This window comes from Solanum dulcamara, chromosome 2 (assembly GCF_947179165.1).
Source record: "Solanum dulcamara chromosome 2, daSolDulc1.2, whole genome shotgun sequence".
NCBI classification, from domain to species: domain Eukaryota; kingdom Viridiplantae; phylum Streptophyta; class Magnoliopsida; order Solanales; family Solanaceae; genus Solanum; species Solanum dulcamara.
The window spans coordinates 8,216,615-8,317,687 of NC_077238.1; the positions used below are offsets into that span (position 1 = coordinate 8,216,615).

At 33.6% G+C, this 101,073-nt stretch overlaps 7 protein-coding genes and 1 pseudogene across 7 annotated transcripts in view; 3 read left to right on the top strand and 5 right to left on the bottom strand.

Moving 5' to 3' along the window:
• The window catches only part of LOC129880207 (protein IQ-DOMAIN 31-like), a 6,796-nt gene extending 781 nt beyond the window's left edge, over positions 1 to 6,015 (bottom strand). The window contains exons 1-7 of the mRNA XM_055954144.1: positions 5,892 to 6,015; positions 5,673 to 5,717; positions 4,318 to 4,439; positions 3,503 to 3,784; positions 2,085 to 2,285; positions 1,496 to 1,576; positions 169 to 1,159 (exon numbers count right to left, since the gene is read on the bottom strand). Of these exons, the coding sequence (XP_055810119.1) occupies positions 169 to 1,159; positions 1,496 to 1,576; positions 2,085 to 2,285; positions 3,503 to 3,784; positions 4,318 to 4,392 (1,630 nt within the window). The 5' untranslated portion in view covers positions 4,393 to 4,439; positions 5,673 to 5,717; positions 5,892 to 6,015. The remainder of the gene's footprint in view (positions 1 to 168; positions 1,160 to 1,495; positions 1,577 to 2,084; positions 2,286 to 3,502; positions 3,785 to 4,317; positions 4,440 to 5,672; positions 5,718 to 5,891) is intronic.
• A 13,894-nt stretch (positions 6,016 to 19,909) lies between these two features.
• Positions 19,910 to 23,880, top strand: LOC129880208 (probable LRR receptor-like serine/threonine-protein kinase At1g14390). Its single transcript, XM_055954145.1, has 7 exons — positions 19,910 to 21,265; positions 21,496 to 21,629; positions 22,115 to 22,358; positions 22,563 to 22,747; positions 22,816 to 22,859; positions 22,947 to 23,058; positions 23,379 to 23,880. Exons 1-7 carry the CDS (start codon positions 20,047 to 20,049, stop codon positions 23,661 to 23,663), a joined length of 2,223 nt encoding a protein of 740 aa, XP_055810120.1. The 5' UTR covers positions 19,910 to 20,046; the 3' UTR covers positions 23,664 to 23,880.
• An 8,244-nt stretch (positions 23,881 to 32,124) lies between these two features.
• Positions 32,125 to 36,495, bottom strand: LOC129875064 (WRKY transcription factor 72A-like; annotated as a pseudogene).
• An 8,533-nt stretch (positions 36,496 to 45,028) lies between these two features.
• LOC129875073 (single-stranded DNA-binding protein WHY1, chloroplastic) lies at positions 45,029 to 49,275 on the bottom strand. Its single transcript, XM_055950506.1, has 7 exons — positions 48,862 to 49,275; positions 47,295 to 47,392; positions 47,095 to 47,187; positions 46,747 to 46,841; positions 46,362 to 46,435; positions 46,184 to 46,272; positions 45,029 to 45,427 (listed from the first exon to the last, which is right to left on the bottom strand). The coding sequence occupies exons 1-7, from the start codon at positions 49,130 to 49,132 to the stop codon at positions 45,308 to 45,310; spliced, it is 840 nt and encodes a 279-aa protein (XP_055806481.1). The 5' UTR covers positions 49,133 to 49,275; the 3' UTR covers positions 45,029 to 45,307.
• A 6,869-nt stretch (positions 49,276 to 56,144) lies between these two features.
• Positions 56,145 to 60,106, top strand: LOC129880209 (uncharacterized). The gene is made up of 8 exons (XM_055954146.1): positions 56,145 to 56,424; positions 56,789 to 56,844; positions 57,239 to 57,401; positions 57,507 to 57,595; positions 57,936 to 58,068; positions 58,299 to 58,391; positions 58,752 to 58,854; positions 59,652 to 60,106. Exons 1-8 carry the CDS (start codon positions 56,254 to 56,256, stop codon positions 60,017 to 60,019), a joined length of 1,176 nt encoding a protein of 391 aa, XP_055810121.1. The 5' UTR covers positions 56,145 to 56,253; the 3' UTR covers positions 60,020 to 60,106.
• A 433-nt stretch (positions 60,107 to 60,539) lies between these two features.
• Positions 60,540 to 63,527, bottom strand: LOC129875082 (pectate lyase-like). The gene is made up of 4 exons (XM_055950514.1): positions 63,113 to 63,527; positions 61,890 to 62,592; positions 61,532 to 61,774; positions 60,540 to 61,086 (listed from the first exon to the last, which is right to left on the bottom strand). Exons 1-4 carry the CDS (start codon positions 63,322 to 63,324, stop codon positions 60,862 to 60,864), a joined length of 1,383 nt encoding a protein of 460 aa, XP_055806489.1. The 5' UTR covers positions 63,325 to 63,527; the 3' UTR covers positions 60,540 to 60,861.
• Positions 63,528 to 64,588: 1,061 nt separating this feature from the next.
• LOC129880211 (alpha-amylase 3, chloroplastic) lies at positions 64,589 to 81,458 on the bottom strand. Its single transcript, XM_055954147.1, has 13 exons — positions 80,955 to 81,458; positions 80,078 to 80,208; positions 79,766 to 79,820; positions 79,507 to 79,608; positions 79,227 to 79,347; positions 78,436 to 78,785; positions 74,781 to 75,430; positions 70,391 to 70,580; positions 68,543 to 68,649; positions 67,186 to 67,435; positions 66,933 to 67,055; positions 65,832 to 65,999; positions 64,589 to 65,254 (listed from the first exon to the last, which is right to left on the bottom strand). Exons 1-13 carry the CDS (start codon positions 81,219 to 81,221, stop codon positions 65,096 to 65,098), a joined length of 2,673 nt encoding a protein of 890 aa, XP_055810122.1. The 5' UTR covers positions 81,222 to 81,458; the 3' UTR covers positions 64,589 to 65,095.
• Positions 81,459 to 95,494: 14,036 nt separating this feature from the next.
• On the top strand, positions 95,495 to 100,600 carry LOC129880212 (uncharacterized). The gene is made up of 7 exons (XM_055954148.1): positions 95,495 to 95,775; positions 96,598 to 96,747; positions 96,856 to 97,071; positions 98,056 to 98,177; positions 98,452 to 98,615; positions 99,444 to 99,598; positions 100,167 to 100,600. Exons 1-7 carry the CDS (start codon positions 95,554 to 95,556, stop codon positions 100,263 to 100,265), a joined length of 1,128 nt encoding a protein of 375 aa, XP_055810123.1. The 5' UTR covers positions 95,495 to 95,553; the 3' UTR covers positions 100,266 to 100,600.
• Positions 100,601 to 101,073: the final 473 nt, after the last annotated feature.

Genomic DNA, 101,073 nt, shown 5'->3' on the forward strand with positions numbered 1-101,073 from the left:
ATACATATATTTAGTTTAAGACCACAAGATTCACAAAGTTTCTTTACTTTGTTAAACTCAATGTCTGTAACTCTAATCAAACTAAGACAAACATATTGAAACAGAGGGAGTAATTAATAGAGAATTCAACCTTTATCGAAGAGAATTAGTTGGCAATTAAATACTCACCAGTACCATCCCTTGAAGATGATAAAGATCTATCGATCTTGATTCCTTCTTTTGCACTAGCTTGGACCAGCCTGTGTACCCGTGGTGATGGCGATGAACTCAGCTTTCCATTCATAGGGGACGGCAAAGAATGGCGTCTGGTTACGGCATTCTTCTCAGCTACATCTTGCCCAAACCTTGGTGAGGCTTGCTCTTTCAGCTTAGCCTTAGCAGACTTGGTTGGAGCCATGTAGCTGGGCACCTTTCTTGTCGTTGGTGTACTTGCATCGACATCATGCTTTGTAGGTAAAGAAACTCTTCTGTTAACCTTGTTGCTCTCATTTCCTTCATTATTATCATGGTTAGTACAAGAATCCTCATTTGCAACAGGAGTATCATCCTCTCTGTTATCAGTGATCGATTTCTGATCCACAGCATCAGTAGTTGATTTGTGATGAGTACCAGATACAGAAAGGATATCCAAATGAGTGATAGTATCATCCACCGCTAGGGTTTCTTGAGGTGGGGCCACATAAGTAGGATTATCAACTATCCCTTCTGAATTTTTCAATGGTTCATCAGATGTCATGCTTGATGATTTGTCATGACTTTGCCTTTTTCGCTCAGTATCAACCTCAGACTGAACTGGTTTTTCCAATATAGGGCTGGATATTTTCTTTAAACTATGTTTTACCATCTTAATCTCACTTCCTGGATTCTGAAGAACAGGGTTTACCAAATGACTTGATTTCTTCTTTTCTGACCCCGAAGAAGTGGAATGATTTGAACAGTTCTGCATTTTTCTAGAATGTACTTTCTTTCCATTGTGCTTTGACTTAGCCATTTCTGCTTCAACATTTTGATGCTTTCTTCTCGAAAGTGTTTCCGGTTTAGATCGTGGTTGCCAAATCCGTGATATAGTCCAACGGACTAGCCATTCCTGACTAGAATTTGGTTCCTCTGGACCATAATGGAGGTGTAGAGGCATTACAGTAGGTGATGAAGCAAGTAGCTGAAATATATCATACGAAAATATTGTTCAATCAATGGATCAATCAACTATAGTAACAATAAATACGTAAAAACGAGAAAAGTTGGTTCTTTCGAATTTGAATGAGAATTCTTTTGCACTTAATGCTTCAAAACCTAAAAAAAAAAATAGCAGTAAGGGGAGTTTTCATGTCTGGTTCATGTATGCAAAACTTCAATATCTGGGTAGAACTGCTTTTGGTTATTTAGGGATAACCACTTGTTCTATGGGCATATTCTTCCCTCTAGGTCCAAACAATGCAGGAACAGTATGGAAAAAAAAAACGTAAGAAAAAATGGTGAGAAGTCAACTGTGTACCTTTGTAGTAAATTCATTCTTGGATAGCTCCCTTGCTAGTTTGGATGCATTAGTTCTCTGATTATCCAATTGTTTAGCATCCTAATGATGAAAGGTATCATAAGAAACTATAAACCATTGACTAAGTCACAGCATAACAGTCACAAAATGGTACATTGAACGCTGTTGGCAGCATATAATCTAAGAGACTTGGATTCCTAGACGTTGTAATTTCAACTCACAATAAGCCTTGATAACATTACCTTAATTTGGCAGTGTTGGCTCATCCTTCACCATGTCGCGAGGGATCAAACCCCACTTATGTAATATCCCCTTTCCATCCCCCCTCCCCCTAGATAGTACTTCCTTTGTCCTAATTTATGCGACACACCTTCCTTTTACGTCAGTCTCAAAAAGAATGGCATATTTCTATATTTAGTAACAATTTAATTCTGAACTTCCCATTTCACCCTTGATGAAATGATTTATAAGCTGCAGAAATTTCTCAGGCTCGTTTAGACACGAATCTCAAAAGTCTTTCTTTCAAACATTTTCACATAATTGGGACATAGGGAGTAATAAATTTTATAAAGTCAATTTCGTAGATTACCTGTTGTCCAAGTCCTTGTTTGGATATCACTTCACAGCCAATACTGGAATGTCTAATAATCTGGCCACGGACATGTGCTTGAAGCTTGACAATGCCATGTATACAGTATAATGTAGTAACAGCCTGCCGTCTGACCAGATGGCCACGTACTGCAGCTTGTAGCCTTATGGTGCTCTTGAGCCTAAGAAATGCTCGGCGAGCCTTCAGAGAGACCATATTGCCATTAGTACAGGTTAAATGTTCAAGTTAAATTAGAATTTAGCCAATTGCCATAGAAATCAAGTCCTTCGTAACACTCAAATCATTTGCAAAACCAAAGGAAATGCATGGACAGAGAAAAGGTTAAGCTATCAGTCACTTAAAGTCTAAAATGCATCTCATCCGAAAAGCACTATTCAGAGCCAATTCATTGAACATAATGAAGAAAACCATTAAGACCTTCTAGGGGTTGCAAGAAAACAAGTGTTACCGGAGATTCAAAGTGACTTTGGAGCCACTGTTGAACCCATTTTGTTGGTAGTATAAGTGCTTGTTGATGATAGTCATTTTCCAAGATTCATGACTCAGAAGAGATCGTTTTCTAGCAATTCCAATGTAGCATAACTTTCCTTCTAAGGAAGTTGTTTACATCTTTACAATATAGTCTTGAATTATTGTCCCCCACCCCGCTCCCCGCAAACAAGACAAGGATTAGGGAACTAAATCAAATTCACGAATAGCACACAAACATAAATATTTAGTCTCCTTATATTATATGATATCCATGGAAACAATTATGGCTGCCAAGATGCATTAGAAAATAAGTATGAGAGGGACAGAAAATTTCCCATAATAAATGTGTGCCAAGCAGGATCTAGCAACAATCCGGTAAACTACTAGGGGCTCATGTAGCCCATGCTGGATTAATCGTATTCTGCTGCGGACCAACAATCCAGCAAAAGGGCTGAAAAGCTCCTCTCCTTAGAGTCAAGTGGTGGCATTCTGCACCCTTGTGCAAAAGAATAGTTTATATATAAACCCTGCTAGACAAACATGGACAATTGCATGTCTTGATTCGGTTAAACTATGAGAAAACTAGCACATGCTACAACTTCCAGTCACTTAACATCAAACACTTGTCTCGAACCATTTTAACAGAAAATCAAAACCTATTCATACATGTTGCTGAAAGAACAATGTAAATGAAATCAGCACGCACATTCATTAACCACAAGAAACGAGCATAGTAGAGTTAAAAGCTGTGAAACTAACTCGCTGCCACAATATTGAAATGGAAGGAGAAAGACATCAAAATGTAGAAGACAAAGCTTGCCGGAAAAAAACAAACATAATTCAGTATCGTAATTGTAATAAAGAGCACAGAAAAAAACCAAAAATATTATAAGACACCGGTAAATCTATATGGGTAGAGTAATTACCAGATAACCCCTAAAAATAGCTTGTGTCTTTGTAGCAGCTTGCTCAAGCCTCATTTTCTCAGTATCCTCGGGTAAGGTAAGACATGTATTTTGTTCATCTCCATCTCTCTCCATAGAAGAGAGAACCACCTCATCAGTGACCCCTCCTTTCTCAAAGTTTGAGTCTACTTTTATTCCACCAGCATTACCAACAACTGGTTCAGATATCAATGGCAAATGGACAGACGAACCGGACAATGCCGCGTTGGTGGAAATTACAGATGCTTTCTCATTTGAAGATTTCTTTAAAGAAAGAAACAGAGAGTACAATAACTTATTAGAAATAATATGAAAAAAATAAAACCCACATGGGAAAGAGGGATAAGCTGCATGAACAAATAATGCTTGTGGAAAATTGTTCTCAAAGAAACATATCCTTTACAAGTTGTCCTGTTCAAGTTTATTCATGAATGTTACTCACCAAATTAATTAGAGAGCTCACCTAATGGCTTGCCTCAAAAGAATGTCCACTTCCCCAAAAAGTACTACCATGGGTTATGCCATGCAAAGTTTCTAAGGGCAATAATTTTTATTTTTATGTTTATTGCTTTGGATAGGATGAGGTAAATTCTAATGGCAACAATTTTACATTTCTCAGGCAAAAAGTTAGCTAGTAACTTGTGGATACTTTCGCACTAACAAACTAGTTTTCAACTCTTGACAATTCAAAAGGATATATGGATAAATCCACTTTACTATAAAGCAAGCAGATATAAGCAAAAGGCAGAACCAGAGGGATAATTCAATTCGAAACAAAATTGAATCATATCTCCTACCTTTGATGAGCCAGATTTGGAAGACTTTTTCCCTGGCAGCAATGACCTGAGCCACTTTGCAGGAGACTTTCCCATTATAATAAGTTTGACGCCCACAATGTAAGAACCTTGTGATAATAAACCTGGAAGGTTCAAAAGAACTGTATATCAGGTAAGCACATGCAAATTTGCAGCAGTAAGAAGCCATTGATGTAATATAATATTTAAGAGTTATTTTTCCATAACCAGAGCACAACAGTGATTCTGTGTATATAAAAATGAAGTAGCAGAGGTACGCCTAAGGGGTAGTGGCTCTGGCTCATTAGGTGCCTCGGCATCTCGTGAAAACAGAACATTACACTTCCCTTCCCCAAAGAAGAGTTTGTGAGCTGCCAGTCAAATAAGAGATGATTCTGCCGGAAGCATCTATCAATTTCTGGAGGGCTTCCGCATTTCGCTCCAATCAGATTATATTAAGATACACACAAGGTCTAAGCTTCGTCTGCTGTTCATACTCAAGAATCAAGATCCTTCTAGCTAGTTGAAAAATTATCATTCAAATAAAAAACCTATTTCCAGCATTCACAAAAAACATACTTCCATATTCCCTTTGTTACTTCATTAATATATCTCTTCAATTCAGCTGATAATGTAAAGTCTATGATTATCTTATACTCCCTTCGTTTCAAAATAAGTGGTGTTTTTACCTTTTCATTTTATTTTCAAAACAAGTGTTGTTTTACGTAATCAAGAAGAATCAATTTCTCTTCTTCCAAAATTACCCTTGTTTTGATACATGGAGTTTTACACCATTAAAGAGACACTTTTTTCTTCAAGGCATTTAATTAAAGGTAAGATAGTAAAACACTACTTATTTTTTTACGAGTAAGTAGTTTTCTTAAGGACCGTGACCCAGCTAAAAACACCACTTGTTTTGAAACAGAGGGACTATATTCCTAAAATTTAGCAAGTGTAGCCATATATGAAGAAATGCAATGCCCTTCAGTAAAAAAAAAAACTACCACCAAAGCATTCCCGCTATATCTTTCAGTCTATCCAATTTCCAATTAAATCAGAGCCCCAAATGCAACAGTATGGAAACAGTTAGGTCGACACAGATTAACCCTTGCATATATAAGAAAACAAGCATTACTGGTGAGGGAATCTTGGTAGCTCAGTTGGTTGGCTACCTGAAACTCCCACCTCATTGTTGAGGGTTCGATTCCCCCCTTATAATCCCCTCCCCCAAACCCAAATTTTGAAAGAAGTTAAAAAAAAAAAAAACATTACTAGTAACATCTAACATCAAAATGCAGTCAGCTCAAGAATCAAACATTATAAAGGAAAATCTCAAGTACATTGGATCTACAACTTACCTCAACAGAGAAAAGATTGTAACTTTAACAAAAACCCTTCTTTATCTGCAACAAATAAAAATAAATTTAGCAAAAAGAAGTGCAGAAATGAAAAAGGATCAAGAAAACAGTGCATAAAACCAAAAAAAAAAAACAGCTAAAGAATCCAACTTTATTTACTGAAAGATCTGAAAAAAGAGTTAATAGATAAGTATGAAGTTATGAAGAGAGAAGATTCACCATTTTTTCATCTCCAAAAAGGAAGAGTTAGAGAGCCAAACGGCACTTCACAACAAGCAGGGTAAAGTTTTTTTTTTTTTTTGAAAACATCTGGAAAATTGGTACTGCCACTGTAGTCTCTGTGTATTTTATTTTTTTTTGTTTGCTTCAGTTTTCAAGATATTTGAAATTATCCAAAATGCCAAAAAAGTAAATATTGTTGTGGGCTCTATGGCATTGGGCTCAGCTAGGAGTTCTCTTTAGGGAAATTTTGTTAATGGACCTTCGAGCAAACGCATGGCATGTATTTATTATCGGGATTAGGGTGTACATGGATTGAGTTGATTTGAATTTTTTATAAATTAAATTAAATTATTTGTGTTGGGTTATTAAATCTATAAACCAAATCAAATCAATAAATGATAATTATGCTTCAAACTTAGTTGTTTATGAAATTTCTATAGTATTATTTATTACCTAATAGCTAATTATGATGATATTGTTGATTTTTCAAAATATAGCAATATTTTTTTTTTCAGTCGTGCATACAAATATACAACTAGCCAACGTTGTATATACATATAGTAAAAATTTGCTATAAAAATATAGCTTGTGTAATAATTTAAAATTATTACTAAAATGGATAAATTAGTGGACTTAAGACGTTATAATTTATAGAGAAAGGACATAAAGTGACAACTGTTTTGGAGGTGTATTTTTACTTCTTCACGCGTTTATCAAACATGAAAACAAAGTTGAGGCACGTGGAGTAGTAAAAAGAATATTGAAAACTAATGTTTTATTTGAAAACAAAGTTAGAAGTTTTTTGAATGATAACTCGAAGTGTTCATTGAGTCAAAATTTCTTATTCAAAATAATTCAATTATTTCTTATTACGTCAACTTTGTTTTCAAATAAAACATTAGTTTTCAATAATCCTTGATGGGTCAAAAGTGGTTATTTATTGTGATTTGAAATGGTTTAATGGGGTAATAGAACCCCCGCAAACCTTAGGTGTCTTTTTGAAAATTCAAAACAACTTAATTTAGCAAATTCTTTCACCATATTTTTTCAACTCCCCCTCTTTCTTCTCTTTCTTTCTTTTTTTTGCTCAAAATCAAAGGTGTCCAATATATGCTTATATCTACATTTAATATGTGATGAACGTTGAAATAAGTATGTATTCAAATGAATACATTTGATCAAGTATACGTTTAATCAAGGATACATTTGCATTATAATGTAGACATTATTTATATTTTGTTTGTATATATTATTAGTAGACATAAGTATATTTTTGCATCTATTGATGTGTACAGATATATTAAAATATTTTGATACATAATCAGATTTGTATACATACTTTCAACTGCGTATACATAATATCTATGTGTATACATTCAATTTAAAGACGTACACATAGATTGTTATAGAGTTTTGTCTCAATGTATACAAATATATTCATGTTTCACATTAAAGAAGAATCAAACTTTTATTCGACTTGAATACCGAAGTCGGTTTACATGTGTTTAAATCGAGGTTATAGGTGAAAAAATTTCAAATTAAAATAATTATCCATACTCATAATTGACTATTTTCAAACTCATCGTCGTCTCAGTTCACCATTTCCTCCAGGAATTTCATAATGTCATTGCAATCTTCATCACTTTGTATATATTTTCTCTTTTGAGAATAGATTTATGGGTAGAGAAAATTTAGAACAAAAATCACGAAATCTTACAATTTTTGGGAGAAGAAAACGCTGCAAAATTATAATAGAAAACATGAAAAATTGTTAAAAAAAAAAATAAAAAACATTGCATCCAACTACAAGATAAAGAATGTAGAAATCCTCAACTTTTTAAAAATAGCGCAGACAATCAATATAAAAAAAGATTTGATGTGATTTGAGTTACTTATTATGAAGAGTTACTGTTGTGATTGATCTCTAATGAAAATATTTTTGAGAAAAAGATAGAAATCTAAAATTTTGAAAGAAGGAGAAAAAAAAAAAGCTGAAAAATAATGTGAATATTTTTTTATATAAAATAACATTTGCCCTATTTTTGTGCAAATAGTTTGGGTTATAATGGCAAATATGGTTGACAAATTATAAGGAGAAAAAAAGAAGAAGTAAACGTGGTAGGAAATAGAGAGAAAAAAGAATTTGTTTTCAAGAAAAAGAAATGTGGCTATTTAATGCCAAATAACTATTAAAAAATCTTTTTTTGCTAAAATATTTAAAATGGGCTATTTATTGCCATTAAGTCCATATATTGTCATGCTATTCCAATTTTTTTACGTAAAATGGTTATTCGGCCCATGTTATTGCACGTGAAGTGCATTTTGATGCCTTCTTTTCTTCTTCTCTTCCTTCTTTTTCTTCCCTATTTGGTCTTTTTTCAGCTATTAATGGTTGATTTCCTTCTTCTTCCTTCCTTCCTTCTTTCTTTTTCTTCTTCTTCCATGTTCAAAGCTTGTTCAAACCTCGACTTTAAATATTGACATATCGCAAACATAAATCATTTTTAGTGCATGATATATCAAAAGACTCAAAGCATTGAGAGGATCTCATATATAAATTTTTGGACTGTTGAAAGAGATTTGAGTTGATTGGAATTGGGGAAAAAAAGGTATGCAATGTAACTTTATTGTTTAAACACTGTATATAGATAAATATATACATTTTTAATACATAGTTATACATCATTTATACACAATTATATATTATTTATACAATATTAGTATGTTTTTTTGTCAAACTTATGAAGATTAAAAGTTATCCAAGTTGAGGGAGCAGATCGTCAATCTTCATAGTTTTTGGGTACAGCTTGGATAACTTTTAATGAAATTGAATACGGGGAAAAAAGTTGCTTTATTCTAATAAGAAAAACAGAAAGGAATTTACACTTTTTTTTGATATTTATTCGATTTATATATGGCTTTTTTAACTTGTATGTCCTAAAAAAAGCTAATGTTGTTTTATTCCTTCTTGGATCATTATGACCAAGACGTATGAAATAAATAAATTATTATTCAATCACAACTTGAATATGATTTCCAAAAATTATTAAGAATATGTCATACATCTAAGAGATTCGTTATCTATTTCAAAATTGAAATTGTATGAGAATGTAAATATTACTTATGTAATTTAAGGAATTAATCAGGTGCTAATATGTTCAGCTAAGCGAATTTTTTATTCTTTAATTATAATCATTTAAGTTGATTTAACGTAAGTTCTCCTTCATCATTAACAAAAAGTTTCGGATTTGAATCTTAGGTATAAAATCGACAAAGTATGATTTTCTGATGCGAATTCAGATTAATCGAATTCCAAAATAAATACCGTGCATCAAATGAGAAATCCAAAACGCTGATTCAAGACTATTTCGATCTTGAATCAATCCCCTAGCTCTTCTTTAGCCGAAGAAAGACTTGGTTCTATCAAAAAGCTATCACCTTTTACATCGTTTTGCATGAATTATCTAATCAAATTTTCTTTTTTCTATTATAAAATACTGACAATCATTTAATTTCAATTTTCAATGATTCCCTTTTGCTTCCTTGATCCGCAATGTGTTTTTTTTAAAACTTTAATTAAGCTTGTCTTTTTGTTTTTATCCAGTTGAGAAGTAGCATTTTGACTTGTAAGAAACAGCTAATACTAATTTTATTCTTCTTGTGATCGTAATAACCAAATAATATAGGAACAAATAAACAATCCATAGTTCAACTAACCAAAGATTCCCATGATTTATTTACAATAAACAATATACATACATATGCAAAAGTGACTTAACTAAGTTACTAGCTAATATAAACAAATATTTTCTCTAATCGAAGGAATCTATGGGTGATTAGAGATAAATACTAACAAAATTAGTAACACCTCCTAATTTACTAATCTTCCTTCAATTATCGTAAAATCTAGAAATAGCTACGTTTTAGTTCTTATAATTGAAAATAATGCTATCACAAAATTTCCAATTTTACGTATGACGATTTCATGTCCTCACCATCATACATCTCAATCAATTCAGCGAAAATAACAAATCGTTCTCAAGTCCAACTTTTTATGTTTTGGAAAATAAGTAATTAATGTTGAAGACAAAATAGGAAAAAAATAAATATCTTTTCTTAATATATCAAAAGTGAAAAATCTATTTTTAGAATAGTTGACAGTGAACAAAGGGAATGTAGACATTCAAATTTTGTGAAACTCTAACAAGGCGAGTCCTATTTCAGTTATGATTCTTGAAGACTATTCTAAATCCTATAAAACGGTAATATAAATATATTTCCTTAAAGAAACATCTCAAATACATATAGATGCATTAAAAGAATATCAACCTATTCTTCGTTCTCAGCTTTCTGAGTAGATTCAACCATATTAAAATATTTCTAATTTTTTTATATTTTATTTGTAATTTAATTTAATTTTTCATATATTAAAATTTATTGCAAATAGAAGATATATATAAAGTATAAATAGGAAACATATGAAAAGCTATAATCATATTAAAATACTAAAGTGAAGAAAAACAACAACAAAAAAAATAGATGTAGATGCATTAAAAGAATGGCAATACTACAGTGAGTACAGTACTTGTTTTTTGTTTTTTGTTTTGTTGTTGGAGATAATATATATATTCCGTCTTAATTATTCAACAAAAAGAAAATTGTTATTTTGCTAAAATGCCATAAACAAGATGAGATGATTAGGTAGGACTAAAACGTCAAACTACACCGACACAAATACCCAAACATCCAATATTTAACGTGACTTATCTTTTCTTTTTTTAATTTAAAAAAAGTTTCTAAAGTCACATTGGATTTTATTTTACTTTTTTCTTTACAAAAATTAGAATCTAATTGATAACTCTTACTTGCTGGCGGTGTTTTAAAAGGCGTGAGTATTAAATAAGATATTTAATCTAAGAAAAATAGTGATTTTGCATAGGAATGAAGAATTTTCGGGAAAAAAAAAGTTCTGCAAGACTCTGATAAGTATGGAATTGTCTGATTCCTTCCAATCCTGTGACATTATTAGTAATGAAATCTGCTAATTGATTTCCTTCTATCAGAGTGTATTTGACCCTAGCTTTGAGCTGGGGATTGGCTGAGACGGGAAGCTTGGGCCCTCGAGAATTCGCGTACCATCATAGGAGAGCCTTTCTTGATGGTAACTATCTTGTACGGTTCGGGGGTAATCGGCGTACTCCGATTAGTAGAGGGGAATCTTTAGCCTTTGGGAATACCACCTTGAACTAATTTAGGCGGTATTCAGGCCGGTATAGGATTCAAGAACAGGTCCAGAATTCGAGTCAAATCGACCTACCCTCTCTCATTTACTTGAAAATTAGTATAAAAATTGCTAATTCGAATCGGATAGCTCCCTCCAGTCGTCAATTACAAACTTCGGTACTAAGCTCACTGCTCCGGGTAAAGAAAAACTTTTTTTGGAGGAAAATTCTGAATCTTTATAAATTGAAGGTTCTCTTTTTCGTACGAAAAACACAATAAATTATAATTATAATTTTTAAAGGAATTTTATTTATGGGAGAATTTTTCTCACAATCGATTTCATACTTTTTGATATTAGCTTTCACAATAGGTAGGTAAGGTCACTTATAAGTGTGTCGAAGATAGCTTTTTTGGTAGGACTGTTTAAAATTTTATTATATATTTTTAAAATATTTTTTTAATTTATATATATAATATTATTTTTTATACACAATATTATTTTTCGATAAAAAATGCTTAATTGACCATCATTAGAGTAATATAGATATACCACTGAATTACTTAACCAAATTATACTAAATATTCTACTTATTTAATATATTTTTCTTTGTTACGTAATTATCATTACCAAATTTGTAATTATTTGACCTAATTACGTCGACCCCAACATTCTTCCTATACGAATTTGCATTTTATAAGACATTATTGATATGTGATGGAATGGATGAAAATTTTATCATATTTTATGATTAATAAGTATTTAATTATTTTTCGAACGTGGAATTACTATATGACCAGGTGATTACGAAATTATTCATTATGAAGATATGATTTTTGGAATTGAAGTTTATTATCAAATGATTATTTAGTTTTGTCCTTTGTCGTATTTTTCCTAAATTTAATGATTAAAAAACAATTTTTTGTGGTGTCCCATAAATATCCTAATGGACTACAGTTGTGTTCCTTCCTTTATCTTTCAAGAGATTTGATTTGATTATTATTTTTTTTGAATTTTCATGGGTTGTTCGACCATTATATCGAAGCTAGATTAAATTCGAATTCATAAAAAAAATTGATTTAAATTTCGCAATATTTTTTATGAAAGGGGTTAAGGGTTCTCTTACTTAGGTTATAGAGTGGGTGCCCGCACGATCCAGTGGGTTGGATCGTGACATATAAACATTTATGACTTGTTTTAGACTATAAATTTTAAAATTCTTTCTTTCTTTCTTAATTCTTAAACTTCATGTCAAGTCAAATAACATTATATAAATTGAGACGGAAGGAGTTATTCAGAACATTATAATTTCAGTCCTTGCTAACTATAAGACTCCCAACTTAAATATAACTTCAAGTATAGACAAACTTGAAAGAAGGGACATAAAAATTAAAATTTTCATGAACTTTAGGGACAAAACTTTTTATGAATTCGAATTTAATTGACTGAATCCCCTCCCTCCGGATGCATTGGTTGGGTGAGGGAGTTCTATGCTATACTCCCCACAGTACGCTAGGACGACACTAACCCCACCATTCGCATCAAAAGGATGGACGTCCCACTGAGTTCTCATTTCATCAATGTTGTCTTAGAGGTCCCTAATGTCTCCAATGTTGACTATAAGGCTAAATTGAGGAAGATGAATTTGGAGTGGCTACGGGACACTCTAGTGGCCCCAGAGTACCGGAACAGGGTGTATTGGCCCATCATAGAGTATATTACTAGCACAGAGTGGTCAGACAAGGCCAAGAGGTGGCTACACTTGGTGGCCAGGAGGATCTGCCCATCAGGCAACCGCACCGACGTGACCTTTCCGCGAGCTCTTGTGGTGGCCTGTACTATTCAGGGGATAATCCTGAATGTGGGGGCTCAAATTGAATCAGAGTGGAAGATGTTCTACCGTGGAAATAAGAAGGCATTCTTTTTGCCAGGCCTGATCCGCTATGTACAAAGTGGCCGGGGTGCTACTCCTGGACTCTGATGAGGTACTCACCATAAATCCCTTTTTTCATTCCTTGCTTATCAGGCGGCCTCCTCTCAGGGATAAAAGAAGCGGAGGACTGACGGGGCTGAGAGCAGCCAGGCAGCAGCAACAGAGGGAAAAGACGAGGATGAGGATGATGCTTCTCCCATTCAGTCACAGCCATCAGTCGACCCTCGCTTAGAGGAGGATTTAACTGCGGTTCGAAGGCGTCTAGGAAGACACTATGCCTAGACCCCTACTCAGTGCCACCAGCTACTGTTATGAAGGTGGATATGCTTCGTCGTCAACTACAGTGGGAGAAGAAGAAGAGCATAGAAAGAAACTGCCTCATGATGAAGATGTGGAAGAAGAGTAAGGTCATCTTCTCATGTGTTTCTCCCCAGAGGGAGCTTCCTACCCAGGAGCCTGGGGACTTTTGTGAGTTCAACTTCTTAAATGAGGCCTGAGCTGGAGAGTACCCTCCTGAGAGGCTAGATTCGGATGAAAACACCTCCTCCTTCCCGTTAAACTTTATTATTTGATTGGTTTGCCCCGTTTGGGCAACAAGCAAACCATTTACCGCTTTCCTTACTGATTTCCTCTATTTTTATAAGCTCCATATGCTTTTTAATGACTTCACATCACCGTACATATAAATATTATCATTTTTATGGCTATTCAGTTTTTGTTAGGCACTATATTGACCCTAGAGTTAGCCAATTATGCTTAGGAGATCATTGCAAAAGCAGAGGAAAACAGGGGACCTCTTTCTAAGGTTTCTGTCTCGCGAAATCCCGCTCTGGCTGGATAACTCCTGCTTTGGCTGGATAACTCCCGCTCTGGCAAAATATTCTCGCTGGTGCGGGAATCGCTAAAATAGTAGCCTCAGTGACTTTCTTTGGTGCATTTTTCTTGGTCCATATACCCCTTAGGACTTTCAGAGTTAAACTTAACCCATTTGACTCCTTTTTCACAAGAATATTAACGTGGACTGTCCCAGAGTCAAACCCAACACATAGGAGATTACCTCTCCCCATTATCTTAGCACAACGACTAGGCACACCACCAGGTCCATCCATTACCCCTATTAGACCACTGATACCAAGATAAATAAAGCACAATTTAGTACAACTTTCAACATCAAGATCTTATTAACTTAAGCTAAAAGTTCAACCCATCATAACAGATAGACACAATTTAACAATACACTGTTTTAACCTAATTATGAAATATGTTAAGAAAATCTTTATAACTATCCTTACGCTAATGTAAACCGATAGCGCCTTTTCTCACCGGGTTCCCAACCAAATTTCAACGGTCCTGAAATCTGAATTTCTCTACAGTCCCAACTTGTTCTTTTCCTTTACCAATTTTATCAATGGTAAGTCCATGCACCATTTACATGCCGCATTCCCTCACATGAGTATATCATTTACCACATCAGAACCCATTCCTTAAAAGACTAATGCACATAATCCAATTATGACTCTTTTCTGACATCCAGCTCACAAAATTACTAGCAAACATATATCACATAATTTCAACACGCAGGCAAGGGTATTTTACATATCAAATCAGTAATTACTATACACATCATCATAAATTCGGCTACATAACTCAAGCAAGTTCAAAACTACTAATTAAGTCCGCTTTATGAATGATCATTAATTGATCATCTACGCATTCTTTCCGCCTCTAAGGCAAGATACTAATTGGAACCTTCTTGGTTCCAATTTTCTTTACTTGTGTCCCTTCACCCGTGACAACAGCATTTAGCTTACTTCGCTGATATACTAATTGAAATTCAAAGATACTAATTAGACTCAACCCATATCATAAGTGATAGACTACACGAATAAGAGAGAAAGAATGAAACTACTTTCTAAAATACTCTATAGTTTTCCGAAGATTAGATGTGGACGTCAACACACCAATCCACAAGAGACTATTCCATATTAGCTCTTGTACTAGGAGACCGATAACCTGGGATCTGATACCAAACTATCACGATCCAATACACCGGACCATGCGGGCACCCACTCTATGATTTAAGTAGGAGAACCCTTAACCCCTTTCATAAAAAGAATTGCAGAATTTAAATCAAAACTTGAGTAATTTAAACCAGATGTTCTAAAGTAAGCTATACTAAATCTAGCTCATACAATTTATACAAAACCCCCAAGGATGCTAGTCTAAACAGGTACAAGAACTTCTAAAAATACAAGTATAAATAAAGGAACAATGACCCAGTTTCCACCATAAGGAAGGAAAAATAAAAGCTGCTAGAGGATTGCCTTCGTATTCACCAAACCAGACTATGCCAAGTGGCATAGCAAAAATAGTATTAGTACAAACAACACGTACTGGTAGGCATCATCATTCAATTTGATACCCACTGCGTAGTATATGAACAGAAAAATAAGAGAGATCATAATAATTGAACTTTATAAACTGTCCATCCCAATCAAATAAGTACACTCCTACACTCCTTACTCTCACCCCTAAGGTCTTCACCACTCTACTCTCTAGAGTTCCACTAACCACTCTAGTTACAACATAAAATCTGTGGGTTATGAACCCACCATACTACTGTCCATTCACTCTAACATTCTCAACCTGACAACCTTAACTGCCTGATGATTTCACCCCGTCACCACTGGTCTTATTACAATTGTCTCACAACATAGGGGCCTAGCCATCTCATAATCACACTTTCTAACTAAATCCGATTTTAGATAACCACTACTACCACCATATTTACTCGTGGAAACTTTAATGTTAACACTTTCGGTCAATAAGCAACCTCTACCTCTAAGCCTATGAATATAAACTACTTCATATAACACATATGTCACCTTAAGGCCTAATACGACCTATCCTCTTACCAACAAATAAGTTTATTCATGCTCACAATTCTTTATAACTAATAACTGAAGGTTTTCTTTATAGGTCCTTAATTCATGACTCATTTACTACTAACCTTATTATTACATGTAAATACAGATACCATTAGGTCCTCTCATGGAACCATCCACAACACATACTTAGCCCTCTCAGGTGACCCAATCTAGTTATATTTGTGTCAAAATGTGACACCCGATCCAAGTATGTGTTGAAATATGACATCCGATTTAAGTATGTGTCGGAATATAACACCCGATTCAAATATGTGTCAGAACGTGACACCGAATCCAATTTATGCAACCAACCATAAACTATCAACACTGGATCACATTATATCACCAAGAACAAGTTCATCACAAAATAAGCCAGCGAGGGATCATTTGCATAAGGTCTAACATGTTTCCCCTAATCATGCACACCTATGCATATCATAAGTAACTCAAACAAGTACATAAGACATTTCCGGGAAACAAGCCCACGCCTACACTACCAAACCTTTAAGGTTTATCATCAATAACTACTAGTGTTATATTCCTGTACACAATACTATGCCCGTGATAAATTAACCGTCTATATGCAATAGTATTCCAATCAATAAACTTCTCAATTCATTAACACAACCAAATTTCTGCCTATGACCCATAACCCACAGCTTAGTTATATAATTTCTCATTAAATTTTCTTTTATACTACACAATAGGTATAGATTTACTACTCAGAAAAGAGAAACTCATCCTACCTGAGCGCCAAACAACTGTGGAGAGATATTGCGGCTGAAATCCTTGGCTCCAGATGTTCTACGGGCAAGACCGGACTGAATTCCACCGGTTGAAAGCCTTCTAATGCTGAGATCCCCCCTGTCCTTCCCAAGTCAAGAGCAGCCTTTTGGAGAGTTTTTGCAGTAACTCTCACCTCCAACTTACACTTGGAAGAAGTGGAGAAAATAAGAAAATCGCAACTTAAGTTGTGTCCCACGTCTTTCTGCTCTGGCGGCCACATTCCCGCTTTGGTGGCGTCGCTAAGGTGGGACCATCCAGCTCTGGCGGGATGGTGGAACCCAGTTGAGTTTACTTTCCTTGTGATTTCTTCAACTCTAAATTAACGACAAGTCGAGTCGTTACATTATGTAGTTATAAATCATCTTAAATAAAATAAGTATTTTAAAATTAAATTATTATTAAATAAAAAATATATCTATTAAAAAAAACTGAATAGAAAACTAAAAATTTTCCTAAGGAAAAATTGTAAATACATGTACATGGTCAAAATATGGTTTAGTATTAGTACCTCACATTCCTTATAAGTTAAAAATTAAACTCACTAAGCCATCATTATTGTCATTTTCATCAATTCTTATATTATTTTATATGCACTCTAGCTGTGATTTTGCATTAAAATATGGTTTAGTATTAGTACCTCACATTCCTTATAAGTTAAAAATTAAATTCACTAAGCCATCATAATTGTCATTTTCATCAATTCTTATATTATTTTATATGCACTCTAGCTGTGATTTTGTATAAACATGCTTATTATTGTGTTAAATTCTTAAATGTTAATCCAAATTTCAATATAAATCAACTAGTATAATATGTAGGGTATGATGAATTTTCTCTCTATTCAACTCATGTTCTCGACAATTGCAAAATTCATCGCGATTTAATTAAGTATTAATTGTCAACCTAACGTAATAATAATTTCGAGTTTGAAACTAAATTAAAGAATTTTTAAAAGGAGCATTTATTCAAGCTTCAATTAAATCCACATTTAATTCTGTCATTAAAAGGAATATTTTCATATCATAATGATGTGTTTAGGCAAAGAGGGTGTTTGGATCAATTGGTTTCAATTAATGGTAGCTACCATTCTGCAACTCTTTTTCAAAGAATTATTGGTTGTACTAGCTACAAGGACCCTTGGGCAGTGACAACAAACAATTGACTAAGTCTTGTTTTTCTTCTTCTTTTTATATCGAAATGTCTAATATTTGTATTGAAGTTTTCAAGAAAAAAAATGCTCATAAGAAAATTTTCTAGAAAAAAATTGAAAGTTCATTTATTTTTGTGCCGTTAATAGGCCTGTGTATCTCAGCTAATCTTACAAGTTTTGACATCAGGTGCTCGTGATTGATTTTTTTAACTCAATTTTTGAACAAAAATTTTATATAATAATATGAGTGTCAATAGATTCGTATACTCACGTATAATATGATTTTGATTAATCTCATTCTAACTGTTTTAGTAGGAGATAAGTATTTGTCTAAAAAAATTATTGTCATCTTATCTGTTCGACTTGTCTTGATTGCCTAGCTAATACTATCGTCGCAAACAACCTCTCAAAGAATAAGAATAGAGAGTGAAAAATCTTTAATCTGATGTTAGACTTTTCAATTAATCCTTTGCATCCTTCTCCAGGGAAAAGGGGAATACTTTTTAAAATATGACATCAACCAAAAGCTTTTTATACTCAAATCATCTAATTAAGAATGAAGAAATTTTATAATCACGCCACGACTCTCCCTTATCGATCAAGATAGACTAAGTCATAGTCAAAAAACTTTAATGCTAAAGTATAAACAAGACAAACAAGTAGAATACTAGTAGTAAGTAGCAAGTAATACATTAATATATGAAGTGTATTTTGATTTCAGAGCCCACTTTGACTTTTAGCATGATCACTTACTAACATCCATGCAAAAATGTAATATAAGATTCAATAATAATAGTAATATGTTATGTTATACTACTACAATACAAATTATAAAACAAGTTGGAATTTAATAATTTAACCACAGGACCAGGAATATAGTTTGGCTTTATTGTTTTGTGCATAAGCACCGACTGACAGATCCAACCACACCATGTTACCTTAATGTCACATTTGACACTTCACTTTCTTTCCTCTCACCCCTCATTTAATTCTTTTCTAATTTCTAAAAGCCCTTTCTCCACACGTATTTTGATTAATTTTATGTAATTATTTTTTAATTATATATGTATTGAATATTTCTATCCTTTAAGGTTTGAATAAATAAAAAAACGAATTAAAATTTTTGCTTTTATTACAATTTAAATTTGAAATCTTACGTTGACTTTATTTGGTACCAGATCATATTTTTAGGTGTTCTTTGGAATATTTTTACTAGAAGTATGCTTTTGACAAAATTCATTAAAAATGTGTTTGTTAAAACACGATAGAATTCATCCGAAATGTGTTATATTCTCTTGTTTTCAGTTAGTTCATAAAAGAATGACATTTTTCTCTATTTAAATACGATAAAATTAATCCGAAAGTGTTGTATTCTCTCATTTTCAGTTAGTTCAAAAAAATTGACATCTTTCTCTATTTAATACTTATAGCCTATTTGAATTAATTGCTTATATGCCAAAAGTTATAAGTCCATTCAAACATGCTAGTAATTCAACTTCAAATTTTTCATTTTATTTTTCGTAAGATGAATTATATCACGAAATTTCTATGGCTTTTCAAAAGTTTTCAATTTTCTATAGAATTAACTTTGTTTCAATCAAACACTATCATATAATTGTGACAAAAAGGATATTATCTTTTAGCTAATGTGATAAAAAAAGTAATTTGTTCATTATTAAGACTCTTTTAGTTAAGGAACAAGTTATTTCATAATATATTTTATGATATTGTTTCAATCAAACATGAGATAAACTCATTTTAAAATTGATTCTCAAATTAACTATCCTTCATTCCTGATACTAAATATAGTTCATGAAAATTATACTCTTTTCACTTCTCTGTATCTCACTCTCTGCACATTCTTTTCTACCAATATTACTTAAGTGTGATGAAATGTTATGGAATCCTTGTCACAAAAATTGTACAACTAGACTAGCTACAGACAAACACATCTGTACTCCATTATTTAATCTCATCATTTAAAACCATTTTCTCTATATTCTATAATAATTGCTCACTCTATTGTGGATTCTTGAATTATTTCATTTCAGAGCTCTTTCTAAACAGTTCAACAAAAGTGGTCACTCTTTTGTGAGCTTAAAAGATTGTTGGGATTTTAAGTTTTTTAGCTAAAAATGATGAGGGGTTTCTTGTTTCTTGGTTTGGTTTTGTTTTTTCTAGTTTCATTTTCCTCTGCTCAGTTAGTTCCTGCAGAAAGTAGAATCCTTTTTCAAGTTCAACAGCTTCTTGAAAATCCACCTGTTCTTCAAGAATGGAATAATTGGACAAATTTTTGTTTTCTTCCACAATCTCCTTCTCTTGTAATCACTTGTTCTGGTAATCATATAACTGAGTTAACTATTGTTGGTAACAAAAAATCCCCTTTTGAGTCTTTAAAATCCTCTTCTCCACAAGCCCTTTCTGGGAAATTTTCAATTGATTCATTTTTCACTGTTGTTACTAAGCTTTCTAGTTTAAAGAAATTGTCTTTGGTTTCTCTTGGATTGTGGGGTTCATTGCCTGCCAAGATTAGTAGGCTACACTCACTTGAGGTACTTAACATTAGTTCAAATTTCATTCTTGGTGAAATACCATCATCAATAGTCAATTTCAAGAACCTGAAATCTCTTGTTTTGGCTAGAAATTTGTTTAATGGAAGTGTACCAGATCTGAAAGGGTTAAAAACACTTGAAGAATTGGATTTGAGTGGCAATAACTTAGGACCAAAGTTCCCATCTTTAGGTAACAACAACCTTGTGTCCCTCAATTTGAGTAACAATTTCTTTAGATCAGAAATAGCTAATGGACTCAACAAGTTTACTCATTTGCAAATTCTTGATTTGTCTTCCAATAAACTTGTTGGTCCAATGCCTTCATTTCTGTTTTCACTTCCAGCAATTAAGTCTATTAGTATTGCCAATAATCAGCTTAGTGGTTCTCTTCCAGCAAGTGTGTCTTGCAGTAACAACCTCAAATTTGTCAATTTTTCGAGTAATCTATTGATGGGAAAGTTGCCAGCTTGTCTTGGATCAAGTTCAAGAAACAGGACAGTGATTAATGTTTGGAATTGTCTGTCAAGTACAAGCACAAAGTCTCAGCATCCACATACATTTTGTGAAAAACAAGCAATAGCTGTTAAGCCCCCTCCAAGAACTAATGATGAGAAGGAACAAGGAACAATCAAGCTTGGTGTTGTCTTGGGACTCATTGCTGGAATTGTTGTAGTTGTGAGTGCAATTGGTTTGCTGATCTTTTTCATTGTCAAGAAAGTTGTAAGAAATAGAGTTCAAGGATATAAAAATGACACCTTAGCTTTTGAGAAGAATTCAACCCTTTCCAAAACTGCTGATGGAGGTAAATTTCCTTAATGAATCTTGAATAATGACAGACGTTTATAGGAAACAGCCTCCCTGCTTTCCAAGTTAGAGGTAATGACTGTGTACGTTCTATCCTCGTGTATGTTGTTGTTGAATCTTGAACAGTGATTGGGTCTATCGAAAACAACCTCCCTAACTCCCCTAGAAATTTCTTCTGCATTTTTAGATTGTGATCAACTAATATTATGATCAACTTGATTTGATCAGGGAATGCAAGGAGAACAATGAGGATGGTATCATTAGGACTTCCACCATATCATGTTTTCACTTTAGAGGAAATGGAAGAGGCAACAAACAATTTTGATCCAACTAATCTGGTTGGAGAAGGTTCACAGGGTCAGGTAAAAATGTTGATTCATTATAAATAGCCCCAAAAAAGGATGTTTATTAGTATATCCTGTCCATATTATTCGTCGTTTTGGACTCCTAACAGTTCCAATTTGGTCAAATACATAATCTACATGAGTATACGAGTCCGTAGACAATCATATTGTTATACTTCTAGTCCGGACCCTAAAAGTCAACCCAGACAAAACTTGACATTTTAGAAAAACTAAAGCATTTATTAGCTTCTTTCCAAATTCGTCCTTAAGTGAGATGCTTAAGAGAGAGATAAAGGGTAGTTTAGACAAATACTCTAATAATTGAGGCTATTAAAATGTCTGTATCAAGGGGTGCACAAAAATCTTAAACGATACCGACAGATAATATCGACCGAAAATAGTAATATGGATTTGCTTGTCATAAATCTTGATGATTACAAAACTTTTGTTTTCAACATGTTTTTTTGGAGATATGGGAATTGATATTTATTTATTAATGACAGCTATATAGAGGTTGGCTTAGAGATGGATCAGTGGTCCTAGTGAAATGTCTGAAATTGAAGCAGAAGCATTCACCTCAAATTCTGCAGCAGCACATGGAGATGATATCAAAGCTAAGGCATCGACATTTAGTCAGTGTACTTGGACACTGTGTTGTTACTTACCAAGATCACCCAAATACAGCTAGCACTGTATTTATTGTGCTCGAAAACGTTGTCAATGGATCACTAAAAGATCATCTTAGTGGTAAGCTATTACGAGTTGATTTCTCCTATAGTCGCTCAACTAATAGTTATTATCTCAGAACGTGAACACTTTTTTTTTGAAAAAAAAATGGAATCACTTTCTGAGATAATGACTGTTAGTTGAGTTACCATCTAATAGTCATTACTTTCTTCAGTCGGAACGATGAAGGGCTGAATTTATTTTCCGGGATTCGTTCTTTGTCAGATTGGAGAAAAAGGGATGTATTGAAATGGCCACAAAGAATGGGAATAACGATGGGCATTGCAAAAGGAATTCAGTATTTGCACACTGGAGGAGTCACTGGAAATGATATAAAGCTTGAGAATGTTTTGTTGGATGAGACTCTTACTGCTAGAATAAGCAGCTATAATATATCTTTGCCACCTAAGGTAATGCTAGTGAATCACTACATGTAAATCTTGCAGAAAACGCGTTTTGACCATCCAAAATTTTGCAGGTTGGTTCGGAAAGTCCTCTTGCTGGACCAGACCAATTCACCAGGTACTATTCTGCAGCTGCATTCACCCTACTTTCTCTGTTTCCTGCTCTCATTTCTGAATTGTCTGCTAATATAAACTTCATATTCAGCGCGAAAGAAGCCGAAAAGGAAGACATCTATCAGTTGGGAATTATTCTACTAGAGGTTATTATTGGTAGACCAATCAACTCTCAAAGCGAAGCAGAAGACCTTAAGCTTCAGGTATCTATCAATATCCTAATGACTATCAAACCAAAGAAATATATCAAATGATTATTTCAGAAAGTCACCTTTCTTCTTGATTCGAATTTTCTTTAACAAAGGAAGTGACTTTCTGAAATAACAACGATGCGTTGAGTGACCATCTGAAAAATTAACTCGAGAAATAAGACATACACGACAAAGAATTAGAAGAATCACGAAATACAAATGTCTTACGTGATATGAAACAACACACATTTTTTACATAATGCATATGAGCCTAGTCTATTTACACAATCTATCTAACAACCTTAAACCAAATTGCTTTTTATGTCATTCAGGTGGAGACTGCCTTAGCGGAATCACCATCAAAGCTACGAGATTTAACAGATCCTTGTATTCGGGGTACATTTGCATATGACTCATTGAAAACGACGGTCCAGATAGCAATAAACTGCCTTGAAAACGAACCAAGTAGGCGACCATCAGTAGAAGATGTTCTCTGGCATATGCAATACTCAATTCAGGTTCAAGAAGGAGCAACCAACAGTGGAAACCTCAGTGGGAACCAAAGTGGGAAACTTAGTGGAAAAATAAGTGGAAATCTTAATAATAAGTTTTACTGATAAAAGAGATCTGTCATTATATTGTAATATCTTGTTGTTTAGTCATTTGTATGCATCATGTATAGCTCAGTTCAGTAGCTTAATGAATATTGTTTTTGCTTTCTACATCACAAATGTACCCAAGTTCACCATACAAAGAAATTTTTCATGGAAGTTTAGAATCCCGATTGGGATCTTGCGAAAAAATTATCAACATCCAGTGTTTACGCCAACTCAATGAAGACGTAAAATGTATCTTCATGTCCTTTGTTATCACCAAGTCCCTTTGAAAATTTTACTTTTGCTTATTTTCTTAGTAATAAAATTGAGATACATGAGACTTAAGCTCCGTAGATCCATGGTACTTATTCCTGTGTTTCGGGCATACACCTCATCTCGTGCTGCATAAAAATGTCTCTTCTTACGTCTCCGTCTTTTAAAACATTGTCGAAAATGCCTCTCCTCGCTTGTAGTGACATAAAGGAAAAATCTTGTGCATGTTAAACTAATAAGATTTGCATCTACTTACACACCTCATACTTATTCAACAGCAGAGTTTGCATCATCCTCCAAACATTTCTTGTGCAGAAAATCCATAGTAGTTATCAATGGTCACATGGTTCAAAATTGTACCAGAGCAGGCAAAAATCCCCGGTTGATGTTGTTAGGTTTTAAATGTGTGAATAGAAAATGAAAGGTTGTGACTTTTTCAAAAAGTTGTGACTTTTTAAAAAGAGTTGCGACTTTTCTGAAAGATTGTGTCTTTTGAGAATGTTGTATCTGTTCCGATAAACCACAATAAGCACATGTTCACACTATCCTTTGTTGTCTATAAATAGAGGTTTTTTCTCTCATTTTTAAAAATCAAATTTCTCCTTCTTCTGCATATATATTTTCTTTCAAACAAAGTTGAGTCTTTGTGTGATTTTGTTGCTGGCTTTTGAGTTCGCTGAAATTATTGAAGTTTGAGGTATATCTACTTCTTTAATAGTTTATCCATTTTATCTTGGGAGGAAATAATCCATAACTTCGGATACAGTGAGGGGATTAAATTCCTTAAGGACACAATGAATTTTGTGGACACGGATACTATTCTTTATTTTTATCTTTATTGTTTCTGGTTTGCTAATCTAAATACACGAGGTTACACCCACAAAATTGTTGGAGTATATATTTTGGTCGTTGAGTTTCTCTTTTACTAGTATATGGTATGATATTACTAGTATGAAACTATCAAATTAAATATATATATATATATATATATATATATACTTATTTAAATGAGTTGTGTTCTCTTATGAAAAAGTGTCACTTAAAATGTTGTGATCTTTCATGAAAATACATGTCTATTAAAATACATTCGGTTCATATGCTCTTATTGAACCCGATGAGACTGTGTTTATGGGTAATTCTGCAACAATCAAAATTGAAGGTTATGGAAAGGTCCTCTTGGAAAGAACAACTATCAAGGTATTGACTTTAAACAATGATTGTATTTGATAAAGTTGTAATAAATAAGAACAAAATATTTGTAGGAAAATATTAATCTCACGGAGAGTCTTTTCAAACTCAATATTTCTAATCATTCTTACTTGCTTGAGTCAAATTGTTTATGACATGAACGTTTGGGAAATGTCAATTACAAAACCTTGTGAGAACTAATCAACTTAGAAGTTTTACCTAATTTTGAGTGCAATAAATCAAAATGTCAAGTTTGTGTTGAATCTAAATATACTAAGCATCCTTGTAAATCTATTGAAAGGAATGATCCCTTAGAATTGATTCACACTAAAATTTGTGATATGAAGTCAACACCATCTCGTGGTGGAAAAAAGTATTTCATAACTTTTATTGACAATTGCACTATTGTTATGTCTATTTGCTGAGTGGTAATGATGAAGCAATAGAAGTATTTAGGTAATACAAAACTGAAGTTGAAAATCAGTTAAGTTAAAAGATAAAAATGATAAGAAGTGATACAGATGGAGAGTATGAATCTCATTTTGCAGAAATATGTTTGGAAAATGGAATCATCCATCAAACTACGATCCCTTACTCACCTCAATCAAATAGAATTGGAGAAAGGAAAAATCGAACTTTAAAGGAAATGATGAATGCCTTACTTATAAGGTCATGTTTACCACAAAACTTGTGGGGGGAAGCCATCCTTACAGAAAATCGAATACTCAATAGAGTTTCCCACAGCAAAACACAGTCTATTTCATATGAGAAATGAAAAGGAAGAAAATCAAACTTGAAATATTTCAAAGTGTGGGGGTGTTTAGCCAAAGTCCAAGTTCCTAAACCTAAGAGGGTCACAATAGGACCTAAGACTGTGGGCTGTGTTTTCATTGGATATGCTACAAATAGTAAAGCATATCGATTTTTGATTCATAAGTCTGAACATTCAGATATTCATGATAATACGGTAATAGAATCAGACATAGCTTGTGCTATAAGTAAATTGAGTCGATACACAAGTAATCCCAATCAAAATCATTGGATGGCAATGAAACCAGTTTTAGGTATTTAGAACATACTCAAAACTTTGCTTCACATTATAATAAGTATCCAGCAGTTGTTGAAGGACAGCTGTTGACACCCAATTTTATCTCGACTTTGTAAAATTAATACTTTTAATTTTTATTTTGTAAAATAGTTCAAAAGTGTATTTTTATAGTTTTAAATCAATTTTATCGATAATTATCCTTAGATGAGGATTAAATCAGTTTATTTTTTAAAATTTTTAGTTATAGCTATTTTTTATCATAGTTCGTTAATTTGCATTTTTACATGTCATTTGTTATATTTGTTCATATTCATTTTAGTATTTTTAGCATAGTCTAGGAATACATTAAAATACATATACATATTAAATTTTTCCCACAATTATACATACCCCACTAATCACACAAATTTTCCACACAATTTTACCTACCTCACTAATCACACAAATTTTCCCATAATTTTACATACCCCACTAATCACACACAATTTTGTACACCTATATAACTATTTTCAAACTCTCTCTCTCTCTCTCTCTCTCCTCTCTCTCTTTCTCTCTCCTCTCTTATTCTTTCTAAAAAATCACACTCATCAACAACTACAATAAAAGTCCAACACTTATACACTACAATTTTCTATACCTATATAATCATTTTCAAACTATCACTCTCTCCTCTCTTATTCTTCCTAAAAAACCACACCCATCAACAACTACAACAAAAGTCCAACACTTATACACTATAATTTTCTACACCTATATAATTATTTTCAAACTATCACTCTCTCCTTTCTTATTCTTCTTAAAAAACCACACCCATCAAAATCTACAAAAAAAGTTCAACATCTATACACTACAATTTCCTACACTTATACAATCATTTTCAAACTCTTTCTCTCTCATCTCTAATTCTTTCTAAAAAAAAATGCACCCATAATATTTATTCTTCTTGTCCACCCTCTCCCTCACCCTCACTATAAATAACACCAATTTTAACTCTTCTCCACTACTTTTACCCCTCTCCTTCACATTTCTCCTTTAAAACCAACCAACAACCACCAAAATCCTCTTCTTCTCCAGCCAAACACACTTCATTTTTGGTGAGGTTTGAACTTTCACTCTCAAATCTAACTAGACATAAATGTTGCTTCACTTTGTTTTATGATTTTGCTATTTTTGTTGCTATCTTTTGTTGTATTTTCACGTATATTTTGTTCCATTTTAGATCTGGACGGAGGAGTTCAAACTTCAGACATTGTTTTCTGTGTTTTCATGTTCTTCGGTCATTATTCATAATTCTCCATTAAGTTTTTATTTATTATTCTTGTTTGAGTCATTTTTAGTTAATTTGGACGTCTTTAGTGTTATTCTTTTACCTAAATTTTATTTGTTTTCTTTTTAAACTGTTTGCAGATCCCATGACCAATGAAAAAATCTCTCCGTCAATTTTTGAGGCCTCCTCATTTTAAAAGACGAAAATTTAGTTTAAGTTTATGTATGTTATATTGTTTGAACGGATTAATTTATGTTTTAATTTAGTTATAACTTTTGCTAATAGACTGATTTTAGATTTTCTTCTTTTTCTAATGAATTGTCTAGTTATAGAACATTAGTTTTATTTTATTTTATGTAAAATGATATATGTAGTGGGTAAAATTATTAATCAATTCATAATCTCACATATATGATATTTTTATTGATACGCATTTATTGTATCATTGTTTGTTCTTGTATTTTTTATAGTTACTATTATTACTTTCCATATTGTAAGATTATTTATTAAAGGATTTTAAATTATTATTATTTTTGTTGTCCTACCATTAATGATATATGTATATTTTATTGCTATGATTAATTTTGGGTTGACCCACTTTGGTTATTGCTTTGTATTTATGGAATTGTTTACCCTTTGGAATTTTTATTTAAATCAACCGTGAATATATAATATATTTTTGTAAGTTAAAATTGACCAATGAAAAAATTTCTCCGTCGATTTTCGAGGTCTCTCTATTTTAAAAGACGAAAATTTTAGTTTAAGTTTACATTACATATTATATATTACAAATTGAAATTGGCTGATGAAGAAATTACTGTCGATTTCCAAGGCCTCCCATGTTCATAAGACGAGTTTTATTTTTGTATTATTATTATTATTATTATTATTATTATTATTTATTCATTATTAATATGTTTACTAAGTGTCTTTACAGGTATTGGAGCACAAACCGACTAATATATTATCCATGTATATCTGATAGACAAGAAAACTGGTGGTTATATACGCTGATATACAGTGTATATACAACTGTGACATACAACAAAATTGGGCCAAAAGCTCAAAACGCAGGTAGCCCAACAACTTAGTCCAGTCGTACAAAAACTAAGTATCAGGCAATATTTTTATGTGTTATTTATTGTTTATTTATATTGATTCGGGTTGTAATATTTTATTTACTTATGTTATTTATGCCTGCTTAAATATTAATATTAATTTGTTTTAACTTAATTAGATTCTCCTAAAGATAAATCAATTCATGTTAATTTACTCTTTAAATGATTTTCTACCTTTACTTAGTCATTTGATAAACTTTTTACTTTTTTTTTATACACATGTATATTATTTTCAAATGTTTAAGTTTGATCATTTTTCTAAAAAAAATAATTTTAAAGTCTTCGTGTCCTTTTAAATTAATATTTTTCAAAAGTTAGTCAAATAATTTTTTAAATCGTCGGATAACCGTGCGTTAGCGATAACTTTGAATGCTTAACACCTTCTCAAAGTGAAAATAAGAACCTCGTACATTTTTCTCTGAATTTTTAAGACTTAAATCTATTAGGATCTTTTAATTTAAGTTTTCTTAATTTCTTTAAAAAAATTAAGTAGCGACTCTTTTTTTTTTTCTAAAATTAATTTTTTTCTCTAAAAAGTTGAAATTAATTTTAAATCGTCTTTTTCCAACATAACAGATATAGTGATGCAAATTGGATTACTGGGTCAACTGAAACTAAGTCCACAAGTGGATACGTTTTGACCATTGGTGGAGGAGTGATATCTTGGAAATCATCCAAACAAACATGTATAGCTCGCTCTACAATGGAGTCTGAGTTTATAGCCTTAGACAAGGCCGGTGAAGTAGCAGAATGGCTTCGAAATTTCTTAGAAGATATTCCATTTTGGCCCAAACCAATGACTCCTATATGCATAAATTGTGATAGTCAAGGTGCAATAGGAAGAGCTGAGAGCGTTATGTACAACGGTAAGTCTCATCACATACGATGAAGACATAATACCGTTAGGCAACTACTCTCTAGTGGAATTATCACAATTGACTATGTAAATTCAAAGGATAATGTGTCGTATCCACTTACAAAAGCCTAACTAGAGAGGGAGTTGAGCGATCATCAAAGGGAATGAGACTATGACCGAGGACAAATCATCGTGGTGGTAACTCTACCTAGAAGACTAGAGATCCCAAGATCTAGGTTCAAGGAGATCAAACAAAGTCATTGATGACGGTTCAACATTGTCAAAATAATTTTTATGATCCATTCTCATGATGCGACAATGTTCAGTAACAAGGATAAGACATTAGGACCTTTTAATGATATCTAAGTTTGATACAGGGTATATCAAATGGTGTTTCTATAGGATAACACATTTAGATATCACCTATGTAAGTGTGAAGTGTAAGCCGCTTCAAGGAGAATCCTGTAAGGTCAGTTCTCTACGCACTTATGTACCAAGAAGTGTTCATGGCTGAAACGAACAAAACAATGAGAACCAAAAACAGTTAAAGGGTTGATTGTGTGACTTATGTTGTCTAGGTATATACCAAAGCTTGACGTTTCAAAGATATCAAATCTACCGATTGACCGAGTATATCCGATAAATGTTCACTACAGAAATTTCAAAGGGAAACCTACTTATCCAGATGTAATTAGTTCTTACTTACAAATCACACAGTTTTTTATGCATATGTTTTAACAATAGTCATTTCTCCATTCATATGGGGGATTGTTGGGTTTTAAAGGTGTGAATGGAAAATGAAAGGTTGTGACCTTTTTCGAAAAGTTGTGACTTTTCGAAAGGTTGTGCCTTTTTCAAAAAATTGTGACTTTTTAAAAAGAGTTGCGACTTTTCTGAAAGATTGTGTCTTTTGAGAAGGGTTGTGTCAGTTTCGATAAGCCACAATAAGCACATGTTCACACTACCCTTTGTTGTCTATAAATAGAGAATTTTCCTCTAATTTTTAAAAATTAAATTTCTCCTTCTTCTGCATATATATATTTTCTTTCAAACAAAGTTGAGTCTTTGTGTGATTTTGTTACTGACTTTTGAGTTCGCTGAAATTATTGAAGTTTGAGGTACCTCGACTTCTTTAATAGTTTATCCATTTTATCTTAGGAGGAAATAATTAATAACCTCGGGTACAACGAGGGGATTAAATTCCTTAAGGACACAATGAATTCTGTGGACTCGGATACTATTCTTTATTTTTATCTTTATTGTTTCTGGTATGCTAACCTTAATACAGAAGGAGTAATACATGTCTCATAGCCTGAAATTTCCACGTGCTCGGCCCATTATGCTTGGAGGTAAGGGGTCGTATTGAGGATATAATTAAGTAAATACTAAAAGTATAGTCTCTCCAACAATCTAAGCTTCTAAATGAAATGCTCACAAATTCAATATACTATCAAACAAAATTCTAAACTCTTAAGGGAATTCTTTTTGCAAGAACAACTTTCCTTTGTTGACTTAAAAGGGTGCTTCAAGAAGTATAACTTTGTAAAAATCCTGGCCTAACTTATCCGCTGCAGTTGGTGCATTGATCCTTGCTGTACCATTTTCAGCAGTCACGTCACCTGCCATGGCTGCTGCACCAACTGCAGCAATAGTTAGGCCAGCAGCAACAAATTCATCGTCAGTGCTCCAAGAGCACCGACACCAGTTATATCAGTTCCAGCCTCAACGACTGAATTGGCTGAAAAGGCTGCTGCTTCTACCTCTGCATTCTCCAGCACCCAAAGAACAATAGCAGAGTAATCAAGTATTCATAAATATCTTTCTATCCGATCATTGCTATCTTGAGTGCACTACGAAAAAATCACAATTTTCTTGGTGAAATTTCCCATTGAGAAATGTTCAGTGGCTATTATCGAAGATTATTTTAGTGAGAATCTGTTTCTCACCAAGCATTTTTTCAGTGAACTGGTTTGATGGAAAATGAGTGAAAAAATCATGTTGTATAGCACAAATTTCTCACTAATTCGCGATGGAAAAAACCTTTGTTTCTAATAGCGTGAACAGCTGAATTGCCAACCGAGTTGTTTGCATCTATTTCAATCACTGTAATGAGGTTGCAAGAAGTCTTTCAGGGTGTTAGAAACTAAAAAGAACCTATTACTACTACTCATCGTTAGCACTTTAATTCATCCATTTCATCTCAAACCTATTTGATTAGGCACGAAGTTTATAAAAGAGTCTTTTGGTAGTCTTAAAAATGTTGCACGCGCTAAGCGCAACATGTTAAGTTTTAAAATTCAATTTTTTTCAAATATAGATAAGTGTCATTTTCTATATATACATTCATAAAGTTCTACCACCTATATATCATTAAATGGAAATTAATATTTTTACGGCAATAAACATTTAACACAGTTAAATAGCAACTACCTTCATTCAAAGTCAACAAGAAGAAAACAAGAGTTCTCTGACTTCTCTCCATAAATATCACTTTCTCGAAACACAAATCATTGCAAACTATTAAAATAAATTGAAGCAAAAAGACCAATCCATCCAATCGGGGCCTTAGAAAAGATCATGATTGATGCAGAAATCTCTTTCACTGAAAAATTATACTGTACAAATAAGGTAAAGACAAATAGTCTTATATATGTATAAAATTGTTGATCTCCCTTTATATAAAAGAAGATTCTACTTTAATGAACAAAAAGTAGCCCAAAGTATGTTTTAGGTCACATAATCAAATCCTAAGTGCGAGACCTTTACATTTTTTTGAATCAACTCGTTAGAATTTCTGACTCCACCACTGTACTCAATGTTGGTATTCTGATTGTTCTTGGAAGTGATCAAAGGGTGATTAGAAAAATATGAACCCCCAACATATGAAGAAGCTCCAATTTGGCTTTTGAAATTATTGCACAATGTAGTGTAGGAATTGAAGGGTGATGATGAAGAAGAAGAATTAGTATGATGAGTATATGATGATGAGTAGTTTGTAGTGAAATCAAGAGTAATTGTGGGATGTGATTGTGAATTGGAAATTGAAGTTTTTGGTGAGTAAAAAGTTGGTGCATTATTATGTGTAGCTATTAAGTTATTACTATTTGAAGTATTATTGGTAAAGTTGAATTTTCCATGAAGATTTTGATCAATATTTGGTAAAATTTGTTGTGATGTTGATGATGAGGATGTGCATCTTAACATAGAGGCAGCTGCATTGGTGGTAGAAGCCATGGCAGTTGCTGAAAATGGAAGGGGGTGATTATGTGTTCCTTCGTATGTGGTGATCAAGATGGACATGTCTTCGAAGCATCTTTGAACCTATAGTGGATCACAAAAGAAAGGGTCAGAAATAAGCATTTCATATGTTTGGACGTGAATTTCACTTGAAAAAAATAATCGAAATTTTGTGAGTAGAAACTTGAAATAGAGAAATTATAGTTTTGAAAAGGTAATCCTTAATTCAAACATCAAATTAAATTCTTTATTTCAAGCTGGAAGTTTAAAATATGAACCAATTTAATAACCAAAAACTCAAAAAAAAAATATTATATGGACAAATTCATCAGTATACACATAAATAATGGAAGATTATATATACTGACGGTATAAAAAAATAAATTATTAATTAAAAATTTATTTTATTTGAAAATTCATAATACATAAAAAGAAACAAGTATTTAATTTTATAACTACCTGTTTTCTGACTGGGCATGATGGGGAGACAGTGCAACGGTAGTAAGCCCTAGGACATGGATTCCCTTTAGCTATTTTTTGTCCATATTTTCTCCATTGACATCCATCATTCATCTGCATTTACGAAAACATGTCAAACGCCCATTAAATTTACATATTTGAAAACTTCATAAGAAGTACTATGAGTCACAATAATTAACAATTCAAATATTTAAAACACATATGAAGAAATCACGATCAGAGAAAAAACTCATTTGACTCTCAAAATTCGACATGTGCTACATAAAATTGCGACGGAGGGAGTATATGGTAGAAGAACATAATAAAATAGTTATCGCAAATGAATTAGTTTAATAGAAGATCCAATTTTAAGTGAACTAAAATTGTTAAATAGAATAAAACGATCAATTGAAACAGTATAAACATTTTAAAACGTTCTAAAATGCAAAGAATATCATATAAATAAATTAGATACAAATTTATAAAGTCAAGATAGTCTTAATCTTTTGATCATTAAATGGTTAATCAAGTTTTAGCTAGTAGTAGACAATTAAAATCATCAAGCATATACTTTGGGAACGTTAAAAATTACCTACTATTATTATATTTTCAATTTAATAACATAAATATACTATAAATAACTTAGTAAAATCGGCTATTACCTCACCAATATGTATAAATTAAGGAAAAATTATTTAAATACACATTTTATTTTACCATGATCTCTTAAATTTCCTACCGTTTAAAAAAATCAAAAATCTCTTCTCCAATACGTCACTCTTCTTGCTCATACATCCCTATCCCCTCTCGGATACATCCCTCTCCTCTCTGATACATCATTTCCCTATGTATCCGGATGTCCTATCTCCTCTTTAATACATCTATATCCCCTCTCTGATTCATCCCCTACGTATCGAAATGTCTGCTGATGTAATCGAAAGTCCACTGATGTATCCAAAATCCATAAATTTTATGAGATTTTTGTAATTTGGAAAAAAGTAGGGAAATAATGCAATTAACTCTTAACACTATGAAATTTATGTAAATTACACATTAAAAAAATCCTATATATGCAAATTGAATGCAACAACAGCATATCAGTGTAATCTCTCATGTGGTATGGAGTCTGGAGAGAATGATCGACTCAAAAGAGGAGTATTCGAAGCAGAGTTATGAGAAAATATATGCAAATTGAATGCAACAACAACATACCAATGTAATCTCACAATTGTGGCGGGGTTTAAGGAGGATGATCGGCTCATAAAAAAGAGTATTCGAAGCAGAGTTGCGAGAAAATACATACAAATACAAATTATTGAATAATGTACGAATTGAACTTACCGTAGTAGTGCCACACACAGCTCTTATAGATACTCTAGCCTTCTTTTGAGGGTTTTGCTGCAAAAAATCTTCATCATAATTATAATCCATTTTTGAAGGAGGGTAATTTTGTACAAATATTGGTTGCTCATTATTTATATTCTCCTTTTTTGACTCCTCAAAGCTATTTTCTTGAGTGAATTTACAGTCTAATCCCAGCTCAAGCCCATCAAATAATAATTTTTTGTTACTTTTATTTTGATCATTTAATTCCTTCTTGATCAACTCTCTTGAAGTATTACTTCTCCCTAAGCTCAAAGAAACAAGTTCCACTTCTTCTTCATGAATATTACTTGTTGCAATAATATTCTTTGAATTTTTTATGCCTTGAAAATGCATTTGCAAGGATTTGTAATCCTTCATGATTTTAGATAGCATCCACTTTAGCCTTTCATTTTCTTCTTTGGCTTCATATATCTCACATTTTTTTGAATTTAGTTCATCTTCATCCTGATCATAAAACAACACAATTAATAATTAGCAATAAGTTAGTCAATCCTTAAGTTAATTATATACACACAATGTAAATCTTTTTCACAAATTAGACATTTTTTAACCTATGATATATACCAGGTTAGTTATGCTACAACAACAAAAAAAACATTTAGTGATAACAGATTTTTCTTTTAGCGACAATTGAGTTAAATTTCATTTTAGATTTGCTAAAGTGTTGATTATAAATACTCATATTATATTATTACCGCAAAATGTTTTATTTATTGTAGTGTTATATATAAACCTTTATTCCAAATCATCAATTAATGATTATTATAGAAATTTACTTGTAGTTACGTTAAAAGCGACCGAATTTTGTAAATATTTTTATATTGATTAGTGCATAAAACTTAATTCATTAGTTAAAATGATATTCAACATAGCAATTTATATATATATGCCAATAAAGATTGTGATGAAATGGATAAAACAAAAATTATTTGTAGGTTAATGGTAAATAATTCCATAACTATTGGATGCAAATAAAATGGGCAAGCTAATATAAATATTATTAAATACTTATTTTTAAACCAAAAAACAAAGTTATTATATATATCTAGTTGTTTTCTTTTCTAGAACTGGTGACAAGTCCAAGTTTGACTTAGTATAGATGTCAAGAATAATACAAAGTAGAAACTACCACATGCTGTAATCTCAATAATATATATATATATATATATATATATATATATATATATATATATATATATATATATTGAGCGTAGTTTGGTTTTTTTTAACAACTTTTTTAACGAATCGGATCAACAAAGAACTAAATCTCAATGAATTATAGCAACAAAGCCCTACTCTATCACATATTTAAGTCGTCTCCCTCCATTAAATCTTAATTAAGATGAATTATTGATCAAGGATCTTTAAAAAAAACATAAATTAACTGCAATTTATTTGATCCTTTTTTTGGACCATATGTGGTTGATTTACATATTTTGTATCTAAATTCGAAGAGAAAATTTGTAATGAAAGCCTTCAACTTATGCATATCAACAAATAAATTAAATAATGTGTAAAGATGAAACACGCGCGCGCGCATATATATATATATATATATATATATATATATATGGTGTTGACATCAGCAAAAAATCGATTGCATATATAAAGATCATTCATATATGATATAACAAGAACTACAACACGAAGAAATTTATGAAAAATACAACAACAATAATATATGCATATTTAGTGTAACCCCACAATTCGAGTATAGAGAAGGTGGTGTGTACATAGTTGTTGCCCCTAACATATGAAGATAGAGAAATTATTTTCGACAAACGTCCTCGACTCAAGTAAAACATTTCAAAACAAATATGAAAGGAGAGCATTTACAAAAAATAAAACTCTTTATAATTAAATTTCAATTTTTACCTTCTTGGTAGAAGCTAATAACTCTTCTTCTTTGTCATAATTAATAGTAGTAGTAGTTGAATCCATTGCTCTATGTTTCCTTGGCATGGTTTGATCTGCTTTTCTTTTTTAGCATATGCAAGATTTTCTTCTCTTTGGACAAGTCTTCTTATAGGAGTGCCACTATAATTTCTTTTTATTCTTAAAAAAACAAATGTAGATGAAAATATAATAAAGTCTAAATTAGAGTTGTTAAATTAATAAATTGACATGCATGCACTCATGACCCTCTAAAATCTAAATAATATGTCAACTAACCAAGTTTTTCAACTCTCTTCTTTATCATCCATGCAAATTGATTTTCTTATTCTAATTTCAACTCTTTGGATAGAGACAAGACAAATATTTATTTACCACCATTCACGAGCGGAGTTACAATGTTATTTACGGTTCGACCGAATTTATATATATATTTGTATAAGAAATTTACTAAATATTTACGAAACATAAATCTTAAATTGGGAAGTCTTCATGTTGCATTTCTCTTTTGGAAGAAGAGTCTTGGAACAATCATCACGAATTTGAATCGTAGAAATAATGCTTGTATTAGAGTAGGTTGTCACCATTGAAAGTTCAAATTTTGAGTCCGACTGCCTCTATCCAGGGGTTGATTTGAACAACCATTCTTAGTGGAAATATTCACACACAAAAGGACGTCACTCCAACGACCTCTTATTAATTTCCGTCAAAATCAATTAGCCCCTCTTCTTGACTACATGCATGGCGTCTCTTAAAAGTCTTTTTTTTCATAAATAATATATCAATTATTTGATTTGACATAAAATTTAAAATAAAAGGACGATTTTTAAAATTAGTGATATATAAACACTTCTTAATCAGTTGTGTGACTAATTTATTTCATTAAGGTAAAAGAGAAATTTTAAAATTACATTATTTTCAATTCCTAGAATGACCTTTTCGGCGACTCTGAACAATACATAATAGGCAGACCAAAAATTTAAATAGTTATTGCGTGCTCGTTTTACACATTGATATAGCAAAATTCGAATTTGTTAGCTCAGATGAGTCGTTAATTCTCTACTTCATAAACATATACATAGTAAATATTTTTCGGATATTAGCAAATCGAATAGTATTTTGATAAAATATTTTCCATAAATATAGCATTTTTGCATAATCAAATATCAGAAAATGACTTTATCATGAAAAATATACTCCTAAAAGAAGTACTATTATCATTATTATTCATACTAAACACAACTTTAGCTGACAGATTGAGATATTCTTAAAGTTTTGGTTTGATTGGATGTTGGTAAAAAGAATTCGATCGTGATTGGTTTAGTTTGATTTTTGTTGAAAGAAAAAAAAGTTCAATTAAGTCTAAATCAATCCGACATTATATGTATATAATTTTATTAATATTTTTATAATTTTTTTAATCTTTTGAGTAACATATTATTAATTTGAACATAAAATTTTGAATGATTCAATATAGCCCATAGGTGCATATCATTAACTTAAATAAATATTAATGTTGACAAAAGAAATAATTTCAAACCTAGGAAGGACAATAATATTAGATATATATTCTTTAATTTTACATTGATTAATTTACACGGAAAAACACTAAGTTTATTTTTTCTTCTTCTTTAATATTTAGTTATGCAACTAATAATTATTACCGTACTTAATTTAACATGACTTAAGTATTTTTAGATTATGATCATTTTTATTATGATTTATTAATTGATATTTGTTTCATGCGATTTCATCTTTTTTATTGTTGAATATTTTAGTACAATGCCATGACTTCTTTAGTATCGACTCCCCCACCTGCCCTATTTCTCCTCTATATTTCATTCAGTCTCTGTCTCAGGTATCGACTGTCTCAATCTCATTCTTCAGACTCTCCGACTTCTTTAGTTTCATGCTCAATCAACTGAACACCCATTGTTGTTCTCATTCATTCACCATTGATTTGGAAGAAGAAGCTCAAATCAGTTCATATGAATCTTCAAATTATCGCCTTGCACACAAAGTGTTTGATGAAAATCCTCAGAGAGTTTTTTTGTACAATCACTTGCTATTTGAGTATTTCCGTAACGTTTATTTTTCACTTCCAGTGTTTTCGGCGGCAACCAGGTTCATTTCAACTGGAGTTGGTACCTCCGGTTTCCATATCTTTCCATATCTATTCTTTGCTCATACAGTTGTAATTACATTTTGCTGACTTTAGACCTTTGAATAATTTATTAGTTCATACGTATTTTCGTGGCTTTGGATAGTGATGGTAGACTAGGGTCATGTTCTCGCTCAGGAATGGGGACGGGGATAAGGACGAGGGTAAAGAGGGGTAAGTGGGTTAAAGGAGCGTCTAGACTGAAAGTAGGTTCTTGGAACATTGGGACGTTAACGAAAAAATCCATAGAGCTAGTTAAGATTCTAAAGAAGAGGAAGATTAACATAGCTTGTGTCCAAGAGACCAAATGGGTAGGTTCTAAAGCTAGGGAGGTAGACGGGTATAAGCTTTGGTTTTCAGGTAGATCAAAATATAGGAATGGGGTAGGCATTTTAGTAGACAATGAACTAAGGGATCAGGTAGTGGAGGTTAGGAGAGTCAACGATAGGATGATGTCGATTAAGGTGGTCGTTGAAGGGAGCACATTCAACATTATTAGTGCTTATGCGCCACAAGCGGGCTTAAGAGAGGAGGATAAGAGGCGCTTTTGGGAGGATTTGGACGAGTTAGTGGGAGGTATACCACCTACTGAGAAGCTTTTCGTGGGAGGGGATTTCAATGGGCACATCGGGTCTATTTCAGGAGGGTATGATGATGTGCATGGAGGCTTTGGCTACGGGGTCAGAAATGTAGGAGGCCTTTCACTTTTGGAATTCGCAAGAGCTTTTGGGTTGGTCATAGCCAATTCGAGTTTCCCAAAGAAGGAAGACCACTTGGTAACATTCCATAGTTCGGTGGCTAAGACTCAGATAGACTTTTTACTCCTGAGGAAGGTCGATAGAGGTCTGTGCAAAGACTGTAAGGTCATTTCGATAGACAACCTTACAACCCGACATAAGCTTTTGGTGATGGATTTAGGGATCAAGATGACGAGGAAGAAGATGGTCGGGGATGACCAACCTAGGATCAGATGGAGGAGTTTGACCACGGATAGTTCCCTAGAGATGGGAGAGAAATTGAAGGATATAGGGTCCTGAGATAGTAGTGGGGATGCAAACAGTATGTGGAATAGGACGGCTAGTTGTATTAGGGTTATATCAATGGAAGTGTTGGAAGTCTCAATAGGTATCCGTGGTCGGCATTGCGGGGACTGGTGGTGGAATGGAGAAGTGCAAGGAAAGGTGGAAGCAAAGAAGATGGTGTATGTGAAGTTGTTAGAAAGTAAGGATGAGGTGGAGAAGTGGACAAATAGGGAATTTTATAAGATAGTGAGGAAAGAGGCAAAGTCGGCGGTTTCGATGGTAAAAACTACAGCTTTTGAACGCCTCTATGATGAACTGAAAGAGAAAGACGGGGATATGAAATTGTTCAGGCTATCCAGGGTGCGGGAGAGAAGGGAAAGCGATGTGGATCAAGTAAAGTGCATTAAGGACGAGCATGGAAACGTATTGGTTGAGGAGACCCTCATTAAACAGAGATGGCAGTCATACTTCCATAAAATCTTGAATGAAGATGAGGATAGAGAGATTGTGTTGGGAGATTTGAAACATACAGGGAGGTGTCACAATTTTGGGTGTTGCAAGAGTATTACAGTCAAAGAGGTTAAGGGTGTTGTGCGTATGATGCGTTGGGGAAGAGCGTCCGAACCTGACGAGATTCCTAGGAAATTTTGGAAGAGCGCGAGCTCGGTAGGTTTGGAGTGGCTAACTAGGTTATTTAATGTCATTTTTAAGATGGAAACGATGCCCGAAGAATGGAGATCGAGCGTAATGATCCCTCTATACAAAAAACAAAAAGGATATCTAGAGTTGCAACAACTATAGAGGTATCAAGCTTCTAAGTCATACTATGAAAGTGTGGGAAAGAGTGGTGGAGATGAGGGTAAGGAGAGGCGTGTCTATTTCAGAGAACCAGTTCGGATTTATATCAGGACGCTCAACTACAGAAGCCATCCATCTTATGAGGAGACTAGTGGAGCAGTATAGGGAGAGGAAGAGGGACTTGCATATGGTATTCATCGACCTAGAAAAGGCTTATGATAAAGTTCCACGAGAGATACTATGGAGATATTTGGAGGCTAAAGGTGTACCTGTGACGTACAATAGGGTGATCAAGGACATGTCTGAGGGTGTCAAAACCAGGGTAAGAACAGTAGGAGAGGACTCAGAGCACTTCCCAGTTGTGATGGGGTTGCATCAAGGATCAACTTTTAGTCCATTTTTATTTGCCTTGGTGATGGATGAATTGACGCGACAAATTCAAGGTGAGGTGCCATGGTGTATTCTTTTCGCGGGCGACATAGTCCTGATCGATGAGACTCGTAGCGGAGTTAATGCTAAGTTGGAGGATTAGAGATATACCTTGGAGTCTAAAGGGTTTAAGCTGAGTAGGACCAAGATAGAGTACTTATAGTACAAGTTCAGTGAGACACCTCAGGGGTTGGCGTGGAAGTTAGGCTTGGTAACCAGGCCATCCAAAAGAAAAGTAGTTTTAAGTACCTTGGGTCTATCATGCAAGGCAGCGGGGAGATTGACGATGATGTCACACACCATATTGGGGCAGGATGGATGAAATGGAGGCTCGCTTTCGATGTGCTATATGACAAGAAGGTGCCACCACAACTTAAGGGCAAGTTCTACAAAGTGGTGGTTAGACCGGCTATGTTATATGGGACAGAATATTAGCCAGTTAAGGTCTCTCACATTCAAAAGATGAAAGTTGCTGAGATGAGAATATTGAGATGGATGTGTGGTCATACCAGGAGCGACAGGATTAGAAATGAGGTTATTTGGGACAAGGTTGAAGTGGCTTCGGTAGAAGACAAGATGCGGGAAATACGACTGAGATGTTTTGGGCATGTGAAGAGGAGAGACACAGATGCCCCAGTGCGGAGGTGTAAGAGGTTGGCCATGGATGGTTTCAGAAGAGGTAGGGTAAATCGAAGAAATATTGGGGAGAGGTGATTAGACAGGACATGGCGCAGTTACAGCTTACCGAGGACATGACCTTAGATAGGAGGGTGTAGAGGACTCATATTAGGGTAGAAGGCTAGTACATAGTCTCGTTATTCTTCCATATTAGTAGGTGCATTAGTGTAGTGTAATTTCTTGTGCTTTGGTTTCTATTATTATTTATTACTTTCTGTACTTTGATTTATTCTATTTTATTTGTGTCGCTTTCGTTATTTGCTTTCACATATCGCTTTGAACTTCTTAGCCTTATCTGACCTCTTTTTATGCTTCTATTGAGCCGAGGGTCTCTCGGAAACAGCCGTCCTACCTTGATAAAAGTAAGGTCTGCGTACACTTTACCCTCCCCAGACTCCACGTTGTGGGATTTCACTGGGTTGTTGTTGTTGTTGTAATGTCATCACTTCATCTCATATTTTGTATTATTTTCTTAATTAAGAAATACTTTAGATAGTTATGTTAATTACTAGGATTAAAGAAATATTTTAGGTACAAGTTAAATATTTTTATGAAGACTTTATCGGAGAAAAAATTCAAAAAAAATTGAAAAATCCGAGGTTGAAAAATCCAACTTTTATTAATTTGATTTGATTATAGATTTTAAAATCGATCTGACACAATTAATTTGATTTACTATTTAAAAAATTTAAACCAACTCAGACTATGTACACCCCTACACGTCTTCTAGTTCAAGGAGTCTTCCAAGGAATAACGTGTATTTAAACATTTTGATAATTCCATCACTTCTAAAGTATTTATCTGATATAAATTTAGTGTGATCATGTTGTTATTATTGATGGGTACGAAAAACGACACAATTCGTTCAAATATAATCATATTCATCAAAATTATATCATATAATTTTATAGATATGTTATGAAACAACTATTCAAATAGAGACTGGAAAATCATTAAAATATGTAGATTAGGTAGAATTTGCTTGGAATAGTACTAAAATAAATCACTGATCGTTCAATATCAGAGTGGTTAACAGATGCTGATTTAGTAAAAACAACATTGTTATGTTTAATTAACACTTTTTTCTAAATTATATTATTGACCTAATCATGTTTACTTAAGAACTTATTCAAAGATTTTTTCAATTTAATATTAATCCCCTACTTCTGTTGCATTTAGTTACGTAGATTCTTTGTATATATTAAATTTAATTTATTAGTCTACTTTATTGTAAGTCACAACTAATTATGACTAAAAGAGTGTTATAAAACATGAAACAATTATATATTTTACACTTGACCATTAATTAGTAAAGGTAAAAGGGTAAACAACTTTTTGAACCATTAAAAAGTATTATTATTTTTGGCTTCTAGATTCTTCAAAAGAGTATGATAATTATATAAAATATTTGAGTATAATATACATAATCTAAAGCTCAAAATTGTTAAAATTACCCTCCTCATTCTAAAAAGGATGCTATGCATTACATTACGAGGTTAAACCCTTCTAATTTTTTTATTTTTAGTTTTATTTTTTTTATCCATGTCTGATATCTGCATTAGGGGTATAAATTTGTGCCAAAAAAAATTTCATTGGAAAATAAAACACTCTGTAACAAAAAGGACTGACTCTATACACAAAACTCGAACCTAAACTCTAAAACCTTTGAATTTTCTGTTTGATCTGTTATATATATGTTTTCTGAAATATATATATTTACAAGAAGAATTTGATTCATGAAGATTTTCATCAATAATCAATTGAGGGTTCGGTGTAAATTGCAATGACAATTTGCACATAAAATTAAATACCAAATTGCAATTTGCACTTATCTTATTCGTTCTCATGGATCCAACAATTAATAATAGTAAAAGTTGCTTCATATTTTTATTTACTTAGGTGGGCAAGTAAACCTAAATGATTAATTTTAATCCGTTATACTATAACGTCTTAACTTTTTCCTCATTGAAAAAAAGACAAAAATTATACATGTGACGACTTGGTGTGATGGTCAATGAGTTGGTAGATCCTACACAATATTTCAACTAACTGTAGTATTATAACTTAGCTGTTTGTATAATTAATTAATCTTTCAACTAAATCACACTTCAATTTTTTTAAAAAAAAAATTACATCTAACAAATACTATGATGCTTGAGTGAGACAATAACATATTTCAGTGTAATTTTATAAGTGAGATCTGAGAAGAAGGATGTGTACACAAATTTTATTCATGCCTTATGCAGACAAAGACATTTTTTTCAATAGGTCTTCGGCTGAAATAAAGCAAATCAAAAGAAGTAAGGAAATAGTAAGTATTACTTCATCCTTAATTAGTGATCTCGAATTAAAACCTCTTTTGTGTACAAAATCATTTTTGTTAAAAATTGTTTTACCTTCGATATGGTAAACTGAATAATACACTACCTTCTTCTTTTTTTGGGGGGGGTGGGGGGTGGGGGGGCTCTAATCTTTGACTTATGGTTGAAAGAGAGAAGTAAAATGAATTAGAGAAACAAAACACAAAATTCCAAAACGCAAGTTATGCCTTACACGGCATAAACTCAGTTTCAGAACATTATATTTTATGTTCATAATTCACAATTTATGTCTTACAAGACAAAAAAATATGCAAGGGAAAATTCACGCAAGGAAAAAGTTATGCTTTACAAGGCGTAAGTTTAGTTTCAAAATCCGTAAAATTATGTCTCTTAGTTCTCTAAACCTTTGCCGGACAAGGCAAAAGTTCTCTAACTTATGTCTTGCGAATTAGTTACTACACAACTTATGTCAGATAAGGCAAAAAATTTCTAAACTTTAGCCCAAAAAATTTTATTAAATGAGAAACATATACAAAACCATCAATTCAAAGGACAAAAATTAAAGATCACCACCAAAATGGAGCAAACCGTGAGAAAACTTGGAAGTAAATTCTTGATATTCACAATATTAGTGTGTGGGCTTTACATTTTGTAGTCTCAGATCCATAACATTTCAAAGGCTTATGTAATGGGCTTCAAGTTTTAGCATATGGCTAAAGGCTGTAACTATCCATATTATTTGGGTGATTTAATGAGCAAGGTGAGCTAACCCCAAAAGTCTGTCCTCAATTCGGATGGTAGGCTGCAACTCATCTACATGAAGCCAGATTCACTAATCATAGCCGGTCAGCCATACGGCGTGATATTGAGAGTGGGTGATCTAAAAAATTTGACCTCGCACATTGGGTAAAATTTCAAGTTTTGTCCCATTGGCAAACTTGACTTTTGACTCTTAGGCAACCACTGGTCGAGAGTTCAAGATCACTCATTTCCAAAGTCATCAAGTTTAATTTTGCCTATTGCTCGAGAGAAATACATAAATGCTCTATTTTCGAAATCGCTATTTAAGCTATAGCCAAAGCTTTTTTTTTTTTTTTTTGCAAATATCTCCACCTTGAAACCACTCAAAACTTATAATACTAAAGTTATCCACTTTGGACACTTTCTTTTACTGAAGTTGTAGCCTTGACAAGGGAAACAAAGTGGACAATATGCACATAAGAGGATCATGTGCTATTCATAGAGAACCAAATACATTAACAACAACTAGACTGATTTCACATTCAACAAGATAATCAGTTAATGAGTTTCTACTGCAATATGGGCTACATAATAAACACAACACAACTTACATCAAATCAGAATTTACCAGAAGAGAGTTAATACTACTATCGCCGATTAGAACTCCTTGTCAAATCACTGGAGGGTGCAAGTCAAAGAGGGTTCATACAAAATGTCGATCCAGGGGTCAAAAGAACCATCTTGCCCCCCACAAGCATAGTACGGGCAACGTGCTCTAGCTTCACCATAACTACCGATTCCATTCAAGTTCAGTACCTGATCTTGGATTAGCATTGTTTGAGCGACTGGCATCTTCAGGCTTGAAGGAATTGACGGCGGTGTGCCAACCAAGAAGGTACGGCATAACAAACTGCACAAATTCAGTAGAAAACATGTTAGAAGAGGTAACACTGAGTAGAAAGCAAGATGAGAATAAGCACCAACCAGAAAGAAGCACTGTGAAATGACGACATCAACAATGGTCACAAAGGGATGTTGTTGGCAAAGATATATATGGCTTGATTTATACTTGACGCCTTGTAGATAGGTTTGCTTTAAGATGGTTTAACTTGTAGTATAACACGAGGCACTTTTCAAAAAACAAGATTCACCTTCCACCACATTTTTATTTCAAAATGCAAGAAAGTAATAGGAGAAACCTCATCGCCTAAATTCCCAGGTTTTCACAACAAAGCATAAGGTACACTGCGATGGATTCTAGCCACTGGCAAGGTCCAGGGGTGGCTAAAAAAGCAAGCAATTTCCTAAATTAGGAAGATTCTAAGAGACTCAACTAGGAAAGCCAAGTTTTAAGCTTTCACAAGTTGCCTCTAATGTCTAATCTCATTTCGTTATCCTTTCTTAACCATGTCAACAGCAAACTATGGGGCTATCAATACTTATGGTCTCAGCTTGAGGTCCACTCTGATTAGGGAATTTGAGCAAATATCAAAGCGACTGGACCTATACACCACATAAACAGCAAGTTATATGTGTGCATGAACTTTGGCAAAATTCAATCTTTAGCACCAAGTGGCTTACTAACTTAATGGTATACAACATGGGCGAGAAAACAAAACAAAGACTATATATCAAGAAAGAAAATGGGAGACCAGCTTCATCTTACATTGAATGCTGAGACAAGAACTGCAAACTCTGCCTTTGTAACAGGGATGTAAATGTTCTCATCCAAATTAATAAGCTTGTTTTGAACACCTGCATTCATTTAGGATAAGTCATGTTCTATAGTTTAAAACTAAATGTCCAATTTTCACTGTAATAGAATGAAGGAAGAAGGCAATTACTGAGGTTAAAGAAGTGACCAGAGCCATCTGGAAGTGGCTCAACCTTCAGCACTTTCCTGACTCTACCTTCATCACTGTAAAACACACATAAAACGCCATCTAAGAACTCAAACTGATGATAATACATATTAATTCCCAACTGATAGGATCCCTATCAATAAAATATATTGATCTCAAAGAAAGTAAGCTATAAAATAGTGTATGTTTATGCCTATAAATACATTAAGATCACCAAATATATCCAGGACAGTCGATAGATGTAACTGGAGCTAAAATACATTAAGATCACCAAATATATCCAGGACAGTCGATAGATATAACTGGAGCTAATTTCCAAACAGTGGGTACTAGGTTTTATGACCTCGCAAAAAGATGTAGGTTTTACCTTCTTCCTTTGTTTGGATCATGGAAAAACTCACATGAATCTTTTGCCCCAAGGCTGATAATAGATCCAATTTCAGTCACTGACAGCGAGAAGACCTGAAAACACACAAATACTAAGAAAGGCACTTCAAAATCAACACAAGGAGAGCAGAAATCATGGCCTGACTACATGGCACACTCACCATGTTAGCTAAAAGTACCACGGATACGTCTACCACAAATTACTACTACATATCTACTATCTAATTATTTTTAACAAAGCTTATTCTCACCTCAATCCATGGATAAGAGAAGCATATAGGAAACGTATTCGGCAGCAGGCAAATAGAGGAACTAAGGTAATGATTACCTGTTTTCTACTCCAATCATATTGACGAACACCAGCAGCGGGTGCAAATTGAAGCATCACCATACCCTCTCTTGAGAGCTTGAAGGCCCCTGACTGCTCCATGATTTAGAAGCACCAAAGTAGCATTAAATTACAATTCCCTCAATGACTAATACAGATTAAACAGAAGAGCAAAAACCAACACATATGAGGAATCATACATCTAAAGGTGAGAACTCTGGCGACCGAGGCTCGACAGTGAGAGCTGCCTTCCCTTTGTATATTGAGTATCCAACAAAAACCTTAGGCATAGATGCCCCTAAAAAACCAAGAACATTTTTAGTTCTTCCATAACATGAAATGGCTCAAAATAATGTAAATTGACAACACAAAGTAATTATTTAGATCAAATATACCAAGACTGTGCTCTTATTTGTGTTCTAAGAACAATATACTAGAAACTAGAAAGACTAAAACACAAGGTAGTAGGAAGGCAAAAACTTCAATTTTTTCTTTTCAGACAAAACATTAAAAAGTGGGAAAATTTTCCGATATATTTGTCAATAACTAGAATTGGAAGAAACTAAAAAGTACTCCTTTCCTTCCATCTCAAACACTTAATAAAAACAAATCTACAGGACCTCACAGGCAGAGCATATCAAGACATTCACAGTGGGTTCAACTAGGGATTGTGCAAAAACCGAACCGAAAAAAGTGTTATTGGTTTATTGCTATTGGATTAACGGTTATTTAATGGTTTTATAAAAAATAATTATTGGGTTATCAGCCGTCCTACCTTGGTAGGAGTAAGGTCTGCATACACTCTACCCTCCCCAGACCCCACGTTGTGGGATTTCACTGGGTGGTTGTTGTTGTTGTTGTTGTTGTTGTTGTTGGGTTATCAGTTCGGTATTGGTTTTATAATATTGGGTTCCCATTAAGACTATAATAATTTACTAATTTAATTTTTCGTTTTTTACTCATACACAAATATCAAACAAAAAAATATTAATATAAATATATAATCAGTTAATCACTGTATAATACTATTTAGAATTTAGTATTTTGAGTATTTACCCTTTAGTCTTTGTCACTTTAGTTTCAGCGGCAAGGGTTTGCAAGTTGCTACGACGACAGCTCCAGGATTTGTATTTTTGTTTTAAAAATTTTTCTTATTGGTTAAATCGAAAATCAAACCGTTAAAGAACAAATACCGATAAATCGAAAATCGATAACAAATATCTTATTGGTGTGGTTATCGGTTTAGCGTATTTAGAAATCAAAAACCGATAAACCGAACTGATATTACCTAAAACCGAACCGAACCGACCCGACCGATACACATCCCTAGGTTCAACCAGAGCAACTTATCTCCATTTGGATTATGTATACAGATGACCAAAATAAGTGTACATATTGTAAAGACATGACACCTGGCCTAACTCAAACCTAAAAGCTAGCTCGTGAGGGGAGAATTGCCCAAATCCATATAAGCAAACCATTAGTCCATTCCCCAACCAATGTGGAACTTTAACACTACTGCACCCATAACTAATCACTATAAATCGAGCAAAAAAATGCTATTTTGAGTTGAACATATAAACCAATTAGGGAAAATTTATCAACACTAATTCACATTTCAGGAAAAGCCATTTAAACCTCTAGCACCCAAAACCAATCCACAGTAATAGCAACAATTTTAGCCTAATTAATTCATAAAATAGGAAATACTAAGAATATGCAAAGGCATTAACAAGAAAACCATGCCCTAAACTAAATAAAGTTTACACTGTGGCTGTTGTTGTTGCTGTTGCTGTTGGGGTTCAAAATAATCTGAATGGCGGCATGTTAAAGAAAGATTTCTAGACAAAACTGCTTTGTGGGTCAAAGCAGAAAACCTTTTTGTTGTGTTGGAACTTAACGGAGCAAAAATGGTATTAATGGAAGATGAAAAAGAGAGATGATGATAATGATAGTGAAAAGGGGAGGTTTTAGTAGGGTTTTGGAGGTTAAGGCTAAAACCTGCAGTAGGGAAAGGAGAAAGAGAGAAGTTGGACATGACTTCAAAAGTTTTTGGCAAAGAGGTAACAAAGATTCAATCTTTTTTGCTGCAATCAAGAATGGAAAGTGGAATTTGGAAAGCCCTCTTCTGGGAGCAAGCTCTCAAGAGTTTTCTATCACCTACTGGTGTTTAAACAGACATTTTGAGGCAATGTAATATTTAATTTGGGTGTTTTACTTAAATCTCATAGTAATAAAGCCTAATTATAATTTTTCTCGATTTTTTTAATAATTACTCGAATTCTCTTTTTTTTCTAGATTTCTAATACATACGAATGACGCTGATACATCGAAATTTTATACATAAGTCTTTTTTATGATACATCGCAAGTTAATACAAACCAAACATTGTAATATCAATAAAACTTATGAATCAGCTTATAACACCTAATATATCATGAATACAACAAAAATAGTAGTAAAACTTATGTTTTACTGATACATTTTGTGTTTGGTTTGTATCAACTAGCGATGTATCATGAAAAGGACTTATGTATCAAATCGCGATGTATCAGCATCATTCCTAAGTATCAGAAGAGGGATTTTTGAATTTTTTACAAATGGTAGGAAATAATTGAAAATATAGAAATATAAGGTGTGTAATTTGGTAATTTTTCCATTTAATAATACTAATTGAATTTACTTATATAAGTTAGGGGCGGCGGTTCGGTTCTTCGGTTCCTAAAATTTTATTCGGTTTTTTAGTGCTCGATTTTAAAAAAGTGTGCATCATATTTTAAATCAAATTAGATCGGTTCGATTCGATTTATTTCGATGTTTTTAAAATAATTTTTCGATACAAAAAGTCTTGCATGAAAATATAATAGAATTTCAGTAATTGCCAGTAACTTTTATAAATTATTGTTCATACCACTAATTGCCAGTAGCTTTTACAAATTATTGAGCATAGGTTATGTGTACATGAAAATAGAATTTCTGACAATGTATGTAAATATTTGAATAACTTGAGATCATATCTCAAGAGAGCAACAGAGAGTAGTCAGTAGAGGGAGTGAATTGTGAAGAGAAGACTGAATAGTGAATACGCTGCCTAAGTTTAATTTAGGGCTCTTAAATTTGGGCTCCAAAATTTGGGCCAAAATTTAAAATGGATCATTAGGTTGGATAAAAATTAGGAAAAATTACCTATCTTCTTCTAAACTTAATGTGGAAAAACACCCTAAAAAAAGAGGTAGAAAAGCTAGATCTGTAATTTTATGGAAAAGCTCTTCTTTACCAAAGGTTTGATTTCTAATCTATCTAGTGGTTTTTTACTTTTTAAATCATGTATAATCTGTACTTTTCAGCGTTATGATACATTACAACTTATAATGTAATGTATCGTGTTTAGATATTATTTTTGATACGTAACCTTAAGTTTTTGAATAATAAATTTTCATGTATCATGTGTATGGTTCTATATTAGATAAATACTTCTTCAAATTTAACTAAAATTTGGTACTAGATACATTCAACTAGTGTTATTCACAAACTTAAGGTTATTTTTTATACATAACCCTAAATCTATCAATCATGAAACTCTATGTATCATGTGTATGATTCTGTATTAGATACATAAATGCTAAGTACAAGTTAGTAACATATACATTTAACTAGTTTCATTCACAAACAATTCTTAATACACAATCATAAGTTTGTCAATCATAAAATTATATGTATTAGTTTTATGATTTTGTACTTGATACATAATTATTTCAAATATAAGTAAAAGTTTGTAACAGATACATTCATTTAGTATCATTCACAAACTTATGGTTATTTTTGATACATAATCCTAAATCCATGAATCATAAAATTTTATATATCATGTGTATGATTCTGTAATTGATACATAACTGATGCAAATTTAAGTACAATTTAGTAACATATACATTTATCTAATATCATTCACAAACCTAGGGTTATTCTTGATACATAACCCTAGGTCTGTGAATCATAAAATTATATGTATCATTTGTATGATTCTGTACTTGATACATAACTGTTGCAAATTTAAGTACAAGTTTCGTTATTGCAGAATACGAAGAATGTGATAAAAAAATTCATCTTTTGGGATAGATTGAGAGAAAAGAAATTAGGAAAACTGAAAAAAGAAAAAAATGGATGAAGAAGAAAATTTGTTACGATTTGAGATAGATTGGAAAAAAGAAAATTTGAAATTTGAATTGTTTGAAGTTCCTAAAGTTTTGGGAGAAATTGATATCAATTTTTTTGCATGGTTTATGGAACTGACATTTAATTTTACCTTTAATTTCTTTTTTAAATGTAACAGTCAAGTTATCTAATGTATCACAACTAATATATCCGGATGGCTCCTATGTATTCGGATATGGAAAATTTGAAGGAATTTTTGTAAATTAAAAAAGGATAGGAATAGGATGTAATTTTCTCATTACACTATGAGATTTATATAAGTTATACTATAAATTATGATGGTATGAGTCAAAAATATATAAGTAATATAATTTAAAATATTTAAGTAATATATAAGCAATTTATTTAATAAAACTTCGGTTCTTCGGTGCACCATGGTTTCGTGACCCTTACACTGAATACCGAACCGAAGAACCTAAGTTCCGAAAAAAAAAACCGATACTGAACCAAAAAATTGAAGAACCGACACCGAAAAATCGAATTAGTTTGGTTAGGTTCTATTTTTATGTATTTATGCCCACCCCTATATGTAACAGATGACTTAGGGATAGTTTGGTAGTTGATTAGAGTTATGCAAGTATTAGTTATGAGTGAATCTATGTATTATTTTATATAGATATTAGTTATGTACCAATCAAAATTATTCATGTATTATAGTTATACATATGAAAATTAGTTATTCCAACTTATATCATGTATAAAATAACAAATAGGTTACTCATAACTTATGTATTAGTTATGAATAACTTATTTTTTTATCTACATACCAAACGTAGTATAAGTTAAACGGAAATTAAGTACATGAATAACTTGGATCTTATCCAGCTATCAAACACCCCTTAGGAGTCGCTTGGTGTGAAAGATAACATCAAATAGTCATAGATTAAATTATGGTGTCACTTATAATTTGTTGTTTGATTGGTAAGTCCGGAATAACGTATCTCGAAATTACTAATTAGCACCGCGATAAGTTATCATTTTTCTTGGGTAGTATAGTAATTTCATGATAACTTATCCTGCGATAAAATAGGTTAAATGAAAAAGATATTTCTATAAACCATTTTTATATATCACTTTTTCACATTCATGTATATTCACATTATTTCTAATACCATGTACATAACATTAATAACATTCACGACTCCTTATTTTTATAATAATTCTTCATATTTTTCTATTAAAAATTTACAATATATAAATATAATTTTTATTTATGAATTTATTTGACTAATTCTTATGTTTATTTATATTTTGATTTCTATACTATTGAATTACATATATTTTAATGAAATATTCTTTTAGTCATTTGAAAACTTGTATTTTGTATATCAATTAAAATAAAAATAACTTTACTATTGTACAATTTAAGAGTGATATTGTAACGACCCGAATCCGTCGTTAACTAAGAGCGGAAAAAATCGTGGAGAAATTTTGTCTCCTGGGCCCGATGATCCCGCCAGAGAGGGATAGTCCTGTCACAGCGATGCCGCTCCAGTGGAAATCCTGCCGCCAGAGCGGGAGGTCATGGGACAGAACTTAAGTCACGATTTTCTTATTTCCCCACTTCACTTTGGTGTAAGTTATGGGTGAGGGTTATTGCAAAAACCCTTAAAACGGCTACTTAAGATTTGGGAAGGAGGGAGGAAGGAATCGTAGCCCTGAAGGAATTCCCACTGGCAGAATTCTATCCTATCTTGCTCGTTCGGCATCTGGAATCTAGGATTGCAGTCGAGATATCTCTCCACAGCTGCTTGGCGCCCAGGTAGACTAGGTTTTTCTTATCTAAGTAGTAAATTTGTACCCATTTCTTAGTATAAAGAAAATTAGCCAGAGGTTTCATGGGTAGGCCCTCAGACACGGGTTATGGGCAAAAATATAGGTATCTTTAGTGGTCAAATCGACGTGACATGGGTAAGGAAGAATTGTGTAATAATTAAAGGCGAGTAGTAGTCTTGTCTTCTTGTATTTTGTTAAATATACTCGTAGATGCCTCAATCGAATGTAAATTGATAGAGAGATGAGAAAACATGAAGTAAACCATATGTACTGACCATTTAATATAATTGTGTGCAAAGAATCTGTGTATGTATATGTACTGTCCATGTCTGCTTATTGTACTATGATTGCAGATTTGTTGTGATTATTGGGATCAGATGTTACGTTCTGACACATTCTTGGATTGAGTGTCATATTTCAACACATCATTGGTTGAGTTTGGATCCCATGAGAGGGGCAAGTGTGTGTGTGGATAGTTCCATGAGAGAACTCGTTGTTATATGTCATTCTGTGGAAAAAGTGAGTTTAATTGTTTAAAGGCTGGAAGGTAAGACTTCCGTAAATAACCCCACCGATTTGGATAGTTCTAGGTGAGGGCTTAAAGCTAACTTAGGCTTATTTGGGTATAAGATCGTGAAAAACTTGTGAGTCCATGTTGTGATGTCTGTGATATTCTAGATCTTGGGGCTTAGGAGTGGAGGGTGTATTATTTAGTGGGGAGTTGATTACCTACAGTTCGATCAGATAATAGTAGCCGATCCAAAATAGTTGGTACGGTTTGGCTTACTAGCGAGAACCGATTAGGGGCCGAGTGTTGTCATATGGCCTTGTGAAGCTGTGAGGCTAGTGGTTGTAGACTTAGTGGGGAGGTAGTTTCGTAAGACTTCCTTAGATTATGGCGAACGTATTTAGATTATGGCGAACGTATTTGGGGTTTATACACATCTATTGAAACGGACCAGTAGCTAATAGGGGAGTGAGTTACCAACCAGGATTGTGGAATGAGGTGCTGTGAATTAGGGATAGTCAGTAGTGTAATTCCTTATTGCTTATGTTTCCTCCTATTATTTTTTTATATTATGCGATGGGTATCGAGTTGACTGATGGTACCTACCAGTACGTGTTGTTTGTAGTGATACTACTCTTGTTATGCCACTTGGCATAATCTGGTTGCAGGATTAGTGTTGTTTCTTAGGTGAAGATGAAGATGATTCTCCAACAACTTTTACTCTCCCTTCCTTATGGTTGGAGTTGTGTCATTACTTTATTTATACTCTGTATCTTTAGAAGCTCTTGTACCTGTTTAGACTAATATCCTTGGGGGTGTTAGATTGTTCCTTATAATAACTTTGGAGTTTTCAAGTTAATATAAAGTGATTTCATAATTTTTTTAGTCTATTACTTGTATTTTGTTAAACTTCCACATGTTAATTCTGTTTATGGGATTGAGGGTTCTCCTACTTAAGTGTTAGAGTAGGTGTCCGCACGGTCCGGTGGGTTGCGCGGTAACAGATATGTGGTTAAATGAAATGATATGAATAATATATATCCTCTTTTACTTTAACAAACTTAAATATGAAAGTTTTATTTTTAAGTTAAATAAGATAAAAGTTTTATTTTTAAATACATATGGTACCATCATGAAAATGCATACACAAAAATATTTAAGCTAAATAAGATGAAAGTTTTATTGTTAAGGGTGAATAATTAAAGCTTGCAAATAAAATATAAAAAGAAAAACTTACATAGATATACTATATTAAAAAAATATTTACCATTTATAACAATAACATTTTTATTTTTGCTAAACACTTATAATACAATTTTAATACATATTACAAAAAACAATTTATAAAACACTTATAATACAAATTTTATTAATAGGTAATACATTTATCATACACTTTAATACAATTATAATACACTGTGTCAATTTTTTTACGAAACAAACATAATATACTTTAAAAATATTTATAATACATTATATTACATGCATAATTCACTTTTAATACATAGTGCAGATTTATCATAATATTTCTATGTATTGCTATAAGTGGTAATAAAAAAATTGTTAAAATCAGTAATTATTTATTAAAAAATATTCTTCTAAGTAATTTTTACATATAAGAAACTAAGTGAAGTGTATTTTTGTGAACAAACAATTTGTTCATCAAATTTATGTAATGCATATTATTTTAAATACAACAAATCAAACAGTCAATAAAAAATAATCACAACAGAACTTATCTCATCATAACTAATTTCAGCACAATTTATTTCATTATAACTAATCTCGTCATAATTTGTATTCAAACTAAACTAGCGTTGCTATATAAAATTTAGCTTTATAGAGGGAAAATTAATAACGGTTCTCATAACTATAAAATTTATACTCAATTCTGTCAAATCCCCCAAACTGCAACACCAAAAACTACAGAATTACACCTCAAATTAAAGTTGCACAAACGACACAACATAAATCGCAAACGCTACACCATTAAATGCGAGTTCATGTTAAATCTAGTCTATGAAATATTTTATCACTAACTCAACAACTAGAATTTATTAAATACAGACATAATATATAAATGTGTATTTTAACTTAGATTCAACTGACATCTATTTTCTTTAACTTTAGATGTGCATTAATAGATACTTAAACTTGTATAATATTGATTAAATAGACACATTTATCCTACGTGATGTCTTACATGACAATTTTGTGTTATATGCAGTGTCCTACAGATATTATGCCACGTCGGATGCGTGTGTCTATTTGTTTCATGTTTACGTGCCTATTTGTGCACATTCAAAATTGAATGGCATAAAAGTCAGTTAAAATCAAGTTAAAGGGACGTATTAAATATTTGACTTTGACCAAAAAAGGCTACTTGAGCGAATTTAAAGGATCAGAACTGCATAAAAATATATTTAATGGATTACTTTGAACTTATCTCAAATATAAGGGGTCCATTTTTGTAATTTCCCCCCATTATCCACAAAAAAAATAAAAATGAGACCAATAACAGAGGATAAAAAAAATGAAATCTTGTTGTCTGCTCTTCATCCACATAACTCCTTAAAACATCAACCAAAAAAAATAATCTCCATTTTAAGTTTCTCCTTTGCTCTTTCAATTTCAAGAAAATCTTTGTTCATCCATGTACAATGTCATCATCAGCACTATGTTCATCAATATTGCCACAATGGAGATACTCTAACAAGAATTTGCACTATTGGATATTGCCACCTTCAAAGACTAAACTTAGCTTCTTTTATGTACCTATTTTATCTTCTTTCACTAATCATGATTCTCTCTCACCCATCAAACAAAATCAGGTAATGGGGTTCCTCTTCTTCTTCTTTTTGAAATGTTTTTACCTGGATACCTAGAAATTCGCCTAACTAATGCAGGTATAAGTTATGAGGAAATTTGTGTGTTACTTTATGCAGGGTAAAAGATAGAATAACTAATATCTGCATTATTAATACTTGCATAATTCTAACCAGCTACCAAACGAGCCTTTCGTGTTAGCGCTAATGTTTAGCTGTTATATTGAATAAAGTTAAATTATTTTAATTTGACATTTGTGACTTTAACTTTATAGTAGAATATATTTAAATGAGCTAAGTGAAATTAACTTATTGTTTGTTGGAACACATTATTATAAGAGGGCTTACATTTAACATGTTCTATTGATAGGCTATGTATGACCCTTCAGAGGAGCTCTTTGGACTTGCTGCTGATTTGCAGCCAAGGTTTTGGTTTTCTTCTTCTGTTTCTGTTTAATTGCTTGTATTAAATCATGGACTATGTTTGGTTGCTGCTGTAGAGTTTCTATTTGAGTTCTCTGTTAAGTTTTTAGAGTTTGTCTATGACCTTATGTTTTCTTTCTTTTTGTTGTAGTATATTTTCCTTAAATCTATACTGGTTGTTGTAGTATTTTTCATGTAGTTTCTTGTCCTTCGATTTCTTTTACTATCTATTGTCTCTTGTACTTCGACTTTTACTATCTATTGTCTCTTGTACTTCGATTGTTGCACTATATACCCCATCCTCATGATAAGAAGCCCTTTTTTACGTATTTCCTTGTAATTATCTCCTGGGCAAGTTAACTGTCCGTCTTTGACCTGTATTTTAATCATTTTCCAGGAAGGTCATTTCTAGTGCATCGAGTCCGAGATCATGGTTTGGCCCAAATGGCCAGTATATAAGAGAATTACCTTGTCCAAGCTGCAGAGGAAGAGGCTACACTCCATGTACTGAATGTGGAATAGAGAGATCCAACTTAGACTGTTCATTGTGTAACGGAAAGGTAACTATTTTTGTAGATCATACACGATGTGTAAGTTGGAGTATCTATGTGATGCTCATTTTGTATAAGAGTTGTGTCCTTAATAGAATATTTCATGTACGGCAGGGTATGATAACTTGTCATCAGTGCGCTGGAGATTGTGTCATTTGGGAAGAGTCTATCGATGAAAGGCCTTGGGAGAAAGCTCGATCGAGGTAATATTCTTGCCTCAAGTTTCAATCAGATTCCATTTTGTCAAAGCCATGTGTTCTAACTGTGTTATTATTACATCTGGCACGTATTTTTGCTCTATAATCAAGTTTTCATCATTGAGCTACTCTCAATATGTACCACCATGTTTGCATCGCCACATTTGGCTTAAGTATGGCATTCTGTTTTATGTAGTCGAAGGAGTTAAATAACCTTTGTCTTATATTCTGCACTAGACATCTTGTGTTATAATCATTCTTTCTTCCTAATTATATTATAGAAGCAATATTTCTCTGCAAATTTAGGTGACTTTGCTATATAAGAAATCTACGTGATCTTTTTCAGTTCCCCTTTAAAAGTAAAGGAAGACGACGAAGTGGACAACTTAGACATAAAGCTCGATGCGAAGAGAAAAACCAAGCGTGTCTACCAATCTCCCAACACAGAAGTTAATTTGAAGATCAGCAGATCACTAAAAGTTAGTATTCATTTTTCTGTCAGCGCCCCAATTGTTCTCTCCGCTAGGCATAATTCTTCTTCAATCAAAGTTTTTTCCTTTGGTTTTCTTATTTTGATGTTTCTATTTTACTATTATTGCATGGTCACTGTAGTGAACCTCTCATTTGGATCCCTATGCAAAATCTTAAACTTTTGACGGATTTTCCAATTCTTGAATATAATCTTTTTTGTTTAGTTGGATGATTGCAGAGCCTAAATGCCAAGACTGGATTATTTAGTAAGAGGATGAAGATTATCCATGGTGATCCCATGCTTCATGCACAAAGAGTAGCTGCTATTAAGGTTTGATTTGTCAACTTCATAGCTGAATGATTGAGAAAGCTATGTGTAACTTTTAGCTTAATATATATCGCTCTAATCCATAAGCTCATATTACATCCACCTTCTTGCCCGTGTACCGTTCCAAGTTATGCTAACTCATTATTAGTCACTTCAGAGGATGTTAGTCTGATTTTTCCTACAAGAGAAGTATGCAGATCTTAAAAAATCATATTTTAAATTATCAATCATGAAGTAAATCAAATCTATATCACCGATCTCCATAATGATTGGAATAGATGACATAGAAAGGGGAGAGTATTTTCTCAACGTTGCTTCAGCCAAATCTGGAAGTTTTAATTTGGCATGATACTTGTTATGCAGAAAGCAAAGGGGACACCTGCTGCTAGGAAACATGCATCAGAATCCATGAAAAATTACTTCCGCGACCCAGATAACCGTCGCAAGAGAAGCATATCCATGAAAGGTCTATAAAATTTTGCTCATGTCACACTAAAATCAATGGTGTTTTTGCTTTCTTCTTTGGATATATCATAGTTGTAATGAAAATGTCAAGTGCCACTCCTTGGATGCTTCTTTAAGGGTCTTGAACTGTTATACTCCCTCTGTTTCAATTTGTTTGTCTTACTTTCCCTTTAAGTCTATTTATAAAAGAATGTCTCTTTCCTTTTTTGGCAACTCTTTAATTCTAACTTTTTACATGGCATGTTTAAAACCATAAAATTAAAGGGCATTTTGGTACATTCTACATATATTTAGTTTAAGACCACAAGATTCAAAAGTCTTCCTTACTTTCTTAAACTCCATACCAAGTCAAAACCAAACAAACAAATTGAAACGGAGGGAGTACATCATAGTTGTGATGAAGATGCCAAGTGCCACTCCTTGAATGCTTCTTTAAGGGTCTTGAACTGTTACACTATAGAAAATGATTGGTGTAAACAGTTTTATAATGACTCCATACAATTGGGCTTCCTGACTAGCATCATTAGTACAAATGTACAACACAACAAACTATACGTGCAAGCTAGATTGCGTTCTTCTTGAGCTGCATCATGGTCTCTATGCTCGTCTTTATACAGGACGTAAAACAGGAAGGTATAGAGAAAAAGAAGGAAAAAACAATGGAAAGATTTTATTCTTGTTTCCTTTCATTTACTTGTCACAATAAGTGTAGTTCACTATTTGGCATTTGTAGCATAAATACTGCACATAATTTTTGATATTCTGGCACTACATCTTACTGGCATTATCTAATTGCAGGGGTGAAATTTTACTGTAGAAATTGTGGACAGGAAGGACATAGGAGTAACTACTGTCCAGAAATTCGAGGCAATACGGATAGACATTATAGATGTGGATTATGTGGAACAAAGGGTCATAATAGAAGAACCTGCTTAAAGTTGAGCTTAATTGTACCAAAAAAGACGGTTAAGGTTAATCATCATTGCAGCAAGTGTCAAAGAAGTGGCCATAATAGAAGGACATGCCACCTAAAGAATGAATTCGACACAAAAGTTGTTGCAACAATCAAGACTCAAGTAAAGAGAACTTATAGCTGCAGTGTGTGCTTAGGAAAAGGGCACAATGCCAGGACATGTCTTCATAAAAACAACTCGAAAAGCAGATAGTTCTTTGTAAGGAAATCCCTGATGTTTCGACTTTGTTCACATATCTCGTTTAATCCAATTTTCTGGTTCTTTTCTTCTGTGCTTGTACATGTTTTAGATCTCCCATTCAATTCTGATAGTTCTTCATTTTAAATGTTTGTTCGATTGAAAACTTTGGTTCAATTTGCTCTAAGGTTATGGAAAAATCTGTCTGGAATATAAAACTGTGACAAATATCACGAGTATTTGTTGCATGAAAACATATACTCCCTCCGTTTTAAATCTGTTTGTCTTACTTTCCTTTTTAGTCCATTTAAAAAAAAAGAATGTCTTTTTCCTCCTTCGTCTACTCTTTAATTCCAACTTTCCACATGACATGTTTAAGACTACAAGATTCAAAATTTTACTTCCTTAAACTCCGTACTAAATCAAAACCAGATAAACAAATTGAAACGGAGGGAGTACTAAGTAATAGAATAGATTGTATTACAATAAATTTCATTATTGGGGACACATGAAGCCTATATTAAAATTCAAACAGGGAAACTTACATTTATTAGAAATAATAAATCAAAACTTCTGTTACAAAAAAATAAATAAACTTGAGCTCTACAGAACCCACTTTTTTTCCTGTTCTCCCCCCTCCTCACTGTTTCCCCTATAGAGTAAACCAGCCAGGAAAAAGAAAGAAAGCAAAACAAGTAGGAAAAAAACAGAGAAAACAGATGTCTCAGCCTTTTCTTCTTCTCTTACTGTAAAAGTACCCCACAAAAAAATGTTCGGCTTCATGTCAACCCCAAAAATGAAATGTACAGTATGTTTTATGTATTATAATTGTTAATTATTATGTACATATAAATTGGCTAGCATGCTTTTCCAATCTTGCACTTGATTACACCAGCTTTGCGAGTGAGTCTGCCTACAAATTTAGCAGGCTCAAACTGGATGGTGGTATGTTCTGTGAATGGAGTGCGCTTGATTTCTGGTCCAGACTCCCTAAAGAAGGCTCCGTTCTTGAACAAATCACCCTCGGATCTCCATTGCCAATTTCTCCACAAAGCTTCTGGGGCGCCATTCCGGTTTGTCACCTTCATTTTAGCATACTTTATATTAGCAATTGACAATGCAATAAGGCCCCAAAAGGGGGGATGATGTTTTAAGTGTGTTTATGTTGGCCTTGTGGTATAATCTAATATGAAACACATCAAAAAATGTGATTGAACAATAAAGTAGGTGATCTCGTCACATATATCTGGTATCTGTGCTGATTGGAAGTAGCAGGTATTTGATGAAATAGTCCTGGTGGGTGCAAGTTGACCCACGGACACCACTTTATAAAAGAAAATGTGATTGAACAAGAATGTTAGGTGATCTTGTCACATATGCTTGAAGACTTGGTAGGCATATATATACTATCTGGTATATGTGCTGATTGGAGTTAGCAGGCATTTTGTGAAATAGTCTAGGTGGGTGCAAGCTGACCAACGGACACCACTTTTATAAAAGAAAATGGTTTTGGAATGTTAAACATACCTCTTTGGTGTTGGGATTGTCGGCAGCCTTGAAGCGGTTACCCTGGCTAATAATGGTGGGATTAGCGGTGCCACCAATAGCATACATTTCCCATTTGGCGTAGTCATTATTGACAACATGGAAGAATCCCCACCTGCACCTTGGCATCCTCTGGATACATCCCTTTCCAAATCGATTGAATGCAACAGTAACTTGCATGATTTTATCTTGGGGGAAGGCATCGTTAGCTCCCAAAAGCATAACCTGAATAGTCATTTATTGTTATTAGCCCAAATACATCGAACAACCCCCTTAACGTTATGCTTATGAACATAGTTGGAAATGTGGCTTCTAAGAGTAGGAGAAGAGAAAAACTTACGTCGTTATGATGGTTGAATTTGCAGTTAGAAATAGTGATAGCAGTGGAAGCCATGATTGCATCAATGAGTCCATCAGCACCCTTGGTTAAAGTACAATGATCTATCCAGATACGGCTGGCGCCAAAAAGGGAAATAGCATCACCATCACTCGCTGTTCTAAGACCAATATGGTCAACAGAATCTCTAATCATACCACCAGACAGAGAAAGGATGTGATGAACTCTAATGTTGTGGATAATCACATTGTGCACAAACTGTAAGGTTAGTCCAGCTCCATATGCAACATGAATAGAGACTCCCCTGCCATCAATTGTCTTATCATTATTGATCATCAGTTCTTGTTTCAACGTGATAATCATTGACTTCTCAAAGATGATCCACAATGGCTCCTCTTGGATGACAGCGTGACGTAGGGTCCCAGGAACAGGTTCCTCCACGTTGTTATCCGAGGGATCGGTGACAACATAGAATCTACCATCTTTACCACCAGTTGTACCATGACCAAATCCCCTAGCACAATCTGCCAATGCCTTCCTGTTATTAGCCCAGTTTTTGTCACATCTCCAACATTTGTCAATTGGATTGTATGCCTTGCAACCATCAACACTTTCATCACCTTCCTTATCATCCTTTTCAGCCTTATCATTCCTATCATCTTTATCTTCTTCCTTTAGATGCCTCCTTGTACCATTGAGAATTGTTCTGCAATATTTAGACAATAACTAATGTTAAAAATAGGACCTTCTGATCTAATCTACCTTAGGCCCCTACAAACTAATAAATGTAAACAAAAAACGGAACGCATGTATGCCTAATCTATGCAGAGTATACGATCTATTCAACAGCAGCAATAGTGAAATCCCACAAGTGGTGTTTGGGAAGGGTAGAGTGAACGCTCTATTAAACAATTCAAAATGTCCCAACATAATTGGAATATACTTGATGTTTTTTTATTCTCCCACATAGGTGGTGGATGAGTGTTTAGTCTCCTTATATAATCTTGAACAATCCTCCCGTTATTAGCTAGTTCTTGGGATTGAATTAGGCACAAAATTTATTTCTTTACAATATTCTAACCTCGTGTATACATATGCATGATTTGAACCAAATCTACCGATTAACTAACACTACATCTATCAAAATAATTTCAAATAAAGAATTTTAATTTCTAAGTCTATTTTTTTTCCTTTCAAGAAAAATAAAATTTTTAAAAAACACTTACTCTCCAACTTCTTTGTTGAAATTTTCAGTGACGTCTTCAGGATTTTCATTATAAGCAGCAAGAGAAGATTGAAGGGCTTCTTCAGCTCTTTTTTCCAAATAAGGGTCAAAATCAGCAATATTGGCATATAATTTTGGGATTATAGAAGCAAAACATAAAAGGGAAAACAGAAAAATAGCTGAATTATTATTATAACTTACAGACGCCATCATTTGTGGTGGTTTAATTTTCTCCTTTTTTTTTTTTTTAATTTTTTGTTTGCTTCTTTTTTCTGCTACCACCTGCAGCTTGGGGGGGAATCCCAAGATTTGGTAGTTTTTATTTTATTCACTGCAGGTGATTTCCCAGAGCTTGGGAACAAAATGATAGTAAATAAACACATATATATAACACTTGCAATGGACATAATTTTAGCGGGAAAAATGGATAACCAAATAATAATTTGAGGTTGTCTTTAACTGTTTTTCCTAACTAACTTTTGAATGTTTTTTTTTTGTGTGTGGAAAAAAATAAAAAACAAGTCAAAGGATATTAATAAAATGGGAAACAACAAAAGCGGATCTAGGTTATTTTTCTAATAACTGAACAATAAAAGAAATTTATAATTATATTAAACATATGTTTTTCGATAATTTTTTATTTTTATAAATGTACTGGTTTCATTCACTTTTACTATACAGTCAAATTTACTTTTTTTGCTGTGCAAAAAGTGTCAATTTCATCCTCCGTTATATTATCAGTACAAAAAAGCTCCCGAGGTTACTCAATTGGCTCAAACATCACCCTCCTCCGTTAGAGTTGTCCAAGGTTGACACCCAATCCTTCGTAGCGCTACATTTTTGTGAGATGGAGACATGTATGAGTAGCCTAGCACCTGCTAACACCCTCTGAATCTTAAACTTCTCTTCAAAGTTGGTTCCTACCACATGGTGTTTACTTCATAAAAATGTAGTGTCACGTGGAATTGAGTATCTACCTTGGACAACTCTAACAGAAAAGGTTATGTTTGAACCACTTGAGTAATGTCATGGTATTTTTTGTACTGAGTACAATGGAATATGATAAAGTTGATCAGTTTCATATATTAGAGGGGTAAATGCGACCGGATAGTTTAACAATAGGGATAAATTTGATCCGATGGTATAACAGAGAATAAATGTAGACGATATTCAAAAGTAAAGGGGTAAATTTGACCCTTTTCCCTAGTTTCTTTATCTAACTTTTGGACTCTCACAGGGAAATTTTACATGACTTAAGATCTTGAATTCGCATCTATATTTCCTCAGTTTCTTGGACAACATCAAGAAATCCTTTAAAATCAAACATATTCATTTATCAATCATGACTGTGATGTCTATACTAATCTCATCAAGTGAACTCAAAAATCTTTACAAATTCTGTCCAAATAAGGTGGGAGCTTTTTATTCAGTAGCTGAACCAGTAACTCAAATTATTTTTATAACTGTAACACTACTATTCTGAGCAAGAAATGCTTTGTTTAGTAATACAAATATAATACATCAATAGGTACATTCTAGTACTTATACAACAACAAAAAGTGTCCATCGCCAATATGGCAAATAAGTTGTACAGAAGTCTTACATCATACAGTTTCTACAGTGCCTCTTTTATCTTCTGAGAAGGCAATACAATGTAAGTGGCATCTATCATATACAATTTTTACCAGACTATGTATAGTGTACATGGTGATTTCTCCAAATACAATAATATTAACAGCAACAGTGGCGTAAATATCAATAATTCTGCTCACTTCCAGTTCCAGGTGACTTTTCATACTTGCTATTTTTACTCCAACGACTTAAATTTGTGCTGCAGCAAAACTAGATATGTCCACTGCAGTACAGCATTTTTTACGATATTAAGTCCTCCCATCTCCAGTAACTAGGCAAATAAATTTGCAATGCTAACCCCAAACATTTCTGAATAGTAGTCCATTAGTTCAGGAAAAGAGAATGATTGTTTTCATGACAATTCCCAAACCTTGTAATTGTTACCCTCAGCAGCCATTTTCCATCTCTGATGTCCATTTGGAGGCTCATAGTGGCCTGGTCCTATTTTAACAGCCAGCTTATCATCAATAACTGCTGCATAAACATCCCTTTCAGCCTTTGTTATTTCCACCTGATCAGACATAAAGCTTAGCATATTAGGAATAGTATTGGTTCTGCATCCATAATATGAAAAGATATCTTAATAATGGCCATAAGAACAGAAGTTTACAACATAACTGGGTACAGAAAGGGAAATGATTGCAGCAGAACTGAAAAATACCAGTTCTACTGTTGTTAACATTTTGAATATACATGTCGAATTCATCAACATTAATATCATCCTACATACTTTCTTCAAGAAATATAATTCTTCACCTTATGACAATCTTATAACCTGATACTTCCCCAAAAATGCATCCGAGGTTCCGTGTATTGTATGCATGTAGTATGCATTTATTAGTTTTTCAAGAGGCCCTTTTTCTGTATCATCATAAAGCCATTCTAAAGGAGTTGGTCATGTTGACTGATTAGAACAGAATTAAGGGAAAGGAGTATGTTAACTGAAGAAATATGAAGAATGTTTGTTCTCCTCTTCTCACCTTCCTATTTATTCAAAATCAATCAAGCACTTAAATTTTCAGATTAAGCTGAAATTAATCTCTGGGGTCAAAAAGAACCTGCAGCTCAACATGGTTTTTGACACTTACCATACTCCGACAGTTGATCTTGTTCCGCTTTCTGAGTGATATAAGAGTTCCTATTTCAGATCGGTAACCAGAGAAAATGTGATCAAAGAAGACTGACGGGGTTCCAGGGTGAGTCAGGATATAGGCATAACCTTGCATCTCCTTCCCACCAGGAAATCTCCAATGACCCTTCAAGGAAAAGCCCAAGATACAGAAAAAATAAACAAGGATGAAAAACAAGTCAGATCTTATGCTTAATATTATTCCATGATATCAGTTATTACAACAATCAATTATAAGTCCATTGAGGAGATCATATGACAAGCCCTAAAAGACGTGACTAGAGGTTCAGCATGAGAAAGAAGAATATGGAACTAAGCTAAGGTTATGTAACCCAAAAAAATAAAGAGAAGGGTTCCATTTTTATTTGATTGCACCGGCTGGGGATTTCTAAATTTGCAACTACAAACTCTATATACTTGTGAAAATGTAAAGAACGATTTGAAAAACATCAATGGAAGAGTTTGGAATGCTACCTAAATTGGGAGACAAAATCCATTTCAAAATTTACAATTATCCCATTAATTCATATTGGAATCACTTTTTCAGCTCAAATGCATGGATTTTAAGTCAATTAGTCCAGATGGAACCTAAGAGAGATGTTCTGTACCATAAAAAGAAAATGCTGAAGAATTTTACAGCCTTGTGTTTGCTAGAACTTTTGCCAATTTAGATATCGACAAGCAAATTATGGAACATCAAGAGCAAAGAGACCACAGAAATTCAAAGTTGACGACTAGGCTGGATTAGGATTTTAGTTTCCTCATTGATTTCCAAGAAGAACTTTTCTTCCTAATGGGCTACAGAGGTTAAATTTCATCATGATATCTAACTGTAAATAGCATTTGTAGGTAGTTCCCAGGATTCAAGAGTACATTTAGCTCTCATGCTTGAGGGATCCAACCACACTAAGAAGGAAAAAGGTAATACATTAACTGAATAATCAAGAAAGGCATATAATTCGTTCAGGCCAGTGGATATGCTGAACTATCTGCCTCCTCATAAAAGCCCTTTTTATCATTTTTCAATTCAGTCCTCTGATAACTAAAGAGCATATTTTACCTGTGTAGAACCTGTATCATGATTCTCTATAAAGGTAACAGCACGAGATGGCCACCATCCAACAACGCCGGGAGGTTTTCCCTTCTGATCCGATAGTCGCCAGTATTCACATCTCTCAATTGCCTAATCACATATAATTTGAAAGAGAATGCTGTTAACACTGGAAAAACTGATTTCCCAATCCTTCTTTTTATAAGTACTGTCGGTCAAGTATTGCATCCACTGTGCCAGGAGTAAAGTTTGAAACACTTACAGAATGAAGAATTCCCTTTGTTGTCACATCAAATGCTCCTGCAGTTCCATTAGTAGCATTAATCCAGTCAATAATTCTCTGCCGATGCGCATCTTGATTGTGATCCATCTCTCCGTAAGTATAAACGAGGGAATCCCAGAACTCGCCCACAGCAAAGTAAGGTTCAGTTGCTTCCAAGTAATCCTTCACATAACCACCCCAAAACCCACGAACAAAATCAAGCCTCCATCCATCATAACCAATCTCCTCCCTGCCAAACCAGCATAATCATAAAAATTTGTTACAAAATGACCTTTGAATTTGGGACCTTCTTGAGTAACACATGGGAATTAAAAAAAAAACACAAGACACTTTAATTGTATTGTATAGCAAGAAAACAGCATCTTAATACAATGAGAAAAAAATAACCATGAAACAGATGGAGAAATACCACTTTCTAAGCAGTTTAACAGTGGTGCAACTTCACTGTCTTCTTTATGAGGTGGTGCAATGCAATTATGCAAAGACAGTTAATTCCACAGGAATGGATGGGATAAAACAAGAACATCTGGTGGACATGGATGAGATTCTATTTCACTTCTATATGCAAGTGACTCAAGTAAGACCTGCTGATACTGTTTTTCTGTTACAAAAGAAATAGATAGTGCAGCAAAGAAAGCAGTTATTAAATCTTCAACTATCAATCAAGTACTTATTTAAATGTTCATAAAGGATATTTATTGAACCTCGTTTAATTTTCACATTTTGAATCAAAGCATTAGTGTGGCATAAGTAATCCAGTCTCTTTGCCAACTGCAATCTCAATTTTAACTGCCTTCAATTACCAACTTTTTCCCTTGAGATCACGATGAAATTCTTTAGAAAAATGACATCTGATGTCTTCCAGAGTGACAGCAGTATATTTCGAGTCTTCTCTTTAAACAGCATCAAATTTCCATCTGCCATTCTCTTTCCTATTCTTGCCACAGAATGCATGAATTCCCCAAAAATCATAAGTCCTGTCTGAATCACCTGATATCTGTATCCTGTTGGCTTCCTGTTCTATGTGCTTGACATAGACACAGTAGAGAACCTCCTCACTTTTGCTCAAATGCTTTGCATTTTAATATGTAGTGCTAAATATGCTTGGCCAATTAAAATTTAACCCTGGATTGACAGACATCGAATGATATTTATTTTGATAACGCCTATGTAATTATTGCTAAAGAACTTAGGTCGCTAAAAGCTCAGGCATAAAAAGTACAAGGATGACATTCTCTTGATTTAACCATCAAAGGTATTTCAAATGAGAATAAACAGAAAAAAAAATAAAGGGTAAAAAAGAAAACCAATATAGATCAAGCAAAGAGAATTGAACCTCAGCCAGAGTAACCATTCCCTGATATCCTTTCTCACGAATTCCTGGGAATGATCAATGTTAGGAGCAGCATGGAAATTATCTCCACTACTTTTGTTGCCCCTTCCCTGTAGAAAAAAAAAGGTAGTTCAGACATCTGGTTCAACAGATCTTGTAAAGCCAGTCCGTATCTCATTAAGGGAACGGGAAGTAAAAATGTCATGCTAGCCACAATGTCCGAATTATTCTAGCTAAACCATTGTAAAGGAGTTGCAGAACATTGCTTTGGTGATTAATAAATATATATTTCAGAGTAAGCCAGCCAATTTAAAAGCACAAATGAAAATCAAACAAGTATAGAAAAGTGTACCTCCTCACTTACGCCATCTACTTTTGGAAGTAAACAAATAGAAATCAGATAATGCACTCTGGAAGGAAGATAAGAGCAACAGCCTATGGGTAAAAGATGATGATTCTTGTCTGCCTCACCCAACCCCCAAGGAGTTTAAACCATATTTATGGGTTTTTCCATAGTAGGCTTTTGCATTGTCTCAATTTTTTCAATTCTCAAATTTTCCCTTTAAGTTACCTTTGCCATTAAATCATTTTAGGGTTATTTTTGTATGTTTGAGCTAAACAATCTCCAACTTATTTCCCCTTAGTGTTCTTTTTTTCTCGTTCCTCTTTCCCCTTAGTTACTCTCTACTTCTTTTCAGATTTCTCTCTCATTTGATAATTTTGAGCATCAATGATCCAATGATAGCAACTTCAACATCAATTATGAGAATAGCAACCACATTCGTCATTCTTCTGTCTTGGACCATTTCCAATTGCACATATTTGTGATTATTTCAAGGACTACAGCAAGCAATGAATGTTAAAAAATGTATAAAGCAAAAGGTTCAGCCATGGGCTCCCATTACTATTCCGAAATTGAAGCTGGTGTTGGTGGTACTAATGGAGTTCCGCCGTACGACGGTAGTATATTAAATGGATAGCACCACAGATCTGATGATGAAGTTATACCCAAAAGAAAAGGGAAAAGAAAAAGAAAAAGAAATGGCAGAGGAAACAAGAAGCAGATGCCGGAAACCAAATGGGGAAAGAGAATTCGAAAGAGCTTGACAGGAAGGCTTTTCTGAAGAATGAGATTGAGAGGAATGCAAAAAGAGGAAAGACAGAGAGGGACCATGAGAAGCAAGGATCTGTTTGATATTAGCGTAAAAAGGCAAAGATATCCTTATTATGAAAGAGATAGTAATGTAACTAAGATGAAATATTTGAGAATAAAAAATGGGAACAATGCTAACCTACTACAGCCATGTACATATATACACACACATATAGTGTTCTTAGTGCTTCATTCAGTTTTCAAGATCTGAATGTCTTTTAAATAACATATCGAGCACATGGATTCTAGGCTATCAGCATATTAGAAGGCTAAAGAACCATAATGTTAGTTTGATCAAGAATCTCAATTACTCCTACCAGTAATTTCCAACTGATACAGCAAAATCACTAGTGCCACATACGATGAGCAATACATAGAAACAATTGACCTTTCACCTTTTCCAACTTCAACAGCCCTTTGAAAAAACCTTACTTGTTTTGACATATTAAAAATATTTTAATGTAACTTTTTTATCTGGATTAATATCTCACTGTAATTGATTTCAAATAACAACGTGAAGAAGGGGTATACTATTCATCTGGTGGGGGACAAGCAAATTCTCAAATATTCCAGTTAGCTACTTTGCATCCTCTCTAAATTTGTGATTATTTCTAATCTTCTGGTGAAGGACAAGCATCACCGAAAAAGTTTCCTTTGCTAGTACAACAGCAAGGAAAAATCAAGAGACAAATACACACCTGGAAATGTGGATCATCTGCAACAACTGCACGCTCATCCCAATTTAACCGACCACCAAAGATATTCCATATACCATTTGGATTCCGTTCACTTGCACATCTATGATTTAAGACAACATCACCAAGAACCCTGATGCCCACTTCATGGAATTTCTTTACTGTAACTTTCAATTCATCAAAATTACCATATCTGACAAAGATACAGAAAACGACACAAAAATGAGATACACTAAACAAGTACAGATAGAAAAGCACAAATCAAGAGAGCAACAAATTTGCTTCATGAAAGTCTCATTTTACCTAGTAGGAACTATCTAATCATTGTTCAAAATGAAGGATAAAATAAGATGCTAAATTATGTACTACGTAACAGTCTACTTGAAACCAGAAAAAGACAGAAAGCAGCTTCAGTAAAATCAAAATAACAAAACAGAAGTTCTTGTTGCAATTAATTTTCCTCTTTTTTCTTTGCTCACACTTTAGAACTTCTTTCTCACATTAATTCTTCATATATTTTTTTTCTTATCATATATTTAAAAAATAGTAAGGAGTTCTATACAGAAATTTCGGTCTCCTTACGTGAAACACTGAAGTCTGTAAAAGATATTCCCTGCATTCTCAAGAACTTTCAGATCCGGATCCAGAACTACTTCTTCTTCTTCTTTCTTTTTCTTTTTCTTTCCTTTTGCTTGTTTTCCAACGAATACCTCCAGATCTGTTCATATTTGGCCTAGATCTATTGATTTTCGGCGTCGTCTCACGTTTTTCCATTTTCCGGAGTGAACAGTGTTTCCGGCGTGAACAGTGTAAAGGAGCGTCTAGACTGAGAGTTGGTTCTTGGAACATTGGAACGTTAACGGGCAAATCCATAGAGCTAGTTAAAATTCTAAAGAAGAGAAAGATTAATATAGCTTGTGTCCAAGAGACCAAATGGGTAGGTTCTAAAGCTAGGGAGGTAGACGGGTATAAGCTTTGGTTTTCAGGTAGATCAAAATATAGGAATGGGGTAGGCATTTTAGTAGACAATGAACTAAGGGATCAGGTAGTGGAGGTTAGGAGAGTCAACGATAGGATGATGTCGATTAAGGTGGTCGTTGAAGGGAGCACATTCAACATTATTAGTGCTTATGCGCCACAAGCGGGCTTAAGAGAGGAGGATAAGAGGCGCTTTTGGGAGGATTTGGACGAGTTAGTGGGAGGTATACCACCTACTGAGAAGCTTTTCGTGGGAGGGGATTTCAATGGGCACATCGGGTCTATTTCAGGAGGGTATGATGATGTGCATGGAGGCTTTGGCTACGGGGTCAGAAATGTAGGAGGCCTTTCACTTTTGGAATTCGCAAGAGCTTTTGGGTTGGTCATAGCCAATTCGAGTTTCCCAAAGAAGGAAGACCACTTGGTAACATTCCATAATTCGGTGGCTAAGACTCAGATAGACTTTTTACTCCTGAGGAAGGTCGATAGAGGTCTGTGCAAAGACTGTAAGGTCATTTCGATAGACAACCTTACAACCCGACATAAGCTTTTGGTGATGGATTTAGGGATCAAGATGATGAGGAATAAGAGGGTCGGGGATGATTGATCTAGGATCAGATGGAGGAGTTTGACCACTGCAAATGCCCTGGAGATGGGAGAGAAGTTGAAGGCCATGGGGGCCTGGGATAGTAATGGGGATGCGACCAATATGTGGGATAGGACGGCTAGTTGTATTAGGACTGTGGCAAGGGAAGTGTTGGGAGTCTCGACTGGTAGTCGTAGTCGGCATCGAGGAGACTGGTGGTGGAATGAAGAAGTGCAAGAAAAGGTGGAAGCAAAGAAGATGGCATACGCAAAGTTGATAGAAAGCACAGATGAGGTGGAGAAGTGGACGAATAGGGAACTTTATAAGACAACAGCTGTTGAACGCCTTTATGCTGAACTAGAAGAGAAAGGTGGGGATAGAAAATTGTTCAAGCTAGCCAGGGCGGGGGAGAGAAGGGCACGCGATGTGGACCAAGTGAAGTGCATTAAGGACGAGCATGGAAAAGTATTGGTAGACGAGACCCTCATTAAACAGAGATGGCAGTCTTATTTCCATAAACTCTTGAATGAGGAAGGGGACAGAGACTTTGTGTTGGGAGATTTAGAACATACAGGGAGGCGTTGCGATTTTGGGTATTGCGGGAGTATTAAGGTCGAGGAGGTTAAGAGTGTCGTTCGTAGGATGCGCTGGGGAAGAGCAACCGGACCTGACGAGATTCCTGGGGAATTTTGGAAGAGCACGAGCTCGGTAGGTTTGGAGTGATTGACTAGGTTATTTAATGTCATCTTTAAAACGGCAACGATGCCCGAAGAATGGAGGTCGAGCATAATGATCCCTCTATACAAAAACAAAGGGGATATCCAGAGTTGCAACAACTATAGAGGTATTAAGCTACTAAGCCATACTATGAAACTGTGGGAAAGAGTGGTAGAGATGAGGGTGAGGAGAGACGTGTCTATTTCAGAGAACCAGTTTGGATTTATGCCGGGACGCTCAACTACAGAAGCCATCCATCTTATGAGGAGACTGGTGAAGTAGCATAGGGAGAGGAAGAGGGACTTGCATATGGTATTCATCGACCTAGAAAAGGCTTATGATAAAGTCTCAAGAGAAATACTATGGACATGTTTGGAGGCTAAAGGTGTACCTATGGCATACATTAGGGTGATCAAGGACATGTACAAGGGAGCCAAAACCAGGGTAAGGACAGTAGGAGGGGACTCAGAGCACTTCCCAGTGGTGATGGGGTTGCATCAAGGATCAGCTCTTAGTCCTTTTTTATTTGCCTTGGTGATAGATGGATTGACGCGACAAATTCAAAGTGCGGTGCCATGGTGTATGCTTTTCGCGGATGACATAGTCCTGATCGATGAGACTCGCCGCGGAGTTAATGCTAAGCTGGAGGATTGGAGACATACCTTGGAGTCTAAAGGGTTTAAGTTGAGTAGGACAAAGACAGAGTACTTAGAGTGCAAGTTCAGTGAGACACCTCAGGAGGTTGGCGTTGAAGTTAGGCTTGGTGCTCAGGCCATCCAAAAGAGAAGTAGTTGCAAGTATCTTGGGTCTATCATGCAAGGCAGCGGGTAGATTGACGATGATGTCACACATCGTATTGGGGTAGGGTGGATGAAATGGAGGCTCGCTTCCGGAGTGCTATGTGACAAGAATGTGCCACCAAAACTTAAGGGCAAGTTCTACAAAGTGGTGGTTAGACCGGCTATGCTGTATGGGGCGGAGTGTTGGCCAGTTAAGACTTCTCACATTCAAAAGATGAAAATTGCTGAGATGAGAATGCTGAGATGGATGTGTGGGCACACCAGGAGCGACAGGATTAGAAATGAGGCTATTCGGGACAAGGTAGGAGTGGCCTCGGTGGAAGACAAGATGCAGGAAATGCGACTGAAATGGTATGGACATGTGAAGAGGAGAGACACAGATGCCCCAGTGCGGAGGTGTGAGAGGCTGGCCATGGATGGTTACAGAAGAGGTAGGGGTAGGCCGAAGAAGTATTGGGGAGAGGTGATTAGACAGGACATGGCGCAGTACAGCTTACGGAGGACATGACCTTAGATAGGAGGGTGTGGAGGACCCACATTAGGGTAGAAGGCTAGTTCATAATCTCGTTATTCTTCTCTATTCATAGGCGTAGTAGTGCATGACGATCTCTTGCGCTTTGACTTCTGATTTCTGTTATTTCTGTTATTATTTATTACTTTCTATGCTTTGATTACTCAATTTTACCTGTGACGCTTTCATTATTTATTTAATCGTTATTTATTATTTGTATTTATTTGTTATCTATTCGTTATTTGTTTGTTGTTTTTCTCATAAAGCTTTTAATTTTCTATTCTTATCTAACATTTTTTTATGCATTTATGCTTTTACTGAGCCGAGGGTCTCCAGGAAACAGTCGTCCTACCTTGGTAGGAGTAAGGTCTGCGTACATTCTACCCTCCCCAGACCCCATGTTGTGGGATTTCACTGGGTTGTTGTTGTTGTTGTTGTTGTAATCATGACGAAGGAGTAGAAAATGAAGAGATTGGGAAAGAGAAATGATGAAGTACTACCAACGTTGCCCTTCTTAATTGTTGGCATATCCCCTATTTTAACTCCAAATAAAGAAGCTAATAGCCAAGAGACATTGAATTCTCATCAGTAAAAAACTTAAAATGACACTGCCCTTCCTGATATTTGGTATATCTCCTATTTTAAATTATAATGAAAAAAATAATTAGAATTGTATGAGATACTTAGAACTTCATCTCATAAATCCAGATTGGATATCCATGACTTACGCTATAAATTAGACCAAAAATGCATGATTTACGCTAACAAAAATGAAAACAGAGAGAATTTTGATTATAATACCTGGAATTTAAGTTATACAAATCCCTAGGCATGTATCCCTCTGGTGACACTGAGTCAGTTGGTGGAGGTAACCAGATCACACTGAATCCAAGTGAAGATAACTCTGCAGCCTTTTCCTGTAGCTCCTTGTACCATCTTCCAGATTTATGAGACTCCCAATTAAAACCCTGGCACAAAATCTCAAATCCTGTACCAGTTCCTGAAGTTACTTTCACGTCAGGTTGTACAACCTCAGATTCAGAAACAGCAATTTCAGGTATTGTTGGGATTGAACTTCTGAATATACTATAAGCTTCTGCAGCAAGCTTCTCAATTTCTTGAAGAATAGTTTCCTGTGTGTCCTTGTTTTTTGTCTTCCAGCTCTTTTCAGAGGAAATGTCACTGACCAAATTCCTTATCTCTTTTATTATTTCATCAGTATACACAGAGCCTGCTTGGCTCTCCTCAGGCGAACGGTTGACTGTCTGGGAAGAATTTGAGTTTTGTTTTCTCTCCTCCAAATGTAATGGGCCACTTGGTAGAGGTACATAAAAGTCGTCTCCCTGACAATTCAGCCACGTATTTTCATTTAGCTTCACCACAAAAACAAATCCAGAAAGTCCTCCATCCAAAGTGAACAGTCCCGAAGAACCACTGCCTCCCTCTTTTCTCTGTCACAAGAGCATATATAATCAATATGCAAAGAAATAGCTGGTCTTAAAAACAAAAGGTTGCTTAATCTTCCGGGGTACTGAGAAATTTTCCAAAGAGAATCTAGAAAAGAAAAGTGAACAAGATGATAATCCAATGAGAAACAGAGAAAGAGACCCACAAGTATGGCATTGCAACTTTGTTTCAAACATGGATCCATTCTAAGTTACAGCTGTGTTGCATAACTCATATTTTAATTGTGGAGACATAAACTAGTATTTGAAAAGAATCCTAGACACACCATTCTGTCGGACCCTTCCATCAAGGGGAGATCAGGGCAAATCTAAAATACAGAGGTTGTTGAAGGGAAAAGATTCCAAATTTTTAAGTGATTGATGACAGTGGCAAACTTATTTTCCCAGGTAAGCCTTATCTTTTCATGCAATCATGTTTGAGCCTACTCGTGAGAAACAGTAGTTCAGAATATGTTCATGTTCCCAAACAGCTACCTTCCTTGTAGTTTCTTCTCTAATCACAGTATACAAACATCAAGCATCATCTCTATTCATATCAACTATTCAACTGATAGCAGTCCAGATGAATCTAAGCTTCCCTAGAAAAAAACAATTGTTCTACATTTTCATTACATTTAGGAATTCCCCTCTTATAAAAATGAACACACAGATTAAAATATTGGGAAAGAAGAGGCCAAACGTCCTGCAATGATCTGGTATACAAATGATTAAGGAGCTGATTTTGGTTATATTAATAACACGTGGAGGGCTGAGATCGTGAGTTGATTAATGAGCTCCAAACGCTGAGATAGTGCCATCTCACTATCAATTTTGGTTGCTATATGTAACAACCCAGAGAGAAGGAGCAGGCAACCTATGGTATATTATCTCTACTCCTAATCATATGACCTTCTTCCATTCTCCTTCTCTTCTATTCTTCATTCTGCAATTCTATGAGTTCTTCTTCCTTTTCTCGTGCAGCTCCAGAAGTCTTCATTGGAGTGTCAGTTATTTTACCTCCATTTTCCCGTTATTTCAGTTATTTGTCTAGTTCATAATCCAATTTCTTTCCGTTGTTATTAAATCAGAAAATCGTCCCCCAAAATGTGTTGATTCATTTAATCTCCAGTTATTAGAGCACTACACATCTCTTTATTCATTAAAGAAGAAGAGAAAGACTAGTTGCTTTGATGTATATGTGCTAGTACAAACTTGCACATTTTAAGCAACTAGTAGCCCCATTTCATGTCCAGACATATTCAGCCACTTTCACTAAGTAGGTGTAGAGAAGGCAAAGATTCCATTTTCAGTGGCAACAAAAATGTTAAGCAATATAGCAGATCAAAGGGATAAACAAGTGCCAAATGGAAAAGGAAAGCAAACAAAAGAGTACTACCTCTGTCCCCCCAAAAAATGCTTTATCCTTTTCAGACCGTCCAAAATCGTAACCACTTTCTTAAGAAAAAGAGTTCTTCTATAGTTTTTTAATAGTTTGGGCACTCTTAAAATCATGTAAGAACCCATTTGACACTTGACAATACAGCATTCACTCTACTCTAATCTCTAAACCACAAAAGTCTAACATATCGCACCCACATATTCCCCCACAAAATATTTAATAATTTACATCTTGCACCTCCTTTAATTAACACACTGAGTTATTCTAAGACAACTGATTTTGAATGGAAGGAGTATCAACGAAGATTCCAGGCTTTAAGCACTTCACAAAATCCGTGATCGGAGGTTACGACAGTCACTAATCAAAATAGCAGGTTAGAAAAACATGGCTAATAAAATCCAATGAGTTACTGGTCAGAAACAGATCCACACGACACTTCCATGTTTCTTTTTCATAAATAAGTATTTTGATTAATATACCAGCATCAAGATAGTGCTTACAAAATTGCATCAATAACCTAGAGTGACTCCTGTACATTAATTCACACAGCAATTTCAATGACTAGAATATTAACATTAAAGGCAGGTAGCTTGCTAGACTTAACTGAATCAGACAGCTAACTTAAAACTGGACCAACAGATTAAAATCTTAAAATAGAAAGGTTATAGCGTCCCTTCATTTATTAAAGAAGAAGAAAAAGGTTAGTTTCTCAGGATATGCACATGCTAGCTATTACAGACACACAAGCTTACACACTGCAAAAAAAAGCCATGTTTGATGTCCAGAACTTCTGTGCCACTTTCAAGCAGGTGGTGTAGGGAAGCAAAATTACAATTCCCAAGAAACCAATATATTAAAAGCAGTAGATCTGGCCAAGGAATAATAAACATGTGACCAATGGAAAGAATAAAAAAAGGAAGAAAAATAGTGTTCCCTATCTCTATCCCAAAAACGGTAATCCCACTTCCCTCTTTTGGAGTATAATGTTTGCTCGAGATGAATTTAAGTGGGGAACATGATGAGGTAGTTTTTATATAGCCGAGGCCAACTTGTTTGGGACTATGGCATAGTTGTTGTTGTTGTATTTCCCTCTTTTGGACCGTCCAACATTGTGTCCAGAAAAGCTTTAATATAGTTTAGAGATATCGAACAAGTTATGTAGGACCAAGATTTACTCTTTAAAATAGTAGACCAATTTACGATGAATCCGTCGCTGACGCAACTTTTACTCTATTCTCTGAAACCAAAAGAAGTCATCATATTAGGCCTACATGTTCCACCCACCCCTAACAAATACTAAAGACTTCACATGTTCAACTCTTCTCTAAGAAACACACCAAATCAAACTAAGATTTCTAGCTTGGGTGGAGGGAGTATATATGAAGATTCCAAGTGCATTGCACTTGTAAAAATCCAGGATTGGAGATTATCATGACCACTAATCTACAATAGCAGGTCAGGAAAAACCTGGTTGTAGAATCCAATGACCTGCTGATGAAAAAAAATTAAAACAGCATTTTGATTGGCTAACATTTAAGGCATGAACTCTCACTAGACTCAACTGAACCACATAACTAAGGAATTGGAAGTACGTTAGTCCAAAAGCAAGTACCTGCAGCAAAGTCCGCAGTGCCTTATTCTTGAACACTACTGTTTCCGCTGGATATGGCATTGCAGGAAGTTCCCATATTTTAGTATCATCTTTGCAGATTCCCCAGTGAAGAATCACATTTCCAGGTAAGTCGGTATCTATATACAAAATATTCTTAGTAGTCTCTGGACACTGCTTAACAGAGACACTAACTATGTTATCAACAAGAGTCTCTTTTACTATGACATGCTCCTCATAGAACCCTTCAAGGCACCTGTTTTTCACACTAGACCCACCATTGCTTCTTGATTCCCCATTAGAAGGAGAAGCTTCTGGCTTAAGGAGGATGTTCGACAGCTTCCCTAGCGATCCTGCAATTCAAGAAGAGTAACTGAACTTTCACTTTCTTTTCTCAGTACAACTTGAATTCGTCACAGAATTACTCAACAAGATAAGACATAAAGGATCATTCTGTCCATGGTGATATGTCAGCTAAGCAGAGGAATGGTTTGATTAGAAAATATCACAGTATTCGAACTATCATCCTACAAAATAGCTTGTAAGTGCAGAAATTCATAACAGTACAGTAGCGCATCAACAGATATTCCATAAACAGATAAAACCCTTCTTTAGCCTCGGTGAACAATCTTCATTGCTGGAAAAGATATGTTTCAACAAATTCGAGTCATTTTCTTCTCTGGAGAAAGTCAGTCAGGCTAACATGAAAGAGATGGCATAGATTGAATACAAGGGAGAAGCAAGAAATATGAACATTTGGTATGTATTTCACAACAAAAAGTACCCAGGACAACCTGACCATATGCTCGGCTCCTTTTTAATACCAACGACATTAGCATCATCGTCAAGGAAGTCAACAAGAGGAATCTTGAAGTCCCGCCCTCTGTGCTGATACCAAACTCCACTTTCTTCATCCTGCATCATCAAAATAAACCAAGACCAAAGCATCATCACCACCAAACAAACTAAAGCGATCAGAGCAGCAGCATACATGAATATGCTTTTTGTTGAATGTGTTGTTAGCAGCATAACACATACAGAAGAAAGTTGAAACATCTAAGCACAGAAGCTCACCTTCAACACAAAATTTATAGCTGCAATAGACCACTTAGAACTTATGTCGATCTTCACCTCTTGAAATGTTTCTCCTTGCAAAGGAGTTTCAATTGCATAATCCTGTAACGACAATGAAATTCACATTTAAAGAATAAATATGAGAAAGATATGGACACCTTCACGGAAATTGAAATAGAAGCGATTATATCCAAATTCAAGAAGAAATATTAACAGAAAAGGGATGAGGCAAATTAGCAAGAGCAATAGTAGCAGACACCTTTATGGCGATTGAGCCCGACGGCCGCATCTCTGGAGGAGGTTGATCCCATTCACTGCCAGATTAAAATATGAATTTTAGAAACAATATATCCAGAGTCATTAGGAATTCAATGACTATTACGCACAAGTTCACAAGGTATAAATCTCCAAACTAGAACTAAAATGCTATTTTCCCTATCTTAAAGACTACAACTTGACATTAAAGCCAATTCCTTTTCTATACATGATATTGTAAAATTTATTCCCCTAGTTATTCCTACCTACAAAGGCCAAAAAAACAGCAGTACTTCCATATTCAAACCAGACTAACCTGCCAGTGTCATCTGTATAGTGGACCCCCCAGTGAAGAATCCATTTCCCCCGCAAACTACATCCCACAGTGAGCTGCCAATTCTCTTCATCCTTCCCTTTATCCAATCTGATGGATATCTTTCCTTCAGCCTGCAATACCAAAACCAGACAATCACTCCTCAAAGGCTCTTTATTCTTTAATGGGCTCGCCAAATAACACTTACACAAAGCACAAATATTTAATAAAGAAAACAGAGGAGATTCAAATATATTAAAGAAAACTGCACATCTAAAACTGAAGGCTGAAATTTTCAGTTGCTCTCTCTACTTTTGTAAGCTTGACCACTCTTCTTCTTCTTTTCTTTTTCCCCTTCACGCAAACATATAATATGAATAGTTGTGCACCCAAGGGTGTGACCCAGTGGTCAATGAAGTGGGTTGAGAACGACTTCTCGGGTTCATATCCAAGCGGAGACAAAACGATATTAGGTCATTTCTGAGTATCCTGTGGAATTAGTTGAGAAGCGCGAAAGCCGGCCAGGAAACCATGGTTATCAAAATAATAATAATAATATGAATAGATGCAAAACACTGGTCCAAACACAATTTTTTTGAACCAAGAGAGAATACAAAACGCCCAATCATGCAGAGTTTGATTTTACACTTAACAAACAATCCAAAACTGCTTGGAAACTTTAACAAAAAGGAAATTCCTCACAGAAATGGCGGGAAACGCGAAAAAACTCAATTCTTCAAGCTCCAAATACTCATTAATTCCTATAAAAAATCTCTCATTTCTAATGATCTAATGAATATTCAAGCGAAAAATAGAGCACGCAATGCACAGATTGTTAATACATATACACACTAAAAAACAATTGAATTCAAGTATTTACCCTTTCCGGTCGTTTCAAAGAGAAAGTCTCTGTGAAAACGACGTCCGACGGTTCTGACGTCTCAATGACGGCAGAATCGTTGGATCTAGCTCGGAGAGGGAACGTCCGACGACGCTGGCAGTCGCAGAATCTCAAAGTTGTGACACCGGAGAGTGGCCTCCGTGAGTAATTTAGAGAAAATTGAGAGGTTTTTTTGGGATTTGGATAATGTTTAGGTCTTCGCCGGAGATAATGGCCGACGAGAGGCTCTATAGTAATAGTCGACATTTTCTCCGGTCAGTAGATCTCACCTGAAAAACATGGAACGAAATAAATTAGGATTGTCAGATATATAGAAAGATCAGGTCGGCATGGATAATTATTCGGCTTTTGCGGTATATCTAAAGATCAGGTCGGCATGGATAATTTTTCAGTTTTTGCGGTTCCAAGTTTTCTTTAACTTTTTCATTTGGTTTTTGATACTCAGATGAGAAATTTCATTTTAGAACTAAAGTTTTTTCTATTAAAGGCGAGTTACACAGGTAAAGTCTAATTTCGAGATTTTTATTAATGAAAAAAATACTTATAGCTCCGTCATATTTGATCATTGATAATTTAAATATTATTACTCTTTTAAAAGTATAAAAAGCACCCCTAATTAATCTGCATTAACAATTAAACACTTTTACTATACGATATGTGACATCCACCTTCAACTTCTTCTCTTAAAAAAAAAATTGTTTCAATTGAAGCGGAGTTTAATTTGAATTTTATATTTATGCTAAAAGTATAATAATATGTACTTAATCTATTAAAAATCAATAATCAAAACAAATTATGATTCGAAATTTACAAATTAAAAATCATTGCTTCGTCTTTGATTACAATAATACTCACAAATTTTACTTTTAAATTTTTTAATATACTACTTCCTTTAAAATATATATTTATTTTTTTCAAGCAGAAAAATAAAGAAAAAAAATCTATTTATAAGACAAATAAAAAAAAACGTAAAGAGTAGCTTATAATGCCAATTAGGGTTGATTTAGTTTCGTAAAACTCTTGCATTGCAAATAATGGGAAAAACGAAAAGCTATTCCACACTACACTTCATAGAACAAATCAAAAAAATGTTTCAATCAATGAAAGTTGTTTTGAAATTATACTTCCATCTATCTCAAATTAATTTATCGTGAATTTTAGAAATAATTATCTCAAATTATTTATCATTATAAAAATTCAGATAAAATTATTTTTTTTCATTTGTCTTTAATAACAGTTGTTTTGAAAAACTACAAACACTTCAGTACAATAGGATATTATTTTTTTGGTTTGATTTTATTTGATATTATTATGATTGTACAAATACCAATGAAGGATAAAATTATAATATAGTTATAGAAAATTCTCCTATTTTTTAAGGGGCAAAAAAAGATAATCATAACAGATAATTAGAGATGAAGGAAGTACGGTCAAACCTTTTTATAGTGGCAGCATTTGTCTGAAAGATTTATAAGTGCTACAATGAGGTATTTGCAAGATAGTCAAATACTACAAAACGCGTTTTGAACGCGTAGTCAAAAAGAGAACAAAACGCGTTTGAATGCGTAGTCAAAAAAGGAACAAAATGTGTTTTAAACGCGTAGTCAAAAAGGGAGGTGCAATACGCGAATTTTACGCGTTTCTAGTTTCCTATAAATAGAGGGCATCTTGCCCTTATTTAGATCATTCCACAAAAAAATACAATCCAAAAGAGTAAGAACACAAAGAGAGTTATACACAAAGATAAACATTATAGTCTTGAGTGTCCTCTTTAATAAGTTATTCCTTTTATAAGAGAAAAGTGTTAATTGTTGTTTTTTCCTTGTATTTGAAAGCAGTGTACTCTCACATTATCATAGTAAGATCCTTCTACCCCGTGGTTTTTACCCTCTATCTATTTGAGGGGTTTCCACGTAAAATTCTTGTGTCCAATTTATTTTCATTATTTATTATTAAATCAAACTTTAGTTGTAATGCTTCCTCACCCCCCCCCCCCCAACAGTGGTATCAGAGCCCTCGATTATTCTGTCTGTTTTATGCGAAGGTACTATGTGTGAATAGTATTTTTTTGTGAATAGTAATTTTTGGTCAAAAAGTACTATTCACGTGAATAGTAAATTTTGGTAACGGTATAGTTTGTCATAATTGTTCGCAAAAATATTCAGAAACAACCTAGAAGGGTATGAAGTAAATAACAATGTCGAGTACAACAAAGTTTGACGTTGAGAAATTCAATTGAATTAATTTCTCATTGTAGAAAATAAAAATATGAGCGATATTGAGAAAAGACAATTGTTTGGCTGCAATTGAAGGCAGGCCCATAGACTTTACTGATGACAGCAAATGGAATGACATAGACAGCAACGCAGTTGTTGATCGATACTTGGTACTAGCTGATCAAGTGTTGTCTAATGTGGCTGAAAAAAGAACGGCGAAAGAAATATGGGATACTCTTATGGAATTGTATGAGGCCAAGTATTTGCATAATAAAATCTTCTTAAAAAGAAAATTATATACTCTTCGAATGGCAGAGTCTATGTCAGTTACTGAACACATCAATACTTTGAATACTCTGTTTTCGCAACTTACAATAATGGGTTGCAAAATAGAGGGGACTGAACGTGCAGAGCTTCTACTTCAAAGTTTGCCTGACTCGTATGATCAACTCATCATCAACCTGACAAACAATACGGATATTCTAGTTTTTGATGAAATTGCAGACGTTGTCTTAGAAGAAGAAAATCGGCGCAAAAATAAGGAAGACAGATAATCAAATTCACAGCAAGCTGAAGCTTTGATGATGGTGAGAGGAAGACCAACGGAACGTGGCCCCAGTGGGAGTCATAATCATGGTAGATCTCAATCAAGAAGTAAGAAGAATATCAAGTATTACAGTTATGGCAAAAAAGGGCATTTCAAGAAAGATTGTCAGTTAAAGATGAAGAGTGAACACCCTGAGTCATCAAATGCTCAAGGAAATGTTGCAAATACCTCGGATGATGGCGATATTTTATATAGTGAAGCAATATCAAATAATGAAGGCAGAAAACATTTCACTGATGTCTGGATCATGGACACAGGAGCAACATGACACATGACTTTCATCAATATAATCCTATCTCAAGAAGGTCTATATTCATGGGAGAAGATCATGTTTTAGATGTTATTGATATTGGGTCCATCAAAATAAAGATGTATGATGGCACGGTACGCACCATCTAGGAGGTACGACATGTAAAAGACTTAAGGAAGAATCTATTATCTTTGAGACAATTAGATGATAATGAATGTTCATATAAGACTCATGGTGGAGTCATGAAAATATCAAAAGAAGCACTTGTAGTGATGAAAGCAGAAAAACTTATTGCAAATCTATATGTGCTTAAAGGTGAAACACACCAAGAAGGAGAAACATTAATCGCGTCAGCAAGTTCATTTGAAGAATCAACGATGATATGGCATCGTAAACTTGGCCATATGTGGGAACAAGGTTTGAAGATTCTTGCTGAGCAAAAGCTTCTTTCAGGGCTCAAAAAGGTTTCACTACCCTATTGTGAGTATTGTGTTACCAGTAAGCAAAATAGACTGAAGTTTAGCAGTTCCTCTGCTAAAAGCAAGAAAATATTAGATCTGGTCTACTCTGATGTCTGGCAAGCACCGGTGAAGTCCCTAGGAGGAGCGAAATATTTCGTGTCATTTATCAATAATTATTCTAGGAAAAGTTAAGTGTATCTAATCAAAAGAAAGATAGATGTTTTTTCGGTTTTCAAATAGTTCAAAACGGGTGTGAAACTTGAATTTGAGAAAAAGATCAAGTGTTTAAGGACAGATAATGGACAAGAATACATTGGTGATGAATTTGATAACTTCTGTAAATAAGAAGGAATTAAAAGACAGTTCAGGTGGCATATACTCCACAACAAAATGGAGTAACAAAGTGGATGAACAAAACCTTATTGGAACCGACAAGAGCTATATTGGCAACTGCAGGGTTGGAAAAACCATTCTGGGCAGAAACAGTCAAAATTGCTTGTTATGTGATCAATCGATCACCATCAATAACAATTGATCTGAAAATGCCAATAGAGATATGGACAGGAAAACCAACTGATTATTCTCTCTTATATATATTCGAAAGTCCTACTTATGTTGTGTACAACATCCAAGAAAAATCAAAATTGGATTCAAAATCTAGGGAATGTATTTTCTTAAGATATGCTGATGGAGTCAAGGGGTATCGCTTGTGGGATTCCACTGCCCGCAAGGTAATAATCAGTAGGGATGTTGTGTTTGTTAAAAGCAACATACAAGTAAAAGAAGGTAGCACTTCGAAAGAAAAATTAGAGACTACTACAGTTGAAGTTGAAGAAATAGAAGAAGCTCCAGTTTCTTCTGAGGCAGCACCAGAGCACAAAGAACAAGAGCAAGTTGAGATCAAAACTTCACAAGTTCGATAGTCAACTAGGGAGATAAGAGAACCAATTTGGTACTTAGATTATTCTATGGATGACAATGTTGCATACTGTCTAATAACAGAGGATGGAGAACCTTCAACTTTTCACGAGGCTATGAAAGACCAAAAATCATCTCTGTGGATGGCAACAATGCGAGAAGAAAGTGAAGCTATTCATAAAAATAAAACATGGAATCTTGTTCAATTTCCACAAGGAAGGAAGACCATTGGAAACAAATTCTCGTGTTCAATTTATTTTTATTATTTATTATCATATCAAACTTTAATTGTAGTGTTTCTCCCCCCAACAATATTGTTATATATCTGACATTTAATGTTTAGATCTTTTCTAGTTGTTATAAATAAAGATATGCAAAATTACAAAGAATATGAATATATAAAAGGCAAATATCAATAGCCTTTTCTTGTGAGACCATAACAGATGGGCATCATTTAACTCAATTTTTTTAAAAAAATATTTATATTTAAAATTTATTATGTACATGATACTAATATGATTATTATAAACATTGGCGTATTGTCCGAAAGGGGATGCACTTTCCAATTCCATCGGCTACGGAGAGTAATATTCTAGTTCTAGTATAATATTACTTCCAGGTAGCTTTAAGTAGATTAAAAGTCTCTCTCTGTCCCACACAATTCTGTGGTCCTAAAGAAAAATAATATTTAAAATATCTTATTTATTGCCTTTTCCAATAAAGGTCGATCATTATTTTAATTGGTTGTGGTTTTTTCAGATTTAATTTCTAATATTATATTTCACGGTATAAGAATAATAATAGTAATCATATCAAAAATCATATATATAGATTCCTTCGTAATTTTTACATATTTTAGTTATGCGAATTTTTAAATTATCAACTAAATTAGGTAATTTATCCGCGCTTCGCGTGGTGATGAATGACTATTTAAATGTATGAATAATTTTTTTTCAACAGCCAAATATAAAAATTAATGAAAATTAAATTGTTTGCTTTTCTATATTCTTTTTTTGGTAGCAGTGTCAAATTTTCCTTCTCTTTCCTCCTCTCTAACTTCTACGGTGATTAATAAAAGTAGGCAAGTAAAGAGACTCAAAAGCATAAAAAAATAAGTAAAGGAAAGAGATTCAAAATATTTCTGCTTAGATACAGACCAATATTAGGGACTGAAAGGCTCTATAATTGTTTTAATTAGTAATGACAATATTATTGCAATACAAAGTCGCTGAATTTATAACTATTGACTCAAAGAGTCCAAAACAATCCAAAAACTATACCATTCTATCTAATGTATTTCCCTTGCATCAGAGTACAATTTGTGTAAGCATTGAAACTTAACAAAAGAAAAGTGTTCAATTTTTTTCTTTAAAAAGGACCTCATGCATGTTGCTTCAAGTCATGTATTTCAAATGATGCACATGGGGTCTTTCAGATCAGTTTGTCTCTTCTATTTACATTATGGCTCACCCAACATAAGTAAAGTTTGTTGGTCTTTGGTGGCATTCGATAACTTACGTCAAACAAATTCAAGAAGAGAAAAATCAAGTGAATCCACAATGCATAAAATATATGATTGTAGTTCTCCACAAAATTACCTCCAAAGAGTCCTGAATCTATTTCCATGGTCATTCATCTTCCTAACCCCCAACCTGCATGAGGGACAGGTCGATCCTTTTAAATAAAGGACCTATAAAATAGCAACTCAACTCAACCCTAAACAGGCAACGGGTTAATCCTTCAATCAAAAGATGGACGACATTGACCTATTAAAAAGACTATCGAACATTGATAAATATAACACAAATACATCAAAAATTCACATGTTCATGAATTGCACACACCTTAGTGAAATACTTACAAAACAACAGAATAAGCAAAATACAACGGTCAACATTAATAGGATTCATTAGAACAACATACATTACATGATCATTTTTTTCATAAACTAGACAAGAAAGGGGAAATAAAAAATTAGGCATAAACACAAGTAAGAGATGTCAAAGATTCATAGTTACAATAATTTCAATCGCCTAGTTGCTGAAGATTTAGTAAAATAAAACACTACTTAAAATATATATAATAAATATTTTTAAAATTCACGACCCACGGGCTGGCCTCTAAAGCTCGCGGATTGAGCCTATGAGGTTGGCGGGCCAAATGAGGCTGAGCTTAAAAACCTTATTCCTAAATGGGCTGAAAAAGTTTAACCCAACCTTACCTAATTCAAGGATTGAGTTGCGCCGATCTCACGAACCAAACCCATTTTGACAGTTCTAATTTAAATGTATCTTTCTGAATATATAGTTGAAAACTCTTAATTAATGATCACTGTCGAATAAACTTGTTAATCAAAATTTAAGCAGATAACTTACGCAACATCACAAAATGGACCTTAATTATTTAAACCTGGATCTTTAGTTTTTCGTATGCAACTCACCCACTCAACCATCTTGTTGGGGACACCAAAAGGAAAATAATGTGTTACACGTATATAATTTATTGGAGTGGACCCCACAAATATATTTACTTACTTTCATAAATTACATCTGAAAAATTGACTTTAAAAATTAATTGTGTCCAATTAAACATAATCACATAAATGAAATGGAGGAATGTTATTTATACTACTATATAAATTCATAACAAATACTTCATTCATTTATTTTGACTTGATATATTTTAAAGACTAATAATAAATTATATTTTTATTGTATTATTCATAATTATTATAAGTCATTTAATATTAAAAAATAAATAATAGTTATCTATAATTCTTTAAATTTGAACAAATAAAAATGAAGATCTATTTTTATTATTGAAGATAAATAAAAATAAAAAGAGTGCATAGTAAGTACTTAATGTTTGTTTCCTACAAAAGAAGTCTTAGATATTTTTTTAAGCATAATATATAAACATGTCTTTTAAATTTGGTCTCAATTGATGTTTATGTTCTTCAACTATAAATATATATAACTAGACACTTAAACTATCATAAAATTGAATAAATAGACAAATACGTTTTATATAATTAATCTCACATGATTCGCTATAGCATGCATGAATCTAACGTGATTTGACTCTATTATATAAGAGGGAATGAGAGGAGCTTAGGGTCAATCGGCTATTTGACCGATTTACCCTTCTCCTTCAATTAACTCTATTTATATTTAATATTTTATTTATTTATCTTTTTTATATATATTATGTTATGTATTAAAAAAATATGAAATTTCTCTTATGTCCGATAAATTGAGACAGGGGAAATGATAATATATATTATAAATTACGTAAAATATACTATAAATCACAAAAATAAAATGCTTAAAATATTTAAAAATAAGAACTCTATTGTTACTTTATATTAGAAAAGGGAATAGGAGAGGAGCTCGGGGTCAAGAGGGTAGTTTGGTAATCTACTTAATTTTTTGGCCAATTGAATTTCTGTTGGTCATTACTTCTAAACTGCAGACTAACATTTCATACTTTTTTTGGCTTTTTCGATGATGGACACGTGAGTAACTTGAAATTTATTGATCTAAAAATTATTTTAAAAATAATATTATAAATTATAATAATTAACAACTTGAAATATTAAAATTTTAATTAACTTCTAAAATTTTGCATGTATTACATAAATTGGGACAGAAGGAGGAACATGTGTTATTTAAAAATTACATTAAAAGTATTATAAATTACAATAATTAACAACTTAAAATAATTAAAATACATATTAAAAATTTGATTAACTATCAAAATTTCACATGTGCCAACTAAATTGAGATAGAGGGAGTAACATATATTATTTAAAAATTACGTTACGAGTACTAAAAATCACAACTTAAAATATATTAAAATATGGTTAACTCTCGAAATTTCACATATGCCACATAAATTAGGGCAGAGGGAATAACATATATTATTATTACGTTAATTAAGAGTACTACAAATCATAATAATAAACAACTTAAAATATTTTTAAAAATATATTAAAAATTTAGTTGACTTTGAGCCCGTTTGGATGAGCTTAAAAAAAGTAACTTTTATGTATAAAGTGCTTTTAGAACTTTGAAGTGCTGAAAGTTATTTTTATAAATAAGCAGTTGAGTGTTTGGATAAAAGTGCTTATGATGTGAATTTTAGGGTTAAAAGAATAAAAAAAGGTAGTTTGAGAATTTAGTTATAATATAAAGGATATAAAAGTAATTTCCATGGTCAAAGAAAATGACTTTAAGCACTTTGGAAAAAAAAAGTTAGGAATCCTAACTTTTCATTTCTGACTGACTTTAAGAACTTTATGGCTTAAAGTCAGCATTAGGCAAACACGTCCAAAAGCTAAAAAGGGGCTTTAAGTTGGTTTTGACCAACTTAAAGCCAATCCAAACGGGCTCTTTCAAAATTTCACGCGTGCCACATAAATTGGGACAAAGTGAATAATATATATTATTTAAAAATTATGTTAAAAGTACTATAAATCACAATAATTAAAAATTACATAAAAATTTGATTGACTCTCCTGATTTCATTTGTGCCACATAAATTGAAACAAATATAGTAAAATATGTTGGGCCGTGCTTGTACGGGCTATTGTATCTAATGTTAGGTAATATGTGTGAATCTTTTTAGGGATAATTACACCATATGACTATTCGGCAAAAGTAATTATCAAAAAAATAGTCATTTGTTGTATAGACATGTATAGTTAGTGCATATTTCATGTATAGTCAAGTTATATTCAATTTTTTAGTATATTATAATATATATTCAGTGTATAACTTATGTATAAGTAATCTAGATTATATAGTCACTGTATACTTTCTATGACTTTTGGCAAGCTATATTTTCTATAATTTTAACTATTTTTTATGTAAATAAAATATAATTATATTTATTATAAATCAATTAATTTATTGTATATATCTGTAATTATTCCATCTTTTTATTCAATTACGTATCATATCTCTATACCGGGATGATTGATAAACATGGTATGTGGATTTTTTTCCTTTTTCTATTTTGTCAGAATCTCAAATAACTTTCATTTTGTGTTGATCCAAATCCAAGACACGTATAAGTGGGTCCCATTAGTGAGTTTCTCTTGCTGACACTTTTTTTCTTTTAATTTTAGTGAATCTTGGGTATGGAAACCCATTTGTGAAAAAATGTTCCCCGTCAAAAGAAAATTAGTACCCAAAATTCAAATTTGTGTCCATTGATCAGGGGTGTCCATGGTTTGGCTTAGATCGGTTATTGATTAAAATTATAATCAAATCAATTTAATTGATTTTTAAATATTTAAAATCGTAACCAAATCAAGTAAAATAATAACCACCGGTTTGATTATTGTCGGTTTGATTCATTTTTTCGGTTTATAACTAGTCGGGACAATTCAAATATTTTCTTTCTACATTCTTCAAATTTCTTATGAAACATTTTTTTCCTCACAATCCACAAGGGCGAACTTTGCTGCATATTGAGGGAAAGACATGCTGATGGCAAATCAGGTGGACCAAACTTGCAACGCAGTTTAAATTTAAAAGAACAAGTCAAATAGAGGTTTCAAAATACAAACAACTTTGTCCATTAAAATAAAAAAATTACATATTTAAACTAAATTAACTAGAGAATCAATAATAGAATCAAAAATACTTCGACCATCTTCCTTAGCTTAAGCTCCAAACTAATCAATGCTCAAAACAATGCCCGGAGAATCTGCAAAAGAAATCACGATATTAGGCATTAAATGTCTAAAAACATAAAGGTATAGCTGCTCAGCCAACAAATATAGCAACAACTTTGCCCCAAAACTTAAAGTGCAACTGGAAAAAAAAATAGCAGCAGCACAACTGAATAATTTAGATTCTCCAACAGTAGAAGTTCTCTATTAGAAGTTCACTTGAAAGACAATATATTCTGTCAGGACCAATAGCTCACTAATAATAAGAAACTTCATCCAACAAAATGATGCATTTTCATGTAGTTGCAATGATCTTTATTGTTTCCACATTCATGTGAATAAAGACGCAGATTAAAAAGTTGGATAGGGTTCAAAATTGATAACTTAAACAAGGGGTACAGATAAAGATAATAAAGAAAATTGGGAGTGGTTAATGAAGGAGAATAAATAACTTAACTAATATGATGGAGTAGTTGATATAGGGAAAGTTTACGTTAAAGTGTTTCACAAGGAATGAAATTTTTGTTAAAGTTTACGTTACGTTACGTTAAAGTGTTTCACAATCAATAGCTCACTAATAACAAGAAACTAATCACAAAACATAAAATCAAGGTCACCTGCACACTTCACTAATCCAATTGGAAAGAAATTTTAGTCTGCCTTATCCAAAATACAGCGAAACCTAGTACTTCATATGGACTTTACACAGGCATGGATAATCGGTTTATCAGTAAGTTCTTCAATAACTTCAACTTTCACAAGTGAAGTCATCTAAATTCTAATACATCCAAACAAATAAGGAATTTTTTTTCTAAATTCAACACAGTTCAGCAGCGGCAGCAGCAGCACTGCTGAAATAGTGGCAGCAACACAATTCAGTAGCAGCAGCAGCAGCAGCTGGGTTTCCAACAAGAAACAACGTCCAATTTAATATTTTTGGGCTCAAAGCTAGTAACCAGCTCTCAATATTAAAGTGTAGCAACACATATTAAAGTGAAAACAATTAGCTAAAATACCATAAAAGCTCGAAGTTTCAACAACTATCTTTCTAAGATAGTAATTTACAGCAAGTGAAACAAATATTCATATAGTTAATTATGTAAAATTACCTTTTCCAGCGATCTCAAGTTTTTGAATTTCTTCTAAAAGGTCTTCAAGCCTGCATTCTTTAGATGTTGACCGCAATCATTGTTGACAACAAACAAGAGCTTTAGCTGTCTTTGTCGATAGAGAACTTCGATAACAATCAAGTATCCGACCACCGGTGCTAAAAGCTGATTTCGAGGCAACAGTAGGTGTAGGAATAATAAGCACATCTCTTGCAATCCTAGAGACAATAGGATATCGTTCAAAGGAAGATTTCCACCAAGTCAAGATATTGAAATCATTAATCTTCTCCAGATCATCCATCAAATACTTTTCAAGATCAGACTTATTATCAACATCATTCTCATCTTCAAGAAATTTCTCCCATTGCGATTGCCACACATCAGAACTATTGATTGCACCAATTTGACTCATCACACTAGTTTGATCTCCAATATTTTCACTAGAAGGCCCATAAATAGAATTCTTATAATGATTATACAAGCGAGTTAAAGTGTTCACCACTTTAGTAGACTTTCCATTTTCCTCCACAGGATCATAAAAATTGTTAAAAAGAAACTTTACATACTTCATTTTGTAGCGAGGATCCAACACAACGGCAGCAAATAACAATATGTTCATATCCTCAAAATCACCTCAATATTTATCAAACTTAATTTTCATCTTCCTAGCCATATCAGTCAAAATTGAATCGCTACAATTCGAATACTGGACAATTATTCTTTGAAGATTAAAAAGCTCATGGAAGAAATAATTTGAAGTAACATGCAAAGTACTCAAAAACTTCAAAGTGATTTTGTAGAAAATCTCAAGAAACTTGAGAAAGACTTTCACATTCTTCCAATCTTTCAAAGATGGATGCACTGCTGTTCCACTCAATTCAAGACAATAGTTAGAGTACTATGATCATCAATACACATTCTTGAAAAGGCGTTTTCAAATTATACAATTGTATTTAACATCAAGTATGTAGAGTTCCACCTCGTCTCAACATCCAAACTCAAAAGGCCATGGGTGTCTAGTTTTACCTTCTCAACATATGACTTAAAGGAAGCAGATCTTGCAGGAGAAGACTTAACATATTTCACAGCACGCCTTACCCGAGAAATGGACTTATTTTGTTCACTCAATCCTTCTTTTACAATCAAATTCAAGATATGAGCATTACATCGAACGTGTAAAAAATTATTTTCCAAGATGACACTATTTCAATCATTAATTCTCCCTTTCAAGCACCTGATTGCAACATCATTAGCTGATGCATTATCTAGTGTCACCGTGAATATATTCTCGATCTCCCAATCTAACAAACAAGCTTCAATTCCTTTTGCAATTGTCTCACTCTTTCGATCTGGAGTTTGAAAAAAGTTAAGACTTATTTTTTTGTAAATTCCACTGATCATCAATCTAGTGAGAAGTAATGACCATATAAGTCAAATTTTGGATTGACATCCATGTGTCGCTAGTAATACAAACATGTTGATCTTTAACAAGCCTTTTAAGCTTTTATTTCTCTTCTTCATAAATTTTTAAACATTGTCGAGCAACAGTAATGCAAGAAGGTAACTCAAAATTAGGCAAAACAACCGCCATTAGTCTCTTAAAGCCTTCTCCCTCAACGACTCTAAACGGTTGTTCATCAATTATAACAAACTCAGCAATGGCCCTTCTAATTTGACAACATTATAAACAACCTTTTTCAAACCTCCTTGTCCCCCTCCTTTAATAGGTTTAATATTGAGTGTTGTCTGCTTCCTATCAATGGTCCTAAAAGGATATTTCTCACACTTATTAAGAAAATGTCCCCAAAGATTAGAAGTCTCATAATTAGAAGGGCAAGCCAAGTCTTTGGGGCAATACTTGCATTTTGCCCGCAATTTTCCCATTTTATTAGTAAATTGTATGTAATGATCCCAAATTTCAAATGTTCTTCTACCATTATCCCAGGGCTAAGGTCTCGACTACAAGGAGTAGTTTTTTTATGCTTTTTAGGAGGTTTACGCACCGAAGAAGTATTAGGAGCATTACCATGTGCTTGAGTTACAGCAGATGTTGGTGTTACTAAACTATCTTTAGGAACCTCCAAATGTCCAACCTCTGTAACTGTCCTTTTCATCTGAAAAATATTAGAAGTTTAGGACCCATTCGGACAAGAAAAAATAAAGGTAAAAATTCAAAACAGAAAAGGAAACAACTTAAGTTAAAATCAAGTAGCTAGCAAAGGAAACAACTTAAAATCAACTTAAACATTCAAAACAGAAAAGGAAACAACTTAAACATTCGAAACAAAAAAGGAAACAACTTAAAATCAACTTAAAATTCAAAAAAATTCTTACAAACCTTCTCAAAATTTGACAGTCTTGTACTTGAGGAGTTGAGGTTGCTCTTGAGCCTTCACTGTGAGTCTATGACTGTGACTTTGTGAGAAACGTGAGCTTCTGTTTCTCTTGTTCTTAGGCTGGAAGTGGAACATAAATCAGAATTGTAAAAGGAAATGAGAGGCCTTAAAAATAAGTAGATCAAAATTAAATTAATAATTAAAAGGTATAAAATATCTTTAATTATTTATGAAAAGTTGGTATTATACATATAAATAATTATAAATTTTATGTATATAATTATCGGTTTAATTCGGTTATTTATTCGGTTATTTTTTACTATAATCATAACCAAACCAAATATTATCGGTTTTTCAAATTAAAAACCAAACCTAATGTCGATTTTTTTATTCGATTTGTTTAAATTTTGGGAAATTTACATAAATGTACTACATTAAGAAAATATTTATCATTTATGACAATAATATTTTTTTTTCACTGAACACTTATAATACAATTTTAATACATATTAGCGAGAATAATTTATAAAACTCATATAATACAAGTTTTATTCATGGTAATATATTTATCACATACTTTAATACACTTATAATACATTGTGTCAATTTCTTACCAAACAAGTATAATATATTTTAAAACACTTATAATATATTTATATTGCATGCATAATTCACTTTTAATACATAGTAGATATATTATAATATTATTATAAATGATAATAAATAAAAAATATCGCTAAAATCAATAATTATTTATTAAAAAATATTTTTTCTAATATTTTTTTCTTAAATTTTTGATTTAATTTTGATTTTAATCATAACTGTGAACATGGCTCTGACTAAAGAGAGGATCAATCCAATTGCACCACCATCCTACTCACAAAAATGTTACTCAACAAAACACTACGTAAAAAGAACCATTCTTTTGTCTTCTTTGTTTTGGTAAAGAATCATTCTTGAAACTTGATAAACCTCAAATAAGGAAATAAAACAATCAAACAAAGATGTCATCAATGATCAAATTCCCTTCTATGTTTTCTCTCTATTCATCTTCTTCAATCAAATCATCATTTTTTCCTAAATCCATCTCTTCTTCTTGTTGCCAATTAAACAATTTCAAGAACCCTTTTTTGAACTTTAAAACTCCCATGGAAAATCACAGTTTCTCAGTGTTATCTGCTTCTAAAACTCAAGATGGGGCTGTAATTCAAGATTCTTCTTTTCAGGTATATCATTTAATTTCATCATACCCCTTTTGTGTAATCATTGATTAGCTGCTGTTAATTGTGGTATAATCTCATTACTATGTGGGATTGTATGTCTTTTTTTGTTTTTGTTTTTGTTTGTATATGGTGTACAGTGTATGCCTTTTTCTGATAAAAAGGGTCTTTTTTGTTAAGTTTCATCTAGTAGCTGTTAAAAAGGAACAATCTTTTTCTTTATTTTAGCCTTTTAGGTCTTTATTTTTGCTCCTTGGTTGACTTGAACACACAACTTTAAGGTTGGAGTTGGGTGGTGTTTACTATCCGAGCAACATGTGGTCTTTAGGTTTGTAATATGTTGCTCAATTGAGGATCTATTTTTTTTTTGTGAGCCAAACTTAGAAATATTTATATTGATTAATGGTTGTCGGGCTCAATACAACAACAACATACTCATGTAGTCCCACAAGCGTGTCTGGAGAGGAGATTGTGTAATATGGGAGGTAGAGAAGAAAAATCGTTGTAGGGCACAATGAAAGAAAATAATTATCTACTAGTTGAGAATAGGTCTTAAGACTTGTTGGAGAACTTCTATTACTATTATTATGATGATGATTATATGAAATGAGCTTAAATGAAAAACGTGGGATTGATATAGCCGACCCCAACTTGTTCGTTTTGTACCAGTTTTAAGACCGGAAACTCAGTTTGTTATAATACCATGTTGAATTAATAGTCATTTTGAGCTTACAACACTACTTTCATCTTCTAATGGGATTTAGTTAGTTTTTTTTTTCCTTTTTTGGGTGGTGTTGATTGACTAAAGTATTTGATTTGAGTATTCAGGGAAGTGAATCATTCTTTAGGAGTGTATTGGCGAACATGGAAGCGATATATCTGAATAAAAACTCCACTGCTAAGGCTATTTTGGAGCTCGTTCGTTCTGTTAATGGTGATCAAATTTGCTATGATCATTTTGCATTTAGGACATTTGGGGTACGATGATTCTTCTTTAATTATATGATTTGAGATGGAGCACTGGAAAATTTTGTTTATGTAAGTATCCTAATAACTACTGATTTTTTGTTGTGCTGATCACTGCAGGTAAATGGTCATGGCATTGATTCTATGTCAAAGTTCTTCTTGGATTTTGGTTATGAACGACGAGAAGAGTTGAGATTCCCTGCTAAAAAGTTGAAAGCTTTCTGGTTTTCTCCTCCGAAGGTTTCAACTTCCTATCATGGCAGTGGGGTTAATGGGCCATTGCCAAGAATATTTATATCGGAACTTCTTGTTGATCAGCTTAGTCCAGAAGCTCAGGTTTTTCATCAGCTTGTTGCTTTACATAGTTTTTTGTATACTTTTAACAGAACAATTTCTGGTCTAATGGATGAATTTTACATTTCAAAAGTTTTGGTTCTTTTGTTGTGTGATATTTCCCATAATTTTTTTTTTACCCCTTTTGCTTTTCAAGTGTCAATTTATTTAGATCTTAGTGGCCGTTTGGTTGGAAACAAGTTATCCCAAGATTAGTTATCCCACCATGTATGTAGGATAACTTATCCCAATTTATCCCATCACTATGGTATAAATGGTGGGATAAGCTATCCCGTATGTGGCAACCAAACAAGACACCAAAATTTAATCCCTAGACTATTTTTTTATCCCATGACTATTTATTTTTATTCCTCACACCAAACGACTCGTTAGACTTTAATTTGATGAAGGGGAGCCTTCGTGTAACTGAAAAAGTTGTTGCCATGTGACCAGGAGGTCACGGGTTCAAGCCTTGAAAACAACCTCTTACAGAAATGCTGGGTAAGGCTGCGTACAATGCACCCTTGTGGTTCGGCTCTTCTCTGGATCCTGCACATAGCGGGAGCTTTAACGCACGTGGATGCCCTTTTTTCTTTTTATCAGACTTTAATAAGATATATCAGATTAATATAAAACCAAGGAAGGGAGTATAGTTCAAAAAGTTTTGTAATTGCACTGATTTTAGTAGTCTTGATATCGTTGCAAGGCACCTTAATGATAGCTTTTGCAGTGGTGGTATTGCTTTTACTTGGTACCTGGCTTTCTTTAACTGTTCTTGAACATGTTCCGAACTTCAAATTTGATATATATGACATAGTGCGACATTTCAGACCTTTCAGTTCTTCGTAAGTTACTACCTCTCAGAAGTAGAGACAAGAAATTCATGCTTATGCTAGCTAACTTCTATTTTTCTCTAGTCCTTCACTTTTAATAATCTCATAGATGATCAACTTTTTAGTTACATGGATAGTTATTTTTTTCTTGCAGGAAATAATCAAAAAGTACACTGACATCTCGCACTGCAGAAAAGAGTATGCTTCACTTGCAAGTGCATTAGGAAGTTTGACATGGGAAAAACCCTCATATTCTGAATTTCAACAACTGGCTAGGTAGTGGTCATTGTCCTCCGCGTTTTAATGTCATGTTGTATTCTACATGTCCCGTGCTATCTCATGGATCAAATTGAATAGTAACACTCCAATAGATTGTAGCTTACTGGTGTCACTTAGAGAGCAGGAATGATATTATACATCTCTAGCTGAATTAGTACTTTTTTACCTTCTTGCAAGTTACAATGAACTGAACTATTTAGATGCTAATTTTCATGAGCAGCATTGTCAAATTAATTATTGTAATTTATGTGGTGATTATTGAAATTACCAGGGAGAGTGAGTATGCCGCTTGGACGCTTGTCAATGGATATGCATTGAATCATGTTACCATATCTACCCATCGGTTGGCATCAAATCTGAGAAGCATTGGAAATCTTAATCAAATTATTGAGGAAAGTGGTTTCAATTTGAACTCTGAAGGGGGTATTCTTAAGGGTTAGTACAAAGTTACTTTTAAGTATTACTCCCTCTGTTTCAATTTGTTTGTCTTATTTTCCTTTTTAGTCCGTTTCAAAAAAAATGCTCTTTCTTTTTTTGACAACTCTTGGATTCTAACTTCCCACATGACATGTTTAAGACCACATGATTAAAGGGCATTTAGTACATTCTACATATCTTTATTTTAAGACCACAAGATTCAAAAGTTTTCTTTACTTTTTTAAACTCCGTGTCAAATCAAAACTAGACAAACAAATTGAAACCGAGAGAGTAGTAATATTGCCTACTTAATTGTAGCTGCATCATATCATATATAATGTACTCAAGTACACACTTTATTTGCTTGCTTTTTGACTTAATCTTTTCCCAGTAATTCAGCGTTTATCAGTCCAGCAACCGTTCTGAAACCAAAATCTCGTAAACTCTTTTAAGTAATACCTGTTAGTTCACCACAAGTAATAAGATTACAGCTCTTCCTTTAATAAAACATTACACTGTGATCTTCAAATCTTGTGGAAACTAGATTAAGATGTTGGTCGATAAGGGATTTATAGGACAAATCTGTGTATCTGCTTGGTACTTCAATGAATGAAATCCAGGTTGAAGAGCTTTCCGGTGCTGGGATCTGTTAATTCTTTTCGCCTCAGAAAGTTATTGCTCATTATATTTTTGAATATTCAGAACATGTACTGATGTCATAATATTCATTTTCGTCAATAGGAATCTGTTGATTTTGAAATCTCGTTCTTTTAAGAGATAACTATTCTTTTTTAAATGGTCACCGGATATTGCAAAGAAGTTCTGATTTATTCTCTTGCTCACCAGTGAGCCCTGATGGTCTTTTGCTGCAAAGTTCAACTGTAGCAGATTCTACCTCTTTCGAATTCTCAGACGGCATTACTGAAACAGTACCTTGTTCATACATTGAATTTGCTGAGCGACTTGTACTACCGCAATATAAAGACTTACCCACAGAAAAGGTTAGTTCTAATCATCCCTCCGTTTTCTTGCATATTTCTTTGTCGTAAAAGCAATAAATCGATAACTTGGACTTGGTCCTTCCAACACCTGTTTATAACCATAGACGAGAAGAAAAATATTTTCCACCGCCGTTTCATGAGTGCAGTCTTCGTAAACCACACATTGGATGTACCCTTTATGGCTGTTCAAATACTTATATGGCAATGTAATTGAATAAAATGCTACTTATTCTTAAATTTTATAGTGGAAAATATTTGTCTGTTGAGTTGAAAAATTAAAAAAGACATCATGTTTTATGATTGGATTCGAACACATGCTTATTGTAACATCCTTAATTCAAAGTGGTCTCGAGGTTTAGGTTATATGCTTGGGGCTTAACTAAATTCATGGTGTTGCTTTTTGCATAGCTTAAATGCATTTGTGCTACTTTCAACCATATGGGAATATAAGATTTTATGCTTCTTTCAATCCTATGGTAACATTAAGATGTAACTTGAAACGTAAACTAGACTTTTTTCACTTGGATGAAACGCCTCTTTGATCAGCTATATTTTGATACTTTCTTAGGTGGAGGAGTTTCATAGGCGGGACGGTTTTGAAGTTGGAAATGCTGATAAGATATTTGAGAGTACATCCAAGGATCAGTTAACCCGTCGTGCTGCATGAGAGCGAGCGCTAAACAGTTGGATATTTCGATTGTGTGAGCTATTTTCTTGGCATGTTCAGCTGGAAGACTACTCCAAGATTAACTGTTGGAAGATGATATTGTAGCTCTGAAAGTTTATCATCTGTAACTATCACAAATTTCCTCTGGCATACATCTTATATATGTGAAGAAATCAGTTAGTATGATAAGTAGATAGATGGACTAATGAAACACCAATATTGATATAGTCAGAGGAAAAATAAAGTTGTCAATGCAATCCATCTTATGATATTCTCTTGAAAAAATCAATTCTTGAAAGACACTAACATATATATTAAGGTATGCACATTACATATGCATGATCAGCAGATTTAAGGATACTTTGGTTTTTGACAACTCTACCGTCACAGAGACAAGTGTAAGGTCCTCCACCCTTGGATCAAAAACCACAACACCAAGAGAAGTCTGGTGTTTGAAACATCTCGTGTTCACACACAATTTAAGATTCAAGGAAGGGTCACATCCGTTTGTAATATAGACAACCTATCTTAACGTAAGAATTAATGGTTGATATCATGATCCAAACTCATGATCTATCGGTCATAAAAAGATAGCTTTACCGTTGCTTCAAAATTAGCATTATTTTTTTCATTACCAACAGCAACTGACGACTTTCTTTGGTAGAGTATATGTGTATCTAAAAGGTTACTCCCCAGAAAGGACTGACATATATGCAACAAATTCAGCGTTTTTTTTCTCTTTATTCAAGAATAGGGTCATTAGTTTTGGAATAATTATTCAATAAATGACCTTATCTGTATTTCTCTT

Coding starts and splice junctions, on each gene's coding strand:
- LOC129875073 (XM_055950506.1), bottom strand. CDS start 49,132: ATGTCCAACTTCTCTCTTTCTCCTTTCCCTACTGCAGGTTTTAGCCTT. Junction 47,393..48,861: donor GCAACAACAACAGCCACAGT/GTAAACTTTATT, acceptor TTGGTTTTTTAG/GGGCATCTATGCCTAAGGTT. Junction 46,273..46,361: donor TGGTCACTTCTTTAACCTCA/GTAATTGCCTTC, acceptor AAATGAATGCAG/GTGTTCAAAACAAGCTTATT.
- LOC129880211 (XM_055954147.1), bottom strand. CDS start 81,221: ATGTCGACTATTACTATAGAGCCTCTCGTCGGCCATTATCTCCGGCGA. Junction 79,609..79,765: donor CGGGCTCAATCGCCATAAAG/GTGTCTGCTACT, acceptor TTGTCGTTACAG/GATTATGCAATTGAAACTCC. Junction 78,786..79,226: donor GGAGCCGAGCATATGGTCAG/GTTGTCCTGGGT, acceptor CTTGAATTGCAG/GATCGCTAGGGAAGCTGTCG.
- LOC129880212 (XM_055954148.1), top strand. CDS start 95,554: ATGTCATCAATGATCAAATTCCCTTCTATGTTTTCTCTCTATTCATCT. Junction 95,776..96,597: donor TTCAAGATTCTTCTTTTCAG/GTATATCATTTA, acceptor TTGAGTATTCAG/GGAAGTGAATCATTCTTTAG. Junction 98,616..99,443: donor TGAAGGGGGTATTCTTAAGG/GTTAGTACAAAG, acceptor CTTGCTCACCAG/TGAGCCCTGATGGTCTTTTG.
- LOC129880209 (XM_055954146.1), top strand. CDS start 56,254: ATGTCATCATCAGCACTATGTTCATCAATATTGCCACAATGGAGATAC. Junction 57,402..57,506: donor GTTCATTGTGTAACGGAAAG/GTAACTATTTTT, acceptor CATGTACGGCAG/GGTATGATAACTTGTCATCA. Junction 58,392..58,751: donor AAAGAGTAGCTGCTATTAAG/GTTTGATTTGTC, acceptor CTTGTTATGCAG/AAAGCAAAGGGGACACCTGC.
- LOC129875082 (XM_055950514.1), bottom strand. CDS start 63,324: ATGATGGCGTCTGTAAGTTATAATAATAATTCAGCTATTTTTCTGTTT. Junction 62,593..63,112: donor TTCAACAAAGAAGTTGGAGA/GTAAGTGTTTTT, acceptor TAAATATTGCAG/AACAATTCTCAATGGTACAA. Junction 61,087..61,531: donor ACAATCCCAACACCAAAGAG/GTATGTTTAACA, acceptor GCTAAAATGAAG/GTGACAAACCGGAATGGCGC.
- LOC129880208 (XM_055954145.1), top strand. CDS start 20,047: ATGATGAGGGGTTTCTTGTTTCTTGGTTTGGTTTTGTTTTTTCTAGTT. Junction 21,266..21,495: donor TTCCAAAACTGCTGATGGAG/GTAAATTTCCTT, acceptor TGATTTGATCAG/GGAATGCAAGGAGAACAATG. Junction 22,359..22,562: donor ACTAAAAGATCATCTTAGTG/GTAAGCTATTAC, acceptor GTTCTTTGTCAG/ATTGGAGAAAAAGGGATGTA.